At 35.9% G+C, this 144,179-nt stretch overlaps 4 protein-coding genes across 5 annotated transcripts in view; all 4 read left to right on the plus strand.

The window, feature by feature from the left end:
* LOC115969996 (FCS-Like Zinc finger 2) overlaps positions 1-630 on the plus strand; it is a 1,373-nt gene extending 743 nt beyond the window's left edge. Inside the window, exon 2 of the mRNA XM_031089644.1 lies at positions 227-630. Within this exon, the coding sequence (XP_030945504.1) occupies positions 227-416 (190 nt within the window). The 3' untranslated portion in view covers positions 417-630. The remainder of the gene's footprint in view (positions 1-226) is intronic.
* Positions 631-23,322: 22,692 nt separating this feature from the next.
* Positions 23,323-118,415, plus strand: LOC115971846. The gene is made up of 64 exons (XM_031091922.1): positions 23,323-23,609; positions 26,341-26,444; positions 27,539-27,673; positions 27,767-27,817; positions 29,970-30,064; positions 30,148-30,265; positions 30,694-30,795; positions 30,887-31,069; positions 31,159-31,319; positions 32,547-32,717; positions 37,811-37,903; positions 38,010-38,334; positions 38,437-38,541; positions 38,626-38,721; positions 40,071-40,138; positions 48,804-48,924; positions 49,568-49,768; positions 49,876-50,079; positions 50,190-50,299; positions 52,121-52,217; positions 52,329-52,427; positions 57,407-57,568; positions 57,652-57,726; positions 57,809-58,321; positions 58,397-58,744; positions 58,852-58,983; positions 69,485-69,598; positions 69,676-69,860; positions 69,951-70,059; positions 72,419-72,562; positions 72,693-73,031; positions 74,255-74,905; positions 75,050-75,241; positions 81,619-81,722; positions 88,959-89,248; positions 89,390-89,474; positions 89,610-89,948; positions 90,510-90,872; positions 90,956-91,445; positions 92,689-92,852; positions 93,956-94,118; positions 94,256-94,525; positions 95,076-95,273; positions 96,115-96,157; positions 98,786-98,910; positions 99,045-99,557; positions 103,312-104,079; positions 104,177-104,250; positions 104,433-104,778; positions 104,868-104,966; positions 105,041-105,196; positions 107,058-107,239; positions 107,359-107,880; positions 109,687-109,864; positions 109,967-110,103; positions 110,889-111,015; positions 114,349-114,570; positions 114,647-115,006; positions 115,381-115,539; positions 115,678-115,959; positions 116,035-116,250; positions 116,392-116,444; positions 117,080-117,188; positions 117,678-118,415. Exons 1-64 carry the CDS (start codon positions 23,513-23,515, stop codon positions 118,023-118,025), a joined length of 13,185 nt encoding a protein of 4,394 aa, XP_030947782.1. The 5' UTR covers positions 23,323-23,512; the 3' UTR covers positions 118,026-118,415.
* A 1,796-nt stretch (positions 118,416-120,211) lies between these two features.
* LOC115971378 (poly(U)-specific endoribonuclease-B) lies at positions 120,212-130,835 on the plus strand. Of its 2 annotated transcripts, XM_031091263.1 has the most exons (8): positions 120,212-120,478; positions 120,560-120,661; positions 120,781-120,855; positions 122,430-122,504; positions 122,591-122,659; positions 127,554-128,162; positions 128,895-128,966; positions 130,371-130,835. In XM_031091263.1, the coding sequence occupies exons 1-8, from the start codon at positions 120,344-120,346 to the stop codon at positions 130,602-130,604; spliced, it is 1,371 nt and encodes a 456-aa protein (XP_030947123.1). In that variant the 5' UTR covers positions 120,212-120,343; the 3' UTR covers positions 130,605-130,835. The 2 variants fall into 2 exon arrangements, with proteins under 2 accessions (XP_030947123.1, XP_030947124.1); XM_031091264.1 differs by lacking the exon at positions 122,591-122,659 and having other exon boundaries at positions 120,236-120,478.
* A 7,786-nt stretch (positions 130,836-138,621) lies between these two features.
* On the plus strand, positions 138,622-139,584 carry LOC115970171. The gene has a single exon (XM_031089834.1). It carries the CDS (start codon positions 138,622-138,624, stop codon positions 139,582-139,584), a length of 963 nt encoding a protein of 320 aa, XP_030945694.1.
* Positions 139,585-144,179: the final 4,595 nt, after the last annotated feature.

The raw sequence follows: 144,179 nt of genomic DNA on the forward strand, positions 1-144,179 counted from the left end.
GAAATTATGATCTTGTAGTCTTTATTGGGAATAAAAAGAACGACCTTTACCTTTTGGCACTAGTTAAAACGTAAAAAAATTGGAATTGGAATTTCTCCAAATTTCTTGGTTGAAAGTGAAATTTGTAACCTCTTCTTTCCCACTAATTGGGATCTGAAATACTAGGATGGGTCTAATTCTTTGGCGTGATTAATGGGTTACTAATGAAAAGTTTGGTTTTTTGCAGAGGTGACACTCCATTCTGTAGTGAAGAGTGCAGACAGGAACAAATAGAAATCGATGAAGCAAAGGAGAAGAACTGGAATCTTTCTTCCTCAATGAAGGCGTTGAGGAAAAAGCAACAGAGAGAGTCCACTTCCCCAAACAAAACCCAGAAGAACTACCCTTTACGTACAAGCACTGTTGCAGCCGCTTAAGTATATTAACCAAACAAAAAAAACAAAGATGTGGACCTACCACAATATATTACCAGAAAAAGAAATGAGAAGTATAAAAAAAAAATTATGCTTTGTGTTTTAGGAAGAGAAATAGGGCGGAGATACAAGAAGAAGAAAGAGAGACCCATTTGAGAATTTTGTGTATGTTGAAACTGTGAATCGTAATTAGTAGGAGAAAGTGTGTTTGGTTGCTTGCATCACCTGCTCCATGGGACTAGCTCTTTGGGTTTTTTCTTTTTTTTTTTTTATAATGTTAATTATATATATAATTTCCTGTTAAATATCTAGTAATGCAAAAGCTTCAGCCTTTTGAGTGAAGAATTGTAACCAGGAAAGTTCCTTGTTATTATTACTCGTTGGTGAGCTTTTTTTTCTTTTGAATTCACTTTGAAGTGTGTGTGTGTGTGTGTGTGTGTGTGTGTGTGAGAGAGAGAGAGAGAGAGAGAGAGAGAGGTGTTGTGGTGGAGTTTTCCTGGTAAGCCAGAAAAACAGGGCCTAGCGGCGAATTAGGAAAGTACTCGTAGAAAAGCACCCACAAAAAGCAAAGAAAGTGTTGAATTGGGAAAAGCATATGTGGGGTAAAAAGTATAATTGTTGCTTTCTAGGAACAGAGTCAGCAACCAGAATCCGGTGCAGACGTTTCCACGGAATTTCTTCTGTATATAAATTTAAATCATTAACCTTTAAAACAGTCTTTAATTCAAAAAGTAAAATAATATCTTGATAGGGGAATGGGTTTTTGTCATAGTTTTTAATCATGAATTGGACAAACAACCTGTTTTCTAAAATTAAAAAGCCCAAAGAGAGAGAGATGATTTTGCATAGGAATTTGGCTGCTTTAGGTGGTAACGTCATTGATGATGCTCGCTCTCATTGTGATGATTTTTGTCTGTTGCCCATGCCTTATTAGTTTGTTTGAGCCTTTTGTGTGCTCAATCATATTAACTCAGTAGCAGCAGCTAGTGTGTGTTGAGTTTGGAGGTGGAGCGTAGTAGCTACCATGAGGTTGTTAAGAACTGGCTGCCGTAGACCTGGCATCATGTCAATTGGTTGCCACCATCCTCAAGAAGCCCACCCATCATTGGGACAAACGCCTAGAAACTCCAAAATACACGTATAGGCCTTGGATCGGAAGAAATTAAACAAACGAAAGTGAGAGAGAGAAGTAAATTACAAATTACACCATTTAACTTTGCCTCAAATTCAATTAAGCCCTCTGACTACAATTTCAACCAATTTAGTCTTTCAACTTTTAATTTTATTCAACCCAGTCGTCTTGTTAATACCCGATAGTTGATCTATTATTAAAAGTCAGTTTGAGAACAGTTTATTTAACTGAAATTAAAAATTTTTTACTAAAAGTATTGTACAGAAAGTTAAAAAATAGTAAAATAATACAGTAAGACCCTATTTTAGACACTTAGATTGCGTTTGGTATCGATTTAAAAAACTAGTTTTTTGTTTTTTTTAATAATTTATTTTATCTGTTAAAAGTTTTGAAATCTTTGTTTTTACTATCCTCGTTATGCTTTCCCCCAATTCCCATTCTTTCCTCAACCACTTTCAAAAATTTCCCATTTCCCCAAATTTTTATCAAAAAAATAATAATGGTCCCCTTTATATTGCATTAGTGACACCCAAAAAGTCTCCAAGTGCAATCTTCTTTGTCTTCATGTTGTTTGGATCTCCTTAAAAGTTTACGGAAGATTTTGTTGTACTACAGTCGGGATCTTTGAGCCAAAACTTCTGAATTCTTTTACTCATGAACTAAGAAACGAGAACAAAGTCACCATTAGCACTAACCACAAGCCCAGTAGCTCCAGAATGCCCTGTTAGCAATACAGTAACTTGTTTCATTTGTATATCATGTTTGAATAAATGTGTTGTTTTATCATATATTTGAATGTAGAGATTAAAGGACGAAGACAATGGGTTAGGCCGTTGTGAATATGGTGTAGGATGAAGGCTCCACAAAGACAAGGGGTTGTGACAACAATGAATCTTTAGTGTTAATTGTTACACATTCACTGCAAACCTTCTTATAGATAATGTGTTTGGTTCATATATTTTTTATCTTATATTTTCTTGATTTAAGGTCAGGGATTCCTTGAATTTTTATGAATTTGATTTTTTGTTTGTTTTCTTATGAAGATTACGAAAATTTGGTTTGATTGGTGACAGGGCCGGCTCAAGGTATTGTGGGGTCTAAGGCGACAACTTCAAGTGAAGTCTATTCTTATATTTTGAATATTAATAGAATATTTATTTAACTTTTGTTTTTTTTTTTTTCATTTAAAATCTATTTTTTTAGAAAAAAAAATTACAAATTAAAACGAACCCATCGCATTATTGAATGACTATACAACTAAAATAAATACTATTCATTAAATGAAGTAACCAAATACTAAAAAATTATGATTGAAAATTTTAATAAAGTTATATATTTGATATTTCTAAATAGAATTTGAGTATAAATTTATTTACTAGTGTAAGATTAATGAGTTCTTTTAACATTTATGTGTGAGAGATTAAATGATTGACCCATCCAATGAAAATATTTTCTTTAACTAGTTTTTCTTTGATAAAAAAACAACTATTTTTTATTTTTTGGTGAATAATTAGGGGTTAATTAATACTTCTATTGGTATAAGAATATCTCTATTGGTAAAAATTTAGGGGCCTTTTTTCATTAGGGGCCTTAGGCGGTTGCCTATTTAGCTCATCCATTGAGCTGGCACTGATTGGTGAGAACTTGAATGGTGATTGGGTTTGGGGATGAATTTGTATAATTGATTTATAATAATAAAAAATGTACACAAATTTTGTATCGTGATTGAAATTTTAGGTTAAACCGTGGTCTGACCTTGAAATCTTAAACCACTTATATTTTTTAGTTCTTTTAACAATATAAAACTACAAACATCTCTTCTCCAGACTTTTATGTTTTAAAAATTAAAATGAGATAGCAAGAAAATAATAGGACATTATATATGTGGGGCCCAATAATTTATGGGCCAGGCCCACTTGCTCAGGAGGAGTCCAAAGGCCCAAGCCGAAAAAGGTTACGGCCATAGCTCAAAAATATAAAGCAAAAATGGTCCGGAGACGCTGCCGAGGACAGTTTAGTCCTCGACAGACCCAAAGCTCCATTGGGAAAAGGGATATAGTAACAAATTTGTAAGGAAATCTAAAATATCTTGGGAAAGTTATCCCTACTACCCTTCCCCGATAACACTCTGCACCTAACAGAGCCTATTCTTCAGCTTTATCAACCATCCCCAACAATTATGGGATTAGATTGATGGGACAAATATCAGTCTTGCAAAACTTAACCCTACACGTGGACGAAGGACAGCGGACGCAGGCTAGTATAAAGGAAAAAGTAAGTGAATCTGAAAAGGGATTCCACCCCCAAAACAAAGACTCCATGGGGGAAAATATCAGGAGAACACTTGCACTTCAAATGAAAAACCCGCCGTTGGGTAATCGGAGTAAGGCCTTAATGATCCTCGGATCAAGTCCGAGGAGTCCAACACCATAGGAGGTGACACGGTAGGGCTTAAATGCCCAAACCCAACTTCTTTTTTCTACATGAACTCCTCTAAAATCAAGACCGGAACATCACCCCGTGACCAAAAGCAAGCTTTTCAAGCCCACTCTCTACAAATCATATTGTGAGGAATCTTTCATGTGCGAGCCCAACATCCTTATTGGGCCTCAAAAGAGTCGTGTCCCTACAATTGGCGCCGTCTGTGGGAAAGGCTTACGCGTTGGCGCAGGTGGCGGTGGAGTCGACTCTCTAGCAAGCAGAGGTTCGTGAAGCTTCCTACGTCTCCGGCAACACACAGCTGTTGCTCCGACATAAACTTCTGCTAGGGGCTATGCCTTACGGTGCCAACGGCGCGAGCAGCTTTAGGGGCTTCTAGCCACAAACCAGCTCTCCCCGCCCTGGTCTAGGGGCTTACATTCGAAACATAAGCGAAAGTAAAAAAAAGAAATCTTATAAGTTTTGGACAGAACCAAGGCCTTGCATGGTCCTCGGACTCAAGCCTATGGGGAAACCAAGTACAAAAAAGAAATCTTACAAGTTTTGGACAGAACCAAGGCCTTGCATGGTCCTCGGACTCAAGCCTATGGGGAAACCAAGTACAAAAAAGAAAAATCACAAGTTTTGGACAGAACCAAGGCCTTGCATGGTCCTCGGACTCAAGCCTATGGGGAAACCAAGTACAAAAAAGAAATCTTACAAGTTTTGGACAGAACCAAGGCCTTGCATGTCCTCGGACTCAAGCCTATGGGGAAACCAAGTACAAAAAAGAAATCTTACAAGTTTTGGACAGAACCAAGGTCTTGCATGGTCCTCAGGACTCAAGCCTATGGGGAAACCAAGTAAAAAAAAAAAGAAATCTTACAAGTTTTGGACATAACCAAGGCCTTGCATGGTCCTCGGACTCAAGCCTATGGGGAAACCAAGTACAAAAAAGAAAAAATCATAGGTTTTGGACAGAACCAAGACCTTGCATGGTCCTCGGACTCAAGCCTATGGGGAAACCAAGTACAAAAAATAAATCTTACAAGTTTTGGACGGAACCAAGGCCTTGCATGGTCCTCGGACTCGAGCCTATGGGGAAACCAAGTACAAAAAAGAAATCTTACAAGTTTTGGACAGAACCAAGGCCTTGCATGGTCCTCGGACTCAAGCCTATGGGGAAACCAAGTACAAAAAAAGAAAAAATCACAAGTTTTGGACAGAACCAAGGCCTTGCATGGTTCTCGGACTCAGGCCTATGGGGAAACTAACTACTTATAAGGAAAAGCTACATTACATGGACTTTAGGATTTATCCGAGGAAAACTCTCCACTGACAATTGGGTTAGTTCCTAAATTGCGAGGATTCTCAAGTCTGCTTTCGGATCTGCAGCACCAAAAGGATCGATGCAATATAGAGCAATAGGCCGCCTGAAAAACGACCTGAGCTCTCTATTGCTCAGTCAACTCCTCGGGTGGATTATTCAGAGATTATCATTCTCGGACGGTATTCTCGCACTTATCAGAGAATATTCAATTGTTACCACGGTTAGTTTCCTAAGTTTAACTTACTATGAATCATCATCGTAATGCTTGGTAGTGTTGGTAAATTAGAATTAGTTGGACTATGTTTCAAGGTTTCCCGCTCTAAGTATCATTGAAGAAACACACACATGGAGCACACCCTTTCACAAAGTAGTGTTGCAAAAAGAATAGTATTCAAAACAAGTAAATAAATTTCCCTTTTACTAAAACCAAGAAATAGTACAGCATACAACGAAAAACTGGAATCAGCTTATGTCAAAACTCACTACATAATAGAAAGGAAAGATACAAGAGAATAAGATAAAGCCGAGGAGGTAGCACAGAGGAGAGGTTGGCTACTGCTTCAAGACCTTATTCTTCCTCAATGTTTTTGCATGCCCCTAGCTCAGGCAGCAAAAGAACTCAACCTGAGCCTCATACCGCCGAAGAAAATGTGCAGGGAGCCGGAAGTTGAGGAGCCTTCACCAAAAATTTGCCTGCAACAAGGCAGAGGCGCTGGTGGCTGAGAATCTTTCTTCTGACACACCAAAATTTTGGCATGAACAGAACCTGCTTCGGATTTTGACTAAAAGAGGGAGAAACGCCTTTTCCCCTCTATCGAAACGGAATATTCCCTTGAATTTATGTTTCCTTTGCCCGTACCTCACTATTTCGAGTCTCAGGAGGACACGGCGCCTTTGTGGCGGAGAAAGTTTCTTTTCCCCAACCCTTGCCTCAAGCATGATGTACTAAGGGAGGAAACTGATGGATTTGTGCGTGGATAAAGCAACTTTCTCTCCTATTTATGTTAAAAGATAAGGTGGTGGCATTTAATTCACGCAGCGTCCCAAGGAACTCTACAGACAAAATGTCTCTGGCTCGATTTCCAACTTCGTCTGCAACCCTGAGGTTAAAGGAGTCTCGAGAAGGCGCACCTCGAACACTGGGACGCCAAAAAGTACCGCGTGATCAAAGACTACGGAAATACCTCTTAATTTGTGGGCCCAGTAAATTCGCGGCCTAGGCCCGTTCAGCATAGGGGCCCAGGGACAGAACCAAGGCCTTGCATGGTCCTCGGACTCAAGCCTATGGGGAAACCAAGTACAAAAAAGAAAAAAAAAATCACAAGTTTTGGACAGAACCAAGGCCTTGCGTGGTCCTCGGACTCAAGCCTATGGGGAAACCAAGTACAAAAAAGGAAAAATCACAAGTTTTGGACAGAACCAAGGTCTTGCATGGTCCTCGGACTCAAGCCTATGGGGAAACCAAGTACAAAAAAGAAAAAAAAAATCACAAGTTTTGGACAGAACCAAGGCCTTGCATGGTCCTCGGACTCAAGCCTACAGGAAAACCAAGTATAAAAAAGAAAAAATCACAAGTTTTGGACAGAACCAAGGCCTTGCATGGTCCTCGGACTCAAGCCTATGGGGAAACCGAGTAAAAAAAAAAAGAAATTGCAAGTTTTATACAAAACCAAGGCCTTGCATGGTCCTCGGACTCAAGCCTATGGTGAAACCAACTGCTCGGATGGGAAAGTTCCCGGCTCAAATACTGTAAAATGTTAAGGCTAATAAAAGTGTTAGGATGATAATGGGGCACTCCACTATTCAGTAGCCTAAAGGGGGCTGTTCATTTTGGCGGATGATATGTCTTTGAATGATTACTTCCTACACCGCATAGAGCATCCAGGTTCTAATCCCAGTATTGTTTCGGGCAAGTATCGTTATTCACAGGTACGCATTGCTATGTCAAGCAACTCTGTTAAAGTTATGGTGACATCTTTTTATCAGCCAGTATTTTGGCCTTATTTGTCATCGATTCAAATGCTATATTATTGTGCCGAGCAGCGTTTGCAAATTTATAAAAAAAAAAAAAAAAAAAAAAAAAAAAGCATAGAGACAGAATATGCGAGATAAAATAACAACAATTCTTATTAATACGAAAAATTATTACAACGTACAAAGAGGGGCTCAAACAAGCCTATACAAAATGTGAACTGCCTAAGCAACGATAACATCCGCATTACAGATAAGTAAACAGTCAGGTATCTTTTAAACTCGTCTTCAAAGTCTCTCCAATCTCTGCCTCAATACTGCTCATATTATGATAAGAACCTTCTTTGGAAAGAGATGAAGGAGAAGGAAATAGTAAGGAAGAAATCAATGAAGAAGATGGAGGAGATGAATGAGGAAGATGGAGGACATGAGTAAAGAATGAGGAGAAGAAAAGAGAAGAGATGAAAAGAAAGAAAATGAGCAAAAGAAGGAGAAGAGAAAGCACCAGGATGGATCTGGTGCTGGGAAGACTAAGAAAGGGAGGCGGAGGGGGCCACCAGTGAGCAAAGAGAGGAAGAAGTAGAGGCACTTAGTCCCTGCCTCGTTCCTGACTCCTAACACACTGGGGCCATATTAGGTATGCTCGTAAAAGAGCGGTTGGTTACGATGATGGGAATTCTCGACTCAGTCACGCAGAGAATCTGACGTGATGAGCCTCTGCTTCGGATTTTGGCTGAAAGGAAGGGAAGACAAATCTTAAGTCTCCGCCATCCTTGCCCTGACCGAGCCATTTCGGGTTTCGCTAGGACATGGCGTTTCTGGGAGGGGAATAGTTTTTTCATTGCTTATTACTATGGTGAGTGTGTTTCAGGTTAGGATATAACCGGATAGAAAGTAAACTCCAGAAGGGATCAAGGTGTTTCAAATTTTGGGGGGGAATAAAGGAATTCATCTGTGGGAGAAGCAACTCCTGTTTCTCCTCTTTATATAAGGGACGAAGAGGAGAGTACTTAATGCGTTCAGATCTCCAAGGAAATCTGCAAACAAGAACACGCCCGTTTCGTTCCCCCACGCCATCAATAACCGTTACATCTGGGATGTTTCGTAAAGGGAAGATATTAAAGACGCGCTTCGGATAACCAAACGGCATAAGCGCATCGTGAGGAACTTAAGAGGAGCATCTTGCAGACCGTTACACTTCCTGGGTCGGTAAAGGGTCGCCAGTGTCAGTCAAAGGCTTGGCATTATCAAAACCCCCCATTCCAACCAGGATGTTGGACAGCAGGGTTTTGAGGGGCTATTGTAGGGCCCAATAATTTATGGGCCAGGCCCACTTGCTCAGGGGGAGTCCAAAGGCCCAAGCCGAAAAAGGTTACGGCCCTAGCTCAAAAATATAATGCAAAAATGGCCCGGAGATGCTGCCGAGGACAGTTTAGTCCTCGGCAGACCCAAAGCTCCATTGGGAAAAGGGATATAGTAACAAATTTGTAAGGAAATCTAAAATATCTTGGGAAAGTTATCCCTCCTACCCTTCCCCGATAAGACTCTGCACCTAACAGAGCCTATTCTTCAGCTTTATCAACCATCCCCAACAATTCTGGGATTAGATTGATGGGACAAATATCAGTCTTGCAAAACTTGACCCTACACATGGACGAAGGACAGCGGACGCAGGCTAGTATAAAGGAAAAAGTAAGTGAATCTGAAAAGGGATTCCACCCCCAAAACAAAGACTCCATGGGGGAAAACATCAGGAGAACACTTGCACTTCAGATGAAAAACCCGCCGTTGGGTAACCGGGGTAAGGCCTTAATGATCCTCGGATCAAGTCCGAGGAGTCCAACCCCATAGGAGGTGACACGGTAGGGCTTAAATGCCCAAACCCAACTCCTTTTTTCTACATGAACTCCTCTAAAATCAAGACCGGAACATCGCCCCGTGACCAAAGGCAAGCTTTTCAAGCCCACTCTCTACAAATCATATTGTGAGGGATCTTTCATATGCGAGCCCAACATCCTTATTGGGCCTCAAATGAGTCGTGTCCCTACAATATACATTAACAAATATACTACTCTTTTGTTCAATTTAAAGAAGTGGATATTAACTGACATCATAAGAACAAAATTGACAACTTTTTTAAAAATAAAAGTGGAAGCTTGCTTAACTAAACTGAGCAGTTAATATAACATATAAAAACACCACTTAATCCTAAGACTTAAGCTTATGAGTTTGATTTCAACTATGTTATGTTAGTTACTTCATTGTTATTCAAAGTGGACTTAACTCATACGTGTATTTCTAACAATCTCTTCCAAACCTTTATTTAGACCATGAACAAGTTCTACTCACTCTCCCTTGTTTATGAGTTTTTCCCTTATCAGCTCGTCATATGGGTCTCTTGTGTTTCATCCATGGGATCCACATATCAATACCACATGCTATTCTAAGAGAACTCAACCCGCACTTCCATGTTTGTGGGAATCTCATGCCTCACACTTTGGGAGCCTCCAATTTAAGGAAAAAAATGGGGAAATGCCCTTTTCTCTCAAACTAAGCAGCGTTTTGCCTCCTTTTCCAAACTAATTAGGGAAATATCCATATTTTGTAACTCGATTTGAGATAAATCGAGTTAAAAAAAAAAAAAAACCTGAAGCTCTTTCAGAACTTATAGTAACGTTTTGTAACTCGACCTCCATGAAATTGAGTTATAGGCAATTTTTTTTTTTTTTTTTTTTTTTTTAACCTATAACTCGATTTCATAGAGGTCAAGTTACAAAACGCCACTATAGGTCCTGAAAACATCACTATAGGCTCATTAAAAACGCCGCTATAGGGCCTAACTCGATTTATCACAAATCAAGTTTCAAAAGAGGGGTATTTCTCTAATTAGTTTAGGAAATGGGGCAAAGAGCTGCTATTTTTGCCCAAAAAGGGCATTTGGCAATTTTTCCCCCAATTTAATGGTTAGTATAACATATAGATAGACAACTTAACTTCAAAGGCTAATCCTTTGAGTTTGAGCACACATTAGTAAAATCCATTATGTTAATTACCAACTTTTCTCATTATTCTTCAATGTGATACTTTCACTCACACATATATTCCCAACATTGTCCTCACTAAATAAGCTAAAACCCTTTCACACTCCCTTAAAAAAATCCAAAACAAAATTAATTAAACACTCTATATTATCTCCCCCTACTCCCTCTATATGTAAACACATTGTTACTCTCATTTGTATCAGTGCCACTTTGAGCATTAGCATTTTTGGTTCTTAAAAAAAATGTTAATTTACACTAAAAATCGTTTATTTATTTTATCCTACAATTTCATAACTCACCTAATATTTCAGTTTTTATTTTAATATACAACTCATTAAAATAATATAAATTACTCAATTAAATATAAATCTATAAACCATAAACAATATAAAAAAAAGAGTGAAGTGAGGGAGTGAGTGAGAAGTTAATAAAATAAAGAAATATAAGTTTATAAATCAAGAACAACATTTTCTAAAAGTAACAATATTGTTAATGCTTGTTTTTGGTGATTTGATGATTTAAAATAGTAATTTGGGGAGTTTTACACCCATAACACTATTTGATGGTTTAAAAAAGCAATTTAGGGATGACACAATATTTTGCTCACTTTGTCCCAACGTTGCCTTCTTCCTAGCTTTTGCCTCTTGTGTGTGTGTGTGTTTTTTTTTTAATTAATTAATTAAAAAAAAAATTAGGGCAAGACAAAACAAGCGGGTAATTTTTTTTTTTTTTTGTCTTATTATTTCTTACAAATAATTTAATTTTTAGTTTTTAATCACACATTTAATATTAAAGTTAAAAAAAATTATATTCTTTAATAAATATTAAGAAAATAAATTACCAAAAATTGCAGAATGCAGAGTACCAAAACTATCCTTTCTGCTTGATGGGAAATTTCGTGCAGGTCGGTATGGGGCTGTTTGAGTGAAGATGTGCCGTACTTACTACGTAACAATCAGCTAATCGTCATTAAATGCTCAACTAGTCATCCTTTAATGCTACAAGTATCGTGTTCCCCATATCTTTTTCTTTTTTTTCTATAGGTCTAATCAACCCATTATTCTTAATACTTGGCCAATCCTTTTAATGTGGAAGAGGTACAATACTTAGTATATAAATTACATGGAAAAAATAGATTAGAAATGAACATTCCTGTCGATGTTATACATCAAATTGATTAGGGTATAATAGCTGTCAGTGTCATTTGTACTCTTATTATCAAACTAATTGTTAGTACTGGTGTTGTTCGTTTGTATTTTTTTTCATTATTATATAATTGATATGTCATTTTAATTACTTGTACTAATGATATTTTAGGTTTTCATCAATTTTTTTGTTCCTTTGATTTGAACCAACTCATTATTCTTTATTAATGCATCAATTGCTCTCCTTTACAAATAATTAACCCATTTAAAATGATTCTCCTTAATCTTTTGAACGATAGAGGCACATTATCTTTATACAAATTTCTTCATTAGAAATCTTCTTCTTCTTTTTTATAATTTTATTTATACTTATCCATCTTAACATTTTTATTTTAGTTACATCATTTTATGAACATGTTATTTATCAATAGATTATATTTAGTACCACAGAGTTGTTTGAGTGTAAACCAATTTTTTGTTGCTCACTCTAGGTCATCAATCATCTCTATCATTTCTCTTTGTATTAGAACAACTTGTAATCAATTAGCATGCTCATGCAAGGCTTTATGCTCATAAGTTTGTAAACTGTCTATTATCAATTCGAGTGCATATCACGTATAACAGGTTTATACTCTTAGGCTTATTGATTTAGGTTTGTTCCTCAATTTAATTGTCAACTTGTGCATTTCACATAAAAATCTTATTAAATTAGGTAGAATCGAACCCAAAATCTAGTCAAATTAATTAACCTTTGAGTGACTTTAGATCACTGCGAGCAATGAAAAAGTGGTTTACACTCAAACAAGAGGATACCTGAACTTATTAGTAATCTTATAAAAATATTTTTTTTAACTTAAAAGGTATTCTACATTCACACAATACTTTTGTGCATTTCTAAACTTCATGCAATATGTTCTTATCTAATTATTCACATTTTGTTCAATTTCTTCATCATTATGAATTATTATCACTAGAAGAATCAATTCTTAATCAAGATTAAACACATAATTTTTGTAAAATCAATAAGATTTTTAATAGGAATTTTAGCATTACATAGTTACAATTTTTAACCTAATTAAGTTTTCTTAATTAAATGAAAATAAACTTCGCAGATCCTTTTTCAATTACGCTCTGTTTGTTTAGACAAAAATATTTTATAGAAAATGAGTCATTTTTTAAAAAGTATTTTTCGTAAAATCATCTCATTTTCCTATGTTTGGTAATTACCTTAAATGAGTTGAAAAATAATCTTCGAACTTCTCCTATTTAGCTTGCTATGAGATAAAATTATTTTCCAAAAAAATTTAATGAAAAACAATCTCTAAAAATAAGCCATATTTTTTCTGTTGACCAAAGATAGTTTTCCATTGACTTAATTTCTACCCAATACTGGAAAACACGGAAAACTATCTTTACAGAAAGTTTTCCATCAAAACAAATAGAGCGTTAGAAGCATCCACATTAATATGTGTGCTATATAATGTCATAAAATACTTAAATATGTTTTTTTCATCACCAATTGATTTTTATGTGAAGTGGCATATCTTATGGTCTAATAAGTGATATCAAAGCTAATATCATATCTATGGGTTCAAGTTGCAATAGAATCATTGTGAAGGATTGTTGGGGGCCCATATTATGACTCGTTGCTACTGCTCTAAAAACATACCCATAAGGCATGATGTAAAAAAATATATAATAATAATAACAATAATGTGACTAAGTTTGTCCTCCAAATTTCTTGGATTCTATGCTAAATTAATCACTTTTATCTTCGTTTTCTATATTAATCACTCCTATTGTATAAATATGTTTTTACTTTTTATAACTTGAGTATTTCGTGAATATCGGTGAAGCATCCAAACTTTTATTTTCTCACGGGGACAGAAAAGAGTCACAATTCACAAGGTTTGTGTTGCAATCGTGACAACTTTTCAGTGGGATTAGGCCCATTTTGAAATTGATATATCAATGTCTTTAGCAATGAGGTCCAAAGAAGCGGGCCCAATAAGCAAAAGTGACAGGTACAAATTTAACACGGTTTGAACTGTCATGTTCACCGTTAACTTCCTCCTCCAAAACTAATATATATATATATATCTCTATCTTTAGCAATGAGGTCCAAAGATGCGGGCCCAATAGGCAAATGTGATTTAACACGGTTTGAACTGTCATGTTCACCATTAACTTCCTCCTCCAAAACAAATATATATATATATATATATAAATATATATATATATATATATATATATATAATTTGAATATTTGCAAATAAACCCATGAATGCATGATTGCAAATAAACGCATGAATGCATGATTATAGTGGTTGTTATTTTGAGAATATTGAGATAAGGATAAAAATAATATATATATATATATATATATTAAGAAGCAGTAGGCTAAGGCCTAGTATTTGAATTTAAATAAAACACAAACATTGAATTATAATGGATTGTGTGGTAAAATAATTATATTTATATATATATATATATATATATATATATATTATTTAATGGTCTATTTGCAAATTGAAAGTGTAGTGGGGTTAGTGGGTTTATTTTACATATTTAACTCTAAGTTTTGTCACACAACTTAAATGTAAAGTGTAGAAATATTTTTGAACCTCATAAAAGTCCAATAAAAAAAAATAAAAGAATCATGTCAATTATAGTTATGTATAGTATAGATAAACAAGAGTACCTAAATTACTAATTGATTCTTGGTATGATTACCTTGTGTTTAGTATGGAGGAATCTACGTTACTGCTAGCATCTAGATTACAGGGAATATGATGCCTTGCAATTTGGATGTGTATTTGGTTTAACTGAAAATCTAATAAGATTCCTAAGAATATGAGATTATAATGTTTGGTTTATTTTTAAGAATCTTAAATGAATTATTTATTTTTCTCATATTATCCTTAGATTTGTAAATTTTAAAAAATCTTTTTTATTTTAAATATTCCTCCAAATAAATAATGACAAACAAAATGTAAACTATAAATTATGACAAATTCATTAGAACTATAGTTTAACATTTCAAAATGACTAAAAAAAAATCAAAATGACAAAAAACAATACAAAATAACTATTTAAATTCTTATTCTTTATGAAAAATCTTGTTAATAAAAATAAATAATTTATTTTACTTTAGCATCTAACCAATCCCAAATAACAGATATAAAAAGAAGAAAAATTAATTCTTAACCATAATTTTAAAAAAAGCATCTTGTTAATAAAAATAAATAATTTATTTTACTTTAGCATCTAACCAATCCCAAAAAAGGGGGAAAATTAATTCTTAACCATAATTTTAAAAAGAGCTTAATCCATAACAAAACAACGACAACGGTTAATTAGATCTATAAGATATTGATGATTTGTTTTATTTTTATTTTTTTTTCCATTGTTTAAATGATAAGGAAAAAAATGGTTAAAATTGTCAATTTACAAAAAGAATAAAATTTAAGTATAGTACCTTAAGACTTTTCCATGTAGCTAAGACACCAATCGGTTTTTGGTGTAGGCAGGGATTGTAGCTCAGATTTCTTATTCAACCATCGAAAACTTTATCAATTGAGTTAATTAGAACTCAATGCTAGTTGCATGTCAACTACTGACTTTTTTTTTTTTGAGAATGAACTACCGACATGTTCGCTCTTTACGTACAATCAAATCATGATTAGTGAATTTCATATTCGTATATATTTTCGGAATCAATGAAAGCGATTAGATATTTGTAGAGATTGTGTACGTAAGAATATAAGATACATACAAATAAGGGGATATTCCTTAATAAAAATCCCAATGTTCGTCTCTTGTGACAATTAAAATCCTGCGTTTATGATTATTATTATTTTTATTTTTTATTTTTTTTTCATTTGAGACCCCAAACTTATACAAATCCTGAATTTATACATATACTAGTAAGCGTTGCACTCGCTGCCCCATAAGTGTGAAAATTTAAGATAGATATTTTTTTGAAGTAGTATCAAATCATATATTTAAATTTAGAATAATTATTTAACATATGACTATCTATTTAGTATGATAATTTATTAAAAGAAGGTATTTGGTATCAAATGATACTATGTTAGCGGTATCAAAATTCAATAAATGTGAGATATGTCAACAAAAAATAACTAACCCATTAACAATTAAAAGACATATGCTAGTGAGTAGTTATTTATGCACACATATTTCTCGTTTAATGGATTTTGATACAGATAACTTGGTATCATTTTATACAAAATACTTTTTCATTTCTTAGAACCTATTTACTAAAAACAGTATCTGCTCAAAAAAAATTCTACTGAGAATGATAACAAATGTTGTTATCTTCCTAGTTTTCAACAATTAACAACTAAGTTTTAATAAAAAAAAATGTCACAATATTTAAATTTTCGCAATAAATGATGATATATGCTACAATTGAAACTCTTTATCAAATTAAATACCTACAACCATTTACAATGAATATTTTGTTATTTATACTTCATTCTTTATCATTTTATTTTATGAGCTTAACTACAATGCTTAGTTTACTTAATTTCTAATGAACACTTTTTTAAGAAAGAAAACAAATAAATCTAGAAGATTTAAACCACTAATAAATTAGTATTCTTTAGGTTACAAATAGAATACCATATATCACCATTTTTACTTTCTAAGTATGACTAACACATAAAACTCAAAATACACGAAGAAAATTTGTAGGACATTAAAATTTAGTGAGACATTTTAGATATTGCACAATGAAGTATTCTATGAATCATACAATTTTGTTAGAGTTTAACTAAGAGAGTAATAGCAGGGACTATATACTTATCTACAAAATATAAAGGAGGAAATTATTCAATTTTAAAGTTGGGGGATGAAATTACCCCAAACATAAAAGGGGAAAGTACTATTTTCCATCATTTTTTTTTTTTTGTTAGTAAAACTATGTGTTTTTTACTTTAAAAAATGTGTTAAAAAAAAAAGTCAACCTAAACAAACTGCTCGTCAAACTATGAATTTTGGCTCATCAAATTGGCTGAACGAAAAAAATAAAAATTAAGGAACACAATAAATGTCACGATATTTTCTCAATACTTTTATTTTAGCTATGGTGGGCCCTGGTATGATATTTTATAATTTTATTTTAGAGTAATATTATATTCACAATATTTTCTTAACAAATCTTAGGTGGTAAATTGTTATTAGTTTTTAATTGGGACAATCACTTTAAACCATGCGTTAAAAAAAAAAAAACCAATAGAAGAAAATTTTGCGAAACAGTGAATTTTTGCTCATCAAATTTGACTAAACCAAAAAAGAAGTTTAGAAAAATAACAAAATGTCACAATATTTTCACAATAACTTTATTTTCAGCCGTGGTAAGTTTTGGTATGATATATTATTATTTATTTTATAGAAATGCTGTATAAATGGACCCACGACTTATAACATATTTTTATCCATCAATTAACAGTAACTTACCTATGATTTGTTGTAAAATTAATGTGAAAATGTTTTGGACTTAGCATTTTTTTTATTTGATCTATAAAAAACTGAGATCTCAACAATTGTGAAAATATTATGATAACAACAAGTGTTACAACATTTTCATAAAACATTAGTTGCAATTGTGGTTGGTCAGAATCTTATATTTTATTATTTTATTTCGACCTAAAAAAAAATATACTATAACTTTTACACATTCATACAACAAGTATTACAACATTTGTACAAAACATTTATTTTCAGTTGTGGTTGGTCACAGTCTCTTATTTAATTATATTATTTCGACCTATAAAAAATTGATACCTCAATAATTGTAAAATTTATTGTGTCAGTATAACAATATATATGTCAGTTCATATCAATATTTAAAAGAAAAAAAGAAGAAGCACAAACCAATGACTAAAAACAAAAAGGCACTGTAGCTATGGCAGCTACAGTGATAATTGAACAAACCAAAGAATCATTGTAGCTAACATGGATTTGCGCATTCGCGAAACCAAAAAAAAAAAAAACACAAATCGATGACTGAAAACTATTATAGTTTTTACACATCTAAACAACAAGTATTATAATATTTTCACAAAACATTTATTTTCAATTATGGTTGATCATAGTCTCATATTTGATTATTTTATTTTTACTTATAAAAAATTGACACCTCAATAATTGTGTATTATGAAATTTGTTGTGTCAGTATAACAATATATATGTTAACTCATATAAATATTAAAAAAAATAGCACCAATCAATGACTGGAAAAAAGAAAAAAAGTAAGTACTAATGAAGTGATGAGCATTACATATTGAATAAATCAAAAAGTAATGTAGCTACTATACAGTGACTTTTACACATTCATTGATTCACACAACAAGTGTTACAACATTTTCACAAAATATTTATTTTTAGTTGTGATCGGTCACAGTCTTATATTTTATTATTTTATTTAGACTTATAAGAAATTGAAACCTCAATAGTTGTAAAAATATTGTGAAATTTGTTGTGTCAGTATAACAATACATTTATTTTTAGTTGTGGTTAGTTTTCGTATGATATTTTATTTTGACCTATGAGGAATTAATATTTTAATAATTGTGAAAATATTGTGACAATTTATTGTGTTAACTAATAGCCATATATATATATATATATATAAAGAGTCGATTGGTCAATATTACCCAAAAAAAAAAAAAAAGCCCAGTGAACCGTGCAAATTGAACAAACCAAAAAAAAAAAAAAAAATTAACTACTACTATTGTTTTATGCATTCACATTTTTGTTATGAAAGTGTTGTGAAAAATGTTGTGGATGTATTACTTCTTTTTTCACAATACCTTTATTTTTAGTTGTGGTTAGGGATGGCAATTTTTGCCCAACTTGCGGGTACCCAGCCCGGCCCGACCCTAATGGGCCGGATTTTACTCGATCCGATAAGGAATAGGGTTGGGTTTGGGTCTTAAAAAAAAAAAACCCCGAACCGGGTCCGGGTTTTTATGAAAACCCAGCCCAAACCCGGACCCGACCTAGTTATATATATAACTACTAAAATACCCTCATATATATATATATATATATATATATTGTTATAAACCCTAACATTTCTCTTCTTCATTTCATTTCAACTCACTTGTAGCTCGCCTCTCATTTGTACCACTCTCACTCACACAATCTCACTCACAAATCTCAATCTCACCTTCGACCAACTACCCAACCTCTCACTGCCAGTCCAACTCTCAACGCTGTCCCAAGCTCTGTCAGTGTCAACGTTCATTGCCGGTCTCGGTTTGTTCTGTTTGGGTTCATTACGGTTTGGGACCTTTGGGATTGTTAGGGAGTTTGGGTTCCTTTTTTTTTTTTTTTTTTGAGAATCTGGTTTGGGTTTGTGATTTCTGTTTTAGGATTTGTGTTTATGTTTGTGATTTTGAAAGTAAAAATTAAAAATCTGAAATTTTTGTGTTTTTTTTTAGGTTTTTAGTTGCTACTCTGTTCCGATTAAAGAATATGATATGGGGTTTTTGTTTTTGGGTATCTGATCTAGGTTAATGAACATGATCTTGGTATCTTGTGGTTTTCTTTTTTTGGTTACTGATCAGACTAATCTAGATTGATGAACGTGATTTTGGGGTTTCTTTTTTGGGATTTCTGATCTCGGGCGAGGCCCGATGGGGCTAGTCTGGGGCGTAGAAAAAAACCCGTTTATTAAATGAGGCGAGTTCGGGTTTTTGGGGCAAATCAGGGGTCGAGTTCGGGCATTAAGAAACCCGGCTCGAACCTGACCTGTTGCCATTCCTAGTTGTGGTTGGTTCTTATATGATATTTTATTTTGACCTATAAGAAATTAACACCTTAACAATTGTAAAAATATTGTGACAATTTATTTTATTAACTAACAGCTCTATATAAAAATAAAAATAAAAGAAAAAGAAAAAGGAGTGGACTGTTGGACGATATTACCCAAAGGAAAAAAGAAAAAAAGAAAAAGTGGTAAGAGACAGCAAAACAGGGCAATTGATTGAATAAACCAAATTACTGTAGTTAGCGCATTCGCGCTTTTTATATATAGACTAGTAAGGGTGCATATGCAAGGCACATGTTACCCCTTGAGCGAGAAAATTTAAGATAGGATTGTTTTTTGAAGTAGTATCAAACCATGTATTCAAATTTTGAATAGTTATTTAGTGTATGACTATCTATTTAATATAATAATTTATTAGGAGAAGGTATTTGGTATCAAATGATACTATGCCAATAGTATCAAATCATACTGTGAGGACACGATTCGTAACGAACCGCAACAACGTTGGGTTCGCACGTAAAAAGGCCTCAAACAATATCATTTGTAGAGCGTGGGTTTGAAAGGCTAGGCCTTGGTCACCAGGCGGTGGGTTTTTCGTGGAGTTCATACATGGTTCAGTTTTCTTCAACCCTGGAGTCTTTCTCCTGGAGGTGGGCTAGGAGGCTCTGGTTTTTGGCCATTTTTCCCAGCCCCCTCTTTAGATGGCTCATTTTTCCTTTTATACTAGCCTGCGTTTACTGTCCTTCGTCCACGTATAGGGTTAACTTTTCCAAGACTGATACTTGTTCCATCAGCCCATACCCAAAGTCGTTGGGGGTGGTTGTAAAAGTCGAAGAATACTGTTCTGTCAGGTGCAGAGTACTGAATGGCAGTAAGGACAGCTTTCCCTGGATATTTTTAGATTTTCTTTCAAGCTTAATCCTATACCGTTTTTGCCATTCCTTCCGGTGGGACTTTGGGTCTGCCGAGGATTGAACTGTCCTCGGCTATATCCCATGACCATCTTGTGCTTTATATTATCGAGTTTGGGCCGTAGCCCTCCTCGGCTTGGGCCTTTGGGCCCCCCATGGGTAAATAGGTTTGGCCTATAAATTATTTAGGCCCCACAGATACTATGTCCAAAGCTGGTAAAGAAGTTATGATTAAAGTTGTAGCTCAAGCTATTCCAACGTACACTATGAGTTGCTTTAAAATTCCTGACTCTCTTTGCGATGAGATGACAAGCCTGATCATAAATTTTTGGTAGGGGTAATGTAAGGAGGAACGAAAAATGGCATGGATCAGTTGGGAGAAACTTTGTGCTCCAAAGGCTTGTGGGGGGATGGGTTTCAAGCAACTTAAACAATTTAATCTGGCTATGCTTGCAAAACAAGGTTAGAGACTCCAGATTGGGACTGATTCTCTATTATATAGGGTTTTTAAGTCCAAATATTTTCCCAATTGTGAGTTTGTTGATGCCAGTCTTGGAAGAAATCCTTCCTTCGCCTAGAGGAGTATAATGGCTGCCCAAGCTTTGGTTCAAAAAGGCAGAAGGTGGCAAGTTGGTAATGGTCGTAGCTTAATGATTTGGAATGATAAATGGTTGCCCTCTCCTTCTACTTATGAAGTTATCTCTCTGGTAAACAACATACCTGAGGATTCTAGAATTGCAGAGTTGATTGATGAAGCGAAGGGTACTTGGAAAACTGATTTGGTGTGTAATGTTTTCCTTCCTCATGAAGTGAATTTGATCTGTGGAATTGCTTTGTGTGCCAATCTGCCAGAAGACAAGCAAGTGTGGGTGCTGACAAACAATGGTCTTTTTAGCGTCCGTAGTGCTGATAAACTTGCTATAGAGCTGAGATCAGATGCACAGGTGGGAACTGGGTCTGGTGGGAGTCATTTAAGGAGATTCTGGCGAACCATTTGGAGTTGCAATATTCCCCACAAGATTCGACACTTTGCATGGAGAGCTTGTAGAGATGTGTTGGCCACGAAAGAGAACCTGGCCAGACGGAAAGTACTCTCGAACAATTGCTGTGATAAGTGTAAATTGGCTGAAGAAACATTGGGCCACCTCTTTTGGAGTTGTCAAAGAGCCCGTGAAATTTGGTGGTTGTCTACTTTGTTTCAGGAATCTCGGGTCCAGCACTTTGGGTTGTTCATGGACATGTTATGGTACGTGGTTGTGGTGGCCCAATGGGAGCACAGCGATATGGAGAAGCTTATCATGGTGGCTTAGGCGCTCTGGTCATATAGAAATGGGTGCAGAAACGGAAGGGCGAAGAAATCTTGTCAGGCATTGCTGCAAGGGGCATTGGAGTACTTAGATGCTTTCCAAGCAAGTGTTGTGGAGTCTAGAAACCCGAAGCAACTAGCTGAACCTGTGAAATGGAAGCCTTCCTCTCCGGACCGATACAAAGTTAATGTAGACGGTGCTATGTTCAAGGAGCAATGCATGGCAGGTGTGGGGATCTTGATTAGGGACGTCGAGGGTCATCTGATCGGTGCATGCAGCAGGAAGCTTGAAGCTCCTTTGGGTGCGATCAAAGCTGAAGCTAAGGCCGTGGAGTTGGGTCTTCTATTTGCAAGGGATATGTCCATTCAAGATTTCACTCTTGAGAGTGACTTCTTGATGTTGATTAATGTGCTTTAGGATGTGTCTCCTCCTTCATCATTAGTAGCAGCGCTGGTCTATAGTTTAGTTGCCGTGTCCTACTCTTTTAGATGTGTAGATTTTTCACATGTTGGTCGTAATGGCAATAGGCTAGCCCATTTACTTGCAAGGCATGCTTTAGGAATTGCAGACCTCTCTGTTTGGGTTGAAGAGATTCATTGTTTCCTTGAACAAGCTCTTAACCAGGATGTAGTTGTTATCTTTGTTGATTAATAAAGTTTTTGAAGTATTTCCCATAAAAAAAAAAAAAATGTAAGACATGTCTAGGGGTGTGCATGGGTCGGGTTGAGGGGATTTTTTTACCCAACCCACCATGGTGGGTTAAAAAAAATTCAGCCCAACCCAACCCATCACATTAGGGAGAGTGTTTTACATGGAACTGTGACTGTCCTGTTTAATGAAATAAACAAAATTCTGAATCAAATTAAAAAGATTTGATTTGGGTTTTCTTAAAAAAACTGACGTGTTCTCTACCAAAAAAAAAAAAAAAAAAAAAAAACTGATATGTTAGTCTAAGTGGCGGTTGATGTGGCAATTTTTTGTTTATTTTTATTTAGGCTGTTTGACACGTCAGACTTTTCCATTCAAAAGATAACGGTAGAGACTAAATTGACGCGCCATTGAAAGGTTAGAGACTAAATTGACACAATTGAAAGGTTAGAGACTAAATTGAAATAAAATGAAAAGGATAGAGACTAAATATGTAATTTACCCAAATTTTTTTTAAAAACAATTAATTAACAGATTATAAAGAAACAATTAATTAACAAATACCATAAGGACATCATTAACCAAACTAGTTTATTTAAGTAAAATAAGTTTATAGAGAGGAAAATAAAAAGAGAAGTGCTATGTTCATAATATTTTTATAATAAATTATAGGTGATTAATTGTTATTGATTCAAATTTGAACTTATTACTAAAATTAATTTTTTGCCCCAATAATAATACTTTGCCACTTAAAATTTGCTACGGAAATATTATAAAAATGTTTGAAGACAGTATTTTTCGAAAAAATATCCAAAGCAAAAACAAATAGACGTGACGTCAGCGTAGTCGGCGTGTCTTGCTTTGAGCTCTTAAACCGCTGCGCCCACGTCAATGGCATTTTAGCAAATATTGAAAAGAGCAATCCATTCAGCAGAGCAGCAATTCACTGCAAACACGTCCACACCACACTCCAAGCAATCCCTCGTAAAAGTACGAATCACGTTGTCGGTCAATCTCTCACGTGGAATCACGTGACTCTAAAAATGACGTGGCGGAAACTTATTACATTTGGATCCCCACACACTCCGTGTTATTATACTATCCTCTTACTTTTTTAATTTTCAAAAAGATATGTCCAGAAAAAGAAAATGGACCCACCGCCTACTCATACTAACTGTAGACGTGGCATCAAAGCCTCGAATCTCTCTCTCTCTCTCTCTCTCTCTCTTTCTATCTGAAAATTGATACTATTCTATATGGAGTATTTCAAAACGCTCTTCTCTGAAACTCAAGAGAATTAATTTTTTGCTAATAGATCTTGATTTTTCGTTGTTCTGTTAGCGTGACGAGAATGATCTGATCGGACGGTGAGGAATCTTCAGGAAGAAGGAAGACAAGATGTTGGAGGATCAGGTGGCCTCTTTGTTGCAGAAGTACCTCGGGAATTACGTGAGGGGATTCAACAAAGAGGCTCTGAAAATCAGTGTTTGGAAAGGTTTGCTCATTTCTCATTCTTTTGTAAATTCTTAAACCTTTGCTATGATGAAAATGAAAATGAAGTTTTGATTGTTTTAGAATGTGGTTCCGATTCGGAAAATTGAATCGAATCGAGATTAACATTCATTCGGTGTGTTTGAAATGTGAGCTTGTATGATCAGAGTTTGTTAAGATGGTAAATTGGATTGGTAAGGGCTTTCTCTAACTTCCAATGTAACCACTGTTATATTGTATAGTCTAGCAAACCTGAATAAATTAGGATATTTATCCCTCTAAGTTTCATTGCTACTCCAATGATCATTTCAGATATAAAAAGAAAGAAAAAGAAAAAAGAAAAAAAGAAAAAAAAAAGTGCCTTCACTCACTTCTATAGGGTAAAAGAAGCGAGTGCCGTATTTGCTATCAATCACCTTCCTCCATAGTGAATCCCTTTCTACCACATAAGGCCACAACCATTTGCTAAGTAAAAATCGCGAGTTTTTTAATGCCCAAACCCCCGTTTTGAATTGGAGTAGGTGCTGTTTGGGCCAGTTTACCAACTGGAATTTATGCTCTGCTCTTAAACAATGGGCAATTCCTGTGTGTAGAGGTGTATGGTGGATGGACTAATCGAAGTGTGGAGTTCATCCCTGAAGGCCACAACTAGCATGGCTGGCTGGTCTTTGGAGATACCATTGAAAGCCTTGTGGGTTAGTCCTAGATGCCCCAATGACCTTCCACGGTGGAACCGTACAAGTTCTGCCAGCCAAGTGGAAGGTGAACCTAGCACAGAGGAGGAGCACTGGTGAGTTCAGAAGCTCAGGAGAACCACCTGCATCAAAGGAGGAAAGAACCCAACATCCGCCGTGATTTGGGAAAGGAAATCAACGTAAATTTTTGGGGCGAGATAGATTGACTTGATTAAAGGCAAAACGTGTCATTAAAAAATTGAAAGTCGAACTTTTGTGTGGGTCTGATGGTAGATGGAGTGTGGCTGGGGCTAGATGAGCATGAAAATGAGGCAGGCCCATATGTTAATTGTAGGAGAGAAGCAAGATGGGGGAAGTGAGATGTGAATTGGAGTGCCTCATTTCTATGGAAGAGATTTCTTGGAGACAAAAAGCTTAAGGAGGGTTACAACAATACCGGGTTCTTCCATGGGATGGAAAATTCTCATGGGAGGCATAACAACTTGGGGCTTTTGGAGGTGGATGGTTCAGCGTATGAGGAGGACTTGGAGGTGGATCAGGTGGTGCATTTTTATGGGACTTTATATCAAGAAACTGAAGGGTGAAGTCTTACGGTTAATGGGTTGGAGTTTAATGCATTAGGGCAATGGAGAGTAGTTTGTGTGAGAGGAGGTTTGAGAGGGAGGAGATCTTATTGGTAGTGGTAGTTAGGGATCTTCAGGGGGGTAAAGCTTCAAAGCCTTTTAGCAAGAATAAAGCTTGGTGACACTTGAATGCATTTGGACAACTTCGCATACGATAAATTTTCGATTCTCCTAGAATCTTAAGCTATTAGGAAATAGTGAATTTAATCAGTTAACCATAATTCTAATACTTCTCCTCACGTGTGGGCTTAATTTCCTCCTAAATAAGTGAGGCCGAACATGTGGTATTTTAACATTTTAAATAGGAGGTAGAGTGGTGATAGGGATCGAAGTTATGATCTCTTGCTCTGATATTATGATAAATTATTGATTATTTCAAAAACTTGAGTTGTTAAGAAATGGTGAATTTAAATATTCAACCATAATTCTAACAACATCGATTGTGTCAATGACGAACCCAACCACTAGATGTGACTGTTGATTAGGTCAGCTACATTATATCCACCAACTGGGTTCGTTGATTGTGTCATCGGATCTTATTGAGACCATCAAGACCTTCGCCGACCAAGGTGTATCAAGCTCTTCCTATGTGTCACTGATCTACTACTGGATATGGCACCTTTCTAGGGTATTACTTGATTACTTGGAAAAGTAAGAAACAAATTATTGTTTCTTGATTAAGGCTACCACACATATGTCATGCGGACTTATATGAATTAAGCTTCTACTTGAGGAATTAAAGTTTGATGTGAAGCTGCATATCTCTCTCTATGATGAGCCCAAGTTGCTGCTATGTTTACCTAAGCTTTTTGTGCAAGACTTAGGTGGATTTTCTATGTATACAAGTTGGGATTATATATATATATATATATATACACACAAACACCAGCTTGAGGGGAAGTGTTACGAATTTGAATTTCTTTTAAATTAGGGGCAAAATAGTAATGCCATTCTTGGGGCTGATTCAAGGAAGTCTAGGTGTTGATTCCTAGGTTTATTTTATTTTGCTGTCATCAAATTATTTGAAAATTTTGGTGCTGCATCTGTTTTGGTTTTGTTCTGCGTCATAATGAAATGAAAATCTAGATAGATCTAACTTTTTTTAATCATTAAAATTAGTTTTGGAAAGAACATATATAGACATGCATATACAGGACTTCATGAACATGATGTACTTTTTTTAATGAAAATATCTATTACCTATATAAAAAAAAATGCATATACAGTACTTTGCACTGACATATACATGTGGCTTAATTTTAGAATTAAGAATCAGTATTTAAAAAAAAGAAATATTTTTATATATATAAAAATAAACCTTATGTATTTCTGATGCTGATGAAAACTCACCTGTGAGCATTACTTTGTTTCTTGATGTAGTTGTGATTCTTCTTTTTTTGACTAAAACATAAAACAGGTAATGTGGAGCTGACAAATATGCAGCTGAAGCCTGAGGCACTCAATGCCTTAAAGTTGCCTGTGAAGGTCAAGGCAGGATTTCTTGGATCCGTCAAACTCAAGGTTTGTGCGGTTTTGGTCTCACAAGGTCAATCTACATTATGTGTTAAATATAGTTGAGTTCAGTTATGAATTTTTTACCTCACAATTTAATTTTGTCCTTCTCTATATTGCAAACTGGCATTTCAAATTTACTTTCTAAAATCTATGGTGTTGGAGTTAATTTTTGAAACTGTAACATGCATTTGGACATTTGTACACGGATGCAAGTAAATAGCTATTTTTTTGGTTTTTTTGTTTTTTGGGGTACTTTTTTTATGCAGGAATCATAAAGCTATATTTAGTGGATGGGGCTATTTAATTTTTCATTTTTGGGAGATGAATTATATAAAGCTATCTTCATTGTCATTTTTATCATAACAATTTATTTTTCATAAAGCCAAAGAAATTCCACGTCTCAATGTTACTTAGTAACGGTCACAACCTGGAAAATCTACCACCCTTAAGTTGTATGTGGAAACTTGCTTCATGTGAGGCTAATGGTAAACCTATATTGGCTGTATGGCCATAATGCACCTTAGACAAGGGAGCCACACTCCCTTTTCTCTTCTAAGTGGGTGCACTTCTTAGGCAATTAGTTAACTAGAGCACTTTGCTAATTAAAGGACACATGGTGATAATTTTCTGCTGGTTCTTTCTTCATTTATTAAAGGTTCTTGGATGTTATTTATTTGCTTGTGATGGTTGTTAGTTTCTCTTTCCCTTAGTAAGGTTATTTTCTACACCTTTGCGTCATCAGTTCAGTTGATGAATACACACACATAAAACAAGACAATTATGCTAGAGTTGGCTTGATAGGATCTCCACCATCTCTTTTCCCCCCATTTCCTTGTTTTGGGGGGGGGGGGGGTTGAGGAGGTTGGTGGAAGGATATAAGGTTACAAATGAAGTGATGCTTTTACTACTGTCATGGGTTTGAAGTGAATTGTTTATGTTAAAACACCAAATTTCAATTTCTGTATGTTTTCTTAATCTCCTACCATTTCTGATTCTGATTTATGGGAAGGATTTTTCAGTTGAGTAGATTATTGCATACTGCTTTTTGTAGCTAATATCAGTAAGTCTTTTATGTGTGGTTTTGGTGTTTTCAATATAAGGTTCCATGGAGCAGGCTTGGCCAAGATCCAGTACTAGTGTATTTGGATCGCATTTTTTTATTAGCTGAACCAGCAACTCAAGTTGAAGGACATAGTGAGGACGCTGTTCAGGAGGCAAAAAGACGCCGAGTACGGGTATGACATGGTGAACTGTATATATATCTAGACACTGTTTGCCCAACAGGAGATGTTTTGAGACTAATTAATACTTTTCCCCTTTGGAAATAGGAAATGGAGATGAAGCTGTTGGAGAAAGCACAACAATTGAAGTCAGAAATGGTATGATTTAAAATTAAATTTCATTTATTGGAGAAGTGCTATTAAAACTTGCTGCATTGACTTTTTGCACTGTGTGCATCATGATCCTATTTCCATGTGCTACTCAAAATGACGCGACAGAACTTAAGAGGCAGGGCATCAACATTATAGTGGGTTTAAGCTTGCCAATTTTAGATGTGACTAGGCACTGTTTTAGTGTTGGTAAAAGATCGCTTAAGCTCAAAGTGCGAAGCCCTAAGGCTCCAGCGCCTTTTGCCTCAAAAGCTAGGCTCATTCAAAGATGTGCGCTTTAGGCACGCTTTTTCAAAAAGCTCAAAGTCCGCTTGGTGCTTTTTTATATTTTTCGAAAAAAAAAAAAAAAACGAAACTGAATTAAAACTATAAGATCTTTACATTATTGATATAAGCCATTGATTCAACATTTTTTTAGTGTAGCTTACTTATCAAAAAAAAAAAAAAAAATTTTGAGTATAATTTGTCTTGAAACCCACAACCTCACATAGTTCTTCTCTATTTTTATTTTTATTTTTTCTTGATTTTTTCTCCTTGAAACAGTAGTCCTCCTAGCTTCTTCTTCTTATTCTATTTTTTCCCTTTTGGATAACTGCTTCGTACCAATTACCATATTGCTATGTCCTCATATTCTTTAGATCATCCATGAAAAAAAGAAGTATGATATATTATATTTGTGGTAATTGTTTAGTTACTTTAGTGGTTGATGTTGAACATAGCGGATTAATTCTTATAGACTTACAGTCATTAAGTAATTAAATATTTTTTCTGATAGGTAATCAGAGAACTGTTATTAATGAGAAAAAATGAAAAGTACAAGTTGTTCATGATGATGAACAACAAGAAACAGAAGAAACAAACAGCAAAACAAAAGATAAGGAAATCAGAAAGATAATCTTAAGGGAAAACATAAACTCTGAGAGAGACGAAGAATCAATAAAGCCTCAACAACGAGCCCACTCAAAAAGACTACGCTGGCATAAAACCTTTAACTCATCCAATGTTTTCTCCATGTTCTCAAAGGAGCGATGATTTTGTTCCAACCAAACAATCCACATTAAGCACCCTAGAATCAAATTCCAAAAATTCGAGTTATTAACTAATATTACTAATAAGTCATAGGGCATTATGGATGTTGGAGATTTAAGAAATGATATTACATGGAAGTACTCATATCTAGTTGATCCAAAAAAATAAAATGACTTGACTTGCAATTTTTGTGCTAAACTTGCAAAAGTAGGGCTTATCTAAATGTTATATGAGTTATATAATTTTTTATTTTTTTATTCAATTTATATGATAATTTGATGGTTGCATTTGTCATTAATAATTATTTTAAAATTATTTTTTAAAAATGTGCGCTTCACTTCAATTAAGTGCGCGCTTGCGCTTTGTGTCTAGGCTCTAGAGGCGATTGCGCTTAAGTGCGCCCCTTGCTTTTATAAACACTGACTGTTTATGAGCCTTCAATTTTATATTAATATCCATGTGACTAATAAGGACTCTTAATGGGATTAAAATCCTGATTTCTTCACTGCTTGCTCAAATATTGCATTATCACGGCTCTTGGGTCAATTATCAAAAAACATATTTAAACTCACGAACATCAATCAAAGAAAAATTGTGGTGCCTTGTAAAATCCATTTGCTTCTTTTGAATTTTTTCAGATGTGTGCTTTGTAACATCAATCATAAAGTAAAAATTGTGGTGCTTTAATTATGTGTGTGCCACAAGAACCAAACAGTTCTATAGCCTAGTGTTTTTTGGGGGGGGGGGGGGGGGGGGGTGGGTTGGTAATTCTAAATCTTTCTTTATCTCGTCCATGTTATTTGAGTTCCTACTTCTGGTTTGATATCTTCTTAGTGTTGTACTACTATGTAAATGGCACAATGCTCAGCTAACCTGGTGAGGTTTTTATTTTTATTTATATTTTAATTTTTAAAATTTTAATTTGGAATTTATTTATTTATTTATTTATTTGAACTATTATTCTTGTTATCTACCTTGGTACTTGTGTTCTATTTGCTTGTTCAGTCGTGATCCAAACCTGCCTTAAGTGACAACAAAAATGTCATTACTGCTTGTTCATATGGATCCTAATCTTAACTTGCCCTAAACTTGTGCACTTTTATCCTTGAAGAATAAATCATGGTTGGGATCCCTGATCAGCACGATAATTGGAAATTTGAAGTTGTCCATTTCAAATATTCACATCAGATATGAGGATCTTGAGAGGTAAAAGGAAAAAAAAAAGACGTTGAATATTGATATATCATGTTTCATTGACCTGTGTTGAATCCTTAACTCCCATGTTGTAGCAATCCTGGCCACCCATTTGCAGCTGGTGTAACCTTGGAGAAGCTCTCAGCAGTAACAATTGATGATAACGGGAAGGAGACTTTTGTTACTGGTGGTGCACTAGACCGACTCCAGAAGGTTCCTATTTACCATGAAAAGCAGAATCATTTTTTTCTTTGTATTATGTGCTTGTATGTGTGTGTGCACATGTGCATGTGGGTGCATATTTCAGATATGGGCTGTGGGATCTTTTTCCATTATTTTAAATGCCCTTTTGCCTTTTCTTAACGGCATAAGAAATATTCTTTTATCACCATACTATTATATTCCGGAAAAGAATATTGTTATTGTCAGCTTGACTGTGATGCTTACATGATTTTAAAATCTAAGGAGCTGGTTGCATGTATGCATGTGTTCATTTTTGTTGAACCACTCCCTAAAAATAGGAAAGAAAATTGACTAAATAAAGAAAGCATTTTTTGCCAGTTAACAGTTGTGTATTTGACTACATACTTATGTTTGTCTATACTGTTGTCTTATTGTTTCATCCCTCATCATTTTTACAGTCTGTTGAACTTGATCGGCTTGCACTTTATTGGGATTCTGATAGTATTCCATGGCATTTGGACAAACTGTGGGAGGATTTGCTTCCTTCAGAGTGGTTTCAAGTATGTCCTGTTTCTAGATAAAGTGTGTGCAGCATATGTTTTACTATTTTGGCAGTCTGGTCATATTTGTATGTTTTAATATGTGATTCAGGTTTTTAGATTTGGTACTAAGGATGGAAAACCAGCTGATTGTCTTATGAAAAAGCACAATTACATTCTGCAACCAGTTTCTGGGAATGCAAAATACATAAAGATGCGGCAAAATGAATTTGCTGATAGCAGTGAGCAGAAAGCAGTAGTAAACTTGGATGATATGACACTCTGTCTATCAAAGGTTCATTTAATTTTCACTTAATCATGCTTTTTCGTTGAAATGGTAAGAATTAATTAGCTCTGAAGAAGTTGGGTAATATTGTTTTGCAGGATGGATATAGGGATGTTTTAAAATTAGCTGATAATTTTGCTGCCTTTAATCAAAGGTTGAAATATGCTCATTACCGTCCAAATGTCTCTGTGAAATCTGATCCAAGGTCTTGGTGGAAGTATGCTTACAAGGTTGTCACTGACCAGACGAAGAAGGCCAGGTATCTAGACTAATTTGCATTGTCTGTCCCATATTGTTGGTCTCTATTCCATTTTGTAATGTCTTAAAATATTGTCCTCTTTGAAAAGTTAATTTTAAAGCTTTCTTAAGTTATTTTGTGTCTTTTTTGAAAGCTTAGTGCTTTTAATTATTATTATTATTATTATTGGTTTTTATATATATATATATTTGTTTTGTTTTGTTTTATATTAAGGAGGGTAATTTTGAAAACATACATTTTAATTTGAAAGGCTGAAAAAAATTATTTCCTTTACAACATTGGATTTTCCTGTCCCTAAGGAGTAGCATAATTGGCTGGGACCATTACTCATGAAGTGGGTCAGTAGTTCAAATGTCTCCTTGCCCCTCCCCTTGGGGCCAAAACTTTTTAATTAGTAAATAATCTCATTGAAATAGCACAAAGGGGCGCAACCCCATTGGAAGCATTAAAGCGTCACACCTATAAAATATCAATCAAAAGTGCATATATATATATATATATATATAGAGACTCAGTGAGAGTCGAAAAGGAAAACTCAGTGCTGGCAGCCATCCACTGTAATCTCAGAAGAAAAAGCTTCAGCTCCTAGATAGGTCTCTCATGTCCTTTAAAACTTTGGGCATTCTTTTCTCTCTAAAGACGAACAAATTTTATTCCAAATCTCTATGTTTGGATGCCAACCAAGGAGTAGTGGAGCAATTTATTTATTTTTATTTTTTAAAATTAAAATTTCTTGGAAATGAAATTCGAATTTCTTCCTATATGATAATTCTCTAGATTGAAAATTTGAATAAACGTTTTCATATAGTCAATTGGTGTTGCATGTGCCGATGATTGAAAATTTGAGTAAACATTTTCATATAGTCAATTGGTGTTGCATGTGCTAATGTAATGGGGAATCAGTTGATCATCTCTTGATTCATTGTGGTGTATCTGGAGGGAGAGGAACATGCGCACTTTTGAGGATTTGGAGAGTTCGGTAGAGCAGCTTCTTGCATCTTTCATAGGGTCTTTATTTGATTGGTCTCAGGCTTGGGGATTCACATCTAGTGACTCTCTCTTGATGTTTATAGATTCCCTTTGTTCTTGTACATAGTCTTGAGTCTTTTCCTTATGTTTTTGGCCCTTATGTTCTTTTACATGAAGTAGTTTTTTTAATGAAACTTTAATTTACCTATCAAAAAAAATTTCTTCCTTTATTATCTAAGAACATCATCTCTGTCACAGTGGGAAATTGACATGGGAGCAGGTTCTGAGGTACACAAGATTACGGAAGAGATATATTTCTCTATATGCTTCACTGCTTAAATCTGACCTCAGTCGGGCAGTAGTTGATGACAACAAAGACATTGAGGAATTGGACCGTGAACTTGATATTGAACTCATACTTCAGTGGAGGTATATTTACTGGCCATAAATGTATCAATGCTTTTTTCTGATAATTATTTTATATGTATATAAAAGTATATGCATGTGTGTGTGCATCCATGCAAATATTGATGTGTGTGTGTATATCATGAGTAATCTTTTTCATTCAAGGTGGTGTCTTTTTATTCTGATAACTTACCTCTTATTTCAAAATTTCATGTTGATTTGAAAGAATAAATGTAATCACTTAAACATTATACTGACACTGCTCCTCACATGAAGGCCTAGACTTCGCCTCAATAATTGGGAACCAAATATGGACTTTAAATGGGAGGTAGATTGGAGACAAAGTTTCCACTCCTGCCTCCACTCTTACCTTGCATTTAAAAAGTTCAAGATTTCATGTATTGGGTCCCACTTTGTAATAGGGAGTCTGGGTCTACACTTGAGGGGACTGTTAGAATAAAAAAGTTCAGTGATTAAATTTACAATTTCCTAATTGCTTAAATGTTTGTTACTTTTCATTGCTGAGCACAGCATTTAGAGCTATTTTTTTGCTACTTGTACGATGGAGGAAAAATTGTGAAAAGGAAAGATGTTTTAGATAGCTAAGTTGCTTAGAGAAAAGAAAGAATGTACTAGCTCTTTAAGAGACACACCCTAGGAATAATACCTCACAGGTAGATTTCTTGGATTCAAATTCCACTAGCTGCAATGAAGGCAGCTTGCTTATTTATAGTTACATAAGCAAACTGCTGAGTTAGTTACAAGAATCCACCATGTGGCTGTCATGTGATTGGCCAAAACCTAACTAACTTCTCTAACTAACTAATAGGCTATTGCACTTATCACTAACAACCTATTAGCTAACTAATTTTCTGTTACAAGTGATAAAAGCTATTAAAAGTAAAAGGAAACTACTTATTATACAACATAAGCTAGTAACAGCTAGCTATAAAAATGAACTGCATCAGCTCGCGCAAGCCCCCCAAACTCATGTTACTTAGGACTTGCGTCCTGAATCTCCAGCATGAGTACAATGGTTCTCCGCCATGGGATCTGGAGACCTTTCTAAATGCATTATGAGATGTGCCATTGTATGTTAATCCCAATTTTTGGATCCATGTAGCAAGATTTATGAAATTTTCTGCATTGACAATTTTAATTTGTGTTCTTTATTTTTCTTCCTCTTATTTTACTTTTTTTTTTTTCAATTAACCTGTGGAATAATACTCTCGGATTTCATGCAGCAGAAAAAGGGGAAAAATGATTTCATGTTAGGGGTGAAAGAAGTAATAGAAAAGACCAACTTACACGTGTATGCACGCATCAATTTGTTGCATACTTTCTAGGCAGTTTGCTTTAACACCATACTTCTTCCAGAATTCCACTATGCATACCCTGTGGTACTTGTGTACATAGAAACATGCTAGTGTTGGGCATTTCGAAATGACGAGTCCACATGCACGGTGACATGGCTAAGTATTGGACACTAGACAGATTTTTCATGCAAGATGACCTGGCCAAATATAAGTCCTTTAATCATGAAATTACTCGTATCTGTTATTAAATATGAGGTTAATAGTTTTTAAACTTGTGGTTATTCGTTGTAGTAGATAGTTCTAGCTATAGTTTGTTAAGGAGTTGTTTAGCTAGTTGCTAACCAATTTGGTTAAGCATAGAAGTAAATGATGTCAGCATAACCAACTCCTTAATGTATAATATAAATAGCTAAGGTTGGCTTTTCCCCAAAAAAAAAAAGAAAAAAAAAAGCTAAGGTTGGCAATTGTAAACTCATCCTATGATTTTAAGGGAATTTTCCTTTGGAATCAGAATTGAGATCTGAGATTTCTCTCATTCTATCGCTACTCTTTTATCTTGACCCAATTTTATCTCTTTACTTTGAAGTTCCATCTTTTTGGGGCATTATTTTGGCGTTAGAGCTTAGGTTTTGACCTTTTATGAGTGTTCAATATGCTGGAGATTCTTCAGAATTTGGCCAGCCTAAAGACTTTCTATAATAATTTCCTTTGCTCTTGGCCAAGTATATCGTAATTCCCTTTGAGAAATTTTGGTATGGTTTTGTCTTGGCTGAGCACATTAGATAGCTTTCTGATGTGGTTTATCCTTGAAGATTGTTAGAATATTGGTTGAATGATTAAATTTACCATTTCTTAACAGTTTAAGTTTTTGGACAATTTTTAAATCATGGTATCAGAGCAAGTTCTTCTAAGTTTAAACTCTGCCTCCCATTTAAAAAATTAAAAATATCACATGTTGGGCTTGGGACCCATTTACTAAAGACGTGTATGGTCCCACGCCCACACTTGAGGGGGAGTGTTGGAATATTGGTTAAATAATTAACTTCACCATTTTTCTAAAAACTAAAACTTTTGGGACAATCGGTAATGGTTCATCTTCGCCTTTACTTCGGTTGTTCTTGAAGTTCTTCCTCAAGAATTTGAGCATAAGTTGTTAATTTTCATGGCACAAGGAGCAAGTGTTCGACGGAATAGGGGACAAAGGAATAGAGTGAGTATCGATTATGGGGTTGATTTTCCTCACATAGAACAGAATGATGACCAGTAGTATCAGCCTCAAGAAAATGAGGAGGAGCAAATTGAGAAGGTAGATAGCTGCCCTGACTGAGATGGTGCAACGCTTGCATTCTCCTAGTGTAATGAGTGATGAACCCAATGATGCTTAGAACTTTGAGAATCTTTTTGGACTTCCTAAGGGGGAAAGGCCTATTGAAAGGCTTGGACACAAGTGGGAGAACACCATCAATTGGTTCAACCCAATTTAAAGAGTGTTTGATTACAATGAAGTTTCTGAAGACATGAAGGTGAAATTGGTTTTTATTTGCTAAGAGGAAGGTCTTATGCATGGTGTGAGCAATTGGAGCAATTGCAAATGAATTGACAAAGAAGGGGAAAGAGCAAGATTTAAGATTGGTGTATGATGAAGAAGAAGCTCAAGGAGCAATTCCTTCTCTTCAACTACATGTAACCTTGTACAAGAACCTACACAATTTTAGACAGGTTGGTAGTGTAGAGGGGTATATTGAGGCATTCTATCAACTTACATAAAGAGGTAATTTGAATGAAAGTAAAGAGCAAATGGTGGTGAGGTATCTTAGTGGACTGAAGCCTTCCATATGGTTTTGGATGGTTTTTGAGGCTTATAACTGAGCGTTGTTGGTAGAGAAGCAACAAAGTCCAAAGTCTTTCAAGCCTTGGCAACAATTTCAAATCTAATCCCAGGCTGGTTCTTCTTTGAATATTGGAAAAGGAAGCAATTTTTTTGGGGGAAAACAATGATAAGTTTCTTGTTCCCTCACTAAACCAGTCCAATGCCAGTCATTTGTGTGTCAGGAATCAGCCCCTTGGAGGTGGCTTTAAAGTTCTTGAAGCATGTTCAACCTGGCCATAGGCTAGCAGATTGTCAAAATGCAATAGGCCACAATAGTAAAGAACTCTTGTTGGAAGAAGTAGAGGAAATCAAGCAAGAAATTGAACTTCCTATCTATGATCAGCCCCTACACAAGGAAGTTGGAGGAAATTTTAAACGTGATGAGGGTGTGGCACTTATGACGAGGAGACTCTTTATACCAAAACATGAAATAGAAAAAGATCATGTCTATGATCAGCTCCCAAATGAATTAATTGGAGGAGATTTTGAAAATGAAGAGGGACTTATGATATGGAATACTCCCTGTGTACTTGGGCCTTGGCCGTCCTTTTTTTTTTTTTTTCAATGAAGTTCTTTTCTTATTGATAAAAAAAAAAACAAACTTATGATATGGAAGATTCTCCTTGTGCCAAAGCATGAAACTGAGGAAGTTGGTTAAGAACCAAAGTTTTTTATGCTACTTGTAACGTTAGTGGAAGAATGTGCAGTATGATTATAAATGGGGGTAGTTGTGAAAATGTGGTATCTCAAGAATTGATACAAAAGTTGAACCTTAGAACTGAATTTCTCAGCTAAAAAGAAAAAAAAAAAAGAAAAAGAAAAAAAGAATTGAAGAGCATCCTCACCCTTACAAGCTTTCTTGGTTTGAAGGGCAATGATCTCAAGGTTGCTTAGAGATATTTAGTTTCTATTTCCACATGAAAAAGGTAAATTGATGAGGTGCGGTGTATGGATTCTTGTCATGTTCTTCTTGGATGACCTTGGTAATATGATCGTTAATCCATTCATGATGGGATGAAGCACACCTACACTCTTTACAAGGGGAATTAACAATACACTTTGCTACCAATGATGGAGAAGGTGGGTTCAAAACCATTGGTCAAGCTGAAATAGAGGCCTAAGAAGATAAACAATAAGTCTATAGTCATTGCAGATTTTATGAACAATGTTCATGCCCAAATAAAGTTTAAGACTGAAGAGTCCAATGATTCAATGTGAAGCATTTACTACCTTATTATGCTGTGGACAAAGATCCCTCAGCAGTTACTCAAGTTTGAGGATAAGTTTTCTTTTAAAGGGGGAATCCTGATATAAGGTATTTTAACGTGGCAATTCCACATGCTGGTGACATGGTCAAGTATTCTACATGGCAATTCGATATGTTTGGTGACATGGCTGAGTAGGGGCACTTGATAGGTTTTCCATGCAAGATGCCCCAGCGAATATAAGTCCTTTAGTCATGAAATTACTTGTATGTTCTTTTAAACATGTGGTTAATTGTTGTAGTAGTTAGTGCCAGCTATTTTTTGTTAAGGAGGAGTATTAGTTTGTTAGATGGTTCCTAACCAATTTGGTTAAGCACTAAGGGGATGATGTTAGCATAACCAGCTCTGTAACTTATCAAAAAAAAAAAAAAAAAAAGGATAACCAGCTCTGTAGTGTATAAATAGCCAAGGTTTGCCATTGTAAATCACCTTATGATTGTATGAGAATTTTCCTTTGTAATAATAGTTGATAGCTAAGATTTCTCTCTCATTCTGTTGCCACTCTCTCTTTGATCCCAATTTTTTCTCATTTCTTTGAAGCTCCAAATTTTTGTTTGCATCGCATGCATGCATGCATATACTTACTGAAGTTCTAATTTTGCTACAATGCTTTGATTTAATTTGCTAACCTCTGTTTTAAGTACTATTGAATCCTGGTTTGAACAGGATGTTGGCTCACAAGTTTGTGGAGCAGTCGGTAGAATCGGACCTTAATTTGAAGAAACAAAATGCAAAGAAATCTTGGTGGTCGTTTGGATGGTTTGTAGTTTTAGCTTGAAACCAGTTTTGTTGATACTTCCCAAGTCTTCTTATCCGGTAATGTTTTAAGTTCATGTTAGTCACCTATATGCATGGACTTTTCCAGGAACGGCCAATCTGATAAAGATGAAGCTGAGTCATTTAAATTCAGCGAAGAAGACTGGGAACAGTTGAATAAAATTATTGGGTACAAGGAAGGTGAAGAAGGGCAGTCATTCATCAGTACCGACAAGATGGATTCTCTTCATACCTTGTTGGAGGTTCACATGAAACATAATGCTTCAAAACTTCTTGATGAGGCCTTGGATTGTCTTGCTGAATTATCATGTGAAGACCTTGATTGCACCATAAAGCTTTATCCGGAGACAAAAGTCTTTGATGTGAAACTAGGATCATATAAATTGTCATCCCCTAATGGTCTCCTTACAGAGGTTTGAATCCCTCCCCCCCTTTTCTTTTATATTTGAGATTGTCTGACAGAGGGGCTGTTTTCTTAGTTGTATCATGGTGAATGTTTTCCCACCTCCTTGCAGAGTGCTACTGCTTATGATTCGTTAGTTGGTGTGTTCTGCTATAAGCCTTTCAATAGTAAGGTGGACTGGAGCATGGCTGCAAAAGCTTCCCCCTGTTACATGACTGTAAGCTGCTACACTCGCATTCTCTGATTGTTCTTACCATAAATTTGTGGTTGCATGCATACTGATTACAAGTATTTTGGTCAGTATCTGAAGGACTCCATTGATCAAATTGTCAAATTTTTTAAAAGCAGTACAGCTGTTAGTCAGACAATAGCGCTGGAAACTGCAGCTGCTGTGCAGGTTTGGTTCTATCATTGCTGATCCTTTGAAGTATTATTCAGAGTGTCTACTGATGCTTTGTTTGTTTCGATGGAAAACCTTATGTGAAGACTGCTTTCCAAGTTTTTAGTGTTTGATAGCATCATAAAAAATGAGTTAAAGGAAAGTTATCTTTAGTCAACATAAAAAATATAACTTATTTTTCAGAGATTGTTTTTCATTAATTTTTTTTTGGAAAACAACTCTATCTCGCAATAAGCTAAATAAGAGATTTTTTTTTTTTTTTTTTGAGAAACAAACACACACACACACAAGGGAGAGGGAAGCCAAATAAGGGAAGTTAGAAGTTCATTTTCCAACTTATTTAAGGTTACTACCAAACATAGGAAAATAAGATATTTTTATTGAAAATATTTTTTGGAAAATGAATCATTTTCTAGATAACATTAACGTTGAAACAAACAGAGCATGAGTACTAGCAAAGCTTGCTGGAATTGAGCATATTAAGAGTCCGTTTGGATTGAGCTTATTATTACTGAAATTGAAAACTGAAAACACTGTAGCAAAATAATTTCTAAATGTGTGAATAGTGCCGTGGGACCCATTTTTAATGAAAAAGTTGCTGAAAAGTGATATTTGTGGGTCCGTGAACAGTAAATAGGACCCACTGGTGTGCACTCCACCACTTATTTTGCTGTGAACAGTGCACGAGTTGATGAAAAGTGTACGGTAAACAGGTTGAAAAGTCAAAAACAACAGGTTGAAAAGTCAAAAACAACGGCAGGCAAAAAAAAAAAAAAGAAAAAGAAAAAAGAAACACAAAAACGTAAACGCAGAATAAGCAGGAATAAGTTGAATCCAAACTCTTACTAATTGTTGAAATTTATGTGTTGTTTGTAGGTTATTGCTTGGGTTTTTGGAATTAAGTCCTAATTATATCAACAATAATCATAGAAAGGAATGCATCTTAGAAAATCAAGAATCTTATAATTTCAATACTGGACTACAATATGGTTCAGGATTTTCACCAATATTAGGAGTAATTCAGTGTTCTAAACACCCTGAAATGGTTTCATAGGTAGTGTTGTTCTGTGTGGTTAATGAATTTGAAACAAGATTTGAAATATATGAAGATGCAAAATGTTGTTGTGATGCCAGGTTGGTCAAAGCAACCTGCGTTTTCCTTGTTTCATGTACAGGTCTAAAACTGGTCTAGTTTAGTAGTTTGTAATAAATCTTTGCCATTTTATTGCTGCACCACCATTTAGAATTATGTTTGTTCAAATCTCACTAAACTGTAGAGGTGCTTTTTCTTCTATTCCAGCCAGTATGGCTAGCATGCTTCTGATGGTCTCTTTCATTGTTTCTAGATGACGATTGATGGGGTAAAGCGCACTGCTCAGCAACAAGTGAACAGAGCACTGAAGGATCATGCTAGGTATTTCACTTTATTTCGACTTTTGATTAGTGACCTTGTGGGGGAACCCATTAGTCATAATATTTTGTTGGTGCTAGTGTTCCCTTGGCAATATTGAGCTTAAAATGTTTGGAATGTTCTATCTATTCTGATGTGCTCTTTAAGAGTGTGTCTGAGATCATAATGGAAGGCTTTGCAAGTGACCTAGTTTGTTGCCATTTGCTTTAGGTTTTATAGACACTAACCTAAAACCCACGCAATGCGCTTTAACTACTTTCACTAAATGTTTTAACCTAAAACGATCATATTCTAAGAATGTAAATGTGGTATTATAAAAATTTTAGGATATGTCTATAAATAACTAATCATAGACATGATATCTTAAAATCTTATGATAACTCCATAAATGATTAAACTTGATAGTAATCTCTCATTAAATCCAAAAGAGGCATGCAAAGGATATTCAATCAATGGTAAAATATAAAAGAATGAGTTAATGGAAAAACTTTATCACCAAAGTTTTGAAGAGTTAAATTACTATTTCAATTAAAATCATATTATAAAAATTTGAAATTTTCTTAAAAAAATATGTTTAATAGCATCTACGCAAATTGCATAAGGATTTTAAGGTTCATTGTCTTTCATTGACAATTCCAATTGTTTTCCAACAACATTTTCCATTATTCTTTTTCATGATTTGTGACATTTCAATTTATAAATTTCATATAATAAAATTTGTAGTATCTCCAACATCACTTGTATATATTGTATTCATAATTAAAATTCAAAGTCAATCCACTTTTTTATTTTGAAAAAAAAACCTTTTTCTTTTGCAGATTCAGTATTTTTTTTTCTTCTTTTAGAATAAGATTTTCAGTAAGTTAGTAAACTGTGCATCCATGCTTTATCATCACTACTATATTTATATTCTTGTCAAAATGTGATTCAGTTGATACCTGCATCATTTCTTGTCTAGTAGGTGATTTTAATATTATCAGGTATCCAAGTGAGAGACTTGGATGTGAGTCTTTTAGCCCTGCTATGTTCGCTTTCTTGGATTTTATAGAGAATAATTCTTTAGTTGATTTACCTTTAGAGGGGGCCTCCTTCACTTGGTTTAGAGATTCTGGTCTTCCCTCTATGTCAAGAATTGATAGGGCTTTGGTTTCTCTTGATTGGGAGGAGCACTTTGAGAATGTATCCCAACGGGTGCTTCCTCGTGTTCTTTCAGACCACTACCCTCTTCTGTTGGAAGCTGGTGTTGTTCGTCGCGGTCGAAGTGCCTTTAAATTTGAGAACATGTGGTTGAAAGCTGAGGGTTTTGTTGATAGAGTTAAGCAATGGTGGGAGGGTTACAGTTTTGAGGGCTCTCCAAGTTTCATCTTGGCTCAAAAATTGAAGGCTCTGAAAGCAGACTTAAAAAAGTGGAACAGGGAGGAGTTTGGTGAATTGACTTTTAGAAAGAAGAACAAGCTGACTGAGCTAATGGGGTTAGATGCGAGAGAGGAGTTAGTGGGTCTTTCAATGGAGGATGAGAGTCGGTGCCTTCAACTCAAAGGAGACATAGAACATTTGGCTTCTCTTGAGGAGATTTCCTGGAGGCAAAAGTCTCGGGCCTTGTTTGTGAAGGAGGGAGATAATAATACTCGATTTTTTCATAGATTAGCAAACTCTCATAGAAATGCTAATCAAATTAAAAGGATTGAGGTGGATGGTGTTCTTTATGAGGATGAGCTGAATGTGCGCTCTCAAATAGTTCTCTTTTATCAAGGGTTGTATAAGGAAACTGAGGTGGGGCGTCCTACTATGGATGGGTTAGATTTTGCTTGTATTGAAGAGGATGAGCGGTTATCCTTAGAGAAGGAGTTCACGAAGGAGGAAGTCATCCAGGTATTAAGGGAAATGGAGGGGTATAAAGCCCCTGGTCTTGATGGCTTCACCATGACTTTCTTTTAGAAATGTTGGAGTGTTGTGGAAAAGGATGTAATGGATTTTTTTGATAATTTTCATCGACACTCTGTGTTTGAACGGTCTTTGAATGCTTCGTTCCTCACTTTAATTCCTAAAAAGAGTAATGCCGTTAACATTAAAGACTTTCGCCCCATCAGTTTGGTGGGTAGTGTGTATAAGTTGCTGTCCAAGGTGTTGGCTAATAGGTTGAGGGTGGTTATGGATAATCTCATATCTGAGACTCAAAATTCGTTTGTTGGCGGAAGGCAGATTCTGGATTCAGTGCTTATTGCAAATGAATGCCTGGATAGCAGATTGAAGAGCAGAATTTCGGGTGTGTTTTGCAAGCTGGATATTGAAAAAGCCTATGACCATGTGAACTGGGAGGCCTTGTTTTATTTGTTGGGCCGAATGGGTTTTGGATTGAAATGGAGGGGGTGGATTAAGGCATGCGTTTCGACTGTCTGTTTTTCAGTCCTAGTGAATGGATCCCTTGAAGGTTCTTTTGGAAGTTCTCGTGTGTTGAGACAAGAGGACCCATTATCCCCGCTGTTGTTTCTTTTGATTATGGAGGTTTTAAGTAGACTCTTGAAGAAGACAGAGGAGTGTAATCTTATTCGGGGTTTTCATGTGGGAGCTGTGAACTCTGTTGGGATGAGTATTTCCCATCTGTTATTTGCTAATGACACTATCTTGTTTTGTGATGCCTCTAAGGAACAGCTGCTATCTATAAGGTTGGTGTTGTCTTGTTTTCAGGCCTTTACGGGTTTGAATGTCAATGTAGGGAAAAGCGAGATTGTCCCTGTTGGGGAGGTGAATAATCTAGATGCTTTGGCTAATATTCTTCATTGTAGAGTGGGCAGTTTACCTATGAAATATTTGGGGATGCCGTTGGGATCTTCTTTTAAGACAGCCTCGATTTGGAATCCTATTTTGGAGAAAATGGAGAAGAAGCTTTCTGGGTGGAAGCGTCTCTATTTATCTAAGGGTGGTAGACTCATGTTACTAAAGAGTACTCTATCAAGTCTCCTGACGTATTTTTTATCTCTTTTTACTATTCCTAAAGTTGTAGCGGCTAGATTGGAAAGTATTCAGAGGAATTTCCTTTGGGGATCTTCTGTGGGGTGCTTCAAATATCCTTTGGTGGCTTGGGATAAGGTGTGTTTACCCGTTGAGATTGGTGGTTTGGGGATAAGAAATGTGGCGCCGTTTAATCAAGCTCTATTAGGGAAATGGCTGTGGAGATATGTTCATGGAGTTACCCATCTATGGCGGCGTGTTATCTCCTCAAAATATGGCGAGGGTCAAGGGGGGTGGAGGACTAATGTTTGTTGGAGGTCTCATGGGTGTGGCCTATGGAGAAGCATTAATGAAGGATGGGAGAGCTTTTCTAAGCATCTGTCTTTTGTAGTGGGTGAAGGTACTCGTCTCCGCTTTTGGCATGATAGGTGGATTGGTGACACTACTCTAAAAGATCTCTATCCTGAGCTCTATGTGTGTTCAGCGGTCAAGGATGCTTGTATCCCTGAGGTTTTGTGGATTCCTGAAGGGGGTACTGTTATAGTGTGGAATTTAACGTTTTATAGAGCTTTTGAAGATTGGGAGTTGGATGCATCATATTCTCTACTTCAGCTCATCCAATCTCGTATTCCTCAGGGTACTTGGAGTGATTCCCTTTACTGGCAGCTTAAAGGGGATGGTAAGTTTGACACTTGGTCTTACTACCTTGCAATTCGGGGTGCTTCGATTTCTTTGTTTCCTTGGAAGGGGGTTTGGAAACCAAAGATTTCTAAGCGTGTGGCGTTCTTTCTATGGACTGCTGTGCATGGTCAGACCCTCACTCTGGATAATCTAATGCTTAAGGGTCGCCCATTAGCTAATAGGTGTTGTTTGTGTTGCTGTGATGGAGAGTCGGTAAATCACCTTCTTCTTTATTGTCCTGTGACCCAATCCTTTTGGACTTTTATGCTTCAGGCCTTTGGTATTCTTTGGGTTATGCCAGGTTCGGTGGCAGGTTTGTTATCTTGCTGGTATCAATGGCATGGGAAGCATAACTCGGACATTTGGAACTTGGTTCCAAGGTGCTTAATGTGGATTGTGTGGTTGGAACGAAATCGTCGATCCTTTGAGGACAAAGAGAAGACGTTGGATGAGTTAAAGCTTTTATGCCATCGTAGTCTTTTGGAGTGGTCTCGTTGTTGGGGTTTTACTGATTGTTCTTCTCTCTCTGAGTTTTTGTCCTCCCTTAGCTTAGTTTCCTGATTTCCCTTGTTGTTCATCATCATGAACGTCTTGTATTTATTTTTTTTTCTATCATTTATAAAAGTTTTATGCTTACCTATAAAAAAAAAAAGGATTGTTATATACATTCTAATCATCCGCTCCTAGAATCTTGGTAAGATTGGTCCTTTTGCCCCATCATCAATTGTCTAGAAACTTCATAAAAAGCTCTCCAGCATTTGTCTCAAGTCTTTAACAATCTCTTCCTTCTTTGATCTCGCCTCCGAATCAATCCTCAAATTATCTCAACAATTGTAAACCACAACAATTGTAAACCACAGCATGTTCTCATCCAAGAAGGTCTAAGCTTCTTTTTTTTTTTTTTTTTTTTTTTTTTTTTTTTGTGGATAAATAAGAAGGATCTGTATAAAAAAAAAAAAAAAAACTTCTTTGTGCAATGGAATGCAAACTAGTCATGTAGTACAAAGGAAAAAAGAAAAGACAAAAGAATAAAACTTAATTAAAAGAGAGGAGAGAACTAATAAACATAGGGAGGGAGGGATTCACTAGATGTGAGTCCCCAAGCTTGTGACTAGTCAAACAAAGAGCCACTAAAAGAAGCAATTAGCTGATTATCCAAACTATCCATATCCTCAAACGTCCACCAATTACGCTCCCTCCATATACACCACATCAAACACAACAGAACTAAATTCCAGATGTCTGAAGAATGCTTCCCCAACCAATTCCACCAACCAAAAAGAAGAGCATGTATCGACTTTGGTAAGATCCACATAACCCCAAAAGATCGAAAAACAAAACACTACAACTAGTGAGCTTTCTCACGATGTAGCAATAAATGAGCTAGTCTCCCCACAATAGCGACACATAACATACCAATCAAGAAAGTCGAAACCCCTACTTCTCAAATTATCACCCATGAGGTCCCCATTTTACTTATGAATTTTTTAAAAAGTTTTTTGCACTTTCCTATACACTGGAAACTTCCATCTCCACTACTGATTAAGGGCTTCCTTTACTCTTTTCTCATGTTATAATATTCTTAAAAAAAAAAAAAAAAAAATCTAAAATGACATATTTGATTCAACTTTTGATTTGATTTGTTTGATTGATGATTTCATGTTTTTGCAACTTGTTAACGTAATTATCATATTCCATTTTGTCAAAGAGTGACCCTTTTCTTTTAAAAAATTATTTGGCTTTCTATTTGTTTTCTGTTGTGTTTTTCTGGTTGTTTCCTTCTGTTGTGGTATAAATTATATCAAACAAAAAGAAACAAAAAACATATTTCTTTAGAAAATAAAATCAACATGAAAGGAAAAATATGGCTGTACTATACCTGATCTTTGAACCTGTGGAAAAAAAAAGCAGCTTTCCTCCCTGAGTAACTCTTAGAACTTCTTCTGAAATAAGAGTTACTCAGGCTGATGAAGAGCATAGAACATAGAACAGATTGTTCTTATGAAGGATTAGGTACTTTATGAAGTCGGTTTTCATGGGTACTTTATCCGGACCCGCCAACTTTTTTTTTTTTGTTTTTTTGGCCAGCATAATGTTTGGTTTTGAATGGCATTTCGCCTCAATATTCAAACATAATATTTGTGGGCTGTTTCTTTTGTGATTCTTAGTTATGTCTGCCTTTGTTTTCTTCTTTGTTGGGTAACTTGGGTTGCATATCAATCTATTTTCTTTCTTGATTTTTGTTTATTTTTACATATTATCATTTCTTAGGGACAAGATTTAAACAGTGGATTCTTCTCCTCAATAGAAAACATTGCTTCTTTAGTTGAATCAAAGAAGTATGGGTCGTTTTTGTAGTTTTTTTCTTGAATCCAAATTTTTTCAAATAGTGGTAGAGGAAGGGGGCCGGTTTTTTTCGTTAAGGATTTTTGAGCGGAGTAGGTACTTTATGAAGTCGATTTTCATGGGTAAGAATGGGGCTCAATGGCTGATGAAGAGCATAGAATAGATTGTCGTTGGGCTCAGTCCGAAGAATTTTTATATGTTCAGAGAAGGTGGTGTAGCTTACACCCTCCAACGGAGTTCAAACTCTTTTGGAATGTTCTTACTTTTGACTGAGTTTAAAGTTGGCGGGTCTAGGAGGGCCATTTTTATTCCAGAAGGCAGAGATAAGAATGGATGGAGGGTTTTTGGATTAGAACTTAGGAAGATGTTAGAACCTGAAAACTATGTGAATGGTGGGTCTGGTTTTTCGAAATTCGTAGCTTAGCATCATAAGGTTAACGCAGGGGTTCAACCATTTACAACTTTTGCTGATATGGTGCGTAGGCCTCAGGTGCAAGTCAAGGGCCAGCATCAGCCAAAGCTGGTCAGCGCCCATGTTAAAAGGAAAATGACTTTAGAGGATAATAAAAGAGAGAAGTAGAACCTAGTTTTTGAACAGAGGCCGGTGAGCACATCAGGTCCGATGACTCTTGGTGGAGGAGAGTTGGGTTCCCGGTGCACTAATGAGGAGTTTGAATTTGGAGGGACAAATACGGTAATAGAAAAGAGGAGATCTCCATTGAAAATCCATTCAAACTGGATTAAACATGCTTATGGAAAAGAGCGTGAACTGAGGCATCCTGTCTGGATAGTAGGAGGTTTGTTCGTTGAGGTGAATGAGGAAGGTATTAGGCGTGTAGCTTGGTCATCTACTAAAGATGGACTGAGATATTCTACTTGTATTAATAGAAGTCAGAAGGGGCAGGTGGTGGGTCCTTCAAAGTCACGGGTTTATCAGAAGAGAAGTGTTACACGGAATAGCTATAAGAGTGGTTCTAAAAGTATTAAGTGGGTCATAAGGGGTGAAAAGCCTATCGTGGGCTTAGGCTCCTTTTCGAAGCCTGTGTTGGATTTAGACCCAAATGGTGACATTTGCATGGGCTGTCCAAATACTCCAGCGTTAACAAACCCAAGCAGATTTGAAGTGGGAGAAGTGGGAGATGGATGGAGGGTTGCATTTTCTTCGTATTTTGGGAGCTATTACTCCTCCAATGGATGTGGGAGATTGGATGAGATGGAAGTTGAAGCTTAATGGGGATTTTGATATCCGGTCATATTATAACAAATTAAGAAATTCTCCTTCAATTGTCTTTCCTTGGAAAGCTATATGGAAAGTAAAGGCCCCTAGGCGAGTTTCCTTTTTTGTTTGGTGTGTAGCTTGGAATAAGATCTTAACGGGTGATAATCTAAGATTGAGGAGATTGGTTTTTGTGGATTGGTGCATTATGTGTCGACATTGTGAAGAGACGGTAGATCACTTACTTCTTCATTGTGAGATGGCTTATCGGTTATGGAGCTTTGTCTTTATAACTTTTGGCCTGTCTTGGGTTGCTCCTAGTTCGATCCCAGATTTGCTTTTTGGTTGGTGGAATTGGTTGGGGAAGTACTCGTCTCAGATATGGAATTTAGTTCCGTTGTGCATCTTTTGGTGTATTTGGAAGGAACGGAATCGGCGGACTTTTGAGGATTTGGTTAATTCCAGTGATCAGATGCTTGCTTCTTTTAGTGGGACTCTTTTTGATTGGTCTCGGGCTTGGGGACTCACGACTAGTGATTCTCAGACTGTGGATTGGTTTTCTTTTTTGTTTTTTGTTTGTTTCCTTCTTGTATTTTCTAGGTTTGCTCTTTGATCTTCATACATAGAGTAGCCTTTCGTATATATATCATTCTTACTTATCAAAAAAAAAAAAAAAAAAAACTCTTATTTCAGAAAAGCCTATTGACTGAATTGGAAACTATTCTCACAGAATAGGACAGGTACAAATGGTAAAATAAATATGGTAACTACCAAAGATGTAGCTGGTCAAACAAGGCTGCAGGAAATTGTGCACCTTTTACAGTTACGATGCTCTCTGTATCTTTTTTTTTTTAAACGATGTGTTTCATGGGGCATCTAAATGGTATATGTTGCAGTAGTCAATCATAACTCTCTTTAATTGCATTTAAATGTTTCGACTGGTACGTTGGTTCTGATTGTACCAATTTGTCATCTGGCAGTTTTTTAATATTAGATATGCCACTTGTCATGATGGGAGACAATTTAAGATATACTTTTTCTGAGCTTCTACTTTTATATAGAGTATTAGATATTAGATTAGATGTGGTAACATTAATTTAGATTATCCTCAACACTAACAATAATAGCAAAGCCTTAGTCCCAATTTTTTTTTGGGGTTGGCTATGGATCCTTGGCAAAGTGTTCAGGGTTGATCAAATGCATTCTTTTTCTCCATTGTAATTCTATCCGAAGGATTGGGTTATCCTTAATTTGGTAAAATTTGAGTGCATACAGATTATAGACCTTTTAAGGATTTGAAAGGTTGTTCTTTTTTTTTTTTTTTTAATGTACTTTATTTTTTGTCCTTGGGTATTGGTGTTTGTTGTATTCTAGATTTTCTGTTTTACATATTTAACGGAATAATATGTGATGTGTGTCTATTACGGTTGGTGCAAAGAATCTTTATAACAAATAATATTTATTTGATGGCAGGTTTTTGTTGGACTTGGATATTGCAGCTCCCAAAATTATGATTCCTACTGATTTTCTTCCTGACAATTCCCATCCGACAAAACTCATGCTTGATTTGGGAAATTTGCTGATTCGTACACAGGTTAATCCACGATATCTATACGTAATTTAAGGGGCTTTCTCTGTTTGGACTGGATTTTTTTTTTTTTTTGATTTGGGAAATTTGCTGATTCGTACACAGGTTAATCCCCGATATCTATACTAAAATTTAAAGGGCTTTCTCTGTTTGGACCGGATTTATTTTTTTGGTACCCCAAAACTCCTAAGTTTAAGTGGAGACAAAACTAAAGGATAATTAGGTAAAAATACATGTTTAACTTGCACTAAAACATTGCCTACAAAATACGAACACTCTCTATTCAGGTATTTGAAATGCTTCAACTACCTAAACTCATGTTTTCAAAAAAAAAAATTTCACTTTTTTTTACCGTTAACCGTTTCACATTAAAAAAAAGTCTTTAACAATTTTTTTGAGTGTGATGAGTGTTATGCGTTTGTGGATGAAATATTTTTTTCATTACACCCCTAGGTATTTTATGATTAGAAAATGTAACAATCTCAAATTATAATGAATACAAATTATTAACCTTTACCCAAAAATAGAAGAGCCTCTAAGTGCGTGCTCACGCGCGTGAGTGTGTGCTCAGAGGCTAGTTGATTCTTAAATATTTCTGTTTGAATTTATTTATGCTGATATTCATATAGAGCTTATAAAATGTAAGCAGGATGAAGGTGGATCGCCTGAGGAGCTCAATATGTATTTGCAGTTTGATTTGGTTTTGAGTGATGTATCTGCTTTTCTTGTTGATGGTGATTACCATTGGCCCCAAAATCCTTTGAACGGAAATTCTGTTTCCACTAACATAGGTGGTGTTAGTTTCTTGCCTGTTATTGATAAGTGTGGGATTATTTTAAAGCTGCAACAGGTAATTTTCAACATTGTCCTTCAGTTTAATCAGTATTATTGTGTTTGTGTTCATTTTGTAATGTTCTGGTGAGATATCATGTATTGAAACTTTAATTTGATGTCAAGATTCGATTAGAGCACCCATCTTATCCCTCAACAAGGCTTGCTGTACGGCTGCCATCATTGGGTTTTCACTTTTCTCCAGCTCGGTATCATCGACTGATGCAAGTAGTGAAGATCTTTCAGGGGAAGGATAGTGAGGACTCTGATCTCATTCGCCCTTGGAATCAAGCTGACTTTGAAGGGTGGCTGTCCCTTCTTACTTGGAAGGTCTTTCTCTCTCTCACCCCCTCCACTTTCTTTTGCAGTGGTTCAATTTCTTGATATGATAGTATATGCTAACATTTTGTCACCCTTCCTCTTTTGTTTTTATGTGATAGGGTGTGGGCAATAGGGAAGCTGTATGGCAGCGGCGATACTTCTGCTTAGTTGGGCCTTTCCTTTATGTACTTGAGAGCCCTGACTCTAAGTCTTATAAGCAGTATATCAGGTTCAGATGCCAACTTTCCAAATTGATTGATTATTGGCACAGCGATATATTAGCATAAAATGAGATATTAGAAATATGATTTAGAGAAGATGGAAAAATTGAATCAAACAATGGGAACATTGGAGTGAAAGAAACTGCTCCAAGTAAAAGATTTTGATTCTTTGCATTTTTTTTGGTTGGTATATTAGGAATGTTTATGCCAAAAAAAAAAAAAAAACATTTAGAAATGTTACGGGTATAAGCTAGGGGCAAAATAGTAATATCATTGTAAATAATATTTTATGTGTTAGGGTTAGGTTAACAAGCCCGATACACGAAAGTAATAAGTTGTACGTTTTTAATATTTTGGCCAGGAAAGCATGTGATTCTTTGCAGTTTTTTCTTTGTTTTGAGTAACTAGAAGTATGGGATGGAAAATTGGTGATGTACAACACTCCACTTTCACCACAGCCACACAAACAACTTTATAGCAACCCAAAATACTCAGACTTAGCACTGTAAGTCAACCCAAGGCTACCCAAAAAAGAACATAGAGAGGCCGCCGAGTAGAAAATAAAGACAGATCAATACCCAAGGCTGGAATTCCTGTGGTGTGAAGATCGGAGTTATGGCTGGCGGCAAAAAATTGTGTAGGTGGGTTGCCAGAGGAAGACAACTAGAACCATGACGACATTGTGGTCAGGCGATAACGGAATAATGTCACGCTAATCACGAAGTAGTTGCCGGAGCTAGTTGATGCCTCCAGCCAGAAAATTGGTGTTCATTGTCATTGTTGGCAGCGGAAAGTGGTTGGGTTCTTGGTTGTCGGCAGAAGAAGGTGGGTGGTGGTTGTCGGCAGTGGAAGTTGATGGGTTGTGGTTGTGGGGTTAACGGCAGAGGGTGGCTAAAGCTCTGATACCATGTTTTGGAGATAACACACACACACAAATGTGTATATATATATATATATATTTATATACATACATATATATATTGGTATACACTGAGTTTACTCTTTTGCCCCTAGCTTTATACCATAATAGGTGAACAATGAAAGCAATATATAATGTGCTCAATATCCTGGCCATATTGCATTGTAGCGAAAAAGATAGAGCAAAGCAGAAACATGAGGAACATATTTCATAATTGCATTCATGGATGTATGTACTTTGTCTAGTAAAGAATCCTAATTGTCTTAGTTGCCCAAGTTATATACATTTGCATGCTTTTAGCTCAAATGATGAGTTTCTTGCTTGGGACATGTACATGATCAATTTGTAATGTCATGGGCCAAGCATCTCAAAGGAGGCTTGATTAAGCTAGACAGTTAGTGAAATCTTTTATTCTTCTTCTATTATAGGCAACAAATATGCAGAATGCATATTTCTTAAGATGGATAGCAGTTTAAGATATATAAATTTGTTGAGCTGATTTGTTCACTACATAATTGATATGCATCAATATCCCAATTATTCCATGGTTAAAGAACAACATTAGACTATGATGATACATTTATTATGCACTGATTTTTTTAGTTTCACAGACATTGGCATTTTTGCTTGGATTATCCTATTTCTTTCCTACTAGGTCTTATACTGAGTTGTGCAATGCAATTCTTGTTATTTGTCCTTTTTTTTTTTTTTTTTTTTGGTTCGGAATTAGGTGTCGACAAGAATCCTAACTTGCCTCTTTAGGAATGTTATAGTCTTACAGAACCTGTCAAGTTTTTGGAGTCTTTGTATTTGAACTAGTCATTTATATTTACAATATATTAAAAAAAGTTTCTGCATCTTTCCATTCATATCTGATTTTATAATTTTTGTAATGACATGCTTGTTGTAGTTTACGAGGAAAACAGATATATCAAGTTCCACCTGAGTTTGTTGGTGATGCAGAAAATGTTTTGGCTCTTTGTAATGCTGCACGATCCAGTAGCAAGGTCATAGTTATGTCTTTATAAATTACAACTAAGAGAATTTACTTAATATTGTCCATTTTATTTTGATGGCATCTTGCTTATCAGTTCATATCCGTTATCATTTGTATGTAGGTTGTGGAGGATGTAAATGCATTAATATTGCGATGTGATTCTGATGATTCAAGGAAATCTTGGCAAAGCCGCTTGCAGGGGGCAATTTATCGTGCATCGGTAAATAATTTTTTTTGTAGTTTGATTTGTCTAAAAATATTTTCAATTTTGAATGTCTTAATTTTAATCATTGTGCAACCTTGTCATATTTGTGAGTGGAACATCTCTCTTTTTGTTTGGGCTTGCACGGTTCCTTAGGGTGGTATGATGTACTTTGATTGTGTGATGATTTAGAGTCTTTTAATTTTAAGTAATGTGTTGTTTTCTTAAATTTTTTTTTTGTTAGTTTGGTTAATGTGCTTTGTGTTAACCTTGCTTGATGAGGATTTCCTTTACTTCATATTCTTATCAAATAAAATTTAAGGTTCTTAAATAATTCTGGTGTTTTGTTAGTTTAATGGAAATGTTTTGTTTTGCTTATACTCTAGCATTGTACTAGAAGTCCAAAGAAAGTGGCCTGTTGTTAATGGTTTCTTCAATAGAACTAATAACTAGTACATACAGGTTTTTTTTTGTATCACTATATGTCACAGGCACCTATGTTTAAGCAGCATGAATATATTTTCGGTCTCAACAAAAAATCATGGTTTGATGGACTCTGAACTTAAAAATTTTCAAGTGGTTTTCTTTTATTTCTGTGCCGTGTACCTTTTCTAGTTTGTCATCTACTGTAATAATTTTATATGTGGTAATAAATGATATACTTTCCACAAGAAAGTAGGTGCTAGAAATTCTATATGCCAGCCCTCGGATAATTTATTCCTTATATTGCGGAGAGGTGGTTACAATAGGATGGGGAGTATTCTAAGATGGGGGGGAGTCATCAAATGAGGTGATATTTAGTGGGGACACATCACTAGGGACATCTTATCACTTGAATATTCCAGACTGTTCTTGAAGATTATCACTAATACAACACAAATGTACAACACAATATTCTCTATATAATTTACCTCTATAACTCTGTAACACTCACCCCTCAAGCTAGCTCATATATATGATATAAAGCTAGATTGGAACAAATAGACTATAGTCATTATCTACATATTGCTTTTGTAAAGATATCAGCAATGTAGATTTTACTGGCTAGAGGTGAGTCCAAAGGACTCTTCTTTAGAAAGGTTCCCTATGTTATCAGAAAAACAAATGATGATATCAACAGTGTAGCAATGGCTCCATTAATAAGAATTTTGATTCTCACAAAATGTCAATCTACTTCAATGTGCTTCATCTTTTCATGGAACACAAGATTCGATGCAATGTGTATGGCAGCTCTTTGTTCACAGAATATTGGGATAGGAGTAGATACTGTTAAGCCCGACTCCTGAAGTGAAACCCAGTAAGCCAACTGGCAAGTATGTGCCATCTACCTGTATCCAGCTTCTGCACTAGATTGAGCAACTACATTTTGCTTTTTACTTTTCCGTGTTACAAGACTTTCTCCTCCCAGAACGGTGCAACACCTCGTGGTGGACCTTTTATCTGAAGATGATCCTGTTTAGTCTGGATTAGTGAAATCTGAAACCTTCCACCATGTGATGACCATTCTTTTTAAAAAAGATGCCTTGACTTGGGGCTTTCTTCAGATATCTAATAATTCAAATAGCAACATTCTAATGTAAGGGTACGTTTGGTACTCTATAACAGCTCCTGTAATGGAATAGTTATTCATGTGTAATATTAATTCGGTCATTTGGTTGCATCTTTATTACATGGATTAATTATTACATTGAAATAATTACTCTTTAAATTGAAGAATAGCCATTCCTCTTTAAAATGGATGTAATAGCTATTCCTTAGTGCATTTAATAGGTTTTAAAATTAATATATTTCTAAAAATATAAAGTTTCCTTATATATCACATTTTACAAGCTTTCCATATGTAACAACCAAACTTATGAATAGTAATAGTTATTCCATTACAATGTTTTCTATTCCCAGTAATAAAGATTACTATTCCTAATGTAATCTACATTCAGTGTACCAAACATATCCTAAGAGTCTTGGGGCTTCTAGGAATTGACACTAACTGCATATGAGATATTTGACCTTGTGATGGTGAGATAGTTGAGCTTCTCAACCAATCAACGTTATTAGTTAGGATCTGAAATAGGTCTCCTTCTCCTCTCAATAGTGTTTGATTTGGATCGTAACTGTCAATAGGATGAGAACCCAGTAATCCCATCTCCTTGATGATATCAAGTACTTACTTCCTTTGAGATGAATTGATGCCTTGCCTAGAACTTGCAACTTCAATCCCTAAAAATGCATCTAAGTTTGCCAAGATCTTTGGTGTGAAAGTGTTGCAAAGATTGCTTCAATCTGGAGAAGCCTTCCAAGTTATCTCTAGTAATTGCTATATCATCCACATAGGCCACAAGTAGCATGTACCCATCATTAGTGTGTGAGTGGAATACTGAATATGATTTGTTTGCCAATGATGGAGATCAAAATTCATGACAACTTTAGATAATTTTCCAAACCATGCTCTCAGTGACCCCTTGAGACCATATAATGTTTTCTTCAACTTGCAGACACTGCCTCTATATTCCCCCTAGTAACAAGCCCAAGTGGCTGCTCTATAAATACTTCTCTAAGGTCATCGTAGAGAGAGAAATTCTTTACAAGTTTCCAAGTCTAGTTTTGATGTAAAGCAGTCATCTCCAACCAAGATCAGAGGGTGCATCCTAAATAGTTTTAGGAATTGGAATACCAGAAAGTGTGAAAATAAAGCAAGAAAAGAAAGCGGACAACGACTGAGAAGAAATAAAGTTGCTAGTGGGAAAACTTGAAAAAAAAAAAGAAAAAAAAAGTTACTAATGGGATAATTAGTAGCACAAGAATGGCAGCTGGTAGTGACATCTCACTTGGGACATCACATTTCATTCCAGCCCTCAGATCGTTCATTCCTTATATTTGAGTGATATTTGAGTGAGGTGGTCACATTCAGATGGGGAATATTCTGATGAGGTGACAGCTGGTAGGGTCATCTCACTAGGGACACCATATCTTGAATATTCCAAAATCTTCTAGAAGAGTATTATTCATACAGCACAAACTTATAACTTAATGTTATGTCTCTGTGACTCATAACAATATGGAAACTAGGAGGGCTGTAGCTCTTGTAACAATATGGAAATTAGGAGGGCTATAGCTCTTATGTTAATGGTTTTATAGTTTTAACATCCCATGCTTATTTTATTGTAGATAGCACTATATTATCCCAAACATTATTATGATTACTATAATGATCTCAATTACTACTACTATTACTAATGTATTTTTTTATAAGTAAAAATTTATTAATCAAGAAATGAAAAAAAAAAGAAAAAAAAAGCAAGCAGTACACGGTTATGGTACTAGCAGTAAAATGAAGTTACACAAAAGTACAAGAGTCCATAAAACCTATCAAACTAGAGAATGAATGACCACTCATAGTAGCCATCCACTCATATAAAGTGCGCAAAAAAGCTAGCTTCATCACAGTCATAGCTTGTGTTAGAATTGTGTGGTTAAATGATTGAATTTACCATATCCCAATAACATAAGCTTTTAGGACAATCGGTAATTTAACATGCTATTAGAGCGAGAGATCTTAAGTTCGATCCCCATCTCCTCCACTCTACCTCCCATTTAAATTTCCATGTGTTGGGCCTCAACTATTAAAAGGTAGTTTCGGCCCACACGTAAAGGGGAGTGTTAGAATTGTGTGGTTAAATGATTAAATTTACCATATCCCAATAGCTTAAGCTTTTGGGATAGTCGGTAATTTAATAGGTTGTTCAATGCCTTCATATGTCTGGCAATTCCTTTCACTCCAAATGATCCACATGACAAAAAGAGGGATTTCGTTTGGAAATGAACCCCAAACAAACAAAGAGCTAACACCCAAAGTTCTTTGGCCATAGAGCAATGTAACAGTAGGTGATCAACTGACTCCAAGCCTTGCTTACGCATGCAACGCCATTCCCCTACGATATTGCCTTGTCTTCGTAAATTGTCAATTGTGAGAATCTTCCCTAGAGCAGTAGACCAAACAAAAAACGCTACTCTGAGAGGAGATTTTACCTTCCAAATACCCTTCCAAGGAAAATCAACTACACCCTCTCCATGCAGCATTTCATAGAAGGATTTAACTTCAAATTGCTTGCTTTCTTTTTGTTGGCATCCAACTGATATTATCTTCTGCATCCCATCTAATCTTAATGGAATAAATTAGACTAAGAAATCTGCCATCAACTCCTGCTCCCAATCATGAAGGGCTATATAGAAGCAGACGTCCCACTGAATCTTGCACACTCCAACTCATTAAATCTGCTAAAGCAGAATCCTTCCTTCGAGCAAGAGTATACAGCCTAGGTTACATCTCTTTAAGAGTCCTTTCCCTGCACCATCTATCATGCCAATACTGAACATTTGTACCACATCCAACCTCAAAACTAATGAATCAAGAAAACTGATTCCAGGCCCTTCAAATATGTTTCCAAAGGCAAACTCCATGAGAACCAGCAGCAAACTTTGAGCACCAGCTACCACACTCAATGCTACTACAATTAATTAGTACTAATTTTTGATGCATAGAAAGCTTAGGAGTTAATTTTCCCCATATGTCTGTAGAACTGGATGGTACCAGGGTAAAGAATATGGAAAGAGACAACCACCTTCCCTATTCAAACTTTTACTGCCTAAACTGCGGTGAACAGCCATTGTGCTAATATGCCCTTAAACATTTCTGAAGACGTAAGGAAGATAGCCAATTTGGTTTAGTTTGGTTGAGTCTATTAATGATTACTATTTCAAATTACACCTTTTTTATTTCTCCCAAGATAATCTCTAGTAGGCAATAACAGAGAGCACCTGATTCTGTTTTATATTGGCTTTAGGGCTATTGCTAATTGATGTACTTTACACTGCAGTGCTATATAAGGAGTACTGGTGCAAAAAAAATATATTTTTGTTCAAGATCAGTTTCTGCCTTTGACCAGATAATACCTTTTGCTGCAATGAAATTAATAGGGATTTCCCTAACTTTTGTGCAGGGTGCTGCTCCTATCACTACTTTATCGGAAACTTCATCAGACCCAGAGGATTCTGAAGCTGAATATAGTGACAAACTTGATGTAATCGATGTGAATATGGAGAGGCTCTTTGTCACTGGTTTTCTTGATGAACTAAAGGTTTGCTTCAGTTACAGTTACCAGGTAAGCTTAGATTTTTTATTCCCTATGAAGTTACCTTGTGATGGAAGTGCTTAGAGATTTGAGAAATCTGCAAATTTTTTCAGCATGAACAGAGCTTCATGAATGTGCTTCTTGCTGAAGAGAGTCGTCTATTTGAATTTCGGGCAATAGGTGGTCAGGTAACATAGATATAGAACTGAGCATCAATTTATGCATGTTTTTGTGTATTTGCTCTTTTGAGGCTTTTCATTGCAACTACAGGTTGAGCTTTCAATTATAGAGAATGATATGTTCATTGGAACTGTGCTGAAATCTTTGGAGATTGAAGATCTAGTTTCCTGCAATAGAGTGTCTCGTCCTTGTTTCCTGGCGAGGTCAGTCATCCGGAGTGCAGCTTCACATTCATCCTTCTATGATGCTGGGAGTCAGAGCTTTGAAAGCGATAATGTAACTGACAGCACTTATCAAAAAAATGATGCAACTGACAGCAATAATGCATATCCAAGTGAAGGAGATGATAATTTCTATGAGGCACCAGAGAATTTGGTTGATTCTGTTGACTATCCAATGCAGTCACCAAGAAATGAATCCGGATCTGAAATTTTATCATTGAAACCCCCTAGTTTTGACCGTTTGGCTGGTCTACTCCCTACGGATGCTCTTCAAACCAAGAGTCAGGAAATTGAATTAACTGATACTTTGGATAGTTTTGTGAAAGCTCAGATAATTATTTATAACCAGAACTCTCCACGATATAATAATATGGATAATCAGGTGGGGTATTTTCTGCATTTAAAATTCTGCCTATAGCCCATTATTTGATTATTTGACTTATTACTTCATATTCAGGTCAAAGTGACCCTGGCTACCCTGTCGTTCTTCTGTCGTCGAAAAACAATTGTTGCCATTATGGAATTTGTTAATGCTATTAACATTAAGGATGAAAGGTTTGAATCATTCAGTGATAGCTCTCCGACAGCCATTATGAAACAGGATGTCTCCAGGGAAGATGTGGTTGATGATAAGTATTCAACGTCATTTGAGGAGCCTGTAGTTAAAGGCTTGCTAGGAAAGGGGAAATCGAGAATCATGTTCAATTTAACATTGCATATGGCGCATGCTCAGATTTTGTTGATGAACGAAGATGAAACTAAGCTAGCCAGTCTCTCACAAGATAATTTGCTGATGGATATTATGGTCTGCTTGATCTTCTCCTAACCTCAAGACTAAAAAATTTGTTTTATCTTTACTTAGTTGTAAACTTTTAATATATAGTGCTTATTGACTGTTTTTTTGGGTTTAAGGTGTTCCCATCATCTTTTAGTATTAAAGCAGCACTGGGAAATCTGAGAATAAGCGATGACAGTCTTCCTAGCAGCCATATGTATTTTTGGGCCTGTGATATGAGAAATCCAGGGGGCAGTTCATTTGTTGAGGTACTCTCTCTCTCTCTTGCACTTGCAGTGTGTGTTTGTGTATTTGGGTTTGTTAAAGACTAGAATAAAATAATATAGAGAAGCAGAAGCAAGAAAGGGAGAAGAAAACAAGGAATTTGTGGTTCGGCCAATTGCCTACATCCATAGAATAAAGCCCTAGCGGCTGCATATTTACTGTATACTCAAGTCAACTATTACAATGAACTCTAACATGGTATATGTAGAGACTAGAAGCCAGGGTGAGCCCAATATGGGCTTACAACATAACTGGGCCTCTTGGGGCCTTACATCAACTAAATCCAATACTTTAACACTCCCTCTCAAGCTAGAGCATATAGTCATATAGGTCTATCTTGTAACACACAATTGCCAACTTGCTTGAAGAGGCTGAAAACGATGTGAACCGGCCAAAACTTAAGGGAACTGGTCAAAATTGAAGTTGAACAGACCAAAAAATGAGATGAATTGGTTGAAGTTCTTCAATATCAAACAAAACCAAACAGAGGTTTCATAGGGGTTAGGCTATCCTTATCATGGATAAGGGACAACCAAAACCTATACCCAAACCACCAAAATCCACCAAATAGGCAAACAAGGGATTTCCCTATCTACCTTGACTAACAACCAACACCGGCGGCTCCCGAAGACAGCGGTGACCACTGCGCTGGAAACAGTAACTCCGACAACAACTAACCACCACTTAGAAAACCACCTTGAGATTACTTGAAACTACCTAGAGATCGAGGCAAAGCCACTGTGATCTCTGGTGAGCGACCTCCATGACCGGAAAACCACCGGGAAACGCCGAAACCCACTGAGGAGCACTGGATCTGCCATGAACATGCTGGAAACAACAACCAAATAACAGGAGGGCCACCAAGAAGCGTTGAGACTACAAAAAAGAAAAACTGAAATTTGTCGAGGATGGTCGGAAACCACAACCGATCCGCCGAGAACAACAAAAAATAGGCCAACCACTGATATCTACCAAGCTGGGTTGCGGTTAGATCTGAATCTCAGGCAGATCCATGTATAGAGGTTGGATCTGTAACACCAATGACAACAACAATGAAAGCCACCAGCAACAACCACCGGCGACGGCAACAAGACAACAAGCTGAGAACTGCAACAACCAACAGCAATAGCAGCCAATCTGTCGAGAACAACAACCAACAGCTACAATCACCAACAACAACCAACAATTACCATAATCACACAACAGCAACCAATTAACAACTAACAAGAACAACTAACAAACTTAACTTAGATTTGAAGGTTTTACAAGCAAATAACCACAGACAACCATCAGCTCTGATACTATGTTAAAGGCAAGAAGAAAATAATACAGAGAAGTGGAAGCAAGAAAGAGAGAAGAACACAAGGGATTGTGGTTCTGTCAACGGCCTATATCCACGGAATAAAACCCTAATGGCTACATCTTTTTTTTTTTGATAAGTAAAGGAAGATATATAAAAAAGAAGAACTCAGCCCCGTACATAGGAAATGTACTAAGAAGGCAAAAACATCAAGAAACCAAATTACAAAGATCAAACAAAGCAGGAAGAGATAAATAAGAAAAAGCAGGTAAAACTAAGCACCAATCGAGAAGAGTAAGAAAGAAAAAAGACTTAAACTCAAGAATGGACCGTTCACGACCCTCAAAACTTCTAGCATTCCGCTCCCTCCAGATACACCACATCAAACAGTGAGGCACCATCCTCCAAATAACTATATTACGATGACGCCTGAAGTTGCAAGACCAACAGTCTAACAAATCCACTATCCTTTGCGGCATCACCCAGCAAAAACCACCCAAGCAAAAAACCATACTCCACATCTCAAAAGCAAAAGGACAGTGAAGGAGGAGATGATCAACAGATTCCCCAGACCTTTTGCACATATAACACCACTCAAGAATAATAAGATGCCTCTTCCGAAGGTTATCAATAGTTAGGATCTTGCCTAAAGCAGCAGTCCAAGAAAAAAAAGCTACCCGGGGGGGAACCTTCGAAAGCCACAAAAGTTTCCATGGGAACGATGAGACGATAGAGGGGGAAAGAGAGTGATAATACCCGCTCACCAAGAAACCCCTACTGCTGGCTGGCTTCCAACTAAATTTGTCAGAACCAACACCTCGCACCTTAGTGGAATAGATCAAACCCAAACAAGAATCCAAAGATTGAGACTCTTGATCATTCACTAAGCGGCGAAATTGAAGGTCCCAAAAAATTCTCCCATTAGCATAGCACAAAACCTCAGAGACCGAAACATCCCTAGACCTACTAATATTATATAAGTCAGGAAACACCTCCTTAAGAGGACGATCCTTACACCACACATCAATCCAAAACTTCACACGAGTGCCATCACCCACATCATACCGAAGGAACTTCGAAAAATTCAGCCAGCCTTTTCTAATGGACTTCCACAAACAAACACCATGTGCCCCAGACACAGGTTTTGTACACCAACCGCCCCACTCGTTCCCATACTTCGCCCCAATTACCCTTCTCCAAAGGGCATCATTCTCCACACCATAACGCCACAACCATTTGGCTAATAAGGCAGAGTTAAACCTTCTCAAGCTCCGAATGCCTAGCCCTCCATTCTTCAGTGGCCTACAAACCTTCGACCACTTAACTAAATGAAGTTTACGATCATCACCAATACCATTCCAAAGAAAATCCCTCTGTAATTCCTCCATCCTCTTGGCCACCTTAACAGGAATAGGGAAAAGAGAAAGAAAATAAGTAGGCAAGCTAGAGAGAGTGCTCTTAATAAGAGTAATCTTGCCCCCCTTAGATAAATACAATCTCTTCCAACCAGCTAGCCTATGCTCCATCTTCTCCAAAATAGGATTCCAAACCGTCTTGTCTTTAAAAGAAGCACCCAACGGCAGACCTAAATATTTCAGCGGAAGAGTAGATTCACTACAACCCAAAATCTCCACTAGCTCATGCAGGTTAGGCACATCCCCAACTGGAACCAAAACAGACTTCTCTAGATTAATTTTTAGCCCTGACACCTCCTCAAATCTAGATAGAATCCCACGCAGAGCTGTTAAATGATTGCTGTCAGCATCACAGAAAATAAGAGTATCATCCGCAAATAACAAATGAGACATCGTCAACAAGGTACCAGTTGCATTCCCCACTGAGAAGCCTGAGAACTGACCTGCCGCAGTAGCTACATCCAACATACGGCTCAAAGCCTCCATGACAATATCAAAGAGAAAAGGGGATAACGGATCACCTTGCCTCAAACCTCTAGAACTCCCAAAGAAGTCAGAAGGACAACCATTAATCAAAATGGAGAATTTAACAGTAGAAATACAACACCTAATCCACCTTCTCCATTTGTCAGAAAAGCCACACTGCTGAAGCAAAAACAAGAGAAACTCCCAATTCACATGGTCGTAAGCTTTCTCAATATCCAGTTTGCACAATACCCCCGGAACTCCTGCCTTCAGTCTACTGTCTAAACACTCAGAAGCAATAAGGACAGAATCCAAAATCTGACGACCTTTCAGAAAGGCATTCTGAGATTCTGAGATAAGACCATGAACTACCTTCCGCATTCGATTGGCTAACACCTTGGCAATAATCTTGTACAACCCTCCCACCAAACTAATAGGCCGAAAGTCTTTAACATCCACAGCCTCATTTTTCTTAGGAATGAGAGCAAGGAAAGTAGCGTTGAGACTCTTTTCAAACACTGCGTGGGTATGAAAATTATGAAACACATTCATAATATCAGTTTTCAACAAGCACCAACAAGACTGAAAGAATGCCATTGAAAAACCATCCGGACCTGGCGCTTTATCACCATTGAAATCAAGGACCACTCTAAAAACTTCATCCTCATCAAAAGGTCTGTCCAGCCAATTGGCATCTTCCTCAGAAATGCTAGAAAAAACAACCTCATCCAAAATAGGTCTGTGGACCTCAGTCTCCGAGTATAACTGCCTATAAAAATGAGAAATACACCCCTCAATGATCCCCTGATCCGAGGATAACTCTCCATCCACCAGAAGCCTATCAATGGTATTACATCTTCTATGAGAATTTGCAATACGGTGAAAAAATTTAGTGTTCCTATCTCCCTCCTTAAGAAAAAGAGCCCTAGATTTCTGCCTCCAGCAGATTTCTTCCAACAAGGTTGATCTTTCTAACTCTCCACGAATACGATCCTTTTCCAAACTCTCCTCTGCTGAAAGAACACGATCATCCTCGATAGCTTCCAACACATTGAGATCCTTCCACAGATTCTGAACCCTAAGACCTATATTACCGAACTCCTCCACATTCCATCTCTTCAAATCCAATTTCAACAACTTTAGTTTGTTAGCCAAAATAAAACTAGGAGAACCTTGGAAAAGATAGGATTCCCACCATGCTCGCACCCTTTCCAAAAAGCCCTCATCCTTTAACCACATATTCTCGAACCTGAAAGGTTTCTTACCACCAAGAAGATTCCCACCCTCCAGAAGAATAGGAAAATGATCTGAAAGCAACCTAGATAAACGGCTTTGACAAACAGATGGGAATTTCTCCTCCCAGTCAGCAGACACAAGGAATCTGTCCAATCTAGATCTAGAAGCAATCTCTCTAGAATTAGACCAAGTGAAATTCCCCCCAACCAGAGGCAGATCAATAAGGCTTAGCTCTGAAATAAAAGCTGAAAACCGATGCATGGCTGAAGTGAAACTTGTGGAGCCAGAACGTTCAGAAGGAAACCGCACCACATTAAAATCACCTCCCACACACCAAGGCACATCCCACCAACTACAAACTCCAGATAACTCCTCCCATAAAGGACCTCTATCTCTATCACAATTAGGCCCATAAACTCCAGTAAAAGCCCAAACAAACTGGTCCACCACATTCTTGAATTTACAAGAGACTGAGAAGCGACCCACTGCTTCCTCCAGCTTCTCCACAACCCTGTTGTCCCACATCAATAACACCCCACCTGAAGCACCCACAGAGCCTAAGTAAAGCCAATCCACATGGTGACCTCCCCACAAACTAAAAATGACACCCCTATTAATTAACTCCAGCTTTGTCTCTTGCAGACAAACAATATCTGCTTTCCACTTACGGATCATATTTCTAACCCGCAGCCGCTTATCTTGCTCATTCAACCCTCTCACATTCCATGAAACAATTTTTAAATTCATTGATGCTCTACAACAACCCGATCCCTAGAAGCACTCCTGCTCCTTTTTGACTCATTCTCCTCACCCCACGAACTCAATAAATTCTTCAACTCACGATGCCCTTTTTGTCCAGCCTTAACCATCTTCCTCTGAGAGGCTACATCCAACATCCTCTTTTTTCTTCGCGCTTCTAAAGCTAAGAGCAAACCTGTAACCTGTTCTTCGAAGCCCTCTAACGAGGTCCCAACAGATTTCTGGAAAGCTTTAATTCTATTAGTTACCCAAAGAGACAACTTGGAGTTGTCAACATCCACCGTACACCCCCTCTCCTCAGCTGTAGGGATCTCCATAACCACAGAGTTATCCACCGCCAAAGGTGCCACTTCTAACGGGTCACCTAAATGTTCCCAATTCAACAAACCCTCCTCAGAGTCCCAAGTCACACCTTCTGACCCGAACTCAGAGTCACCAGAGTCCACAACTCCATCAAACTCAGAATCCCAACTAATAATTTGTCCCTCGTTAACAAGAGAATCCCTACCAGAATTAACTACACCCTCTGAATCAAGCTGACCTGTCACAGACTTAGGAGAACAATAAGCAGACAGTGGGATAACTATTTTCCTCCCATCCCGAAATTCAATCATCCAATCATTGGAATTACCCCAAGTTCTGCTCAAATCACCAACATAATCACTAAGAGTAGGACCAAAATCCTGTGGTGCTTTGATGAAGATCTGTTCTGTCTTCTCTGATCCCTCTGCTTGCTGAGAACACCTTGCCGCTACATCTTTACTATATACTTAAGTCAATTATTGTAGTGAATAGCCCTAACATGGTATATATAGAGGCTAGAAGCTAGGGTTAGTCCAATATGAGCTTACAACATAACTGACATTTTTAGGCCATTACATCATCTTAAACCTAATACTTTAACAGGGTTGTTGTGGTAACTATGGATGTATTCAATTATGCATTGACCTTCACATTATCTTAAAAAAAAAAAAAAAATCCAAAAAGGAAGAAGAATCAACAATAAAAACCTATGAGGACATCTAGTCTAAGGTTGTAAGAAGCTCTATTTGTCTAAGGGTGGTATATATATGACATTGCTTAAGGGTACGTTATCTAGTCTTCCTACTTATTTTTTATCGCTTTTTACCATTCCTATTCATGTGGCTAACAAAATTGAGAAGTTGCAAAGGGACCTTCTATGGGGTGATTCCAAGTCACATTTGGTAAGATGGGATAAGGTGTGTGCGCGCCTTTGGCAAATGGTGGATTAGGAATAAGGAAATTGACTACCTTCAATTAACCTTACTAGGGAAATGGCTATGGCGTTTTGGGGTTGAGGAGACATGGCTTTTGAGGAGGGTGGTAGCTTTGAAGTTTGGGGAAAAGTGGGGGGGAGGGGGGGGGAACTTCTTAGTTGGGTTGGGGTGTACATGGGTGAGGTTTATGGAGAGGCATCCGTATGGGTCTGGAGACTTCTAGCAAAAATACTTGATTTGAGATTAGGGTGGGGAATAGGGTGAAATTCTAGCAAGATTGGTGTTGTGGGGATCAACCTCTTCAATTGCAGTTCCTGTTTTTGTATGAGATTTCCATTAATAGAGAGGCTTCAGTAGAATTTTCCTTGACAAGGCAGGGGTGGGGGAGAGGAGTTTGGATGTACGTTTCACTTGGGAATTTAGAGGCAGATTTCCTTCATATTTCGGAATCCAATAGACCTTCAATGGAAAATGGGGACCGTATGAGATGGAAGTTAAAGGAAAATGGGGATTTTGACATCCATTCGTTTTATAATGAGTTGCGAGGTTGCTTCTCTATCAGTCTTTCCTTGGAAAGTTAAGGCCCCTCGGCGTCTCTTTTTTTGTTTAGACTACAGCTTGGGATAAGATTCTCATTAGTGATAATATGACTTCTAAGTTGGGTTGGGGTGTACATGGGTGTGGTTTATGGAGAGGAATCCACATGGGTTGGGAGACTTTTAGCAAAAATACTCGATTTGAGATTGGGGTGGGGAATAGAGTGAAATTTTGGCAAGATTGGTGGTGTGGGGATCAACCTCTTCAATTGACCTTCCCGGTTTTGTACGAGATTTCCGTTAATAGAGGATTCTGTAGACCATCCCTTGACAAGGTAGGGGGTGGGGGAGAGGAGAATTTCGGATGTATTTTTCACTCGGGATTTGAATGATTAGGAGTTGGATTTAGAGGTGGGTTTCCTTCGTATTTTGGAATCCAATAACCATCAACGGAAAATGGGGACCGTATGAGATGGAAGTTAAAGAAAAATGGGGATTTTGACATTCGTTCGTTTTATAATGAGTTGCGAGGTTGCTTCTTTGTCACTCTTTCCTTGGAAAGGTATTTGGAAAGTTAAGGCCCCTCAACGTGTCTTTTTTTTTTGTTTGGACAGCAACTTGGGATAAGATTTTCATGAGTGATAATATGACTTCTAAGTTGGGTTGGGGTGTACAAGAGTGTGGTTTATGGAGAGGCATCCATATAGGTTGGGAGACTTTTAGCAAAAATACTCGATTTGAGATTGGGGTGGGGAATAGAGTGAAATTTTGGCAAGATTGGCTGTGGGGATCAACCTCTTCAATTGACCTTCCCGGTTTTGTACGAGATTTCCGTTAATAGAGAGGCTTCAGTAGACTTTTCCTTGACAAGGTAGGGGGTGGGGGAGAGAGGATTTTGGAAGTACGTTTCACTCGGGATTTGAATGATTGGGAGTTGGATTTAGAGGTGGATTTCCTTCGTATTTTGGAATCCAATATACCTTCAACGGAAAATGGGGACCGTTTGAGATGGAAGTTAAAGAAAAATGAGGATTTTGACATCCGTTCATTTTATTATGAGTTGGGAGGTTGCTTCTCTATCAGTCTTTCTTTTGAAAGGTATTTGGAAAGTTAAGGCCCCTCAGTGTGTCTCTTTTTTGTTTGGACTGCAGCTTGGGAAAAGATTCTCATGAGTGATAACATGAGAAGTATGGGTTTTGATTTTGTTGATTAGTGTGTAATGTGTAGCTGTTGTGGAGAGACTGCGGATCATTTGCTGCTTTACTCTAAGAAGGCTCATCGGTTGTGGAGCTTTGTTTTTAGTTCTTTTGGGGTTTCTTGGGTTTTACCAAGAACGGTTTTAGATGTTCTCTTTGGTTGGAGAAGCTCTTGTCAAACATTTGGAATTTAGTTCCTTTGTGCTTAATTTGGTGTATATGGAGGAAGCGTAACCGGCAGACATTTGAGGACTTGGACAGTTTAGGAGACCGGCAGCTTGTTTCTTTTAGTTGTTCTCTATTTGATTGGTCTCGGGCTTGGGGACTCACATCTAGTGACTCCCTCCCTTTGTTCCTTTGTTCTCTCCTCTTTTGTAATTAATTTTCTTCTTTGTTCTTTCTTCGTTCTTCCTTGTAATATTTGACTGCTTTGTGCTTCTTTTGCTTAAAGTAGCTTTTTCTATATATATCTTTCTTATATCTTAAAAAAAGAAAAAAAGAAGAAGAAGAAACCTATGAGGATAACTGTCCATGAATCCTGGACTTTAGCTTATGCATTTAAAGTTCCTTTCCTCAAAAAGTGCTTCGTTCTTTCTCTCTTTTATTTTAAAATAATTCATTATCAGGTTTTTTTTTTTTTTTTTCCCCTTCCATCATTAGAAATCTTGTGCTTTCTATTAATTTTATCTAGTGTAGTGAGCTGTTTCAATGGTGAGGATATTCGATGGTAGTGGATATATCAGTAAACTAGTCTTTGTTCACATTTTTTCTTCCCATGAATGCCTTTTCTAAGACATTAAGTTGTTTGTCTAGTTAATGCACTATGAGGTTTTGTTGTTCACAGTTTTTCTTCCCATGAATGGCTTTTCTAAAACATGAAGTTGTCTAGTTAATGCACTATGAAGTACTGGGATTATGCCAATATTAATTTCAATTGCACTATGGGAGTACTAACATATGGACATGGATACACAAACAAGTTTGATGTAAAATTTCAATTTTCCATGATCTGTTGGAGTCTCAAACAATGCTTTTTATTTATTTATTATGGTGTCCTGCACGATAGCTCTTGAAACCAACATATTAGGGACTATCTTTAATCTTTAAAATCTTCTCATGTGCCAATGAATATTTATTTTCTGTAAACTTTCACTAAAGCCATACCTAGGTAAGTCAGAATTATGAAATTGCTTTCCAAACATTATATACCACATTATCTAATACTTAGATTTTCCATGTTGAATCCCTCCCAAAACGGATCAATAAAGGATTCAAAGGAAACAACGTGATGGGAAACATCACTTGCGGCCCCCTTTGAAGATTTATAAGAGGCAAGAGGAGGTTAGTTTTGGTGCCCAAGCATTAATTTGGGATGTTCTAGATGATGGAGAGCTTTCTTGAGAGATTGCATAGCTAATCAAAGTTGAATTGAGTCTTGTTTGTTGTTATTTTCTGCTGATTCAGTTTTAATTAAGCTTTACTAATATATAGGTAATCTGATAATTTCTATATTTTTTGGAATGAGCTGTACCAGAGGCCCATGGTCTTATTATTATTATTTGTTTTGTATCCTTTTTCCTATTTGTTTTAGAAGTTCTTAATTACTTTTCTTTAATATTTAGGAGTCCTAGTTTTTCTAGGAAAGGGATTGGCAATAGCGTATATTAAAGCTTTTATGTAGACAATAGCTTCGATGGAGAGATTGAATCTGGTGAGATTCCAGCAGCTTCTTAAGCTTTGAGGAGGTGATTGTGACGCAGGACAAAGGCCTTAATGGGCTTTTAGAACAATTTTGATGTAGGATCTTTAGAAATTTAGCTTTACGTTAGGATTTCTTATGAGAGTTTTAAGGTTTTCTTGGATAGGTTTTGATGTTTAAGGTTTTAGGTAAGGTTAAGTCATAAAAAAGTGTATCCGACTGAATTTGATGGCTGTTTAGTGTCAACAAAATGAGTAGAACAACAGTGAAAATGACAACCAACTCTCTAATTGCTTTACCTTAAACCTTGAAGCCTTTTCTTCTCTTCCTCTCTTCTCTGCTACTGCTGGCATGATTTTGAGATATAATTACCTGTGTGTTGAAGCCTTGTAGGGGAATGACATTATTTGGCTTTCACAGATTTTGGCAAAGGGGAATGACATTATTTGGCTTTCACAGATTTTGGCAAATCATGTGAACAATGTGCCTAATGCCTATGGACAAATTTAGCTCATATATTCTCTCATGTGAACAATCTTTTTCCCCTATTCCTTATTACTCTGATATTTTGTCTAATGTGTTACGTGCTTTTGTTTGGCTATCATGGGTTGTATTACAAATATTTACTCATGATCATGCAGTTGGTTTTTACTTCATACAGCGCTGATGATGAAGACTATAAAGGTTATGAGTACAGCCTTTTTGGACATCTTTCTGAAGTACGAATTGTTTACTTGAATCGATTTATTCAGGAGGTAATCTACTTCTAGAATCATTTATCATGTACTCAAATTCTATCCAACTTCTCATATATCTTTAAAATGACATTTAGGTGGTTAGTTATTTTATGGGTCTTGTTCCCAACAATTCAAAACCTGTTGTCAAGTTAAAGGATCAAGTGACAAATTCAGAGAAGTTGCTTACAGCTAGTGAAATTGAAGGATCACCTGCAGTAAAATTGGACCTTTCTCTTACAAAGCCTATAATATTAATGCCGCAGAGGACAGACAGCCTTGAGTATGTGTATCTTGGCCCTATACTAATTAATGCATTCTAGTGGTAGTGATATGACACATAGTCTAACTGTTTGAGTTCTCTATTTTACAGCTACTTGAAGCTTGACATTGTTCACATAACTGTCCAGAACACATTCCGATGGTTTTGTGGACATAAAAGTGAAATGAATGCTGTGCATTTGGACATATTAACAGTTCAGGTGAGGTTTATTGCATATATTTTGATTGAGTGAGTGGTTTCAATAAAAAGGGGTCACAAATGTAGTGGCAGGGTCTGGATGTTCCCTTAGTGGGTTTGATGTAGCCAGAACAAGGCTGCAAGATTGAAAGGTTTGTTGTAAAACTGCAGATAGAGTGGACAGTTAGTAGGTTAGGCCCAACAAGTGGGATTTTAAATGGGAGATAGAGTGGAGGAGACAAAGATCGAACTCATGACTTCCTGATACCATGTTAAATTATTGATTGTCCCAAAAGTTTAAGCTATTGGGATATGGTAAATTTAATCATTTAACCACCTGCTTCTAACACCGTGAAATACAATTTGCAAAACAAAAATTAACAAGCAATGCTAATACCTCCAAAATAACTTCTTATAAATTTCTAGACATCAAAATCTTCAATTTGTTCAAAGAACTTAGTTGGCATTTCATGCTTACATCTGGGTGTAATCTCTAAATAAATAAAAAAAAGAAAATAGAAACCTTGATTAATATTGTATTCTACAAAGAGGTTTCTATCTCAATCAATAATAAGATAATAAACTTCAACACTATAATAGTCTATATTTCAATCAACCTCAATATAATAACTGATTACGAAAATAGTAAATTATTTAAGTTTAATATTAAATAAAAACAAAACCTAACTTAAAATCTAGGATTTAAATAATTTGTTACTCAGCTACACAATTATAAAATTGAATCTCAAAATTTTTATAAATCATATTTTTCTTCATTTTTTTCTTTTTCTTGCTGGTTACTTAGTACACTGTCTGTGTGCTTTGGTTCCTTGTATAATTTTCATTTTTCTTAGATGAAGCATTATTTACTTATCAAAAAAGGAAAAAAAAATCCCAATCCTGAACCTGCCTCATGAATCCCCTCCATATAATCACACGCTATTGTAGTTTTTTTTTTTGTTGGTAATCTCAAACAACTCTATAAATGAATCATTTAATGCCTCATCCATGCACTATACATCAAACTAGTGCTGCTCTTTTATTTCATCCCCAATTCTAAATTTAACATATGTAGGAAAAAAAAAGAAAAATTCCGCATCCTATTTCAGTCCCCTTCCAGATTACAACCCCATGTGAGCAATGGACTGAGCTGAAGGTAACCTCCTTCCTGCTCCCCATATTTCATCACTGCCAAGTGTTTCCACAAGTGATCTGCCTTATGAATAAAGCCTGGAATAATTTTCCTAGCAAAGCGAAGTTAAAGGTAAATAACTTCCTAATACTCAAGCCTCTTGCACACGGTGGAGAACACACCAACTTGCAAATTCACCAAATGAAATCTCCTATCCTCTCCCTTGCCATCCCAAAGGAAATCCTATTGCAATCTCTTCAGCCTGTTTGCCACCCTTACTGGCATAGTGAATAGGGACATGAAAATAAGTAGGTAAGTTCAACAAAGTGCTATTTTGAGTGAGTTTTCCCGCTTCTGAGAGACATTTTCTTCCACCTAGCTTACTTATTTTCAGTCTTTCCATTATACAATTCCACGAGGATTCAACTTAGACTCCAATGGTAAGCCCAAGTCGCGGGTAGGAAAAGTTGCACGTGGCTTAATGAAAGCTCTTTAAGCCCCCACCTTTTGTTTGGTGATCATACGACATTGAGATCTTCTGCTAAATACCACGTCCACCTCCCATCTCCCTTGACTGTTTTAAGTCCTCTCATATTCTCACCCTTTCCAAACCAGATCAGCAGACATCAACAAGTCTTAGCACAACGTTTGATGTTACACGGATCAAATAGAGGAACCAAGAAGATAAAAGGAGCTAGAGTTTGCAAACCCTATCTTAGCACACTGTTTGATTTTAGATAGATCAAATAAAGGAAGCAAGAAGATAAAAGGAGCTAGAGTTTGCAAACCCTATCTTAGCACACTGTTTGATTTTAGATAGATCAAATAAAGGAAGCAAGAAGATAAAAGGAGCTAGAGTCTAGAGTTAGTAAAACCTACGGTATCACCTTGTGGTTAAAGAAGGGCCATAAGAGCTGCCATTAATTAAAATAACTTCTTAACCTAAAACTCCTGAGCCGGTTAGCTTGAGTGGTACCACTGCCTCTCTCCCATGGGAAGAGTGGGGCTTCAAATCCCGGGGGCTGTAGTCCCCTTAAAACTTTCTTTTTTGGGGGGGGGGGGGGTTACTTCTCGAAGTATATGGCACCAATTCAGAACTTCTAGTCCTCAACATCAAGTTAAGGAAGTAAATCAAGGAAGATTTCAAGCATTTTGGGTGTTCAAAGTAAAAATGATATCAAAATTGATCTGATGTCTCAGTTGTTGCATCGCTATTTTGTTGCCTTTTGACCTTGTTTCTTGTGGATAGGTTGAGGACATCAATTTAAATGTTGGTACGGGAACAGAACTAGGTGAAAGCATAATTCAAGATGTGAAGGGCATTTCTGTTGTCATCCAAAGGTCACTCCGTGATTTGTTGCATCAAGTACCAAGTACTGAAGTTGCAATCAAGGTAATAAATATCATGGTTATTGGGCTGATCTTTCAAGAGCTTATTGTTGTTTACTTTGTTAATTTAAGATGGTTACAGTTCATGTAAGGACTTAATATCTACCTTTATATTTGACATTATGCTTTTTCAGATAGAGGAACTGAAAGCAGCTCTTTCTAGTGGGGATTACCAGATTATCACTGAATGTGCACTCAGTAATATTTCAGAGACGCCACGTGTTGTGCCTCCACTGAAACATGATTCTCCGACATATTCAGTTGATGCTGTAGAAACCATTGTTCCACAGGATACAACTGGTGTTGTATCTGAAACTGTAGACACCATTGTTCCACAAGATACAGCTGGTGTTGCATCTGAAGCTGCAAATGGGGAAGCCTGGATTGTGATAAAAGTGTCAGTTGTTATAAATCTGGTGGAATTGAGCTTATATGCAGGGTCAGCTAGAGATGCATCCCTAGCTATTGTGCAGGTATTTTATTCATTAATTTGTAAATCTACTCTTAGCGTTCCATAATAATATTGTAATTTTTTGTTGTTGATATTTTGAAGTTTTTTTATTGTAAATTCTATCCCATGAATGGTTTAAAAAACTCGTCCCAATTTGTTAAATAAGCCAGTATATGAATATAATTGATGGGAAATCAGTTGTAAACAATTTGATCAGTATTGGCCTTTCACCCAATATTTAAACCTTTTCAGATCCATTTACTCCATCCTTCGGCTGTTTTCTTCCTGAACCATATTAACTAAAAACATGACCTTCATCCTCTGATGCAGTTCATTTTTAAAGCTAGTTGTATGCAATAGCCTAACAGTTAGTTAGAGATGTTTGTTAAGCTTTGGCCAATCACATGGCAGCCACATGGTAGGTTCTTGTAACTAACTTTCTAGCCAATCAGCAGCTTGCTTATGTATCTATAAATAAGCAAGGCTGCCCTCATTGTAACTAGTTGAATTTGAATCTAAGAAATCTCTACCTATGAGGTATTATTCCTAGAATGTGTCTCTTGAAGAGCTAGTTCATTCTTTCTTTTCTCTAAGCTACTTAGCTTTCTAAAACATGTTTCCTTTTCACCATTTTTCCTCCATCATCCCCATCTTTTGCCTTCCTTTATTCAGTGGACATAAGTTTTGAGGTGTGGTCTTCTTTTCTGTGTGGACTTGGCTCAGCTCCACACAGTTTAACTTCATTTTAATCTGGTGAAGTTTCTCTTGGTAAATACTGACCCACCAATGGACTAAAGCTACTATTCAGAAATTGTTTAGTAAATTTGGACACAAAGCCACTGTTTTGAATGGAAAATCAGTAAACAGTGAAACCATTATATTCGTCTCATCATAAAATATTGAGTTTTCACATGACCTCTACATGAGGTGCTCTTATATCCATAGCTGTATCTTCTCTTCTGACCAAGTCATAATCAGATTAAGAAGTTGATGCTTCCTTGGCTTGTGGAACATGCATTAGCATAATGTCGTTCCCATAAGTGATCTCCATCTAGGATTGGAAAAAGTTCTCTGTGCATGATAAACTACCACTTATGTGTGTGTTTTTCGTCCTTTTTCCTCTGTGTGTGTGTATCTTCCTTTTTTAAGTTGTTTTAAATCAGGATGTTCATTACATTTTAAAGTTTTCATTTATTTCATCACAGTGATTGTATATAACATTTTTTGGTTTCATTTCTTCTGCAGATTAGTGATGCTTGGTTACTCTACAAGTCTAACACACTAGGAGAAGGTTTTCTTTCAGCAACACTAAAGGGTTTCACAGTGATTGATGATCGTGAGGGGACTGAACAAGAGTTTAAGCTGGCGATAGGAAAACCTGAGAACATTGGTCCTAGCCCGCTTGATACTGTGACTTACGATGAAAACCAGCATGTACTTGATGCAAATGAATTTAGAGAGAATGATATAAAACCACTTCCTACAATGCTTATTCTTGATGCAAGGTTTAGCAAGCTGTCAACATATGTTTCTTTGTGTGTCCAAAGGCCACAAATGCTTGTTGCACTTGATTTTTTGCTGGCTGTAGTGGAGTTTTTTGTCCCATCAGTAGGTAACATGCTGTCAGATGAAGAAGAAAAGAACTCTTTACATGTAATTGATGCAATCATTCTGGATCAGTCAACTTACAGGCAACCATCTGCTGAAGTAACTCTCTCTCCTCAAAGACCTTTAATTGTTGATGATGAGAGATTTACTCACTTCATTTATGATGGCAATGGTGGAGTATTGTCATTGAGCGATAGACAAGGATTGAATCTCTCATCATCTAGTACAGAGGCTATCATATATGTGGGAAGTGGGAAAAAATTGCAATTCAAAAATGTAGTGATCAAGGTATTACGCATTACCTAAATGCTGCTTTAGTTTACTTTCAATTTAAATATATAAGTATAACACTTGCTTCTTTAAAAAAAAAGTTTAAAATAGAAAACAGATACTTTCCCAGAACTTTAACTGCTTTTCATTTTGTTTGTGAAGAATGGCCGGTACTTGGATTCTTGTATATTTCTAGGAGCCAACAGTAGCTATTCTGCTTCAAAGGATGATCAGGTCTACTTGGATGAAGAGAATGAAGTTCCTCACACAAGCTCTTCAAGAGAAAGTATTAATGATGTACCTTCTCAAGATACGATGGCTGACAGATCGACAGAGTTTATCATTGAATTGCAGGTCCAGTATCTCATAATTCCGTATTACTCTGAATTCATCATAATTTTTTCTACTTGATTCAAAGGTCGGTTAGAGTTCTTAATTGTAGTTGTGACTTGGTCGTAATAATTACCTTGAAGATAAATATGTTAGTGAACTCTTTATAACGAGTGCACTAAAATTTCTGTCCATGTCTAACATGGCAAAAAGGCCAAAAAAGAGAGAACTGGGATAAATTTTTTTTTGTTCATAAGTTGTAAAATTCATCAAAAAAGTGCAAAACGGATGCAACCCTATGTACCAGGAAGCATACAAAGGAAGTTTAAAAAATAAAAAAGAAGTGTATATTATCAACGCATTAGACTAGGCAAGCCAAAGAGAATGTACAGCTACTTCAAAGTAGAGTATAAATTTGAAGACAAACTCCACTAATATAATCAAACGCATTAGGCTTTGCTTGGATGAGCTCATTTTCACCTCAAAAGAGTACAACCTTTTAAAGTATCACCTTATGCAAGGTACAGTTGTACTTTTAATAGTAAAAGTTTTATTTTTTATCTATTATAAAAGAGCATTTAAATTCTATATTAAATAATATATAATATAGAGGATCTAATTATATTTATTCATGTAATGAATCTAATTTAATGTAATTATTAATATAATGATAATGAATGTATCATTGAATTGAATGCGCAATCCCTGGATTTCTCTCACATATTCTTTTTTCTGATCAAGAGATTCATAACTAGAAAGTTTTTCTGGCCCTTTGTGAATCAGGGCTAAAATTCCCGAAATCAGAAATGCCAAAATAGGAATAGCACTTGCTATTATTAGAAATGCCCAGAAAATATCATATTCATAAAGTAGAAACATAGACAGACTCCTTGCATGCGGAAAGTATGCTAGATTAGTTGATTGGAATTGGAATGAATTGTTAGGTCATCCATAACTCTTTAGTTAAAACAAAAATTCATTTTGATCTTGTGTCTACCATTTCACCACCAATGCATTTTGAAGGTGACTTGTATTCCATGAATATGATATCTATGTAGTGTGATATCTAACTCACTTCCTTTTTTCTTTGTGAGTTTCGCGAATATCCCCATTCATAGGTCTGAGATCCACATTTATAAATTGAAAGGTCTGAATGATCAACTTTGCAATCATTTGTTAGAATCAATAGGTCTTCAAATCCTGCATTTGAAAAGGGGATATAATTCACATGGATATAGTAAGTCTTGCTTGGGCTTCTTTAATGGTAGTCTTTACATTTTCTCTTTCACTCATATTATGGGGGTAGAAGTGGACTCTAGAGGTACTACTAATTGAGTGGAGGAATCAAACTCAACCCACATCAATTGTTTTATAGCAAATCAATTTTTATTTTACTTTATTTGTTTTTGGTTTCCACCTCTTTTTTTTTTTTTTTTAACTGTTCAAAGAGAAAATGGTTATGTTATTAAGTGGATATAGACTTTCTATGGGAAACAACATAGACATAGTGGTTGTCCAACTAAATAATCCACATAATAAAATATTGTCTTGGGCAAGTCACATATTGCTTGTTACTGCTTATTTTATCATTTTTTGTATTATTTTAGAAATTTGATTTATGCACACAACTTTGAAAGTCATGATGATATTACTGAGGAACGTCTATCATATATTTTTCTTCTCATTTCGGGCAATTAGCAATATTTTTTCTGTGGACTTCAGAAATCTATCTCATGTAGCTTGAGAAGGAAATTTTGATTACACAATAAAAATAAGCTCATCTAAACACACAGGGAAATGTAAATTCATTAATTCCCCTCAAAGCAGTAATAATTATTTTTCCTACATATGCACCGTATTGAGCCTGATGAAATAGCTTTCCATATTTCACGATTGCTTCTCTTGCCAAAATATCCTTTCTAACGGGATAGCAGAACAATCACTAAGCTGTGCATTAGACTAGGCAAGCATTTTTTTAATGATCACATCTCTTGAGAAATAAGCATGACATTAATGACCGCATTTCTTGAATAGTTTCACAACCTAAAAATAGACATGCCATTGACTCCACATGACTCTTACACGTATAACCAATGTGTTAAAAATTGGACACCACCACCCAAAGCAACCAACAAGCTGGTTATTCCTAAAAAGCTGGACAGAACAAAAATAGGCTGGGAACAGTTCAAATGACTGTTGAACCGGCCAGTCTGGTTACCATTTTCCAGTTGAGGGGCTGTTCTAGCATTCAACTCCTCCACTGGTGATACGACCTTGAGCTGCACATGACTAGTCCACCGGAACTTGTGCTCTCTCTCTCTCCCTCTCTCTTCCTGTTCACCAGTGAGTAAACTCCTCCAACCACAAATGACTTGATCTCTCAAAATCACTGATTTTGAAAATTTTCTACAGGTAACATATGCCAGTGATGCCACCCACCATCATTTCTGTCATGGCATTATTAATCATGGTTGAGGGGGCCATCAGAGCTTGTTTTCATGGTTACTAAGAGTTTTTAAATGACATACTCTTTTGTTATTTTGATGTAGGACAAGGGGGAACAAACAAAATCTGATTTAGAACACCTGGGGCAGATCTGGTATAGCTTGGGTTAGGGTTGGGTTTTGGTGGGGAATAGGCTAGAAAATAATAGGGATTATAGGGTTTCAAGGGGGCAAGGGTTAGTAGGGTTTGGGAATGAAAACAAAGGTGAAATCAAGATTTGGGTTGCTTTGAACAGTGCTGTGAACGGTAACCCATGAATAGTAAAATTAAAGAAAAGATAACTTTCTAGGAATCACACCTAGAGTTCTTAAGCATCACACTTAGGGTTCCTTGGCATCAAAACCTCGGAGAAGGTTGCCTCACACCAACCATAAAAGAAAACTTCATAGCTCTTAAAAAATATATTATTATTCTTCATCTTTAATAGAAAGTATTACAACCCTTTAAATAGAAGTCTAATACCTATTCCTAGTTGAACTAGGATTTCTTAAAACCCTAATAAGACTTGGATTCTTGGGATTTTAGTACTGAGCCTAACTAAATAACTACTCTCAAATAAAACTAAAGCAATACCCAATGGACTATTAGCACAACCCATTCTAGAATATTATGAAATTACAAAATTGCCCTTGATACATAAAATCAAATTAAATATAATAAATCTGTCTTCACATTGCCTCCTGCGTCATATTTCTTTATTTTTAAAGTTTCATTAGTTAAATTCTAGAGTTTTTATTTTTCTTTCAGTTAAGGTTTTACTTTTGTTATGTGATTATGTTAATAATTGGATGTGATGATGTATGAGTTGTCATTCATGCCCTGAATGACTTGGTGAGATGGCATTATTGAGGATTTTTTCATACCAAAAAAAAAAAAAAAAAAAAAAAAACTAAAATTTTGAAAATACCATCGTGCAGCTTTCATTACAATGAATTTGATTGTTTTTCTTTAATTGAATATCACAATTATTATCACACTTCAAAATATTAAAGTAAATAAAACTCATGATGCATAATTCAATCTCACTTTAAAACGAATGTTCTAATTTATCGAAGTAATTTACGTACTTGATAAACTACTATTTTTTATCTTTAAAATGCTAGATATTCTATTTGCCTTATAAAATTGTGAAAATAACTTTGAAATTTGTTTAGAATTCTTTAGAATTTTTTAATCAGCTTCGCTAATTTTTATAAGTTTATATTTGTGTATTAAATAATTATGATCTCATTAGGATCCAACTTCCAGTTTAACTCCGGTCTGGCCCCAAACCTTGAACCTATCCATTTTCAGTTCTTTAAATGGTCTTGTTTTTTAAACCATATAAAACCACTCCATGATTATTGTCACCCACCTCGTCAACATTTCCCCAAGTAAAAGCCACACTATAGAACTCAAACTCTCCATATGCTTTGCCTTGAATTCCCCCTAACAATGCCTCCCCCTTGGTTCTCTTCCTTACATGCCGGTTCTCCCTTCTTGTCTTCCTTTCATTAACAACTGGCCTTCTGCTCTGTACCTCTCCCTTGGCTTTGGGAATGATAGAAGAAGGAATGGAATGAAGCCGATTGAGGAATCTGTTGAGTAAAGCCCTCCCTTGATTGAATAATTGATGGAATAAGCTTTTCTCCTAGATGCAGCTAGATGAGATCAATAGTTGGAGATTGGAGGAATTTAGAGTTAGAATGCCTTGTCCCTTTGATTGAAGAGATAGATCCCTAACACCTTCCTGGATCCAATGGTAATGGAACAAATTGAACTTATCGATATCTTGACCTCTCACTCCCCCTCTCCAGATATCCACATTGGAAGGTTGGTTTAGCAGCAGCAATACGAAGCACTCTTCCCTCTACCCACAAATGGTATTTTATCAAGTATGTTTATCAATAATCATCATTTTCTGATGGAAGCCATGAACAAGAACTGGCTTTCTGTGAACTTCCTTTGTTTGCCACCCATAGAGTGAAAAAAATGGAAGTGAGGCCATCTCAATCAAGGTTCTCTCTACCACCCTCAGCCTCTCCATTCGAACCAGTCCATCAATGGCTCCATTTGTGGCTAAGCATGCCTCTTAACGCCTCTCACAATCCCTATCAATATAGTCTTCCATTTCTCCCAAACAGTGCCCTGGTTAACCTTCTCCCTCCGTCCTGAGGCAGGGTTAAAAGCTTTTCGTTCCTTTCCCTAAGTAAGTGATAGGCACCAATTTATGTTATTTCTCTTCCCAGGTCCAGATGATCTCATTCTTCTTCTTGTCCGCCTAGCCTTGCAAGGAAAGCTAGTGGGCATGACGTCTGTTATAATTCTCTCCAAGACCCTGGCCCATTGGAAGTAGCCTTAAAAGCACCAGAGGCGGATCCAAAACTGACTATTGACTCTCTCTCCACGTAGAAGTCCCCTTCTTCAGTGAGCTTATGCTCCAAATTATCCCACACAAACAACAAATTTTTGTCATGTAGCTCTTCATTTGAACACAATGTTCTTTTAATGAAAACTAAATCATTTTGTCTTCCTTCCCTAATTGTCTCGTGATGTGTATAAATCATCTTAGAAATGCTCCATAGATTTTAACTCTCAATCATGAATCGCGATGAAGAATATTGTTTCCAAGGAGGATGCCTAATTCCATATTCTAGATAAATTACCAATTTGGCATTCTTGTCCATCAGAGTTGGGAAAGTTCAGGATACTTCGCCTTAGGCATGGCATCACCATTCACCAGTCTATATATCAAGCCAAAATTGAATTCTGGATCTAAATTTCATATTGAACTTAAAAAATTTAGTGAAGCTATTTCAACCTCTTCTGATTTTTTATTTTTTTAGAGTAAAAATTATTTTGTTCAAAAGAGGAGATAGTTCACATATATAGGGTGTGTACGAACCACTCCTAAAGAATTACAATCTCAAAGAAGATATATATAAAAAAAAATTAGGAAAAGACAATATGGGGATGCTGCCTAAAGTGGACATCCAATCTTATAAGGATCTCATCAAAGCCGGTTTGATAACATGATTGGGTTATTCTATGCCATCAAAGGTTCAATTATTCCTTTCTTGCCAAATTGTCCACAAAACACATAATGGGATGGACTGCCAAATTTGTGAGCTTTTATGACAATTAAAACTTCATTGGCAACACTCCAATAGCTGATCATAGTCTTTGGCGTGACCCAAGATGTCCCACATAAAGTGATCACAAAAGGCCAGATATCTGTATCAGACAGCAGACAAAAAGATCAACTAATTCTGCACTATTATTACACATGAAATACCAATCATTAATCATGATATTTCACTTTCAAAGATTATCCACATGAAACACAAATCACTTTTGAAGATTATCTAAGAAATGTAATTGGTTGATATGATACTCTACATCCTAGGTTATGCACCAATTGTGTTAAATCTGTTATGTTTCCCACAGAGAGTATCTTAAATTTAATAAGCTTAATCTTCAATCCTATTTTTGGTCATTTGTGCATTTGGTATTAGTAGTGTTACCGGGGTTCCCATGATTTCCACTATCAGTGCATATTCTCTGAAATAAGTTACGTTTAAGATGAAGCCATTTTTTTAGTCTCACATTCCATAATCGTCCTCCTATTTTGCCAATTTGTTCTGAGTTCGAGTTATACTTATTGATTAAACAAAATTTTAATTTGTGTTTGTGATAGGAAGTTGAACTTAATAATCGTGCTAAGATTAACCAAAAAATGTGCTGAACCTTAGCTGTTTCTGATTGTCTTAGTCATTTTTCTGCCCTTGCTTCTACTTTATTTTAAATGGTTTTATGAGGGCACTGTACAAAATCTGTGTTTAGTTGGTAATGGTGGTATTTTTTTTTTTTAAGTACTTTCTTCATATCACCTCTGTACTTGTGATGTTTTCGTGCAGGCTATTGGCCCAGAACTGACCTTTTACAATACATCAAAAGATGTTGGGGACTCACAGATACTCTCTAACCAACTTTTGCATGCGCAGTTGGATGCATTTTGCAGGTCAGTTCTTTGAGGACTATTTCATGCATTGAAATTGCTGTTTTGATCTTTTGAAGTTCTCAATGATAAAAGTCTGAGGGAGCTAGTAGTACTTGTATCTTTCTGTTTAAAGCTCTCTTCAGCCTGCAAGTGTGAATGTCGGTCACATATACCTATCTTGTTAAGATACTAAAATTTAGTCTTCCTCTTTGCCTCAATGTAAGTTTTTCTTTTAGAAAAAAATGTTTTAATTGGATAATATTTTTAGAGAAAATGACTCCAAGAGCCTTATAGCTCAATAGGCATCTCTTGGCTTTTCCAATGAAGACATCCATGATTCAAATCCTCCCACCCCCATTGTAACTATTAAAAAAAAAGAAAAGAAAGGGAAAATGACTTGCTTCTTGTGTTTGGTTGTGACCTTGAAAATGAGCCCAAAAATTTTAATGCTATTTGGCTAACATGGAATCATTAATATTTTATGTAAATTTGTAAAATTATATAAACAACAATTTTCAATCATCGCATGTACCCTATCAACCCAATTCCAACTTGGGCAAAATTTGCCGAATAGTACATTTTTACAAAAAAAAATTTTGGTGAATAGCATGCGTTTGAAGTTATTTAGTTATGTAAACTGTTTTTGGAACTCGAGTTTGCCAAACTCGAGTTCCAACCCGAAATCAACTTTAGCAAACTCGAGTTCCAATTGGTTTAGTCGTCTAACGTGGATTTAAAAAAAAAAAAAAAAAAACACGTGGAAATCGAATTTTTCAAACTCGAGTTCTAGCCCAATTTAGACCTCCATACCAGAGAGCTCCAAGCTCAGCCATTCACCACTGCTAGCAACAAATCGCCACTGCCATTGTGGTGGTGGCTTTCAACTCAAATCCTCTTTCTCTATCCATTTTGCACAGACCCATTCTCTCTCCACAGTTGGTCGATGGGTCAAGGTGATGGGTATTTGGGTTGTTGTGCTCTGATGGGTCACGACAGTTGATTGGTGTTTGGTTTTTTTGTTATGATGGGTCACGATGGCCAATGGGTATGGTATTGCGGTTTGATGGGTCATGAATGTGAGGGAGATGATGGGTTTGCTAGGATTTTGTTTGGCTTGGTTTGGTGATTGGCTTTGGTGGGTGCTTCAACAAATCTGTTTGGTTCAAAGAATTTCCTTTGATGGGTTGGTGGATTCGAATGGTTTTTGGGTCTAATGGTGTGTGTTGTGTTTGATCTTTGATTGTTCAACTTGCCTGGGTTTGATTATTTTTGGGTATGAAGTTTATGGTTTTGATTTTTTGGGTTTGAATTTGTTGGGTTTGTTCATCATGTTCATGGTGTTCATGGTATCAGATTTTTCATTTACTGGGCTGGAACTCGACTTTAGGATACTCAAGTTCCATGTGGTTTTTTTTTTCTTTAATTCCACGTCAAACCTATACTAGTTGGACCTCGAGTTTGTTAAACTCGATTTTGGGTTGGAACTCGATTTTCCCAAACTCGAGTTCCAAAAACAGTGTACATAACTAAATAACTTCAAACGCATGCTATTCACCAAAAATTCTTCTAAAAAGTTACTATTTATAGTATTTAGCAAATTTTGCCTCCAAATTGTGTACGTGATAAGCCAATTTTATTATAATTTAATTTTATGTCTTAGGGAAAATTCTTTAATTTTCTGTTTTTCTAAACATGGGTTGTAGTATTGGTCCATTGGGTCTTATTTTGGGTTTGATTGTGTTTTTGGGTTCTATTTGTGAGTTTAGTTATTTTGTTTGGGCTTAGTTATCTTATCAAACCCTAAAGAGTCCAAGTCCTATTAAGGTTAGGTATGATGCAAGCATAAGGAGGTGCCCGATTATATGTCATGATGATATAGCCATGGTGATGATATTGTGGCTTCGTGATGATGTGGATGTGGCCGAGTTCGTATGATGAGGTGGCATAAGGGGTGGCCAAATCAAGCAAGGCTTATGGGGCAGCTGATGTAACAAGTTCAACAAGCAAGGCTCATTGGACGTATGACTAAATATTTTAGGCATGTGCTTAATTGTTGTAGAAACTTGGCTAGGAATGTGCTTACTTGAATTTAGATGTGTGATATATATGGTGTAAAGCTAAAGGATAGCTATAGCTTGTAATAGACTTTTAGAATGTGATAAATATTTTGCTCATGTTGGCTAAACTTTAGGAGTATATGAGTGATGATGTCAGCATGAGTTTATCATTTTAACCCCTTAGGCTATACGTAGCCGTGCTTAGCCTTATAAAAATCCGTTTAAAGAATGAATTCAAATTAGTCTTTTTGACTTGAGATTGAAGTAGAGAATTTTTCCTCTAAAGATTGAGAGTTCCTCTCTATCTGCCAATCAATGAGTCTTTTTTTTTTTTTTTTTGATAACTGATTAGTTTGTTGGGGATCCATAATTGACCATAAAGTTTTGGCATTAAGGCTTGGTTTCCAAAATGTGTCCACATTTTCTATTTGGCTTTTTTTAAATGCATATTTTCATTATGTTTAACGTTTAACGTATTACGAATTGTGGGTTAACCAAATGACAGACCAACATGAAATTTAAAACCTTGGTAATGCATGATGGTCAAATTAGCTATATTGATGGAGGAAAAATGGTGAAAAGGAAAGATGTTTTAGAAAGCTAAGTTGCTTAGAGAAAAAAAAGAATGAACTAACTCTTTAGGAGACACACTCTTGGAATAATATCTCATAGGTAGATTTCTTGGATTCAAAGTAGTTACAATGAGGGTAGCCTTGCTTATTTATAGTTACATAAGCAAGCTGTTAAGTTTGTTACAAGAACCCACCATGCAGTTGCCATGTGATTAGCCAAAGCCGAACTTCTCTAACTAATAGACTATTGCACTTATCACTAATAACCTATCAACTAACTAATTTTCTGTTACAAGTGATAAAGGCTATTAAAAGTAAAAGGAAACTACTTATTATACAATATAAGCTAGTAACATCTATCTTTAAAAATGAACTGTATCAGGACTGTCCCACTTTGGAACACACTTGTCCTCAAGTGAGGCTAGTTGTAAGATGATCTGGTGCATGACAGGGTAGTAAGTAATGAACATTGAAACTATTTGAGATATGCATATGATCTGGTAGTTCCACTGATATGCATTCTCATTAGTTGCTGTATTAAGCTGCTGCATCATGCTAGAGATTAAGGGTCTGTTGCTGCTTTGTGTCAAGGCTGCAAGTGTAAGCAGCCATGTAGATGCTCTTCCATCCAACCTTCTTCATTTTGACCATTGGTTTGGGACTAGCTTTCCCCTTCTTTGGCTGCAGTGTGTAACGATCTCCTCTCTTGTATAAGCTGGATGTGTTGCTCCTTCCACCTGAAATGGTTTGATATGAACATAATCTTTCACACCCAAGTAAGAGATGGCAAACATTCATGGTGGTCACATCACAAAGAACATAATCTTTTTTTTTTTATAGGTAATAAAGAGAGAAAAATATAAAGGGAAAAGAAAGAGTAAAAAGATAAAAAAAAAAAAAAAAGAAACTAAATACACGGGAGAGAGATAAGGAACATAGGGAGAGAATTACTAGAGGTGAGTCCCCAAGCCCTAGACCAGTCAAACAAAGTGCCACTGAAAGAGGCCAATAGCTGGTCATCTGAACTTTCCATGTCCTCAAACATCCTCCTATTTCGCTCCCTCCAAAGACACCACATCAAGCATAGTCTTTTTTTTTTTTTGATAGGTAATAAAGAGAGAAAAATATAAAGGGAAAAGAAAGAGTAAAAAGATAAAAAAAGAAAAGAAACTAAGTACACAGGAGAGAGCTAAGGAACATAGGGAGAGAATCACTAGAGGTGAGTCCCCAAGTCCTAGAACAGTCAAACAAAGTGCCATTGAAAGAGGCCAATAGTTAGTCATCTGAACTTTCCATGTCCTCAAACATCCTCCTATTTCGCTCCCTCCAAAGACACCACATCAAGCATAATGGAGTTAAATTACAAATGCTAGAAAAATGCTTTTCAGGCCAATTCCACCAACCGAATAGAGTATCCGCAACTGATCTTGGCAAGACCCAAGAAAACCCAAAAGATCTAAACACAAAACTCCACAACCGATAAGCCTTTCCACAATGTAGTAACAAATGATCTACAGTCTCCCCCTTACTACGGCACATGATACACCAGTTGACAAAAACCAACCCTCTACCCCTCAAAGTATCATCTGTAAGGATCCTATCCCATACAACAGTCCACACAAAGAAGGAAACATGCCGAGGAGCCTTAACCTTCCAAACACCTTTCCAAGGAAAAATAATGGGCAAGGGGGTTCTTAACTTATTGTAAAATGATCGAATATCAAAGTCCCCATACTTTGTCAACTTCCATCGCATACGATCTTCGTCCTCAGTGGGAGGAAGATTAGAGCCCAAGGTACGGAGAAAATCATCCACATCACCCATTTCCCAATCATTTGGTCTCCGAGTAAAATGAACATCCTAGTTTCTCCGCTCCTCTATCCCCAACCGTTCCAGAGAAGATGCCACCAACGCCCGTTTATTGGATGCAATCCCATATACACTTGGAAAAGTCAATTGAAGTGGAGAATCCCCACACCATTGATTTGTCCAGAGCTTCACTCTATCCCCCACCCCTACCTCAAAGCGAATATTCTTGCTAAAATCGTCCCATCCCATGCGGATACTTCTCCACAAGCCACACCCATGCACCCCTCTACCTAGCTTGGATGTCCATCCCCCCCATTCTTCTCCAAACTTGAGAGCTACAACCCTTCTCCAAAGCCTTGTCTCCTCAATCCCAAACCTCCATAACCACTTCCCTAGTAAGGCTTTATTATGTTCTTTCCTTCTCTCTCTTCTCTCTCTCTCACAAAGAACATAATCTTGAAAGTCATTAATTAAGAACACTAAACACTTTCTAGAATCTCTAACTTCACCTCGTTTCTTGAAGCAAGATAGCTTTTGGGGTTAGGGCTGGTCTTGATTCTTCAATTCAAGATTGTTAAAAACTTCTTGTGACACCATATCCTTGTAACTACTACTTCTAAGCCACTCGTCATCCTCCATTTCTTTCTGTGGAACTTGCAAGACGTTTGTTACTAATGATAAATCCTCCTTTTCCTCTATATGAGCATCTACTTCATCTTCCACGTATTGATCATATACGGGTTCTTGAATACATTCCCCTCCTCTAGTGTCTTCAATTATCAATACACTATCACATATATCTTCTTCTTCATATATTGGAAATTCTTCATCTTCCTGGTCTTCACAACCTTCAATCATCAAAGCTTTACCCTTACCTTGAGCATTAACTCCTCCTTTCTAGCAATCTGTGGCCTTGTGCCCAGCTTCTCCACACTTGTAGCACTTAAATGTAAAACTTTGTGCTGCTTTAGGGATTGGTTTGATTGTACTAGAAGTTGTGAAGGCAAGCTTGCATTGTCAATCTTGAAAGGCTGCGCACTATTAGTAGTTGGGCTTCCTTGAGTGCTGACTTGGGTACTTCTACAACCACCATAAGCTTGGAACTGCACAAAAGCTTTTCTTTCAAGTTGCCTCTCAAACATCAAGGCTCTATTGTAAGCTTCAGAAATAGACCATAGTTGGTGCAAAGATAAGGCATCTTGAATTAATGATTTAAGACCACTCAAGAACCTTGCAACCATCTACTCTTCACTCTCATTCAGGTCTACTCGAGTTACCAGTTGATAAAATGCCATTGTACTTCCACACTGCCATGTTGCTTCAAATTATGCAGTTGTTTGTACAAGGACTGCATATAATTGAAAGGCAGAAACTGGTTTCTCATTTTCTGCTTCAACTTGGACCAATCTTGGATCTTTCTTTTACCCCTGCTAATTCTTTGAACTTGGAGTTGTTTCCACTAGGCTAAAGCTCTCCCTCTCAGCTTGATAGAGATCAATTTCACCTTCTTGGAATCTGGTACCTCATGGATATCAAAGATTCTTTCCACTTGGTTAAGCCAATCCATGAATTCTTCATGATTCAAGCTATCATAGAACTCAGGTAACTCAATCTTGAAGTTTGATTCCCATTTTGGTTCTCCCCTTGGAGGACTAGGCACTTGCCTTTGAACACCTCCTCTAGGTTGACCAATTGGGTTATCGAAGTTGCTTTGACTGTCAGTTTCAGCAGGTTCATCATCATTTCTAGGATGATAACGCCGGTTTCTTCTCACTTCCTCAGTCAAGGCAGCAAGTTGCCTCCTTAGCAGCTCCACAATCTGCCCTAATGTCACCTGGGATTCTCCTTCTTGGTGTGGTTGTGTCTGCTACCTGGGATGAGCCAGCACCTTAAGTTCATGTGCTGCCAAAGCCTTCTTGTTTCTTCTATTGTATGCTATTGGTGCCATCTACACAAATCCTTAGGCTCACTAGTAGAGGATAAGAAAAAGAAATCAAGATAGGATCTTGACAGGTTCTTGATGATAGAAAATGAAGAAAAAAATTGCAAACCAACTTGAATCCTAAGGATCTCAAGCTTTGATACCAAATTATGATAGAGGAAAAATGGTGAAAAGGAAATATGTTTTGGAAAGCTAAGTTGTTTAGAGAAAAGAAAAAATGAACTACCTCTTCAAGGGACACACTCTTAGATTAGTACCTCAGGTAGATTTCTTGTATTCAAATTCAACTAGCTTATATTGTATAATAACTGGCATTTTGAGGATTTAGAGAAATCAGTTTCAGATTTTAAACTCTTCTTCCTTAAGACTCTTCTAGATTGGGTTGCAGTGTTAGGCTTTCGTTCTTTTTCTTCAGTCCCTAGTTTCATGGACTTTTGTACTTTATGCACTTGATTTGTTTTTTTCCCTTGATGTATATTTCCTGTATACCCAGGTGACACCCTTCTTCTTTTTAATATATTTTTATTACTTATCAAAAAAAAAAAAAAAAAAAAAAAAGCTAGTAATAGTGCTAGCTTAAAAAATGAACTACATCATTTATGTACATATAAGTTTGCTAATGTCTTTGAAAATCATAATTTATTAAAGATTTTGCCATTTTTATTTTAAGGTTTATTATTGTTTAGACCCTTGTCCACTAGAATAACTATAACATGAACTATTGTGCACATGATTCTTGTAATTTCAGAACCTTGTTTTATATATTGCTTCTATTCATCTCTCCGTTTTCAAAGTACTGGATGACCAGGAAAATATGTAGTTAAGTAATGAGAATTTAATAGAAAGCTGATATTCAATGTGCTTATGCTGCTGCCAGGCTTGTTTTAAAGGGTGATACTATTGAGATGAGCGCCAATGCACTAGGCTTGACTATGGAGAGTAGTGGAATCAGGATATTGGAGCCTTTTGACACCTCCGTTAAGTACTCAAATGCTTCTGGAAAGACCAATATACATTTATTTGTTTCCGATATATTCATGAATTTTTCATTCAGCATCTTGAGACTATTTTTAGCAGTTGAAGAGAACATTCTGGCATTTCTAAGGATGACTTCAAAGAAAATGACAGTTATCTGCTCCCAATTTGACAAGATTGGAACAATAAAAAGTACATAAACATGATGCTGATCCCTCTCTCTCTCTCTCTCTCTCACACACACACACACACACACACACACACATTAGCAATGGAAGAAGTTAACATTTTTAATTTAATTACTGATGACTGCCAGATTGTTGCACCCTGCAGATCCCAACAGTGATCAAATATTTGCCTTTTGGAGACCTCATGCACCACCTGGTTTTGCTGTTCTTGGTGACTATCTGACACCACTGTCAGTGAAATCTCCTCTGATTGTTTCTTGAGACACTTTTTTTTTTCCCCATAGAGATTGATGCTTTTTCTTCCTTGGGATAAGTTCTTTTTAAATTGTCTTTGTAATATTGGCTTATCAGTGTTCACATTACAGGGACAAGCCACCTACAAAAGGAGTTCTTGCTGTAAATACCAACTATGCTAGAGTTAAAAGACCAATATCTTTCAAACTGATTTGGGCACCTTTATCTTCTGGAGACCTTTCTGGTCATGTAGTAAATAGTTTTGACTCGCTACCAAATGTTGTCCATGGTAATGGAGACACCGGTTGTTCAATTTGGTTCCCTGTGGCACCCGAAGGTTATGTTGCATTGGGCTGTGTGGTTTCCCCTGGAATAACACAACCACCACTATCTTCGGCTTTTTGCATTTTGGCTTCTTTAGTTTGTCCTTGTTCCCTGAGGGATTGTATTGCAATCAGCACTACTGATACGTACGTAAAATTCCAGGACTAAATTTTCTGTTATAAGTTTAGTTTATATGACGTGCATTCACTTAAGTGGTAGGAATTTTTTGGGAACAGTTTAGATTGCATTGGGAGCTGTTTAGTAATAGTTATTTATAATGGTTTTGTTGTCCAAGACGATGTCAGTTTGCCATCTGTATGCTTGGGACATAATAAATCTGGGTGTTTACTGCATGCAAGCCTTTCTGATCACTAACTCGTTGGTGAAATTGTATCACAAAAACAACCGCTTGCTATTGTTGGATCACCACCCCCAAAAACATAAACTGTTAGGGAGTGGATCAACAATATATGTAAGGCATACTACATACAAACACTCCCTCTCATGTGCAAGCCCTTGCATGTAGAAAGAAATTGTAGGAATGTGGGTTACCAAGGCAACCATGCTCTGACATTATATTGGGCATCATGAGTCCTAAAAGTTTAAGCTGTTAGGAAATGGACTATCAATTTATATGAAGCATATTACACACTAACAGCTCTAATAAAATCACGATTTTGATTTCTTCTTTAATGTTTGAATTGTAGATACCTCTCAAGTTTGTCATTCTGGCGCATAGATAATTCTCTTGGCACTTTCTTGCCAGCAGATCCTGCTAATTTTAGCTTAAAGCCTAAAGCATATGATTTGCGTCATATGATATTTGGGTTGTCAGAAGACTTTGCAAAAGCACCTACCAGTACAGATGCCCAGACTTCCCCTTCAGGTCATTTACACAACCAACAATCAGGAAGATCGATTGCTGCAAGCTCTGGTCGGCGTTTTGAGGCTGTTGCTAGTTTTAGATTAATATGGTGGAATCAAGGGTCATACTCAAGGAAGAAACTATCCATATGGCGTCCGGTTGTGCCACAGGGGATGGTATATTTTGGTGATATTGCTGTTAAAGGGTGTGTGATACTTGTGAATTTCATATTAGATGTCTATGTTTTTATAGATTCAATGTTAACTATGGATTGTTATGTGGATTTAGGTATGAGCCTCCAAATAATTGCATTGTTCTTCATGATTCTGGAGATGAGGAGCTTTTCAAAGCCCCTCTGAGTTTCCAGCTAGTTGGGCAAATCAAGAAGCAGAGGGGAATGGATAACATTTCTTTTTGGCTACCTCAACCTCCCCCAGGTTATGTTTCCTTAGGTTGTATTGCAAGTAAAGGCCCCCCAAAGCAGAATGAATTCAGCACATTAAGATGCATGCGCAGTGATATGGTCACTGGGGATCAGTTTCTGGAGGAAAGTATATGGGATACATCTGATGCCAAATTCACATCAGAGCCATTTAGTATTTGGGTGGTTGATAATGAGTTGGGAACCTTCATTGTCCGTAGTGGTTTTAAAAGACCTCCAAAAAGATTTGCCTTAAAGCTGGCTGATTCAAGTGTGCCAAGTGGGTCAGATGATACTGTTATTGATGCAGAAATTGCAACATTTTCTGCGGCACTCTTTGATGACTACAGTGGTTTGGTGAGAATCCCTATTCCAAGTACCTCCATTTAATGTCATTAATAAGACGTCAGACCAGCTTGTGTTTGGAAATCAATGCTAGTTAAAGAAATGAATAAATATGGTAATTGGTGAACTAATTGTGAATGAATTACTAGTACGTACATCTCTTGTTTAGGGGGCTTTCAGGTTGCAAATAAAACAAATGCTTACATTCATCTGCTTACAACCTTCTGGACTGCAGAAAAAGGGTGATATGAGTTGTATGTATGGTTTTTGATGGCAAACAAGAGCGCCATGAATGAAGTTCTAAGAATATGCAGCCAACCTTGTTTAAAATGTCTGGGGAAAAGATTTAGAGGTTGAGATATTGGTCTAATCAGAATTATTAAAAATGTATTTTCGTTTTAAAATAGAAAAAGAAAAAGAAATGAAGGACTAATCTGTTCAAGTGTGTGACAGTAGTGATGCAATCATGCAACAGACTCTCAGGCTTGCCTTTTCTTTGTATATGCGGCTCATATTTTGAGAATAATACTGGATCTCGTTAGCAATTCATTAATTTTTTTTTTCATTGTTTAATTTGTTTGGTTAGAAGTTCATTTGTCATATTAATAAAAATTACATCTTTTTTTATTTATTTTATTTATTTTTTACGTTATACTTGATTTTCAGATGTTTCATAGGAACTAACTTTCTTAAGGATGACAAATGAACCTTTATCAAAAAAAAAAAAAAATCTGAAAGATGGTTTCTTGCTGGTTAGGTATGGTAGCAGGGTTAATATTCAATATAATGAACTAGCACAAATGGTTCCTCCTCCTCTTGTGAGAGTAAGGTGGAAGGTGACGTTGTGGGTTTAAAACCCACTGATGCACTTGGAACCAACAAAAAAAATATTTAAATATAATGGCATCTTTCATTATTTTTTCTCTTAAGATTCTTAAGTAATGCAAAGATCTGTTCTATTGCTTCAGATTATATATAGTCTTTCTGAGTGCAAGGGGTATCTTATTTTTGTTCGAAATCTAGTGTTGTTTGTTGTCACATATGAGCCTGTTTTTCATTTTCTCTTAGTGCCCAATCGAAAAATATTATATATTTTCTTCTTGTGCTGCTCAAAAGTAGATTGTTCCTTTTTTGGATGATGATCATGATTTAGAACTCAGGAACCTTAGGCTCTTTTTTTTTTCTTTTTTTTCCTTGAATAGACAAATATGGCCCTTTGATGGCAAATATATGATTTTGTTTCTGAATTTTACAGATGGTTCCGTTGTTCAATATATCTTTTAGTGGAATTGGGTTTAGCCTGCATGGAAGAACTGACTGCTTGAGTTCCACTGTCAACTTCTCTTTGGCTGCTCAATCATATAATGATAAGTATGAAGCTTGGGAGCCTCTTGTTGAGCCGGTAGACGGATTTTTAAGGTACTTTATTTATTGTGCTAATTACATCAAATTAAAGCACTTTACTGTACTTTGCATCAAATTATATTTAGTGCTTGTGGAGTGTAAAGATATACGTTGATACTATAGTAGATGGAAAAAGCACATCTTCACCAACACCTAGGGACTTCACCTTCTTTTATACAATTATTAAATTCCATAAATATCTTTGCTTTATCTGAAGTGTCCCTTCCTCTCTTCTTCTTCTTCTTCTTCTTCTTCTTTGGATTTTCTTGGTTGTCTGGATTTCAAGCATTTAAATCTCTGTCATATTTTTCTTTTCTAATTGGTAATTTACACACGTATCCAGAAGATCTTGAACCCACAAATTCATCCTCAACCCCATTCTTATAAGGGGAGGAAGTACCATGTAAGCTAGATCTCATCGGCACTTCTATCTATAACCTTTAGCTTTTTAAAAAGAGCAAAAATGACTGTTAGTAGAAGTTGTGCCCCCTCAAAGGGGGGAGAGCGAGTAATAGATGATTTGGATTCTTAGGATGGAGTATCTTATTAGCAAAATCTTTGTAAGTTGGAGAAAATCTAATTTCTTCTCTTGATGTATAGATATTTTTCCTTGATTGAAGAGGGGGGTTGGAGGGCGTGGGGTGAATTGAGTTTATAATCCCTGGCTTGGCATTTTTGTTTGATTTATTTTCCTTTCTTCTTTCTTTTGGATTTTATTTTTTAAATTATCTTTAAGAGAGAAAACCTTTCATTTGTATTATGATAATTGGTTTTATTTTTTATTTTATTTTGTTAACTAATCAACCAAAAAAAGAAAAAGAAAAAGAAAATTAGGTTTCAATGTTTACCTCCAAGTTGTATGTTTATGTCCTTGCTAATTTTTTTCACTTACAAGTTACAAGTAATATATGAAGCTGTTGAGGATCTTTACCCAACCCCAAAATATTGAACCTAAGGCTTGGTTGTTGTCCTTATCTACAAGCAAGGAAGCTTTGCCTTTTTACATTTTCTCCTGTTTTTTGGCTGTTAATATATTTGCTTTAATTATAATGATAATATTCTATTTAAACCTTTACATTATTATTTCATATCATTTCCTAATTCAGTCACTTTTGCAGGTACCAATACAATATCAATGCCCCTGGTGCAGCTTCTCAGTTACGTCTTACTTCAACTAGGGATTTAAACATAAATGTTTCAGTGTCTAATGCAAATATGATTATTCAAGCTTATGCAAGCTGGATTAATCTAAGTCATGTTCATGAATCTCGTAAAAAACAAGTAAATCTCTTCTATTTCCTCTCGTATTTTGCAATTTTACTTTTCTCTTTTCATTTGTTGCTTTTATACAACAGTGTGTACTAACATTTCTTCCCCCCTCCCCCCACAATCCCACCATGTGTACTTGCATCAAATAGGAAGCATTTTCTCCAACTTACGGTGGAAGATCTATCATTGACATTCATCACCAGAGAAATTATTATATAATCCCACAAAACAAACTTGGACAGGACATTTTTATTAGAGCCACTGATATCAGGGGACTTCCAAATATAATTCGGATGCCATCTGGGGATATGAAGTCTATAAAAGTTCCTGTCTCAAAAGATATGTTAGATTCTCATTTGAAAGGAAAACTTGGCAGAAAATTCAGAATAATGGTGACAGTTGTTATAGTGGATGCACAGGTATGAGCATTTTTATTTCATGATGGAGGTTATTGCTTTTAATTCTAAATAATTACTTTGAAATAAATTTATTTCTGAAAAATATATGATAACTGGTAAATTTTGTCCTTCAATTACTATTATAAACTTTTTGTTACTACTATAGCTGTAGCTGTAGCTATCGTTATTCATTGACTTGATACTAAATTTAGTCATAGCCTCTTGCTTTTGTACTGGTTTTGATAAATCACTAATTCTTCCAAAAGTATAAGCTAATAGGAAATGGTGAATTTAATCAATATTCTAACACTACCCACACAACCACGCATGTGTGGGTCCAAACTTTTCCTTAATAATTAGTGCCTAATATGTGGGATTTTCAACTTTTTTAAATGGGAGTTAGAGTGGGGATAAGGTTTGTACTCAAGATCACCTATTCTGATACCATAATAAATTACTGATCCTGTCAAAAGCTTAAGTTGATTGGAATTGGTGAATTTAATCATTTAATGAATATGCTAGCAATTTTTTTTATGAGTTATTTATTCATCTGGATATACCTGAAATGCAGTTCCCAAGAGTTAAAGGCTTAACTTCTCACCAGTACACTCTAGCAATTCGTCTCACTCCAGACCAAAGTGTCTCGACTGAATTACAGCTCCATCAACAGAGTGCACGGACATCTGGAAGAAGTGCAGATAAATTTTTGTCTTCTGAGCTTGAATTGGTCAATTGGAATGAAGTATTTTTCTTCAAAGTTGATTCACCAGTATGTGGATAATTTTTTTTCCCACTTGCTAACTTGTTTTTTTTTTTTTTTTTCAAGGATATATATGTTTTCTTTCTTTCTATTTTTGGTTTCTTTTCATGAGTTGTCACAACTTTCATTTACCTGAGCTTTGAGCTTAGTCTGAAAAGTAAAAAAAAAAATACCATTGAAATTCCCCTACTATATTATTTTCATTCCCGATGGTTGCTGATAGCAATTTGACCTTAGCATTCAGCAAATTATTTCAAATGCCTGTGTTGCATAATTAAGATTCAGTAAAATTCTAGAGTAGTAAATTCTTCAAAATTATTTTCCTTGCTTGCTGCAAACTTGTAATTACACGCACTTATGAAAGGATTTTCAGGCTTTTGATCATAAGTACCCCAAAATATCGCTAGCCTAGCTGTGCAACTGCTTAAACAGCTGCTTTCCTGCTTAATATATCCCAACTTGTTACTCTGTTTTCGCAACCTCATCTATATAGATTGTGGAAGACTTTTACTGGTTCCATAGGATTTCCCAACCTTTTACTTGTTCTATTCTTAGGACTAATTTAAAAGAAATTTAACTCTTGATGCCGCTAGTAGCCCTCTGGATTCTGCAACAGAGAATTGGTTCACTCAAATTATGCTGTTGTTGCTTTTTCTTAGTGTGGATATTCATGCTGTATAGGGTTTACATGGTAAATTCGCTTTTTTCTGCACAGTTTTGACATAATTTTAACCTGTATGTATAGCAGTCATCTTTTTACAATAGCATTTTTAACTTTATTCCTTGTTCCTTTTTTCTAACATTTTTTCCACGGCCACCTTATGATATCCTATCATCCAAATTTGCACAGGACCACTACTTGATGGAATTAATTGTAACAGATATGGGAAAAGGTATTTCTTTGAGTGTACCTATCAGTCAATTTTTGTGTTTTTCCTACATCTTTTATTGTTGCATTTGGACACCATAAAATTATAAAAAAATGGCTCTACTTATGGCGTACAATGAATTTATATATGTATACATACGTATATTTCTATCCAAAACTAGTAAGATTATTTCTGGGGAAAGTGATGCCTTCAGCATCAGATAAAGTCAGTCTTCATAACTCTGGCTTGACAAAAGAAGTAAGGAAATGCAAAGACTTGCACGTATCAAGGATGTATGTTCCAAGCATTGGAATGTTCTTGAAAACAGCTTGTTGTTGTTTGCAATGCAATGCCACATTTAGCATTACTTATTTTCTTAGGCTATGGTTTTGTGCAATAGAAAGAAATCCTCACAGTTGGAAGTCAATATTTACCAAGCCACCAAGACTATATTCTGTTATTTGGTAGAAAACATTTTTTTAATGAATAATGTCTGAACTTTATTAATAAACAGAAGAAGTCAAAGAGCTTCCATCTCCATCTAGCCCCCCTAAAGTTTTGTAAATTTGAAATATTGCTTTACTTATATAAAAAAATTATTGCTGGGGACGGAATAGATGAGGATTCTCCACTCAAAGAACAATAAGATGCCCACTGGACTACAGAATGGACAACAGATTTTTCCCTACAGAAAACATGGGGAGATGTAGGAGTCTAATGTGTAACACGGATGACGACGACTTGGCACGGTGATGACACAAGTGGTGACAAGGCCAGCCAAGCCTAAGGACTGAATTTCACAGTTGCCATATAGTTATTGTAGCTAAATCCAAATGTTGCAAGTTTGTTCTAAAATTGGAGGAAAAATTAGTTGGCGGCACACTCAGATGCTATATTAAATATAGCATGTGATTGATATGTTACAATTGTATTCTAGCATGTGATAAATGTGACTTAGTTATGGATGATGTTATCCCCAATAACCAACTCTTAGGATATAAATATCCTTGTACATGCATTGTAAAGGAAGAATGATTGTTAGTAAAATTAAGAATTTAATATGTGAGTATAGAATGAGGTGTGAATTCCCTTTCTTCTCTACATTCTCTCTCGCCTTCTTTCTAGAATCTCTCTCTCTCTCTCTCTCTCTCTCTCAATGCAAGTATTTTGTTTCTAGCATCATTTTGGAATCAAAGCCTTGTGTTTTGATCCTTGTTCCCTTGGAGTTGATGGGATTTCTGGTAGCAGTCAGATTGGGCCAAAGCAGAATTCTCCCAAACCGAGCTGCTCTTCAATGCACGTCTTGGATTTAGTTCCAAGCATCATATCATCTTTTTTTCTTGATTAAACCAAGTAAAAAAAACACCCTAGAACCAACCTGTTTCACACAGAACCAGATTGCAGAAATTGTTTTTAAGAACCTGCTTTTCTTCATTTGCCCCATTCAATCCCTAAATCTGAACACATGGCTCCGAGAATTACCTTTTCCCACTAATACTTGACTCCATAGCCTTCTTGATCTTGCACAACCTGAACTAAATCCTTTGAAAGAACCTGGCCAAGAAAGAAAATTTCTGCAGAATTTCCATATTTGTGTTCTGCAGAAAATTTCAACCCAAATTCCAAGAATCATTCTCCCTTCACACATAAGTCGATCCTAACCATAAAACCTTTGTTTTGTACACCAAAACCTGACCTAGATACCTTCTACTTCCAACAACTTTCTAAAATCTAGCATGCACATCAATGCATGTGCCAATAACTAATTTTCCCTCCAATTTCAAATACTACAACAGCTTGGCACATGTGGATATAGTTACACATGTGAAATGAACTCTCAGGCTTTCCTTTCCTTGTGCCATGTCACCATGCCACTCTCTTGGGTTGCTTCATCATCATCCTTGTAATGCATTAGGCTCCTGTATCAAAATCAGAATTTCAGATTTGAGTTTGGATTGAGGCGTGAATTCCCTTACGAGAATCTCTCTCTCTAGAAAATGAAAGTATTAATCTTCTTGCATCAAAAGGTATCAGAGCTTGGGATTTTGATCCTTGTTCTTTGAGTTGTAGGGTAAATCATCTCCCTCAGATTTCAGTCACAGCAGCAAGGTTTTTTTTGTTTCTCTACAAAATTTTTTTCCAGTCCATTTATTTAAGCTCAAGTGTCAAGATTTTGACCTAAACCACGTAAATTTCATTTCTCCTCTCATATGCCTCAATCCTCTAGAAATCCCAGCCAAACACCATAGTTTCCAAGTCTGCTATAGCAGAATTCTCGGATCTGCAAAATCTACTACTCCATTCTTTCATATTCTCCATTTCAAGAAATCCCTTATCCTTCACTCCCTTGCCTAGTAGACTACTGCTACAGAACAGCACGCCTGTAATGTTATTGTAATTTCTTTCCTTTTCAAGTCCTTGGGGTAGCAGTTTTGACTGGAGATCATACAACATGGATGTTTTGTGCCCTCCTATAATTCTGCAAACGTGTAATATGCTAAATAAATCTCTTACCTAATAACAAATAAGTTATTTTACAAAGACATTATCTTTCAGGAACTGTAAATAAACTCCTTTAACCATGCATTGTAGTTGCTTTTAATAATAACTGCATTGTATTTTTCATTATTAACTTATTTTCTGGTTTTTCAGGTGATCCAATTGGATACTTTTCAGCCCCCCTGAAGCAGATAGTAGAAAACATCCAAAACAGTTCATATTCACATGATTATCAGAGCAAATTGACCTGGATAGAATTATCCTCGATAGAATCTGTGGTGATTTTTTTTTTCACATTTGCTTGTCTATTATGTATCTTGGAAGGTTGAATATATTATTGTTCGCCCCTTATAGTTAGATATTAAATTTTTAATTAGAAAATTCAATTCTTACATTAACACTATTCATGCAGAATATGATTCAGAGTGATAAAAATAAAAGCTCATGTGGGAGAATAAGATGTGCTGTAGTTATGTCACCCAGACCTGAAGTTGAGAGCAGAAATCAACCTGTCTGTGCTGAGAGAAAATCTGGACATATTCAGATTAGTCCTAGCAAAGAAGGGCCTTGGACTACTGTGAGGCTAAACTATGCAGCACCTGCTGCTTGTTGGCGGTTAGGCAATGACGTTGTTGCCAGTGAAGTAAGTGTCAAGGATGGGAACAGATATGTGAATATCAGGTCTCTGGTTTCAGTACATAACAATACAGATTTTATACTTGATTTGTGCCTTGTATCCAAAGCTTCCACAGAGAACGTGAGACTACAAGATGGTGCAAGTAATTCTAAAGGGTTACAAATTGATGGTAGAAATGTTAAAACAGACGAGTTTTTTGAAACTGAAAAGTGTGACCCAACCATTGGCTGGGTTGGCTGCTCGGTTCAATCAAGCCCAGATGTTTCCAAAGGTGGAAGCCCCCATAAGGTGAGTTATTAATAAAAAATGTTTCCCAAGTGCCTTGGAACCGTTACCATGTGGGATTCCTCAACCCCCCCTCCTCTTCATTCAACTCTTTTTCTTTACCACATGATGGATGTATCACTAATGCAAAATATAGTCACCTTTAAACTCCAGTTTAGGTGGGTACAAGGGCTGGTGTCATCTATACTGCTTAAGTTGTTATTTTTATTTCTTCTCTTCTTCAGTTCCATAACCCATTAGTTTTTCTTGAATAATATGGATTCTTTTTTTGTTTTTGTTTTTTTTTTTTTTTTTTTTTTTTTCTCTTTTATTGATGCTGCTAATTGAAAAAAAAAAATTCAAGTTTTCCCCCTTTTTTCTTTTGTTGTCTTGTGACCAAGTTCATTAAATAATTTAGTGTGATATAGATTATTCTATAATTCATTTTTTTCATTCGAGTTGTACAATATTAGAGATTAGGTTAGGAGAGATTAAAGGATAAGAGATTGAAGAGAGGGGGGGGGGGGGGAGGGAGATGTTTAAGAACAGGTTTGTGGCTATGTTAGTTCGTCCCTTGCCTTAGCAGATATTTATATTAAAGAAGTATAGAATGATTACAAAAATATCCTTACACTTATACAAAATAAAAAGCTAATATAAGCAAGATAGAACATGAAGATCAAACACGCCAAGCATAAAAGACAATCATTGAAAGCGGGCACAAAATAATGGCTTTGTGAGATATCACCAAACTGAAATCTGATTGATAGTCTATATCCATGTCAACAAATCTTGAATAAAGCAACAGTCAACTTCGATATGTTTGATACACTCCTAGAAAGCAAGATTTTTAGCAATAAATATAGCAGCCTATTGTCATAATACATCTACATGAATAGGAACATCAATGATGCAGGGCGTTTCAAGTATTTGCATCCTAATTCTCTTGTAACTAGTTAGTTATATGATTTCTTAAGCATTTGCCAATAGGATTTAGACACTTGTCAAGCATCTAGAAGGCTACCAATGCCGAACAACTAGTATAAGTACCAGATTGTAGTTACTTTTTGATTAGTCTTTGAATGCAATTACATAGATTAGCCTAGTGCAATTTTCTAGAGATGGATTTCTCTAAGGAAGGTTTTTTCATACCTTGTTCCTTGTTCTAAGCAACTCGCATTTCCTTTAATCAATTCTAAACCTAAACAGAAGCCCCCTTAAAATCCCTGCATCAATCAATACCCAAGTCATGAGGGAGGGACTCGAAAGCAATATGAGTGATAGCTCTATCCTCAGCTTTAGAATTAGAGCTGGCAACAACATTTTGCTTTTTACTACTTTAGGTGACGAGATTGCTTCTAACAAAGGTAATGATGACCTACCACTTGTCCCAAAAGTTTAAGTTGATAAAAAATAGTGATTTTCACTTAAAGTAATAACCCCATCCCAACTATGTAGATATTGTCCACTTTGAGGCCCATACCTCTCACGGTTTTGTTCTCCCCCCAATGCACACAACAATGAGAGAAAAGGTTTCTACACATTGAAGGGAGATCACTCCTTATAAGCACATCCCTAAGTTTTTCCAAGGTGATGTGGGACTCCAGGATTGCTTCTCCCACTGGTCCTTCGCAATTCACCCCTGTTACGGGCACACACGTAAGGGGAAGCACATGAGGATGTGCTTATAAAGAGTGATCTTCCTTCAATGTGTAGAAGTCTTTTCCCCCACTGCTGTGTGCTTTGGGAGGAGAACAAAATCATGAGGGATGTAGGCTCCAAAATGAACAATATTTACACAGTTGGGGGGTGGGGTCGTTACAAGTGATATTAGTCATCTCCTATCCGGACATGTGGGCCCCACATGAGAGGACGCGTGTGCCCGTAAGAGGGGTGGATTGTGAAGGACCAGTGGGAGAAGCAATCCTAGAGTCCCACACTAAGATGCACAGATGTGGCAAAACGGCTGCCGCACCCGCGTCCGACATGGTGACGCGCGAGCGATGCTGCTGCCTACGCATCGGTGCCGCGTCCTTTTTTTTTCCTAGGCTCACGCCGACTCTATGCAGACTCGGGCCAATTCACGCTGAATCGGGCTAATTCGTGCTGACTCAAGCCATATCGGTCCGTATCGGGTGAAACCGCCGATTCAGGCTAAAATTCAAAGACTTCTCTGGGTCGTATCAGTTCGTAACTCACTGTTCTTCGTCTTCTTCTTCTTCACCGGCCTTAATCCCTTTCTTCTTCTTCTTCTTCTTCTTCTTCTTCTTTGCTTCTTCGTCTTCTTCTTTGCTTCGTCTTCTTGAGTGAGTTCTGTTTTGTTTCTTTTTTTCTTTTCTTTTTTTGAACTGTTCTGTTTCTTTTGATAAGAACAACTTGAAAGCTTAAAAGCTTTATTTGGTTCTTTGTGGCTCTCATGCCTCTCTGACCAAACACGTGAGAGCCACATCTACCCTTTTTTTTTCTTTCTTTCTTTTTTTTTTTTTTTTTTTTTTTTTTTCTTTTTTAATGGGAAGCTACACCTATTTTAATAAGTACCACATATATCCTTTATTTTATTTTTGAGCTGACCAAATACGTGAGTCACTAAGTCAAGTCGTTATTTATTTATTTATTTATTTTTTATGAGAAGCCTCATCTATTTTAATACCTCTGTCAATAATTCAAGTGTCAAAAACTTTATTATTATTATTATTATTATTATTATTATATAAAAAAGCATGCTTAGCAATATATAAAATATATAAATAAAAATATTTTTAATAATTTTTTAATTGCCGTACCTGCACCCTATTTTTTCAAAAATTGCCGAATCCTGCACCCGCACCTTAGTCTGGAAACGCACCCGTGCTTCATAGGTCCCACATCGCCTAGGGAAGCACATGAGAATGTGCTTATAAGAAGTAATCTCCCTTCAATGTGTAGGGGCTTTTCCCTAATCTTGTTAGAATCACTAAAACCTATCACGGACAGAGAACAAAGGGCTTATACAACAATTCTCATCCAAGTTTACCCTTTAGATAATACAATATACGACAAATTGAATTGAAGTGAGGTTGACAGGGAGCATGCATATACTGACTAACCACACCAACAGCATAAGTAATATCAGGACAGATAATAGTAAAATAAATTAACTTCACAACCAGTCATCAACGTCAATAAACAGGTCACCTTGCGCACCATCAAGAGAAGTAAAACCCTATACTTCACAACTAGTTGTAAACATTGACCAACATCAGTAAACAAGTCACCCTGCTAACCATCAGGGAAAATGAAACCCTATTCTAGAAAATCCAAAATAAGTACAAAAAAATAAATTAATAAAATTTAATAATAATAAAAAATTCTTCCAATAACCATGGACAATGTCCCACATTACTATTCTACCTGTTCAAGGTCCCTGCTTGGTTCAGGTTACTGGAGGCCTCCCCCCCTCACCCCAAAAAATCTCTCTTAACTGCTTAGCTTTTGGATTGAATGTCACCAACATGGTGGACCTTGATTTGACTGGGTGTCAATAACACGACTTTGTAATTCCTTATCATATAGTGCGCAATCATAATGTTTAATCATTGCAAATGTGCATTGGAACAATGAATGCATAACAATGTAATGAACTGTTTCTATTTATATATATATATATATATATATTCCAGCTTTACATTGTTAGAAAAAAAAAATGACATAATTCAGATGTTAAAGATCTTTTATAGGCCAAGTTCAATGACTGATTTTGGAGCTGTGAGCTTGTGTCTAAACACCATTGATTTTGCAGGAAATTTCTGAGGTTGAGTTACCAATGGGTTGGGAATGGATTGATGATTGGCATTTGGACAAGACATCTACCAATGATGCTGATGGTTGGGTTTATGGTCCAGATGTTCAAAGGCTAAAATGGCCCGATTCTTTTGATCCTTCAAAGTTTGTGAACCACGCAAGGCAAAGGAGATGGATCAGGAGTAGAAAACAAATAATACGTGAATTAAAGGACATTTCTGTAGGACTACTGAAACCTGGAGACACTGTGCCCCTTCCTCTGTCTGGTTTGTCACAATCTGGAATGTATGTCTTGCAATTAAGACCTTATAGTTCCATTAATCCTAGTGAATATACTTGGAGTTCTGTAGTGGATAGGCCTGGTCAAATGGATTCTGGTAAGCCAAATGTATGTTCTGAACTATGTGTATCAACCCTTATCGAGTCTGAGGAGCTGTTATACTGCACCCGGATAAGTGGAACTTCATCAAGTGGTTCACATAAATTGTGGTTCTGCTTGAGCATACAATCAACAGAGATTGCTAAAGACATCAATTGTGATCCTATTCAGGACTGGACTCTTGTCGTCAAGTCTCCACTGTCTATTACGAATTTTCTTCCCCTTACAGCTGAATATTCTGTTCTTGAGATGCAACCAAGTGGTCATTTTGTTGACTGTTCTAGAGGAATATTTGGTCCAGGAAAAACTGAAAAGGTTTACAGTGCTGACATAAGAAATCCCTTGTTCTTCTCACTACTTCCGCAAAGAGGATGGCTTCCTATGCATGTAAGAGTTATATTCTTGTACCTTTTCTGCTGGAATGTTTTCTTTCTTCAGATATAGTAGTCACGTTTGACCCTTTAATTTTTTTTGGTTGTTATAGGAAGCTGTTCCTTTATCTGATCCTCATCGAATTCCATCTAAAACATTAAGTTTGAGAAGTTCAATATCTGGAAGGTTCCAATATCTGCTTCACACTTTATCTCACACTTTTTTTTATTGTTTAATCTTTTCCTTATTAAGTTCTGTGTATTGTTTAACTTTTCCCTATATATTGAAGTCTTTTCTTTTCTTTTTCTTTTTCTTTTTCTTTTTCTTTTTCTTTTTTCTATTGTGCTCCTAAATAATGACGTATTCAGGATTGTTCAAGTCATTCTTGAGAAGAATTATGATCAAGAACAGCCATTGCTGGCAAAGATCGTTAGAGTCCATGCTCCTTATTGGTTTGAAGTTGCTAGATGTCCCCCACTTACATTTAGGCTCCTAGATTTGTCAGGGAAGAAAGATACAAGGATTGGTCTTCATTTTCTGTCTAAGAAGAAAAACGAAGTATTATTGGAGGAGATAACTGAAGAAGAAATAATTGAAGGTTGCACATTAGCTTCTGCTTTGAATTTTAATATGTTGGGTCTCGCAGTGTCAATTTCTCAATCTGGCCAAGAACATTTTGGACCTGTTGAAGATCTTTCTCCTCTTGGTGACATGGTATTTTCAATATCAATCCTATTTGATGTCATCATATTTTCAAGCAAAGATAGAATGTTTATTAAGAACAAATTTTCTTTTGTCTTTAGGATGGATCATTAAATCTCTATGCTTATGATGCTGATGGCAACTGTATACAGCTTTTTATCTCTACAAAACCATGCGCTTATCAATCTGTTCCTACAAAGGTAGTTAAGAAGTTGGGAGCTTCATATAAATCGTGTTAAGTTATATAGTTTCTGACTCGTTATCCTGTTCTTAGGTAATTTCTGTCCGACCATTCATGACATTTACAAACAGACTTGGCCAAGACATATTTATTAAGTTTTGCAGTGAAGATGCACCTAAGGTTCTTCGTGCTTCTGATTCAAGAATATCCTTTGTACATCATGAAACAGGTGGTTTAGATAAGCTCCAGGTTAGTAGACTGGTTGCTGTTGCAGTACTGTTAATCTCCTATGCATGTTTCACCACTCATTGGTGTGCCTTTACCTACTTAAAGATTTTTTACTATCAATTTACCTTGAAATGTCACACCCTTTTGAATTTGATATTATTTCAAGTTTTGAATGCTTTCCCATATTGGGATTGTGTTTGGTAAGCATCTTCAGAGTGTATGGCTAGATATTTAATTTGGTTGCTGTGGCAAGACTTCCTTGGTAGAAGTGTGTAATGACTCCCATGATAAGTGGGTATGTCGGTTAGATTTAGAGTTTAGTAGTCCAAATGAGGAAAGTTTTGTACTCCTATCAAAGGGATTTTGATGAATAAAATTTCTATTGAAATTGTCTCCATGGTCTGGTGCCGACTCTGGCCAACCCTAGGTGTTGACTCCTAGTGGTTTTCTCATGCTGCGTGCTAACTCCAAGAAAGCCTAGGCTTTGACCTTTTGGTTATTTATCTTTAATTTTCCTGTTATTTAGTTTTTCTGTTGCAAAATTTTGGTTCATCCTGCGTAAAATCTGGTATAAGAGCAAAATCCAGTCCATAGAGTGGTTAGAGAAGCAATATCCACTTTGGAAGCCTAAGGTTAAGGCAAAGTCCAAGAAGAAGTATCCATGGTAGTTAATTATGTTTTTATATTTTCTTTTATGTTTTATTTTATTATTATATTTTTTCAATAGGTAATATTTTATGTTTTATTGGTTATTCTAGAGTCAAGGATATTTTAGTAATTCTGTAATTGTTGGGTACAGACCATAGTTGTGGGCCCTTAGGTTTTATTTTATTAATTTATAAATCTTATTTAGTTTATGGGTATTTAATATTTATGTGTGGGCTTTGGTTTAATTCAATTAGGGTTTGGTTTACTAGTGAAAGTAGGAGTCCTAGTTCTATTAGAAGTTGAGATTTTGGGTCTATACAAGTGTGTGATTGTATTCAAAAAAGGAGTTGATCAATAAAATATTTAGTGATTTCTAGCATTGAGGCATGTTGGCATTATTGCATTTCCTTTCTTTTCTCTCACTCTATTTCTTTCTTTTTGATATTCTGTCACCATTCACAGATACCGTGCATGCACATGTTCATGCTACTGTTCATCTACACTGTTCACGGTATTCACAGATTGTGGGGAAATTTGATTTCCATTTTTTTTTCCCTCTTTTCAACCCTAAATCATGTTTTTTTTCTTCCCGACTGAATCCTATTTATTCTTCAACCCTAAACACCATTTTAAAAAGTTCTAGACCCTTGATCCCCAAATCCTCCTAAACCTTAACCCACCACATGCACATGTAGACGAATTCCCTAATATATCCTATGTCAACTCAAAAAGCTGTCAAACAAGATTCACTGAGAAGGGAAATAAAAGAAATCAAAAGAAAACAAGAGTTAGATTAAACTAATAAAATTTGATAAAAAGTTGCATGGCTATTGCTGTTATGAGATGTTATAAGTTTGTTCTTCTAATCTTGAGGAAGACCCCTTCCCATTTAAATTGCCAATCCTTTTAAAGTTAGGTGTGAAACATGTGGCATTTATCTGATTGTTTTGTAGTTTACATGAATTTTCTGGGACCATTGGATTTTTTAAATGCTATGTGTCTCAATTCTTGCTCAAAATTGGAGGGAATCAGAGAATTTTAATGGTCGGGCAGCTTCTCCCATCCTTCTGTATTATGGAAAATACACCGTTGTTTGAAATTCCATTTTTTATGTATGAAATCACTAACTTTTATGTGCATAGAATATCCCTCCCATTCATGATTATTATATCTTTAATGATCTTAAGGTAATCATTGTAAATTAATTTGGTCAAGTTTTCATAACATACGTCAGGTCCGATTAGAAGATACCAATTGGTCATTTCCTGTACAAATTGTAAAAGAGGATACCATATTCCTGGTTTTGAGGGGGCCCAACGGTGATCGAAGATTTTTGCGAACAGAAATTCGAGGTTATGAAGAAGGATCACGTTTTATCGTTGTATTCCGTCTTGGATCGGCCAATGGTCCTATCAGGTGCGTTTCCTTCAAGCTTAGTTACGTACTTAGCAAAATAAAAATCCATGTTAGGAATCTACCAGTGCTTCTACACACACACATTCAGTGATTCACATGCAAAAGATTTTCTTAAACAGAATTGAGAACAGATCACTTGGTCAAACAATCAGCATTCGCCAGTCTGGATTTGGTGAAGATGCCTGGATTCAGTTGCAACCTCTTTCAACCACCAATTTCTCTTGGGAGGATCCCTATGGCCAAAAATTCATAGATGCTAAAGTTGCTGGTAATGATAGCAATAGTGTCTGGAAACTCAATTTGGAAAGGAATGGATTAATTTCTGCAGAGGAGCAGGAACTAGGATTGTGTTTCCTAGTTGTTGAAATGGATGATATCACGGTTGCTAGGTTCATGGATGGCAAGACACCAGGGTCAAGTTCACATGAAGAGATTACAAGCCCAACAGTGACTGGAATCCATGGAAATTCTCAAATACAGAGCATGGTGCAGAACAATGCTGCACCTGTGGAGCTCATAATTGAGTTGGGAGTTGTTGGGGTTTCTGTTGTTGACCAAAGACCAAAAGAGATTTCCTACTTGTACTTGGAGCGAGTTTCCATTTCATATTCAACTGGCTATGATGGTGGGACAACTAGCAGGTAAGAGCATTTTATGTATGTTTTAGTCCTTTTTCTCATAACCCTAGGCACAGAAAAAAGTCATGGCTTCTACTTCCCTGTAGTCACAATGAGCTTATGAGTTTTCTCATCATGATTGAACTAATAGTCTCCTGTACTTCTACAAGATATGCAATTTAGGGTTATTGATTTTTCTGCTTTCTTTTTATCTCCTATTGGGTGATAGAAGACCGTTTGACTGCAAAACTTTGGATAGTTCCTTTGTCCGGTGGGAAACAGTCCACCCATTGCTAAGAAGTTTTTTTTTTTCATTTCTTAATAGTTTTTGCAGATGATTTAGATAAAATTGTGCTGATTCAATTGACACTAGTACATTTGGTTGTTTTGTGGGAGAACAAGATAAGGGTGCAATGTTTCATGAAGTTGCAAATGTTATCCCTGTTTCCCGTCTTAGATTGACTGTTACTAGTCCTGTGTTCTTTTTATTGTGGGTGAATATCATCAAGGCAACATTGTAACTTCTTTTTTCTTTTGAAGTGGCCCCAAGGAAGGGGGAGAGGAGGTGGGGAGGAAAGAGTGGGACAATGACCATTGGACTTAGAGCATTGGTGTCATTGGAGTTCACCTGTGGTTTTTTTTTTTTTTTTTTTTTCTCTTTATAATTAGTATATTCTTTAATAATGATAATATATCACCTATTGCAAAAGCTTTATATTTTTTTTGAATATATTTTATAACTTTTTAAATGGGAGGTAAAGTGGAAACAGGGTTTGAACCCAAATCACTTGCTCTACTTTCATGATAAATCCCCACTTGTCCTAAAAGTCTAGTTAGGAAATGATAAATTTAATCTTTTAACCATTATTTTTTTTGATAAGTAATCTTTTAACCATTATTATAACCAAATAGAAACTTGATGGGTCTCTTTTCCTTTTTGATGTCTTTGGATGGAGGTAGACCGTCAAATATGTCTTGATTTGATATGTGTGTGAGCCTGTGTTTGTGTCTACCGTTATACACCCTCCGTCCCACTTTGTTTGTCCTGTTTGAAAAGTCAAACTTTTTAAGGGAACATCATTTATTGTCTTGTCTACCTTTTAAAAATGTATAAGTTTCCAAAAATACCCTTAAATAAATTTATCAAAAAATTGAATTAGTAAATTAATAGGGATATAATAGGAACATTAGTAAATTAATGACTTTTATTTTTAGAAACATGACAATGTTTTGAGACATCCCAAAATGGAATAGAGGACAAACAAAGTGGGACGGAGGGAGTAGATAACAACAAGCCAATCCTTCTTGCGAAATGAGAGAATTCCTAGCTTTTAAAAATTGTGAATTTAATCATTTAACCATTATTCTCCATTCCTTCTTCGGTGTGGGCTCAAACTGCCCCTTAATAAATGGGCCCAACATGCATATTTTGTTACTTTTTAAGTTGAAGGTAGAGTCGAAGCAGGGTTCAAATTCAGGTCTGGTTCAATGATAAATTATCACTTGTTCTAAGAGTCTATGATGTTATAAAATGGTGAATTTAATCATTTAACCATTATCTAACCAAATAGAAACTTATTGGGTCTCTTTTTTTTTTTTCTTTTTTTTTTCTTTTCCTGGGTGGTAGATCTTCAAATATGTGTCTTGATTACATGAGAGCCTGTGTTTGTGTATAAACGGTCATAGATAACAATGAGAAAATCCTTTTGAGTGAAATGAGAGAATTCTCTCTGTTATTGTTCACTGTGCAATTTCATCTCTTAATTGCGTTACATTAATTTTATTATGATGCTTCATCTCTACAACTTCTGTGTCTTTTGTTTATGCTAGGTTCAAACTGATACTGGGTCATCTGCAGCTGGATAACCAGCTGCCTCTAACTCTAATGCCAGTGCTCTTGGCTCCTGATCAGACATCTGATGTGAATCATCCGGTGTTCAAGATGACTATTACAATTCGCAATGAAAATAGCGATGGCGTACTGGTCTTCCCATATGTATATATTCGGGTATGCTTCATCAAATAGAATGCTTGGGGTGTAGTTTACTACATTGTATACATGAGAAAGTATATGTTCATCATCTCATCATCACCCATGTTGACATAATAGGTAACTGAGACTTGTTGGAGGCTGAATATTCATGAACCAATTATTTGGGCATTGGTGGATTTCTACGATAATCTTCAGCTAGATCGCATTCCCCAAAGTTCAAGTGTCGCTGAAGTTGATCCTGAGATACGTATTGAGTAAGAAATATGGCTTTCTTCCCACCAGTTGAATTGTAAAGTATGAAAAATTAGGGTTAAGAGAGAAGAAAAGAGGGAGAGGAGAATAGAGAGACAGATATAAAAGAAAGAAAGAAAGTTTTAGGGAATAATCAATCAAGCCGATACCCTAGAACATATTTATATTAGAATGATATGGCAAGATTACAAGAATACCCTAACACTAATATAAAATAACAAGTGAATTGAAAAAAATAACAACAGCAACTCTAATATCACCATCATCTACCAAAAGTGCAGTTTCAATTTGATTGCCCAAAAGATCATCTTGATATGCAATTTGGTCAGACCTGTTGGCTGAGTGATGTGCAAGATTTTGTATCGTTTGCCAAAATATCCAGCTACTGCTGCAGTCTCCATGATTTTTTATTTTATCATGTTTTTGTTTCATGTATTCTCCTACCAAGTGCCAGATAATTTGCATCATTGACTATCTAGGACATGGAAATTAGAAAAGAACTAAAGTTGTCAATATTATGTCAGTACATGCATGTGAATGGTCTTGATAACAATTTTGCAATCCCCCTCCCCCCCATACCAGTCTTTTAACCTATGGTAATTTATAGTTTCTTATTTATAAAAAAGTTGAATATAAAAAAATGATTGAATAACAATTTCTTATGATGTAAGTAGTAGGTTTCTTGCTAAATTTTTTCTCTACTACTGAAAAAATAATATTTTGTGATTAGAGTTGGAGATCTTATGATTCCCCTCCTCCCCCCCCCCCCCCCCCTCTTTTTTTTCAGCCTAATAGATGTTTCAGAATTAAGGCTGAAGTTGTCACTTGAGACAGCACCAGTTCAGAGACCAAAAGGGGTTCTAGGTGTGTGGAGTCCCATCTTGTCAGCTGTTGGAAATGCATTCAAGATTCAGGTCAGGTGGCTGACTTATCTGGGAAAACAGATTGCTTCCATATTGCATATTCTAATTCCTCTATGTTATTTATAATGGGAAGTATGAGATGTTACCAAAATTTGATTTCCTTTTCTTTTCCTGGATGGAGTTGATTTATTTTAATAAAATAATATGCAAATGGTTTAGATAATACTGTGTGGTGCGCATTACATGCATTTTGGCCATGATGACCTAAATTTCATTTCCCTTTCTTGGATGGAGATGTTCCGTTTGAACAAAGATAGATGAAAAAGTTGTAGATAATACTCTTTTAGATTTTGGTGTTCATTACATGCATTTTGGCCAAAATTAGACTTTACCTCCTGAACAATTGCTATAAGCAGAAGCACTTTCCTTATGGCAGTTTTGTGGACCCTAGTATTCTGTTCTGCCCACATCATTCCAACTTCCAGAGAGTATTAATCCAACAAAGAATTAAATCTTTTTCCAGATTTCTTTTGCATGCAATTGGAAATATGATTCTGCTCTCTGTTACAGCTCTGCAAATAGATACATTATGTTTAGCTTGTGAATCCCACTGCTGTCTTTCAAATATATTTTATTTCTGATAATTCACCAATTGTCTCAAGTGCTTAAGCTGTTAAGCTTTTAGGAAATGGTGGATTTAATCATTTAATCATAATTCTAACACTCCCTCTCACGTGTGGGCCCAAACTCCCTCTTAATAAGTGTTTGTTTGGAAACAACTTATTTAAATTTTTGCTTAAAGTACTATAGATAAAAGGTAAAAGTTTAATAAAATAAGTAGGTTACTCATTTGAGACCTGCAAATAGTAGGAAAAATAAGCAATAAGTTGGATTATAAGTGCATCCCATACGGGCACTAAGTGAGGCCCAACATGTGAGCTTTTAACATTTTAAATGGGTGGTAAAGTGGAGAGAGGGATTGAACTTATTAAATTACCCATTGTCCCAAAAATTTAAGCTATTAAGAAATGATGAATTTAATCACTTAACCATAATTCTAACACTCCCCCTCATGTGTGGGCCTAAACTTCCCCTTAATAAGAGAAGGCCCAACACGTGAGATTTTTAACGTTTTAAATGAGAAGTAGAGTAAAGTCAGAAATTGAACTCAAGATCTCCCCTCATGTGTGAGATCAAACTCCCTTTTAATAGGTGAGGCCTAATACATGAGATTTTAAATGAGAGGTAGAGTGGAATGAGGTAGGGATCGAATTAAGGACCTCATGCTCTGATACCAAGTTAAATTATTGATTTTCCCAAAAGTTTTAGCTATCAGGAAATGGTGAATTTAATCACGTAATCATAGTTCTAACAGAACTCAAGAACTCCTACTCTAATACCATGATACCAAATTAAATTACCAATTCTTCCAAAAGTTAAGCTATTAGGAAATTGTGAATTTAATCATTTAACCATAATTTTTACATTTTTCAACAAGAAGCAATGTAATGACACATCGGGAGTGGCTTAGAGAACCTGCTGAATGAACCAAATTTACTTGTGGAAGCCTTCACCCAATTGCATCCTGAGCAGTGTTGTGGCAAAGTGCCACTCGCCTAAGTGCTAAAGGCGAGCACCTTGGGAAAAGTTCGTGATGCTTGAAGCAATTGCCCCTCTAAAAGTTCCTAAATTTTAGTGATGGACTAAATAAATAATTTAGTGAAATGGTTTGTTAGGCTTCAGTAAAGGGATAATTTTTCTATTTACAAGAAGGGAGTCTATAGAATCAATAAAATTAGGTTGTGTGGTGGGTCCTACCAAGCCAACAAAAAGGCAAAAAAGGTCAGACGTAATAAAAGAAGGCAGATCACATGTGACGTGTTTATTGGACCAGCTTCTATCTATTATTGTACAAACTCGCTTAATTAATTTTCATAATAACATTCATAGATTGAGTTCATAATATGTATATTAACCATTTTATCTACAACAACAACGATAAAGCTTTAGTCTCAAAATTTTCGGGGTTTGCTAGGGATCCTCAACAAGATTTGTCAAGGTCAATCACATATATTCTTATCCTCTATTGTATTCTATCCAAAATCATTGTCTCTATTATTTCCTTAATTAACATGTCCTTTTTAAATACTTTTACTAATGTTATTTTTTGGTCTTCCTCTACTCTCTTTTTTCCCCTTATCTTGAATCAACTCAATCTTTCTTACTGGTGCATTAATCGCTCTCCTCTACCCATGAACAAACCATTTCAAGTGACTTGCTCTTATCATTTCATCAATAGGAATTACCCCTATCTTTGAGCTAAGAATTTCTCCATTTCGAATCCTATCTTTCCATTTATTTCCATTATCCCCATCTTAGCATTCTCATTTCAGCTACACTCTACTGTCTATCCAGTAACAATTCCAGCTACCATTTGTAATTGCTGCTGAGACTCTTGGATGTAAGTTAATGGCAAAATTCAATACTCTTCTTTGTGCCTTTTTTTTTATTTTATTTTATTTTATTTTATTTTATTTTATTTTAAGTAGAGGACCTCTGGAAGTATTAATTATTATACTGTGAAGATTTCAGTTCCCATCACCAATGTAACGCTTGATATGGCCTAGCAACCTGCCTGAACTTGAGAATTGGTCCCAAGTAAAATCGATTGGTCCTTGCAACAGGCAAAATCTCTCAAAAGAAGAAATAATATAACTTTGTTAGATTATGGTCAGGATAAGTGATTAAATTATTCATCTACTAACAGTGCGAGCTTTTAGGACAATTAATATAACAAAATTTATTTTCTATTTTCAGAAACAATTTGTCTCCAATACAGGACATATATGTTACCATCTTATAAACCTAGTGGCCTAGTGGTTAGAGGCTTGGGATGAGCTGTAGACCCAGACATTCTAGGTTTGATCCCCCAATGGCACTTCTCTTGGATTGCATGATACATGATTCTAGTGAGTGGGGTCATGTATCCATGGTTTACTCTCCAGGGGCGGGTCCAAAGGGCTCTTCCTTGGTGAGGTTCTATGTCATAAAAAAAATTATTTTCTTCCAGTGTGTGTTTTGCCAATCAAATTCTGTAGTATTTTGTATGGGCACAATAATAATTTGCTCTTATAAAAAAAAAAAAAATTATGCTACATTCTTTTAACATCTCAAGGAGAAAATTTATTATATAAGTGTGAGGTTAAGATACAAGTTATTCCTTTTTAAATTTTATTTATTTATTTATTATTTAATGCTGCAAACTCCATTTTCTGAGTTAATGACTAGAATTGGAGATAACACTGAATGTTGCAATATTTTCCTTAAAGATGTTATTGATATATGGTTACTGGTCCCTATAACATTGGAATTCCTTTATTCCAGGTGCATCTAAGGAGGGTGATGCAGAGAGACAGATTCATGAGGAAAAGTTCCATTGTTCCTGCCATTGGAAACCGAATCTGGAGGGATCTGATCCACAATCCTTTACATTTGATATTTTCAATAGATGTTCTTGGTATGACAAGTTCAACATTGGCTTCTCTTAGTAAAGGATTTGCAGAACTTTCAACAGATGGGCAGTTTCTGCAATTACGTTCAAAGCAGGTAAATTTTTCTCTCTCTTAAGCAGCAAACCTACTAGTGCAATCTAAATCGGAAATCTGATACAGTATGGGATCAGGTCTGGTCAAGGAGAATCACCGGGGTGGGTGATGGAATTATTCAAGGAACTGAAGCTCTTGCACAAGGTGTTGCTTTTGGGGTGTCTGGTGTAGTTACAAAGCCTGTAGAGAGTGCCCGTGAGAATGGTGTCTTGGGCCTTGCTCGTGGGCTTGGACATGCTTTTCTAGGATTTGTTGTACAACCAGTGAGTGGGGCATTAGATTTTTTCTCGTTGACTGTTGAAGGAATTGGTGCAAGTTGTTCCAAATGCTTAGAGGTATTCAGTAGCAAGACCACTTACCAAAGAATCAGAAACCCAAGGGCTATACATGCTGATGGTGTACTTAGAGAGTATTGTGAGAGAGAAGCTACAGGACAGGTACAATTGCCTTTGCTTTTCTGTTAATTTTGTGCTATATTGAATTTCTTGTCATTTGCATGTAACTCGTCAGTAGAGTATGCACCCTGTACACTTTACAACCATAATTAGGCAATAATAAATCAACCTTCTCTATAGATTTTGAAAGTTGAGAGGTGAAATATTGGGCTAACTCTGTGTGACTTAGTGGCTTTGGAGTTCTGAAATTATTATATCTGCAATTCTTTACTCAAAATAACAGCTTGGTTTAGAAACTTAAAAGAGATGTATGCATATAATTTGAATTATTATCTGTTGGTTGATCAATTGTGTTTGTAAGAAATCTGTCAGTAAAATTCTTGATGTTTCTTCATCTCTCTCTCTCTTGTTTCTAGATGATACTGTTCCTTGCAGAAGCAAGTCGGCGTTTTGGTTGTACTGAAATTTTCAAGGAGCCCTCAAAATTTGCTTGGTCTGATTATTATGAAGAGCATTTTATTGTTCCTTACAACAGGATTGTTCTAGTGACCAATAAACGAGTCATGCTGCTACAGGTTAGCAAAGGACTCTTTATCTGTTGATACCTTATTGATTACGTTTGAAGTCAGTTACCAATCATTAAAAATAAATAAATGGACTGAATGATTTATGTATGCTTGATATCCACTCATGCTTTCTCTTTTTCAATTTAGTGTCTAGCTCGAGACAAGTTGGATAAAAAACCTTGCAAGATTATGTGGGACGTTCCATGGGAAGAGCTCATGGCAGTGGAATTGGCAAAGGCAGGATGTAACCAGCCTTCTCACTTGATCCTCCATCTCAAAGATTTTAGGAGATCAGAAAATTTTGTCCGAGTCATCAAGTGTGGAGTTGAAGAATTAGAGGGAAGAGAACCTCAAGCAGTTAGGATCTGTTCAGTAGTGCGTAAGATGTGGAAAGCATATGAGTTTGACAGGAAATTCCTAATTCTAAATGTTAGTCGCAATCATAAACTTTAATTTCTTGTGAAAGAGTCTGTTGATATTCTGAATAGTATTTTCCATTCTCAGGTTCCTTCAAGCCAAAGACATGTGTATTTTGCTTGGAGCGAAGCTGATGGGAGAGAACCACAAACTCCAAACAAATCTATTTTAAAGTTGAGAGGGCTCTCTTCAAATAGTTCTGCATCTGATGAGAGAAGATTTGTTAAACATAGCGTTAACTTTTTGAAGATCTGGAGCAGTGAACAAGAATCAAAAGAGCGCTGCACATTGTGCAAAAAACAGGTTTTCTACTAATTACCTTACTGTACTTATTACCATTCAAGTTTTTTTTTTCCTTCTCCTGGTAAATTATGCAAGGCATTAGAGATTTTACATTTCTGTAATGCTGCAGTCACAATAATGAAACGTCATTTTGTTTTTCAGGTTATGCAAGATGGTGGATTGTGTAGCATTTGGAGACCTGTTTGCCCAGATGGGTAATTGCATAATCTATTTTCTTTTTCCTCATTTGAGTTCATATGAAGTCATTGCACTTTCTTTTCTTTTACAGCGACAATAACTTTTGCAACTTTCTATAAATTACTTGTAGGACCTGTTTAGTTTCTACTGTGCATGTGTTTTATTGTTGGCCACAACCCCAGTTCGGTTTCACTAAAAACCAAATGTTTAGATTTGCATTAAGAGCTTCTTAGAAGTGATAGATTCTATTCTCTTGAAGAGAGCAGATGGAGTATTTGTATAATTTTTTGGTTACTTGTTGTAGAGGAACTTGATTTAGTTCCAGAAGCTTCCTTGACATTGTTGGTTGACTGGAAAAGGACAGAATATTGATAAAATACAGATGACTAGAGTTATAAAGCTAATGTGATAAAAGGGTGGAGGGTAGATCTTATTAGGTTCAATTCCTATTGTTCTTGTACAGTACAACCCAGGAAAAAAATGCCTTTGTAAGTTGTGAGCTTAACTTAGTTCAAATAATTAAAAACATGAATCTAAGATAGGAATCTGAATTCATTTTTCGAGCTTTAGAAAGTATGCTTTTGCAACATCTGATGCTTCTAGTGTGCTCAATATCATACATGAAACTTTAAAATGGCTTTGTTTCCTTCAGGTATGTGTCGATTGGGGACATTGCTCGTGTTGGTAGCCATCCTCCAAATGTTGCTGCTGTTTATCGTAATATTGACAGATTGTTTGCTCTTCCAGTGGGTTATGACCTGGTAAGAAATTTATTGTCAATTACAATAATATGACCAACTTTACTAGCACTATCTTTTGCACTTTCTACCTTTTATGCTTAATGAGGCTATTGCTGCCCAATAGTATTTGAATTGCTAGTTCTCTTCATTCCTAGCTAGCAAGTGAAACATACTATATGTGAGACATCATTTTGTTGATATATAAGACACAATTGAGATTTGAAAAGCGAGACTGGAAACTTGATCATGTATGTTCTTATTGTCCAACTCTGTGTGTGTGTGTGTGTGTGTGTGTGTGTAACCTTTATTTCTTGCTCATCATAAGCTCATTAGAGATTGAGTTTGTTCACCATTATTCTTAAACCATTTTATCACATCACTCTGGGCTGTTACTGAGCAAATATTTGCATATTGTGGTTGATGATTTTATCACTAACATGACTACTAGATCCATAGGCACTCTGGTTCATTAATTTATAAAACAGAGTAAGACTCTTGTTACACGTGCAGGTATGGAGGAACTGCTTAGATGACTACACAACTCAAGTATCAATTTGGCATCCACGGGCTCCAGAGGGATATGTTTCTCCAGGATGCATCGCTGTTGCCAATTTCACACTGCCAGAACCTGATTCAGTGTACTGTGTGGCTGAATCACTTTCTGAGGAGACGGTATTTGAAGAGCAGAAGGTTTGGTCTGCACCAGATTCATACCCATGGGCTTGTCATATATATCAAGTTCAGAGTGATGCGCTTCACTTTGTTGCTCTTAGACAAAAGAAGGAAGAATCTGACTGGAGGCCCATGAGGGTTGTTGATGACCCTCAGCCTCTGCAGCAGTCTTCAGTTGCACAGTGAATATTATCTTCCTATTAGAGTTAGTGCCTTTGGTTTGGGTTGTTTATGAAAGACTATTGCTCAGGATGCATATATTTGATTTGTACAGTGACAGTAGTCTCTCTTGTCCTGATCTTTTTCAAAATTGTATCTTTCATGGTCCGTCCAACATGATAAATAGTTCACCCTCATAAAGATCTCTCATTAGTGTGATATTTGCTTGAGAGAAAAAAAAAAATAAAAGGATAAACATATGAATGCTCACAAAAAACAGCAAAGTGTCACCTTTTTTTTCCACTGGGGAGCCGGTGTTCGGTAGGTTGGTGAATAGTTTATTTCTGAGGGTATCACCATCACGAACTCTTTGTATACAACGATTTTGGTTGAAAGAGAAGATTTTGAGACTGTAAATGTCTGGTCTTTTATTGAGCAAGAGGCAAGACAATGCAACTAGAAAGAAAATTTATTTCTAGTAATTGAAAAAGATTCAATAAGCATATGAACTAAAATTGTAAGATGTCTTGGAATTAAAACCTAAGACGAAGGTAGCAATGGACATAATCGCCAGGTTTGTAAACGAACAATATGAAAGATCTCATCATTCTCGTTAACGAAAACTAATGAAAGATCTCATCATTCTCGTTAACGAAAACTAACATTGAACTAGCATTTCTAGCTTGACCATGGATAGGGTTCAGGGCTCTTGATTGGTTGGCGTGGCATGTAGAGAATATATATATAATTCTTGCAACTTTTGTCTATAAATAGAAGCAATCTAGCAATTCTGCATTAAAAAGGGGGTTCCCTTTAGAAAGAAAAAGGGAGGAAATAGTCTCTAAGTTGAACATGGAAGAGTAAGAAATACCGAAAATAGAAGTCCTAATTTTGAATTAGGTATCCCCATTCGACCTGATTCCCATGTAGCAGCGCATTGAATCTCCCAGCTTAACTTGGCACCTGGAGCATAGACCACTTCTCGTACACATCCTTATTTGGCCCCATTTATCTTGTTTCTCTCCATCACGCCATACTAACGGGATTATCTAAATCTAACCATACATAATTCGACATTCATGTTTTCCAAAATCAAGTGAGGACATGAGCTCGAGTCTCGTTGGCAATTCGAGAACCTATGACTAAACCCCCTCTAACTTAGTCCCTTATAGGAATGTAGGTTGATTGTTTCCTTCCTAGGATATCCAATTTAGTCACCATTATTTTTGGGAAATAATCGTTGTTACTTATATTTTTCCTCTGCCTTATGTGGCATCATTATTTTTAGGTTTTTGTTAGCGGATTAATAACATGGTATGATCTGAACTATTTATTATAGAATGCATGGTCAAGATTAAAATAAGGATCTCCATCAAATATATCATCTTATTGTGTAAATGAAAATTTAATTTGTAAATGATTTTTGTAAAATTTATTCTTTTAACAATTATTACTCATTATTTTGACTTTTTTATGTTTTTTATGGAGAAAAAAATCTTGCAATTCTTAATCACATTTAGTTGACTTTTTCACAAATTTACATAGGATCTTAATTTTAACAACCATGACATCTCATCGAGCAGTTGCATGTAACTACTCTTATAATTATGTGAGACTCATAAGTATGTAGAATCTATATTAGTGTATGTGTGAGTGACTATAAAGTTTATAAGAAATAATTTTCCAAATTTTGGGATTCTAGATTTTTTTTTTTTTTGCCATATTTCCTCCAAAGATCAATGCCTATGGATCTAGTACTATCTAGTAGTTGTATTTTTTTTTTTCTTCCCCCTTTTTGAGAGGAAGTTGAATTAAAACATTTGAATATATTTTTTTTTTATCCAGACCTTTTCAAGTATCTGATTATTCTCTCGGATGTATACAATTCATCTGTCCCACACACACTAGGTTATTACATAGAGAAATCTCATGAAGATAATCTCATGAATATCATGAAGTTTTAAAAACCACTAAACCAACTTATTGAGATTAAACATTATAATAGTTAAATTGTGTTTAAATATAACGATGCCATTTTAGAAGATAATTAAGGTCTATAAATAAATAAAAATACGTGGATCAGCATGACCTGTAAATCAAAGATAAATCACACACATACACATGGGTCCCCCAAGTTTGTCGGCAAAAACATTAATTAGCAATGACACAGACTTTCGTGTAATTTACAAGATTGCCATTACCCGCCAACCACCTCTCTTAACTTTATTCAACTAACTAACATTTTCTGTCTTTCTGAGCTGTACCATTCCGATCGGACACAAACAAACACTCACTCACTCACTTACTCACTCAATTCCTATTTCTCTCTTCGTTGAACGTTAAAAATGGAGGGTCTGATCAAAGGCTTGATCGACGTGGCACTCGGCCACGGCAACAACAACAACAACAACAACAACGACGACGACGAACAACCTGGCCCACAGGACCGGGACGAGCAGTCCAGATCCACTTGGGCGCAAGTTAGCAACAACAAAACCCCCCATCTATCTTTTTTTCTTTTTAATTACTCTACTGGCACTGACTGTTGCTAAAATGCGCAGGTGGTGACCGGGGAGCAAGATAACGAGGAGGAAGACGACAATAGGCGTAGCGGTCATCGCACTCATCATGCTTCTTCTAATCAGAACCGTTGGAATAGACAGGTTTAGATTCCCATTCCCATTCCCATTTTCCTTTTTTTCTTTTTATTGGATTCTCGTTTCTGTTTTTTTGGGATTTGAATTTCAGTGGAATTGAAATGAAATGAAATATGATTTTGCAGGAAAACGCTGAATTAGGGAATGAGGAGTGGAGGGTCTCCGGTTCAAGACCTTCCAGATCGCCCCAATACCAAAAGGTGATTTTTTTTTTTTTTTTTTGAGTATTAGGGTTTATATCTGATTTGCAATTTTACATTGCATTGATTAAGTGTGCGTTTAAGATCCACTTATCGTGGGACTTAGTAAAAAAAAGTACACTAATACTTGTAGATAGTAACAAAAATAAACTGAATGGTGAAATAAGTTGGCAAAAATAAATTTTGCCAAATGCATACTTAGTATCCATTTGGATAGTGCTAAAAAGCACTGCTTGTGTTTTTTTTTTTTTTTTTTTGAGAAGCGCATTTCAGCAAAATTTATGCTTTTTCAGTGGGTTCTGTGCACTGTTTACGGGACCCATAAATCTCTTTTTTCAACAAAACTTTTATTAAAAATAGGTCTCACAGTACTATTCATACATTTAAAAATTATTTTACTACAATGTTTTCAGTAATAAGCAGTATCCAAACACATCCTATATAATATATGCGATGGCAAGTGCTTTTCACCAAACAGGTCATGGCTTTGAGTCTGGGAATCAGCCAAACCCCACAAAAAGTGGGAGCTTTGTGCACTAGATACAACCTTTATTGATTAGATTAAATAATAAGTGGTTAAATGGAATTCAAATTTTCCTCAAAACGAAAAGAAAAAGAGATTTAGGTGGCAGTTCAAATGGCCATCAATGTGTATTTTGTTTAGATGACTCAATATATTTTTGATTGGTTTGTTACACACTATTTCCATGGATCTTGAATCCACGATCTTACCCTCCACCTTGAACTTATAAGGGGTGGAGTTGCTAGTTGAGTTGGAGCTAACTGGCATTTAGATGACTCAAGATAACTTGTTGATAATTTTTTAAGCAGGTTGTGTAATTATACATATGAATAGTTATTTGAGTCATCATGTAATTGGTTGGTGGAACTTTTTTCTTTCAAATTAGTTTGAAGGACAATTCTGTCCATAAAATGGGATTTTCACGTCCACCCTCTTACATGGTAGGACTCGGTTTTGGACACACTGTATGGGAGTGGTACCTTAAAATGTAATATTTTTTTGAAGATATAAATGATGAAGTCCAAAATACCCTTGTAAGAAGTTTTATATCAAAGTAGCCCGTGAACTACCTGATTTCAAGCACATTACTATGCTACTTGGTTTTTACAATAAATTTAGCAATTGTGTAAGATCATGTGTTATACAAATTGTTTAGTGATGTTTTTTTTATTTGTATAATTAACAGGTAGGTCTTGGTATTAAACTGCCTTGAAAAGATGAAGTAGAAAGGATACTATGTTTGCTTCTAGAGGAGCTTTACTTACATTAAACAATTTCATGCAGAGGCCTCTTTTATATATATATATATATATATATATATATATAATTGTGATCCTTGGTGATCCTTTTTTGCTCCTATGCTGTCATAAAGATTACTTATTTGAAATGATAACATGCCTTTTTAGATTAATCAATAATTAAAAAAAAAAAAAAAACTCATGCATTAATCATAACAATCAACAAATAGAATCAGTCTCTTTTCTTTCTCATAAATTTTGGATGTCTCTTTAATCTCTCCATAATGTTTATTCTTGTCAACATTTAAATGCAGACTGTGCATGAGGAGTATGGAAAGTATGAAGATGCTGAGCGACAAGGATATAACAAAAACCATTGGAACAAAGAGGTTGATTTTGTTAATCTTATGATTAAAGTAAATATCCTGGAATTAGTTCTTAAGTTATTTAAATTTTTTGGTGGTATTGAACCCAGGAGAATGAAGTAGAGAATAATGATGGGTGGGAGACTGTTGGAAGAAAGCCTCAAAGGCAACCACACAAGGTTTTTCCTATTCCATTCATTACACTTTGATAAGGCACATTAAAATGCATATTGGTCCTAGAATAGTATGATTTATGGACAGAATCATCAATTTCTGTGTAGGTTCTGGGGATACACCATTCCTTGTTAAGTTTCATAATGAGAATTACACATTCTTATAGTTGTATGTGTGAGTTGCCCACATGTGTGTACTAGGGTTCTACATGGTTCTCAGGTAGCCACAGACCTGAACCAAATCGACCAATATGGGTGCATATGGTTTGGTTCTTCACTGTAATAGTTTGATTCTAGGTTAAAATCATAAACTCAAACAATTCGGTCTGGTTCTTGGATTAGGGGAGTGGGTTATCCCAACCAACCTGAACCGAATTCTATATTAATAGAATCAATACAAATGATACCACACGTTTTAATATCATATGTTGTTACAATATTGAACAATAGGTGTATAATGCTCTAACACTAGGTTTAGAAATATATTTTAAATTTCTTTGAAATTAATTAGTTTGTATTGAAGAAATTATCTGGATATGTTAGCGATTTAGGCATATAAAGAAAATGTGTTAATTAAGTTATTTTTAGGATATGTATTCCTTTAAATTTTTTTGGTGAGCTTCAAAATTTGATTAAATTGTATTGAGCAAGGATATTTAAATACAATATTTTAAAAGTAAAATAGAAAGAAACCCTTGGAACCCAACCTAACAAACCTGAAATATTTGGTATGGGTTTATTTTGTTTCACAAGTAATTTGTTTCAGTTCTGGGTCCAATTTTTTTTTAACCAAATGAGTTCAGTCTGATTCTTATATTCCTCAGAAGCAAATCAAAATGAACTGAGTTGCACCCTTAGTGTACATGAATGCATGTGTTTGGGTCCCCCCCCCCCAAACACACACACAGAGGGAGAGAGAATTGTTATTAGGTTAAAAGGAGATTTTTTTTTTTATATAAGTAAATAAATTTAAAAAAAAAAAAAAAAAAAAGACTCAAATCAAGTACACGGGAAGTGTACAAGAAAAGAGAGCTAAAGAAAGCAAGCAAGAAAAAAAAAACGATAAGCTTGCACCTAAGGAGTATGTAAAATCGAAAAAGACATTTGAGCACATCATCCACTCATATAAGGACTTCAAAAACTTTAGCTTCATCATGCTGAGTTCCTGGCCCTTAAAAAATCTCTCTGATTTTGTTCATGCCAAATGCACTTCATGAGAGACAATGGGACCACTAACCAAATGCCCTTGCTGTACCTCCTCCCATACCTCTCCAATCAGCTCAACATAAGTTCTTTTACTGAATATGGAACCACCCAAGAAAGCACCAAACAAACAGAAAATCATGGACCATAAATCCCAAGCCACCTTACACTACATTTACATATGAAGCACCATTCCATAATGATAACATCCCTCTTATGTAACTGGTCAGCAGTCAAGATTTTCTGGAGAATCACACACCAAAAAATGAAAGCCACCCTTAGTGGGACGGGAGTTTTCCAGATACACTTCCATGGAAACTAAGACCCACCCCCCTGCAGAACCTTGCTAAAGCTTTTCACTTGGAATTCCTTTCGTGAAGAAGGTACCCAAATCAATGTAAAAAATTTATTAGAAAAGGAAAATAGATAGACGCATAAGAAGATATGTACTATCCCTTTTCAAAAAATACAATCACAAAGAGAGAGAAAGAGAGAGTCAATAAAATCAAGAAATGACATTGAATGAAGGATTCCTAGAGCACGCATCCAGTCACGCAAAGTCTATAAAATATGCTCTTTGATTACATAAGGGGGATGCGCAACTCCATCAAAGACCCACTTGTTTCTTCTTACCACAAATTCCACATGACACATAGAGGCAAAGCTCGCCACATCTTCGTTGTTCTATGGTGTTGAAACCATCCTTACCAACACTCCAGCAACTCAACCACAGATTTGGACATCACCCAAGCTAGCCCAAACAATGTGAAGATGAAGGACCATATATCTATTGCCATGGTTCAATGAAGGAGTAGGTGATATGTAGTCTCACCACTGATTTTACATGTAGAACACCAATCAACTATCAATATGTGCCTCCTGTGAAAGTTGTCAATTGTTAATATTTTCCCAAGGCCTGCAGTCCACACAAAAAATTCCCACCTTTAGTGGGACCTTGGCCTACCAGCTGCTCTTTCAAGGAAAAGAAATGCCAGTACAACCCCTAAGGGGAATGTAGTATGTGATCATATGTCAAACACTCCTTTCTTTGAAGGATTTCCATAAGGCTTTCTCTTGACCTAGCGAGGAGGGCAGATTAGCATAAAGCACTTCAAAAAAAAAGAATCGATTGATTCCAACTCCCAATCCTGAAAATCTAGATAAAGTGAGGATTCCGATGCCGAACCTCTCCCTTAGATGGGTTGGCTAGATAAGATGCTACTGAGTCCTTGTCCACTGCTAGTGTAAACAAGTCTTGGGAAAAATTCTTAAGCAAGTCCTCCAGGTCTGGGAACAAGTCCTTAAGTGAGTGGTCATCATACCAAACGTTTCTCTTAAACCTCACTCTAGAACCATCTTGTACCTCAAACCATTAGAATTTGGAGAAAAATTCCCATCCCCCACATATATTCTTCCATAAACAGGCTCCATGTGGACCCTGAATCTGCTATGTAGTCCAATCTCCCCATCATTCACCATATTTCGTAAAAATTACTCTCCTCCAAAGATGGTATCCTTCCACTCCAAATTTTTGGAGCCATTTCTTTAGAAGAGCTTGGTTAAAAGAACTAAACTTTCTGATACCCAAACTGCCCTCTTTCATAGGGGAGCATGACACTTTCCATTCTACCAAATAGAACTTTTTGGTGTCACCAAACCTCCCCATAAGAAGTCCCTTAGAAGTTTCGCCAACTCACTGGTCACATGAGTATAGGCAATCAAAACAGTGACATAAAATAGGTAGGGATAGAAGATAATGTACTCTTAATCAAGGTCACTCTTCCTATCTTGTATATGTACACAATTTTCTACCCTGCTAACTGGTTTCCCACCTTTTCCACAACAGGACACCAAATATTGTTGACTTTAAAAGTAGAACCCAAAGGTAGGCCTATGTAGGTCAGAGGTAATGATCCAACCTTACAGCCAAGAATATTAACAAGACCCATCAAATTTGCTACTTCACCAATTGGTACCAATTTGCTCTTGTTTAGATTGACTTTTAGTTTGGACACAGCTGCAAAGCAAATAAAAACACAACGAATATAACAAGTTGTTCAAGTGAGGCATCAAAAAATACCAAGGTGTCATCTGTAAAGAGGAGGTGAGAAATATCAATAACTCTTTTGCTATCCATCCCATCTTTAAAACTATTACTCAAACCACCATCTATTGCTCTTTTGTATCATTCTACTCAAATTCTCCATAATCAAGAGAAACACCAAAGGGTACAAAGTGTTCCCTTTACTTAATCCCATGAGATTTTGAAGCATCATGATAAAGAACCATTAACCATGATGATAACCGAATGGTTGAAATGAAATGATAGATCCATATTGTCCATTTTGTGCCAAAACCACATGCAAAACCAACCATCTGTATATGTTTGGTTTCTATTTTGATGTTATATGGTGGTTTTTAGTGAGGCAGCAAGGTGTCATTACCTTGAGAAACAGAGGTAATCGTTGTTGGCGAATCATTGTTGTATGTGCTGTTGTAACGCGGAACCTGTGGATCACTTATTACTTTTTTGCCCGATAGCTCATTCTTTGTGGATGTATATGCTACGGCTATTTGGGATTGATTAGGTCGTGCCAGGTTCAGTTGTGGACTTACTATTTTGTTGGTATCATTGGCTTGGGAAGCATAGTTCTGATATTTGGAATTTGGTTCCACGCTGTTTATTGTGGACCATTTGGACTGAATGGAATCGGCGGTTTTTTGAGGATGAGGGGAAAATTGTGGTTCAATTATTAGAGTGTTGCCAAGGGAACCTCTTTGATTGGTCTCGTTGTTGGGGCTTCTTGAATTGTTCTACCCTTATGGATTTTCTTTCATCTATTAGAATAGATTAGGGGCTGCTTTTGTCTTTTTGCTCATTTTTCCTTCATTCACTACCGTGAACTCATTGTATTTTTCTTGCTTTTCTTTCATTAATAATATTTTCTTCTTACTTATCAAAAAAAAAGAGAAACATAGATTTTTGTCGTTTAGTTATGTTGTTTGGCTAGATAATTGGGCATGTTACTGTGAAATAACACCAATCTAGATTGGAATTAATCTGCAAAAATTCTGGCCCAAGGTTTTTTTTTTTTTTTTTTGTGTGTGTGTGTGTGTGTTTGTGGATAAGTTGACGTATATGTAGAAGTCAGGTCAAGAAAGTTGTATAATCTCTCTCTTCATATATATAATTGGAACATGACTCTTTGGTGTCCACTTTTTTATACTTCCAAAAATAAACCTATTAATTGAAAATTAATTAATAAAAATTCACAATAACAAGGATATAAAAGTAAATTGAATCATTTAAATCACCTAAAAAATAAGACTCCTTCATGTCCACTTGCTAATACTACCAAAAACTAACCCTATTTACCTAATTCAAAGTGATTTAGTAAAATTCCAAAACAAAAGTAAATTGAATAATTCAAAGTCATCACAAAAACCATGACACCATTTACTACTCTTTCTCCAATTTCACGTCTCCTTACTTTTAGCCATTAATTAAGGGATAATAGCGTGTGTAACGAGGCTAGTTTTAATTAATTGCATTTTTACTATGTTAACCTGATTAGAAACTTGGATTTTCTTGTCTTAGTTGAACATGTAGTATCATAAGATGCTGCATTACGAGTTTGAAAAGATTTGTTTTTATGGTCAATGTCTCCGTGATTCACTGCGATCAACACATTGACAGATTCAGAAGGATCAATGGCATGGATACAAGCGGCCTGCCAGTGAACAAGAATACTCTGATGAGGTTGAGATTGGTGATAACATAGAACCCTCGGAAGAGGAGCTTGCTGACCTGTCACAAGCTTGCAACAAGCTTTGGGAACTTGATTTAAACCGTTTAGTACCTGGTAAGGACTATGAAATTGACTGTGGTGAAGGGAAGAAGGTCTACCAAAAGGAAGATATGGCACAAGGAAGCCTATTTAGCCGGCTGAGCGAAGACATATTCAGGAGACCTACTTTCTCTCGTTTCTTTTCTCTTCTAGATAATTATAACCCAGATCAAGGGCACAAAGAAGTTGTCACATCTGAAGAGAGGCAAGAGCAAGCTGCATTTATAGAAGAAATTAGTAGAACTGCACCAATCAAGTACCTTCACAAGTATCTGTCATCCAAAGGAGTTGTACCTGAGAACTATCAAGATTTTAAAAGAATGATGACTAGTCTCTGGTTTGATCTTTATGGCCGAGGTGGTACCTCTGGTTCCTCTTCTGCTTTTGAACATGTATTTGTTGGAGAAATCAAGCAACGTGGTGAACAAGAGGTTTCTGGCTTCCACAACTGGCTTCAGGTTTGTCTTGTTACTTACATTTTCCCTATGTCTGAACAAATTCATGCTTATGTCTGGAATACTATATTGATTTTAAGTTTGACATTTCACACAAACAGAAGTAATTATCAAAATGTAATGGGCAAATTACACCAACCTCCATTGAAGTTTCACAAAATGACTCTCTCTTAAAGTATTTTGAGAAATGACACTCCCCCTTATGATTTGTCTAATTGGGGTTTGTTTAAATGAGTAGGAATCTTTTCTAAAAATGGAATATTCCATTAGGGAAGTAACTGAGAGAGTGGGCATGGATTTTTCAGTTGCATTTATAAAAACCTTAAGGGGGGGAGAGTACATTTTTTGAAAAGTTTTGGGGAATGTCATTTCACAAGACTTTAAGGGAGCTTGTTGTAATTTACCCAAATAAAAATAATTAATTGGAGAAAAATGCATTTGTTTGCGAATGCATATGGATATAAATCAAACATTACTTTTTTCTATGGAAAATAATAATTGATTTCTAAGTTAGATGCTTGGAATTGATGATGTATATAGTAAAGGATTAAGTTGTAAGAATTTTTCTAGGGCTAATGGTTGTTCTTTGTTGTCAATCTTTCATTTTGGCTATCAAGTGGACTTAATTTTCTCTGAAGTTGACTCTAGCCCAGCACCCTAGAATTTATTAACTCTGTTTTTCCTCAATGAAGTGTGAGTGTTAATTTGTGTATTGTTTGTTCTCTCTCCTTGCAGTTTTACCTAGAAGAAGCTAAAGGGAGAGTGGACTATCAAGGTTATATTTTTCCCCGACGACGTGGGCAGACTGTAAGTGACCTTATCCTTTTCTTCCATTTGGATGCTGAGAAATCTGAGGAAAAGAAAACTTGAAGTTTTCCAAAATCAGTTTTAACCTCAACTTTGTTGTGTTATTTCTTTTTAAACATTTCTTTGCTTCTAGTGGGCGTAAATTGTATTTTGTCTGCATAAGTTTTATATAGTTTATTCAGGGGTTATTGCATCATGATTTTCCTTTAATATTTTGATGGGCTTTGTTTTTCATTGCGAGTGCTCCATATTTGCAATATTATTTCCGGCATTGTGGAAATAAATATTCATATCTAGCATCCGTTTGGCATCCTATTTTGAAATAGCAATTTTTTAAATTATATTTTTTTAAACCTCACTTTTTTTTCCTAGGTACAGCCTTTTCAAACAACCCATTTCAAAAAGCTAAAAAATAAGATGCACCAAATGCGCACTAGTACCTTTATGAAATTTTACACTTGCATTACGTTATACAAAACTTGAGGACAATATTAGTGTAGTTTTATGATGTTGAACCTAAACTACCTTTGTGCTATTTTGCTTAACTATTACAAGAATAAGAGAATAGATTTTATGAAATTTTAGTTGCTGCTCATGTGAAGAGGACAGCCCATTTGGCTTATTTTGTCATTCCAACTGAATGGCTTTTGCAAAAAGCCTAATATTGAAAATTTGTTTTTTAATTTTCTAGCTTGTTTAATATAAACTCATTATTCAAATGCTGTGCAGGCCATACAAGTTTGTATATTTTCCACTTTGTAATTCAAAAATACTTGTTACAAAATATTATTTGGCTTATTAAATCAATAGTGTCTAGAATTTTAAGAAAATGAAGTAGAAAGTTTCCGAACATTTGTTTTGCTCCTCTTTAGAGGACAAGAAATAGATACCGTTTTAGAAGTTAACTCTGTTGCTCTTTAATTAAATGGGATATCTTTTATGTTTTCTGGATGCCATTTTATAAAATTGGCTTATTAATTACACAATACAGGGCTTACGTATTTAATATGATGCATTACTTCAGATGGGTATTAACATTGCTAATACTGATACACTAGTGATTCTATTTTCCTTCGTACGAATTGCTCACCATATTCTCCATTTTTTATCCAAGTTATTTTTGTTAGTGACAATGTATCAACCTAATCAATTTAATTTGACAAGCAATATAGTGTGACATAACAGCTGCTGATTACAGGACCAACAAATCTTTATAACATTCTTTTTAGAGCTGAAGCTTTTTGGGATTTTGATATGTTAGGTAGTAAGGAAGCTTTTGATTGTTGTGAATGTGACCACAATTGTGGCAAAACATATTATTGTATCTTTAGGGAATTTATATCCTACATTACAATGTGACCACATCTTGTTTGAAATGTTTCTGTCATTTATTCCAACTTGCAGCCAGACTACGAAACCCAGTTGATTACAGTTCAGTTTGAGTGGAATGGTGTTCTCAAATCTGTATCAAGCATGTTTGTTGGAGTGAGCCCAGAATTTGAAGTTGCATTATACGCCCTGTGTTTCTATATGGGTGGAGAGGATAATTACATTCAGTTGGGTCCATATCCAGTTAATATCAAGTGCTATCGTCTTGGAGATAGAATTGGATCTGTGTTTCCCATAGCAGAGTGTTGAATTTCAGGTAGCAGAAACCGGTTATTTTCATGCATAGCCATGAGTTACGTGTAAGAGAATACATACCCAGATGATCTAGAGACGGTGAATTAATTAGTAGTGTTTGGGATTGTATGATAAAAGTCTATGATGAAAGCACTTATTTTCAATGATTTAGTTATTTGATCAATTGAAACCTTAAGGAACCTATCCTGATATAAAATGGCTTTGCTAAGATGCTACTTTGTTATCTGCTTTTTCGTCTCACTAAAAAAGCATTATGCTTGATTCTCAGCACTTTGGCATGTAGTGGTGCTTGGTGTGTATTCATGCTGATTTGTCATGTTATGTTATCTTTTTAGCTTCATGTGTGATATTTAACACCTACATTTTGGTCTGTGATGCTTTTAGGATACCAACTACGACTTTTTTTTAATAATTCATTTTTACATGTTCATATAAACCTGAATGGAATAGAGGAGTCTTAAGGGCAATTTTCCCATTGGACAGTTTCCATGTGGCTGTAAATCTTGCTTCTTTTTTTGCTTTAATAGAGAATAATTATTCTTGGTGTAAGTTTATTTTTCAAGTGGATCAAGTAGACAAAAAATGTCGAATGGTCTACACAAACTAATACAAATGGGAGTAAGACAAATGAAAATATTTGATACCGAAGCATTCTATTATGAGATCCCTTTAAAATATCAAAGCTTGATAATATCTTCCAAGAGTGAGACATATGAAGCAGTAAGTCAGAACCATGCTGTGTGGAAATATCTCACTTTTAAGTTTGGAGATATCTTCCAAGAGTGTGACATATGCATCTTTCTTTGAATTAACTTAAGAAGAGTCTCCTAGAGAGTCCTAGTCCTAGCTCGATTTCATATTTCATGTAATCTGAGAAGGTAGGAGCCTTGAAGGTGACTTTTTGGCCCAACTGTATAATCTAGGATAGCAATTGTATAATTCAGGCTCAATATTCCTTATTAGTCTGCTGGCCCTCTATCAAGTTGAATGTGTTACTAGCCCCTATGATATTTCTTCTGTATTTAATATTTATTGTTTATTGTAATATTATCTCTGGTGATAAGCTTTTTGATTTACCATTCTTGTTCCCCCTTTTGAATTGAGAACTACCCAACGTCTGTCGAAGACATGACCTTTTCTATGCTTTACTAACCTCAGTAACAACATAATAGTTGTCAGCATCTTCAAATTTATTCAAACCCTAATAAATCATGATTCATCCTTATGGGCTAAATTTTTTTTTACAACGTTTTCAGACATACCCAAAAAGCAACTAAAATTGTGACTTGAAAAGTATGTAAATTAAAACAACTTGTGTATAAAACTATGTAAAACATGACAAATCACAATTTTAGTTGCTTTTTGGGGTGTAAAACTTTTTAAAATAACTTGTGTAATAAATATTGCTCTATCCTTATTAATTGAACATTTGTGCCATTGATGTGTATCTCATGTAGCTTAAACAGGACGTCATGTTTGAATTATTGTTTCTTTTTTCATTGTTTCTTTTTTTCATTGTTCTTATTTGAATCGCTCTTTTATGCTGGACCTTCTTGGAGGTATTTTGGGAAAATAATATTATTTTATTAATAATTATTAAAAGTAGTGCCATAAGAAATATATTTTGGGGAGTAATATCTCCGTAAAGTTGTAAGTATTGAAATCGTTTTTTTAAAAACATGATTTCACCTAAAATTTTGGTAATGTGGCAGGAGGGAAAAAATACTTTTGAAAACATTTTTTTATAGTCCAAAAATTATTTTGGAGAATAGCCTATCCATCAGCATTGAAATCATATTTTGAAAATATAATTTCACCTTAAACTTTGGTGATGTGGCGGGAGTTGTCCACCTAAAACACAATCTCACCTAAAATCTCATGTGTAGAGTTGCCTCCTTTCTTTTTTCTTTTTAATATATATATATATATATATATATATATATATCCCTTCTTTTGGGTTTCACATAAAGGCCTGTGCCATTTTTGGCAGTGTTTCTATCTTAAAAGGGAGAGTTTCACAAAACTTCCCTTTTGGAGGAAAAGGTTTTGCAGGGTAGTTTTGCTGAGTCGTATAGGACCACTGTTTTTGGTAGCAGCAATTTAAGATACAAGAAGTCAGTACTGTTTGGACGGAGTATCTTTTGAATGAGAATTTTAGGTACCGGTCTCTCTATGCTAGACATTGGTATGTGTTATTAGGCCAACATATTCTAACCTAAAAACTTTGACTTTTTGGTACGCGGCTAAGTGCGATATATGAAGCTAGTCATTGCCCTGAGTTATGCTATTGTACACAAACCCTATCTACATTTGGATCGGTTACTTTTTCTTTAAGGACTTTTATAAGTTTATATTGTACTAACAATTTAGTTTACATTATAGATACTTAAAATGTATATTTAATGTACACTTTTTGCAAATGTGTACAACATAATACACATTTTGTGTGTCTACAATGTAAGTTTACATAGCTAGTACAATATAAACTAAGAATTTTCCCTTCGTTAATTTATTAGTTTATTTATTTAGGTAGAGTTTTCTAATGATTTTCTCTTTTCTTTTCTTTTTTAAGTATATATAATTGTATTTTTGTCAATTTCCAATAAATAGCTTTTCATCAAAGAGCTAATCCAAAGATACATAATCGAGCTCACTTGGCTAAGAAATTTAAGCAATAGTCCAATAATAAAGCATTTTATATGGTATACTCTAAGTCTGTATTTCAAACTTCACTTCTTTCTTCCTCCTAATCTACCTATCAAAAGAAATAACCTCACTTGGCTCAGGATGCTTATCCTACGAGATGGCTTATCAATACAGATTTTATTACGTAGATAACAAGTATGTTAATGGTGATGAAATGTGCACCCTACGTACCTTTAATGAAATAATCCATTGCTAACATGTGACGTGCACATCCAGACTTCTCCTCTATATATATATGTCACTACAGAAAATGACATATACAGAAAATAGAAACAACTCTCTCCCTTAAAACTTGCTGGAGGCTTAGCGTGGACACAAAGAAGAGGCATGTGACCATGTTTAGGAAGGGCATGCAGCAGTGAGGTGTTTTTTGTGGGTTTGAAATGAATACGTTTCAAATAATATTAACCTCAGACGATGGATTGGGAAGCAGCTTGCAAAATTTGTTGGGACCTTAATTTTGGTTGCAAGAGGACAATATTAACAACTTGCATGTGTTCAAGTGCGAGTGTGAAAAGTGAAAACTGTAGTGCAGGCAAATGAACACTTTTTCTTGCCTCCTCCAAAATTCAATTGCACAATTAGTCACCATCATCTAAGTTTTCTTCATGACCGTTAACTTCTCACCAAGAAACAGAGAGACTAATATATTTACCGAGAAAGTTGCAACTTGCTCTCACATCTTCGAATTTCAATTCAAATTTGTATGTGTGTACACGTGTGAGAGAGCGAGAGAGAGACAAAGACAGGTGAATAAAAGGTGATCCCACTCCCACAATTTTTCATGCGCGTTAGAAATTAGAGTTTTACAATTAATGAAAGGCAGAGAGTGACCTCTATTCCATTTTTTAATGTTACTTACTGTGTAAATGATCCCACCTGTTTCTCCTTATATGGGTTCAAATAATATGCTATGATGGAGAAAGAGAAGCTGCCCTTGTTTGTTCCAGCAAATATTGAGCCCACCACTTTGCTTTTGAGCAAAGTTTGCACTTGACGGTGTACATTGATTCATAGCACAGTTTTAGAGTTGTGATTGGCCATGACTTTTTATTATTTTTTGTTTGGTAGGAAAGTCATTCAAATTAGCAAATTTTATTAAACTTTAAGCAGTGCAATGTTTTCTCTCACTAGCAAACACTTCAAATTAAATCAGCCAATAATGCGAATGTTCAGTATAATTATGGGCCCGACAATGCAAATATGCTTCCGATACTGCTTAGAATACATGATTCGTATTTCACTTTTAGTAGGAAGTAATGCTTTTCCTTTCCATTTTAATTCGACTTCTCGATCGTTAATCAATTCCCTTCGAAAACATGTACGTGTCCAATTCTTCATTTTCCTCACTTTTTTTTTTTTTTTCTCATTTTTCTGTCCTAGTCTTCTCATAAATCTCGAGAGAGAAAATTAAAGAGATAAGGTTTCACATTCTCCACAAAAATTGCAACAGTAGGCTTAAAATTACGTGGCCACCGCTAAGCTCAATGAAACTTCCTATATAGACCAAACTATCGACGTCAAGCGGCAAAAGATTCGGAATTATCTTTTTCTTTTCCGTATTACTTAGGAGTTAGGACCCACTTGCTATTCCATCGAAACTTTTTGCTTTCAATGTGCTCAGCTATGAGCTATGTATTTAACCGACATCCCACACAATGACTAGATTCTTGATTTGTATATTCTTTCTTCAATCAAATTTGAAGTGATTTGTGTGTATGAATGCGACTTTAAGGAAGCTAGATTGGCCTTAGCCATCATCTGGGAAGCGCGTGCACGTTTTCCAGTGGATGCGTTTTTCCCTGTGTGTTCTGTGCACTGTTTACAGAACCCCTGCAAGTACTTTATTTAGCAAAAAAAAACTTTAAAATTGGGTCTCACGGTACTATTCACATATTTAAAAATTATTTTACTACAATATTTTCAGTTTTTAACAATAAACGATATCCAAACAAACCCTTAATCAACAATAACTTATTAATGAAAGTGTTAGAATACAATCCAAACAGACTCTAGATCCATTATACTTTACTTGTATTGCACTTTTATTACTCATACAATACTCGTATTTTCCTAGAGGTTTTGAGCAGACTAACATTGTTCAGCTTTTTTATGTAGTAAGTTAGATAACGTTTGAAAGAATAAAGAAAAATAACATCTCGAGTTTTAGAAAATCGAGATCCACTTAAAAACTCAACCATAAAAGACTCGCTTTCCATTACTTTCTACTGGGTGAGGTGGACAAAATTGCCACCTGGATCTCGAGTCTTTAAGACAACTTCACGTGCACAAAATAAATTTGGTTAAAAATACAAGGATCTCGAGTCTTAAAGACTCGAGATCCTCAAAATAAAATTACAAAATAAAGATACAAGACTTCACGTGCACAAAATAAATTTGGTTAAAAATACAAGTAACTTGAGTCTTATAGACTCGAGTTCCACTAGGAAAAATTATAAAAACATAACACTCTTAACACTCAGCCCGTATAACACACTTGCTAACACTTGCTAACACTCTACACAGCCTTCTCACCCAAAAACAGAGCATCCTCACTAAGTCTCTCAGCCTCACTAACTCTTACCCTCACTAACTCTCACTCACCCATAACTCCTATATCACATTGCCTCTCACTCTCACTCATCACACTGCCTCTCTCACTGCTCTTCCTCAACAAATTGATATCTCAGGTAAGGGTTTGCATAATTTGATTGTCATTGTAGTTGGGTATTAGTTGTCTATGGGTGTGGGTTAAAGAGTTTGACTAATTATTTTGTACATAGTTGACATAACTTAGTTAATTTACCAATATTGTGTGTTATAGAAGTTTGTTTTGTTAGTGTTAATTTTTTGAGTATTTATTTGCCCATTTTGTTATGAAAATTTTATTCATCATTTCTAGGCTTTTATTTTTATCATGATCTTACAAGTTTTTTTGACTTTATTCATCATTATTTTAGGTATGAAATGGGTAGTGATTGAATGGAATGAATGGGTATCATAATCATACTCCTGAAAGTAATTCTTAAAATGTAGTGACCTATAATACATGACTGTATAAGGAATTGATCATTATTAAAATAAATAAAAAAGTATAAGAATTGGTCATTTTGGAGACAATTTGGTATTTGGTAATGACATTTAAGCCTTAAGGATATGGAATACTCTGGTCTTGTTAATTTAATATGTTTTGTTAATGCTACATCATCTTTGTAAAGTCTCCTCTCGTTCTATGTATTCTTTAAATATATATATTTTCCTTACCTTTTATTTTTCGGGGTTGCTCCACTAGATATGTTTCAAATTTGCTTCTGAAGCCAAACTTAGAACCATGGGTACCACAAGTTACATAATGGCTATAAAACTAGTAATTACCTATGAAAATTCTGGCTTGAATATGTTCAGCCTTAAGATCACATTACTTTTTTTCCCCCACTTTACGACTATGTGATTTAACTAACTAACATAGTAACTTGACTTGAACATGTTTACAATGCCTGAAATTGATATAATCCTATACCACGATGGTCCGCTTAAGAATGTCAATGCGAACAAGGGATTGCCATTTGAAGGGCCGGGTATAAAGACCTATTATACCCAAATTGATCGTAGATTGAAGACCCTTGACGAATTGAAGAAGATTGTCATGGAAGAGTTGTATGAGAATCTTGCTATACACAACATACAAATTACTTATCGTATGCCAAACGAAATCTTGAAGCACCGGATTAATTACAAGTATATGGTGATAGAAACAGACAAACATGTAACGATCATGTTTGACAAGCTGGAGAGAATAGCTGAAGTAACTAACATTGAGTTGTACATATAGTTGGAGCCGCGTGCAGTTTGGGAAGAGGATATCCAACAAACAACCACAAGCTTACAGGTTACAGTTCCAGATGCTCAATATGAGTATTCTACACATGTAGAGGATGATTATGTTTATGCCGATGGTGATGTTCATGCTGATGGTGATAATGATGACGATGATGATGATGATGATGACGACTATGTTGATGAGACTACTGCCATTAACAATGATGATGACGACTATGTTGATGAGAATATTGCCATTAACGGTGAAGATTTTGTGGATAGAGATGAGTATGAAGACACGATTGGCAGAGACCTTGGGGACTTTGAGAGAGACATTGATGACGATGAGACATTAGATGGTAGTGAACCTTATGCAGACAATATTATTAGTGTCCAAAACATTACGAATACAATCCCTGCCTACGCACCTCCTACATTGTCATTCTCTGCAAATACTTGGAAAAATATGGTTGATCCTTCACATATTGATATGCCATTTGTGTCTACTTGGAGAGAGGGGATGAATTTGTGCAAAGGGTTGACTTTTGCCAATAAAGAGGAGGTGAAGCGCGTATTAACAATTTGTGCCCTCAAGGAAAACAAACATTTTACGATCATTAGGTCGACGACAAAAAAACTTTGTGCAAAATGCGTGCATGAGTCATGCAAGTGGTATGTCTGCGCAGTTATGAAGCCCGATCTCCACCAACTATGGATGGTCACCGTGTATGTGGGTCCTCACACGTGTATACCGACTGGGGTGCGAAATGATGGTACAATGATGAGTTGTAATTTTATTGCATCAGACATCCATCAGAAGTTATGTGAGGATCACACTACCCCAGTTAAGCATCTCAGATCTATAATAGAGACGAAATATAGTGGCCAGAAGCCTTCTTACTACAAGGTATGGGATGCGAAACAAAGGGCGATTGCGAAGATGTTTGGGAATTGGGAAGAGTCTTACCAAAGGTTGCAAAAATTGCTAATGACATATATTGATCAAGACCCGACTACCCAAGTGTTCTATCGTATCACATCTACCGATGAAGATGACGCCGTATTGTTGCATTATGTGTTTTGGTCTTTCGGTCCATGCATATCAGGATTCAAATACTACAAGCCGGTTATCAGTATTGATGGGACCCATCTGTATGGTAAATATCAGGGAAAGTTGTTGGTCGCAATGGCAACCGACGCTAACAACAAGGTATTCCCTCTCGCGTTTGCTGTTATGGATTGTGAGTTAGGGTCCAGTTGGAGGTGATTTTTACAGTGCCTCCGAGATACGATTGGCCACGTGATACCTAAGGAAGGCATTTGCATAATTTATGATCGACATCTCGGTATCAAAAATGCCATTGCAAACTGGCCTAAAAGGGATGATGGAAGTACACCATTATTTCATAGATATTGCCTTCGACATGTTGTTAGCAACTTCAATACCCATTTTCAGAACTCAACTCTAAAGTCAGCGGCGTTGAAAATGGAATATGCTAGTCAGGTAGTGAAATTGGATGCCATAATGGAGTCCATTAAGCAAGTGGAAATTGAGGCCATTAGGAATAAGAAGAAGGTGACGAGGAAGGATGGCAAGGGAAAAAATCAAGATTATCTTCCATACACATACCTAATGGGCGAGACTGTGGATATGTGGAGCCAATCACATGATGGTGGGAGACGTTTTGGGGCAATGACAACCAATATATCAGAGTGCTTCAATGGTGTATTGAAAGGTGCACAGGGCCTTTCTATTACCGCGTTGGTTGAGTTCACTTGGAACAAACTTGTTCAATATTTCCATGACCGGCGCAAAGAATACCATTTTGAGTTCTCAGAAGGTAAGAAATGGAGTGAATATGCCTTCTCCATGTGGGATGGAAATAAGCGTAAATCTGAGAAACACTATCTCAAGCCATTTAGCAATGAAGAGCTGATATTTCAAGTAGTTACCCAACTCAACACGTGTAGTGCAGGAGGGGGAAACCACAGTTATGAAGTTCGGTTACAGGAAAGAACATGCAGTTATGGGAAATGGCAAAACATAGGGATCCCGTGTTCACATGCAATTAGAGTATGTGACTATTTACATATTGATTCGACCACATATATTCACCCATGTTATGGTTTGAACAATGCCCTTAACACTTATGAGCATGCATTTGTGGTTCCTAAGTCGCAGTCGTTGTGGAGGGATCCCATGGGGCCGAAGTGGTTGCCTAATCCAGCATTGTTGCGGGCCAAAGGTCAACTAGTGAAGTCAAGAATAAGGAATGAGATGGATGGAGTGAGGAATAAGGATCGAGAACCGGGATGGCGGTGGGAGGACGCGGATTTGATAGAGAGTCAACCCAAACAGACATGTGGACTGTGTCATGCTTCCGGGCATAACTGTAGAAAATGTCCGCAGTCCCGTGGCGCTTCCACAAGTAGTCATGTTCCACACTAGGTAGGTAGATGGCAAAAAGTTATGCATCGATTAAATATTTGTTGTTCATTCCATGTTTATCTAATGTTTACTATCTTGCCTCCTAACGTGATTACTCTACGTTTTTCAGGCATGCTTCCATGGATGATGTTTTTGTCGTGCGGACCGCCAATGTTAGGAAAAGTGACTACGTTGTATTGGCTCTATGTGAACCTTTTGGATTTTGTTGTATGTACTTGTAATTCTCTATCCAACGTACGTCTATGAAGATTGTGATTTTAGTAGAATGGTTAGAACTATAAATTAAGTGTGGTTGGGCATGTTTACAATGTTGATATATTGAGCAGCAGCTTTTGCTGCGATGTAAGTGCATTTGCATTGTAAAACTATGTTTATGCAGAGAGCATAAAAGTTTCTATAGTTTGGTGCCTATTAAGAACACGTTTTGATGTAATTTTATTTAAATGCATTTACAGTTTCTGGTTTGCCTGCATGTCGAAGAAAAAAAAAATTTCCCAGTTAGGGCCATGAATTTGCTTTATGAATGAATCAGTGAGTGAGTGAGAGTGAGTGAGTTTGAGAGGGCGGAGAGAAAAGGTGTGAGTGAGTGAGTGTGTGTTTGAACATTCAAATTTTAAAATGAGACGTTGAAAGAGCTGTGTGTCTGGTATATTTCAGCATATCTCGAGTCTTATAAACTCGATATCTACGTGGCTCCACTTGGCAATTTTGTCCAGGTAAGGTTAGCACAAAACACTTAACTCGAGTTTCTAAAACTCGAGTTCCAATTAAATCTCGAGTTTTAGAAACTCGAGATGCTATTTTCATACATTGTTTCCGAACAGGGCAACTAACAAAATTGTTAAAATATTATTGTTATTTAGCAAGGGTGTTCTATTTTCCTATATAAAACTAGTCTCTTGTACAATTTTTCACACAAACTAGATATAGATTTTTAGTCTTTTGATGTTAGTAGACCTAGGCTTTTGAGAAAAAAGATCTTGTCTCTATTTTCTTCAATGTGCTAATGTTAATGTAGACACCTCTTTCTCTACCCTAAAAAACTTAAGCCTTCATTTCCCTATGAATAGATTTAAGGAACCCATTACTAAGAGACCCTGGTCAAGCAAGATGCGAGAGGAACTTAAACTATTTTCATAACTTTCAAAACCCTAGCTTTGTGCACACATTTTTTGATACTTGTGCATGCATCCTCGAGGATGCATACGTAGGTTATTGAGCCTACACACACATACAAGGGTTGGTGGAGTTGTTTATGGAAATTTTCTCTCAAAAAATTGAGTGCAAATCAATCCCATATGAGTGTGAGATGGTTTATATATATATATATATATATATATATATCAGTGTGAGATGGTTTTGCACATATATAACTTTCACCATATAAAAATCCCCTTGGGCAATCTTTCAACAAGAAATAAGAATCCTTGAAAATACACATAGGAATTGCTATCAAAGCGATTCCAAAATAAAAGAGAGAGTTTTCATAAAATAATGATAATAATAGTGGTCATTTGAGTTCTTTTGTTCTTGTTTAGTCAAGGCCTTCCCAAAGTGCGCCTTCAATTGCCTATAATGACATTTTTCATGAGCATACTAAACATATTGTTCTTAATTTTTAAATATTAAAGTTATTGTTCTTTGTGAGAAGAATTTTCTGCATCATAAAAGAAAAAACCTAACACTTACCCTTTAAATGCATAAATAGAATTTCTCCAAAATAAAAAATAATAATAATTAATTAATAAAAAATGTATAGACAAGAGAAGGACATATAAACTAGGGATGGCAACGGAGCAGGTTTCCTATTCCCTACCCCCGCTCCACTCCCTCTTTGGGGCAGGTTTTTTTTTTTTTTTTTTCCGTCTTGTTCTAGTAGATACCCATGGGTACCCATCCCACCACACTTAAGTTTTCTATATACATAATTTAATAAAATTTTATTTAGAATACATTAAATTAAAACTCATAAAACATTTTAAAAAAAGTTATAACATTGTAAAACCTCCTCAAAACATAAGAATACAACAATTCAAATATTAGGAAACACAAAAACAATTCATACATAACATTATAGCAACTAAAAAATATAAACAATTTAAATCTTAAAACATAAAAAAAATATAAATTCAATAATACAAAATCAAAAAAAATTATAAATTTAAAGTTTAAAAACAATATTTTTTAATCATTAAAAAAAAAATGACATGTGCGGGGCTGTATGGGGGGAAATTGTCAACATGTTAAACTCCATCCCCACCTCATTATCTATACGGGGTGGGTAAAACCCATCCATTAAGGACAAGTAAAACAGGTACTCGCCGGAACCGATTTAAATTGCCATCCTTATTTAAACGGCTTTGTGGTTGATTCCATGAACTTCGTTTCTCATACATTGCAATGTGACAAACCTTCCGCTTATAACTATGTAGTTAGGCAACGGCTCTAAGCATGGCACAAGTAAAATTGCAATAAAATTTCATAAATATAATATTTTATTATCTATGATGTCCATTCTAAGATTACTTTAATCTCTCATATCTAAAAATCAAATTAAAAATTATATTATATTTAATTTGAGATTTAGGATAAAAAAGTAAATTAAGTTATATGAAAATAAACATCCTGCCAGCTAGCCTTTAAAAATTAGAGGCATCCTCCAATTTTGCTCTTGACCTATTTACAAATTAAAAAACATAAAAGACTTTGCCTTGATTCATTTCCCATCAATCGTGTATTTAAACAATCATATGCTTCAAAATAAGTGTTATGAGGAGAAATGTGGACATCTAAACGCATGAGTTTTGAGTTTTGACCTATCAGCGAGGGCTATGCGGAATTGGTCAAGAGATTACCATTCTAATGGAGCCTATCAAGCCAATGTTGGCAAAAAGTGCATTGTAAGCTAGTGGGGAAGGAAAGACCAAAAAAGCGTGTAGATTGAAATTTGAATGGTTCATTGCAGAGATACTACTAGAAAATCCAAAATAGAAAAAAGAAAATAATAATAATAATAATGCAAAGACTTCATTACAACCACATGCTTTTCTCAATTGCCTATCTTTCTTATCCTAAGGCCTAAGCAAACCAAAACCAAGAAATTTTTTGAAAATAGGATAATTTTTTTCATCCACAAAATCATTGAGTAGGACAGGACATAAAAGAAAAAGAAAAAAAAGAAAAGCTAGCTTATTTTGTAGAATTTAGTCACAACGCGGCAAAACAAACCACCCATTACTTATCAGACCGACAGATATGGTTGAAAATTTGATAATATTTTTTTCTTTTCTTTTCTTTTTTCACTAACAATGGTCCATAATTTCTTTCTATCACTTGTTTGAGGGATAATATTTAAGGCCTTTTATTTTGAAAAGGGGGGGGGGGGGGGGGGGAATCTTGACTCCAAGTAAGATCTTGGGACACCACTTAGAGCATTCTCATTAGCTCTCTCATAAAAAATGTCATTTTGACACACCAAAAACCTACTTTATCATTTTAGCACATCATTTTACAACATACCATTTATCAGATGTTCTATACTATAATTCTATACATTAAAATAATATTTACTACACATTAAAATAATATATTAAAATAATAGAGAGAGACATCTGATAGGAAGCGAGAGAAAAAACAAATTAAATAAGGCAAATAGTGTTTTGGCATGGCTATCCGTACCGTCTCATATTTGAGACGGTATTGTAGCTATGTCTCAAATTTTTTGAGATTTGGAAGAGCTGATGAAGGATAATTTTTGGTGTTTGGTAAGCCAAATGCCAAATATTTGGCATTTGGCACACCTGATGAAAGTGCTCTAAATGCAAAATATTAAGCTCAAAGATTTGAAGTTTTAAACCCTAATATTAAATTCTCAAATATTTTATTTTTATTTTATATTAGACTCCTACTCATACATGAATAGTAAAACTCTCAGCCGAATATGATACATAAAGCAACATAGAATATTTTACATAACAGAATTAATTATTATTATCTAGAATTAATAATATAAGGGGGCTTCAAGAGAAACCTGAGTGTTACATATAGATATTATTTGCTACTCTCTAAAGACTTTAATCATTCAAAAATATGCTTTAAGGGGCACTCCCACCCACCTTAAACAAGTGGATAGTTAAACTCAGTGAGATATTATTTGCAGCAGTGAATTCGAAATATCAAGGGGTTTGCATCACTTCAAGATATTTCATGTTCTCTGAATATTATGTCGGTCTAACCGTGTAAGGACCAATGCTTTATTTGTCTAGCGCTAGACAAATACGGTAACCAATAATACGGACCATACGGTTGAGATAGCATCTAATAATAATGATAAATTCTTAAGCTCCATTCTAATTTGAAATGAAGATGTTTCTCAAAAAAAAATTGAAATGAAGATTAAAGATGAGGGAATGGAAATGAAAATCATAATATTGCATAAGAAATAGGCTCCTTCAATAGCCAATTTTGTAATTTTTCTTCCCTTTGGCTTGTTCTTTACAAGAAGGAAACTTGGGGAAATAATAAAGCAATTAAAGATGAAACTTCTAAGCAAAATCCTATAATAAAAAAAATTTTAAAAAATAGAAATAAATCCT

This window comes from Quercus lobata, chromosome 12 (genome assembly GCF_001633185.2).
Source record: "Quercus lobata isolate SW786 chromosome 12, ValleyOak3.0 Primary Assembly, whole genome shotgun sequence".
In the NCBI taxonomy this organism is placed as follows: domain Eukaryota; kingdom Viridiplantae; phylum Streptophyta; class Magnoliopsida; order Fagales; family Fagaceae; genus Quercus; species Quercus lobata.

Bases quoted from the DNA above. Each gene is read 5' to 3' on its own strand.
- LOC115970171 (XM_031089834.1), top strand. From the start codon at position 138,622: ATGGAATATGCTAGTCAGGTAGTGAAATTGGATGCCATAATGGAGTCC.
- LOC115971378 (XM_031091263.1), top strand. From the start codon at position 120,344: ATGGAGGGTCTGATCAAAGGCTTGATCGACGTGGCACTCGGCCACGGC. The intron at 122,505-122,590 runs GTTGATTTTGTT...TATTGAACCCAG, and splicing joins AAAACCATTGGAACAAAGAG to GAGAATGAAGTAGAGAATAA. The intron at 128,163-128,894 runs GTTTGTCTTGTT...CTCTCCTTGCAG, and splicing joins GCTTCCACAACTGGCTTCAG to TTTTACCTAGAAGAAGCTAA.
- LOC115971846 (XM_031091922.1), top strand. From the start codon at position 23,513: ATGTTGGAGGATCAGGTGGCCTCTTTGTTGCAGAAGTACCTCGGGAAT. The intron at 37,904-38,009 runs GTTTGTAGTTTT...GGACTTTTCCAG, and splicing joins TCTTGGTGGTCGTTTGGATG to GAACGGCCAATCTGATAAAG. The intron at 111,016-114,348 runs GTCAGGTGGCTG...CCTTTATTCCAG, and splicing joins GAAATGCATTCAAGATTCAG to GTGCATCTAAGGAGGGTGAT.